The sequence below is a fragment of the Paralichthys olivaceus genome, chromosome 3 (assembly GCF_024713975.1).
Source record: "Paralichthys olivaceus isolate ysfri-2021 chromosome 3, ASM2471397v2, whole genome shotgun sequence".
Taxonomy (NCBI): Eukaryota; Metazoa; Chordata; class Actinopteri; order Pleuronectiformes; family Paralichthyidae; genus Paralichthys; species Paralichthys olivaceus.
The window spans coordinates 2,870,836-3,015,014 of record NC_091095.1 but is presented as its reverse complement, the minus strand read 5'-3'; the positions used below and the strand labels follow the sequence as shown (position 1 = coordinate 3,015,014).

The 144,179-nt window shown below is 42.2% G+C and overlaps 1 protein-coding gene across 2 annotated transcripts; it reads right to left on the bottom strand.

The window, feature by feature from the left end:
- Positions 1-60,490: 60,490 nt before the first annotated feature.
- brinp3a.2 (bone morphogenetic protein/retinoic acid inducible neural-specific 3a, tandem duplicate 2) lies at positions 60,491-104,587 on the bottom strand. 2 transcript variants are annotated; one of them, XM_020102547.2, is made up of 9 exons: positions 103,897-104,587; positions 89,739-90,129; positions 77,501-77,691; positions 75,261-75,451; positions 70,823-70,928; positions 70,478-70,714; positions 67,124-67,346; positions 62,432-62,774; positions 60,491-61,812 (listed from the first exon to the last, which is right to left on the bottom strand). In XM_020102547.2, exons 2-9 carry the CDS (start codon positions 89,960-89,962, stop codon positions 61,042-61,044), a joined length of 2,286 nt encoding a protein of 761 aa, XP_019958106.2. In that variant the 5' UTR covers positions 89,963-90,129; positions 103,897-104,587; the 3' UTR covers positions 60,491-61,041. The 2 variants fall into 2 exon arrangements, with proteins under 2 accessions (XP_019958106.2, XP_069377009.1); XM_069520908.1 differs by lacking the exon at positions 103,897-104,587 and adding an exon at positions 102,450-102,842.
- Between the last annotated feature and the right edge of the window lie 39,592 nt (positions 104,588-144,179).

The window sequence follows — 144,179 nt, the reverse complement described above, 5'->3', positions numbered from 1 at the left end:
ATAAATCTCAGCAGCAGGCTCAGTAACTCGTGAGTCATTGGTATTGATCAACAACCTTATGAATCTTCTGAACATATATCATGTGCTTTTGTTTGTTCAGAGACGATAAGAATTCTTATTTATCGAGTGAATTTTAATTCCTTTCTTTCACACGTCTAATGATCCTGCTTCAGTTTGATCGTTTCGGGGGGGGGGGGGGGGGAAGAAAAGTTGGCATCAGATGATTCACTGACCAACAGAGAGTCAGCACGTTATTGATTCTTCTTGTGTCAAACAGTGTTTGAACTGCACAAGAAGCAGAAGAGAAATCAAACTCAGTCATTATCACCTGGTTTTGTGCAGATTTTCCCAGATAACAGAAAATAGCTTATTGCATATAAGAGACTAATTTACTTTTAGTTTAACATCTATGTTGAATTCAGGACTTTCACATCCAAGGTTTCTTTTTGTTTACAAATGGTCTCAGTTCACAGAGAATAAAGATGGTGATTAATACGACGCTGGATGAATTCATAACGATCGACCTCACTAATGTACCCGTGTGGCTCTTGAACAGCATCTTGTAATTGAAACTCAGCCAAGAGGTGTTTTAAAAACTTGCCCCTGACATCGTATCATTCCGGGTCAGGCGTCCCCGTCCACGAGTAATATCCTGTTCATTTGTGACAGTGAAAGGTAGAAATGCACAGTTGATGAGCTGTAAAAAAAAAGGTTCCAACTGAAAATGAAAAACACAAAAGTCAATTTTAGAATGTCTGGATTTATAAACACCAGATAACAGACAATTTTGAAGCTTGACTTATTTTGCCCACAAGTCCACTGACAGTCCCAACAAGCACGATGAGACTTCACACAAAGAAATATCAAAAGTGCTTTGATATCTTTCTGCTCCATCTGTGGACGACAACTCTCATCTCGTTGTTATATTTATACGACCCCTTTTGGCTCAGATCAAGATATCGTCAACTCGATCTTTCAGTTTTTCCGCTTTAACAGCCTTCACTCGAGAACCCAGTGAGCCACAAACTCGAACGCTTTGCTGTTCGCTGGAACATTAAGACTTTGATGGTCACAAAGTTTGTCTGAGCTCTTACACTCTACTGCCCCGTTTTCTCTTCAGTTCAGCAAGAGAGAAATCGTTGCCTCCCACATCCTCCATAGGAAATGCCCCAGAGACTCTGTCAGTGTCCAAAATGTGGGTCTTCGCTTCAAGGTCAAGGACGCTGCTGCGGAACATGTCTCTGCTTTGTCATTTGAAGGTAGGACACGGACCTTCACGAGGGTCGATTCCAGACATGCTCATATCCAATATACTGTGTCAGGTGGGATCCAGTGGAAGATTTTAATGTTTCGACCCATCCACAATAGAAATTGTATTTTATTCCACTCAGGCTGAACCCTCTGGATATTCTCCTGCCTTGTTTTCTCATTTGGACATTCACCGGAGTTTTTACCTGGTGGGCTGGCGGGAAAAACTCCGGAACATTCCGGAAGTGGAGACGCCATCTTTATTCACAGTTTAAGTTAGAGCCAGAAAGTTTTTCCCTAAACCTGTACAGTGCATCTGGAAGTGAGCTAATTGTCATTGATCTTCGAAGCTGCAGATTCACAGCGTAAAAGTGTAATGACTGTAATTACTACACGGCAACCATCACGGGCAAACGGCTAATGTACCTAATAGCTACCAACGGGTGCAGCGATCCTGAAGCCGAGACAATACACAGACCTTCAAGTCTCGCAGTGCTGCAACGCCGCTAATTAATAACCAGCAGCATCGACGCATGTACAAGAAGCAGCCTCGTCCAGGACGGCGTTAATTGAAAGAGTTCTCATTTTCTGTGCCAGGCCGTCTCAAGGTGACGGAGCATGTTGTGGTTAGATTAAATATTTATTGAGGGGTGTCATTACATTGCCATTATCATTTAGATCAGTTCATTAAACAACAAGATGCACCAATGATGAGACAATTACCGTTGTTAAATAAAACAGGATGACGAGAGATAAAAATAAGAGCGCCGTCTCTCACACACACACACACACACACACAGTACAGATGTGTGTCATGTACACACGAGTTGTGCTCACGCTCGATGTCACTGAGCTGCAGGTCATTGTTGAAAAGGAGGATTCGTTCTTGGCTTTGCTTGGAAAACAACCTCAGATGATAATTCCCTCTGTGTTTTTTTAATAAATGAATGGTTTGATTAAGAACGTTAAAGACTTCTGGGTACTTTTTCTCCTCTACAAGTTGTATAATGTATTCATGATGTATACTATGTACTACCCTGCGTAGGTGTCACTTCGTAGTATTCAGGGGCAGAAGTTACATCAACCACTAGTCTCTAAAGAACAGAAAGTATCCCTGCCAAAAACTGACTTTTGCCCAAAGGGATTCTAGAAAATATATATACTCTATATTTACCATTGCCAAGCCAGGACAAAAAGAGAAGTAGGTGTTGAGTCTGAAAGGATAAGGTTGATTTTATTTTATTTAAATGAACTATTGTCAAGAATTCCCCTGAAGGGACAAGAACTAAATATAGTTTTTGTCTTCAGCTCCAGTGTGGTTAATTTAAAGCAAATAACAGAGGCTGAAACAAATTCCATTATTGTGACAAACATTTCCAGACATGAATATATTACAACCAAAATAAACTAGTGGTTTAAATCTCCTCAATACACTTAAACAACATGGCTAGAATTATTCACTTTTAAAATGTGCGGACGATGACGGATTTTCTTCGACTCCTGACTTGATTTTCTTTTCTCCATGTCCGCTCTGCTGTGATTCCTGACTCCGACGCTGCCGGCTAATTTATTCACCTGCCTCCAATTCTTGACAAAGACAAAGCAAAATGTTAATTTTAATATCAGCATTGGTGCGTTGAACACTGTTGTGTTTGGCAGCTTATAAGGTCATTCATTTTATACTTGTGGGATAAATCTTAAGTTGGCGACACTGCTCTCATCTTATTGTCATACTGTGCGTGTTTTGACCCTGAACTATGCTGCATTCTTTTCTTTTTTTTTTGTTTTTAATATGTGTGGATCAGACTCTGTTCTGTACAAATGGCAGAATAAATCACTTTTTAATATGGTGCAGTTAATGATGGGGGGGGGGGGGGGGTCCGAGGTGTTGACCGACCGAGAGCAAACGTACCATGAAGGCAGTTTCCCACCATTTCAAGCAAACATGTCTGAACGAGCCTCTCCTGCAGCTCTTGAGGACTCGACCAGCAGATTCTCCGTCTGTGTCAATGCCACAGTCAACTTGCTGAACTTCCAGCCTGTTTGAACCCTGAGTCACTCTCAGCAGTAAACTCAAAGGACCCTGGAACCTCTCCTACCCCTTGTTTGAAAACTCACTCGCCATCAGCACCCTCACACTTTGTATAAAAAAAAATAGTACTTTGTGACTTCTGCCCATGTATCAGCCTGAAACCAGAAACTCCAACAAATAGACAATATGTGCTGCATATTGATGATATATAGCACTTCAAGTGAGAGGGTTCTTCAGTCAGGGCCATGAGCAGTGAGGCAATGCACAAAAGAATCTAATGACACGGATGTGGCCACAAGCAAAAGAGACTGAAAGATGTCCTCTACTGTGTGTGACAAGTGTTTAATGTGAATGATTGCTTGGCCGCTTCCAATGGATCTCCAGCAACCGCCCTATTTTTAGAAAGGTACTTCTGAACGTCCACCGGCTTGATGTACTTCTACAGAATGTGGGGGAGCGGAGCACTTTGTCACGATAAGTGCAACCATTTGATGGAAGTTACAAAATCTAGCACATACGTGCGTTCGCTTGGCACAGACGAAATATACGAGAGACCTCACAAGTAGAATGATGAGCGCTCTTCACGTACTCAAAGTCACTGAGGCGTACCGCAGGAAATACTGTCTCATGTAAATGTCCAACTCGTCGTCTTGATGGATCTGACTTTTCTTTTGAGTCCCGCTCAAATCAAATTCTGGTTTTCATTGAATTTCATTTTAACATTTAACGTCTTCTTTTACATTTTATGTGTGAAGTGTGATTTAATATATTTTTGTGCATTTGACGTCTTTGACACCCAGATAACTCGTCTTGCAAAGGTATTGGACGGCTGTAGGAATATAATATGTGCATTTGTGGAATGTAGTTAGTTTATGAATAACACACCAACCAGATTAACAACCAGCATTTCATTAAACCAGGTGTTAATGTAGCTGCACTTTGCAGTTTGGAGTTTTAGACCTTGGGAGTGAGGACATTGTGAAATGTCAGGATATTTCTTGAAAGTCAGGACATTTCGGCTGATTCTCACTTTGCAATTCAAGCTATAGACTCTGACAGAAAGGACACAGCGGATCACTGCGAAAGGATATTTTAGCCCGTCCCCACCTTCCAATTTGTGTCTTTGAATTAAAGGGCAGCTGGGACAGGGAGGACATCTTCGGAAAGTCGATCATTCTCATTTTTCAATTTAAGTTTTAGAAATTGAGAACAAAGACATTGACGATTATGAGGACATTTTTTTTTTATCAGGTCCTTTCAATTCTGTCTTAGACATTAAGAGCACGGGACAGACCCAAGGTCCACTTTAAACGATTCTTGACAACGAGGACATTTCCGCCACTAACCCTCACTTTCCAGTTTGAGTTTTGAAAAATGAATCCAAGTATATTTTATACTCCAAGTAAAAACAGGAGGACAAATGACTGCTCCTCACATTTTTGAGTGCGAGTCACACAGACCTTGAGAGTTGGGACATTGTGAAATGTGAGGGGAGTTTTGAATTATGAGGCCTGATTTAGACGGTCTGACTGTGAGACAAAGGACCTTTTCACCCCTTTCTTACTTTTTAAATGTGGCTTTTATCATTTTGGATCTTGAGAGAACAACGATTCTCTGAGAGTGAGGACAGTTCTGTCAGCTTTAGGGCCAGAAGACATCAAGAGCTATTTTATTTTAACTCTGACTCTTCACCTGTGGGCAATCAAAGCCTTAATTAAGCTTAATTGTGATTGGTCAAATTAAACTGTGCCTATTTACAGGCAGAATGTGTTTGATGAGCTTTGATTTGAGTAAATGTTGAACTGAGACATGTTGTGGGGCTCAGAATACATTGTGTCTGTAGGGGGAGTTGGAAATTGATGCGTTACCGTGCTCATAAATATCTGGATGAAAACAAACAACAACAATTAACAGAACATTCAAGGACAGTTGAGCCGGGCCCGATGTTAAATCAGTATTATTCTAATGTATGTGAAATTTGCTGCAAAGCAACTTTGCATAATCATCTGCAATCCAGGGCCAGTGTCAGAGCAACTGCAGCAAATTACCACGAGAGATGCATGTGTGTAATTATCTCGTATCCAAAACTTTTTGCAAACACACGGACGCCTCCGCTCAGGCTCTGAATCCGAAAGCACAGATTAAGAGGGTGCGGTAGGAATATTCATCAACTACACAAACCTTAATTACGTTTATTCATAGAGGTATTAATGAGAGAAATGAAAAGCATGCACGCACCACACACGCCGAGCGCTGAGCAAGGCCGCTCCGCTGTCATTGACTCTTTATTCTGACAGATTGAGGAATTATGAGCATTTTCAAGGTGATATTTTAGTTTAGTGCCATTAAACCAGTTTTCCATCACACGAGACAGGATTCGCTTTGATTTTAATGACCCATCACAGCGAGCGCCAACAATAATTGCATAAATAATAGGACAATATTAACATTGTCTACGTGAATTACCGTATTTTTGTCATGCAAAGGTCAAAACTTGCACCTTTAAGAGAAAATAAAACATAACAGCTTTTCAAAAAGCTTTTTTGAGGTCACCGTAAAGTGGAGACGGTGATCTTGACACAATTTACACATTTCTCAGAAGCTCCAAGTACCGAGGGACGCTGGAAATCATTTGTCCGGAGTGAGAAGTGCTCAAAAGCGTTGCCGAGGAGAAAAAAGGGGGGCAGGGAGTCTTTCATGCTCCGGCCAGTCTTCTTTTTGATTTAGATACGTGGTCATCGGAGGCTTCTCTGACCCAAATGAGCTTCCGGAGGAGTTCTTGGTGTGAAGACGTAAGAGCGACCAGGTGAAGAGGATCTGTAATTGGAGTTTCTTTTTAACAAGACGGTTATTTTGCCATAAATCATGACAAGCGAGAGTCCTGTGCCCTCTATTCAGTGTCCTGAAATAGTGCAGGAGGAAAAATTAACTGTGCTCCACCAGAACTTTCCTCCTCAATTCAGTGGGGGGGGGGGGGTATTGGGTTTTATTCTGCCAGGCTCTGGGTGTAGTTTGAGCTTTGTGTTGTGAAGAAGTTCTGTGCTAACACCTTCTCTTTTAATATAAAGAAAAAAACAAGTGAGTATAACAAGTTTATTGGCTGTGATTTATACTCTCACAGTTAAAAATCAGCTCCGAGTGTCAGAGTTAGTTCCTGACTGATGTGTAATGCAGACAATGACATCGTTAAAACCTCGACTCAACACTTTAAAATTCAAACGGTCCAGTCAATAAGAAACAGGTATAATCTCCCTGTATTGACTGATTGTTAAACTCGTCCAGTCAGGGCAGTTTCTGATTTGGCAGAATCCCCAAAGTGTCTCCACAACTTACAGAGCGTCACATTCGACTGTGTTCAGCAGCCTGTATATAAAGATGGACGACATGAGGACGCCCAATACTAGATCCATAACATCTGGATTTCCCCCTGGTCTTAAACCCATCTACCTCAATGTTGGCAAATGGGGCATGTGCCCGACTTAAAATTACACATTACATTTCTTTAAATATGTTTTTTTTTGCCATTGTAGGTCGTTCTTATCACTCTGGTGCACCTCCAACTGTTTGTGTTAGAGCGAGAACCTGCAGGGACGATATATGGACAGTTAACTGAGGTGAGATGTTTTTCCCCGCAAGCATCATCCCCCAGAAATTCAATCTATACTATAACCTTTCATTTCTGGTGTGATGTTGATTGAATAATGTCATGTGATACTGAGAAATGCTGCAGTGACACAAAAGAAATACCAAGAAGACAAAGATAATTGAGGTTACTGTACAATCGTTATTTGCACCGTTTTTATATGTGGATGACATATTGTGTAAAGTTCAGGGCTGTATTAAAAATGTAATATAATAACAAAGTGAAATGCTGTAACTGACAAGTGTGGGTGAGACGTCCAGAACGAAGTGAGCTGCAGCGCTGCGTCCCTGGCACGCTCTTTAATAAATACCCTCTTCACTATTTGCATCTTTGAGAGCCTCCTCCTCATTCTGGGAATCTGAAAAAAATAAACTTTTAATGCCGGATAATTAAAAAGACCTTTAAGGACAGACTCAGTTTCCAGACCGAGATGTTTTCCGGCCCCAGGAGCCTCATTTATTCCAAACACTTCAGATTTATATAAAAGTACAATGCTGCATATGCAGACATTTATGGAAACCTAATTACTGGTGAACCAGTCTCTGGCTTGATGCATGAACCTCTGTGGTGCCAGAGCTCAGCTTTGTTTATCGTCTCGAGCCAATCTGCACGCGGCGGTTTCTATTACTCATTACGGGACGACTCCTGTGCACGTGTATCGCTCGACAGCTGAGAAACTGTGGCTTCTTCCAGCTGCTCTGTGAGAATGAATTCTGGGTGTTTATTCACTCTTCACACTCCGTTGGTCTGATTATGTAGTTTAACAGCGTTGATGATGAAATTAGTTCTATGAAGATATAGAGATTGTAATCAGATCGGCTTATTAATTCGTCAGTTAAACAATTAAAAGAATTACTTGAAAACTGCTCAGTCAAGATGTGTCACACGCTTCAGTGTTTATGTTTCCATGACAGGAAGTAACTGTGAATGACTGATGAATAATCGTGCAGTTTAAATGAATGAAACACTTTATATGGAAGACGCTGGATTTCAGTGTCTCCCTGAGTCATGGTTGAGTGACACATCCTGTTTTTGAGACTGGACAGTCAGTGGTGAAGAAGCCAGCAGGAGCCGACAACAACACATGGCCTGAACTGAACCGTGGTCTTTGTGGTTATGTGGCGTGGACTGTAACCACCGAGCTGCCATTCAAGTACGTTACATTTCAGAGTGGGTTTATCCTCCATCTCTAACAACGTAGTCGAGCTGTAAATTATTTTCCTCACCCTCATCATGTGTGTTGCACGTTGTACAGATTGTTAAATCCTATAATGGTGATTTGGTGACAACTAAACTATATATTGTTTATATTGTATGTTTACTACGGTCAATGAAATTGAATAAACCAATTCCTAGATCAACTCACTGAGACGAATCCACTGTAAAACCCGATCCTTTAACAAGTTTCAAGGAAATCAGCTCAAAGACAAAGTGAAGTGACTTCTGTATTATAGTCAATTGGAAAAGAAACCCTAAGTGCATTACTTTTTCTTTTGCTGTTAGCAATAAATGTCACATTGCACTTTTGTGCGTACCCAAGCTTGTACCAGTGACCGTATCACACAATCAGATACTTCAACACGATAGCTGATATTTTGTGCTGATGACCCAAAAGAGTTTTCACATCTGTCCGTTGTCTATGCAGAATAGATTTTATATCTGGGAATGGTTTGCTCTGTTCTGGTCCAACTAGACTACTTGACTGGATCATTTTTGATTTAATATCAAGAAAGTTCAGCTGCCTACAGGACGTAACGCTGCATCCGTAGACTGGTTTTAATGAGCCATCGTGTGTCGGAAGATAAAGGCCTTATTCCAGGAGCTATGGAATAAAACTTCTCATATTGCACCACAGTTTCAAGCTGAATCTTTGAAATGCTAGGACCTTTCTACGCCTCATCTTATTATTTCCTCTGAGGTCACAAAGAATGTGGACCTCACTGGAAAGAATGGTCTGTAATTGCAATTATGATTCCACAACAGTTTACTCTGTAATTTCTGACCTTATACGAGTCAGATTAGAAGATACCCAGAGTTAAAGTTCATCTGCTGCCAAGCTGGATAAATAATTAGCAACGCAGTGGGAAGTAGGAACTAATACAGCGATTAGCTTATCCAACATCTTGATTATCACTGAAAGGTTCCTGCGGGTTCAGAGGGAGCGATGCTGCTGGGAACTGCTCCAGTTTGCTCTTTGTTGACTTCTCTGGTTCGTCTTTACAACAGACCACTACATATTGAAAAAGAGAGGTTAACAGCCATACAGTGCATTTTCATTGGACGGACGGACGCAACAATTTGGACGGTGCGCGGACGCCGGCCCAGAACCTGCCACACGCCGTCTGAAGACTAAATGCATGTCACACGGACCCTCACGGACTCACGGCTGCAGAGGGTATAAATGTTTAACGTGAGGAAACCACTGTAACAGCTGTTCAATACCGTGTCACTATTCTTCTGTTGGATTTCAAAGGATACTGGGATCAAAGTCAGGAATTCCTACAACGTTATTGCCCCATATTTCTCTTCCCTCGCGTTAATCCTCCTGCTATGTGTGTTTAAACAAAATGCCAGTTTAGCAAAAATGTAAAACAAATAAGGAGCGTCAGCAGGAAAGATTTGTCTGCACCTCCCAAAACCATTACAAATAACAGCTAAAGAAATCATCAGTATAAGGTGAGTTTAGTGAGATTATGGTTTCACAGCGCTTTTATTCACACACGCTGCCAGCAGGGACATTTAGGAATGCTGACTGAAGTAGCATGGGATCAAACCGCCGACTTTGTGATTAGTGGACGATCCTCTCGACAGACTTTTCTGTGTAAAAACAAAACCTTGCTTCCTATTTGACGCTGACATAACAATGAGGACTAAAGGGGGTTTGCTGTTTGACATAAACGCGTTAGCAGGTCAGTACTTAAAGGTGTGTTTTTCTTGGGCAGGTGTTTCCCACATCCGTTTACCAAATGCAAAACGTGCAATTTACTACACAACAGTTTTTCAATAGGGACATATCAGTTTGTGTTAATGCCCCGCGAAGCTGTTGTTATGACCGACATGATAAAACAGACATAACGTTAATGTTCGTGGCACGTTGAAGGTTCAGGATCAGTCATTACACATTTATGGCCGAACCTCGACAGCTGATTGTAACTAAATGTTGAAATCCCACAATTTTATTCCTTATACCTGAAGAAATATATCAGAATGTACCCTTAAATAATACAATATACATTAATATAGCATTGTTGTGTACAGAAGTCATAATTACTGATTCTTGAAGCAGATGAATCCAACTCGATGGAGGATTTAAACCAACAAAGTACTGGGAGTGAGTTGATCAGTGTATTTGCCTGATTGATGAGATACGACCATTATGAACCGCTGTGCTCTGGATAACTTGCGGCTGCAGTCTCAACTGGCTTCTGGCAGTTACCGGATATGTCACACAAGGAGGCACTTTGCAAACACAGTGAGTGTGTGCATTGGGACGGAGCCACACTGATCTCCCATTGGCCAAAACCCCAGGCTCATGTTCTGTGCCACACATCCGAGGACACAGGCAGGGAGGGAGGGAGGGAGGGAGGGAGGAGGCTCGGGGATATTCATCACTTTAATAAAATAAACAGGCCTGCAGGTGGATTGTTAAACAGGCAGGTGGGGACAGAATCAAACCACAACATGCAGGTAGCAGGCCCATGGATCTGCTTTTACAGTCTTGATGACCACTCAAATTACCCAAAGACACTTCGGGATGCAGAATCGAACCACCAACCTTCTGGCTAGAGGACGACCCGCTCTTTGGCGAGATGTTGGAACCATTTGAGATTCTGTTCCATGTGAACATGATTGCATCACATCATTTCTGCTGCACAGTCAATACTGAGAATCCTCTGCTCTACCACGCTGCCACGCTAGAGGAAGCCATGACAACAACATGATGCACATGGCCAGCAACAATAAGCTGTGGTGAATGTTACGGGACTCAAAGTATGCAAACACAGCATTACCCAACCACCAGCATGAACTGTTGATACAAGCCAGACTGGGTCCGTAGATTCACGCTGTTGATGCCAAATCCTGAAGCTGCCATCTGTGTGCCTCGGCACAAATTAATATTCATCAGAACAGGTCTTCAACTGTCCAGAGTTGGTGAGTCTGCGTCCACTGCAGCCTCAGGTCTCTGCTCCTCGCTGACAGGGGTGGAACCCCACGTGCTCCTCTGCTGCTGCAGCCCATCTGCCTCAAAGCTGGACGTGTTGTGCATCCTGAGACACTTCTCTGCTCGCCACAGTGGCTTCTATTTGAGTTTCCATAGTGTTTCTGTCAGTTTCACCCAGTGTGGCCAGTCTCTTCTGACCTCCCTTATCAACCAGCCATTACCGTCCACGGCCCTGGAGCTCACTGGATGTTTTTCCTCACCCTTCTGAGTAAACTGGAGAGACTGCTGCGGTTTAAAGATCCTAAGAGTCTCAGAAATACTCACACCAGCTCGTCTGGAAGTAACAAGGTCAGTTAAAAATCACACTTTTGCCTCATTCTGGTGCGATTACACATTCGTAACTGAAGCTCCTGGCCTGAATCTGCATGATTTATTTATTTATACAGTGAGGTGTTCACTTCTTCCTATTAGAATACTCGATGAGCAAATATTTAAATTTGTTGGAGGGGGTTTTGTTGTCTAGTGTTTTTTTTTGTGTGCATGTAAAAGTTCTGCAAAGTTCAAAACAGTAAAGTTCACGTGAAATGACAGGTAGAGTCAGTGGAAGCCATCAGGTGTTTATAACCGATCACAACAAAACTGGCCAATCTCAGACGGGCTGAAAAAAAGGAACCTTCAATAAAATAAGAATCTCTCCTTCAGAATATTTCACCTCAGTTTCTTTTTATGTTTTCAGTTTTGACATGAACTTGTGACCAAAACATTCCATTAAAACAGGTGAAGGAACTGTGTCCACTCTGTTCTTTTCTTCTTTAAAGCAGAAGTAATTATATTCTGCTTGAGATTTCTTTTTCCGACTGCACACAAGCATTCTCCGGATCTGACTGATGTGACCTTGAAACAACTGTTAAGACTATCGCATACTTGACTTCCTGAGTTACAATGTGACTGTGTAAGCATTTCCTAACCTCAGTGCTTGAGGGAAATAAAGTGTCGGCCTCCAATCCAGCGATCAGGCGTATGTAGCTGTCACAAAGGATTGTCGGAGTTGTGCGTTTGGGCCACAGTTTGAGCACCGGCACCACAAACCAAAAAAGTGAAGGCGTGAGAGGGTTAACTTGAGCCACAGGGTCAGAGTCACACCTCCACTTATTCACCCAACAGGGATTCTGTGATGGAGGAGAAGTGTTTATGTTTCACACAGTCCAAGAATAGACAGAGAACATATGTTCATCACAGAACGTGTGACATTCGATAGTGGTGGCACTTTCAGCTCAACACCCCACAAGCTCTTCTGAACTTTTTTTTCTTTTTTTGTCCTGTTAAACACATCAGATTACAAGAAGTGTCTGGGCGGCGGTAAACTACGAGACCCGGCACGTCGGAGTCTCACCTTGGTGGGATTCATCAAAGAGAGCAGCACCGTCATGAGACATGCCTTGCGGGACACTTCCGCTCGCTCCGGCAGACCTGAATGCAATGCGACAGCCTGTAGGATCAAAGACGGGCACAGCTTGATGTCTCGCACAAGTTACACAACGGGGGTAACAACAGAACTCCGACAAACGTTTGACGGGGGAGTTGGTAAAGAGATCGGCGAAATGCATGCAGATCTTCCCCTGTGAGTTATAAATAGGGCCACCTATGGAGCGATTTGGACGAGAGGAGACCGCGAGCCAATACTCAGTCGATGCATTCACTCCCATTCAATTTAGCCATGATTAATATCTCCCTCTGCTGCAGTCATGCAACACACTTGTGGGTTTGTGTCGTGCGTTTTAAACGCAGCATTTCGTTCAGTGTTCATTTGCATTCCTCTCACAGTAAACAGGTTCTTTATTACACCTCCGTAATCAGCTCCTCTTTTTGTTCTTTCTTTTCAAATTCCACTTGCTGCCACAATTAATTCATCCCAGCACCAACGTTTATGAGGCACTGACAACAGATCTGAGTATTTGTCGTATGTGCTCTTCCCTCAGTGATCCCAGTTATGGGTCCCTGTTCGATTTGTAGACTCGTACATCTCCGTCGTCACAGTCCCGGGGGGTCCGGCTGTTTTCTGTGCTGCTGACTAATCGACAGATCAGACATTTGCTTGTGTGACGAGAGGATTATTGCATTTTGAGAAGCAGCTCGTTCCCGCTGAAGATGGTTCAACACCTTCTTGATAAGTTCGTTTAGAAGTGGCTCAGATGTCTGCACAGCCATTCAGCCTGGTTCTGCAGTTAGAGTTGAAAATACACACATCTCCTGACTCTGTATCTTAGCAATGCTGCTGAGTCCATAAAAGAAAAGGGATTTAACTGATCACAATACTATCGTTTATAATTCTAACCTGAAATATCCACTTTCACACCTCCCTGATGAAACACTGAGTTTTAATGGCATTCTGCAGACTTTACAAAAAAAAAAAAAGGAAATCCTCGGGGAGGAGCGATGATAATGTGGATTAGTGAATAATAAATGTTTGACTTGTTTGTTTGTTGGTTGGTCAGTGGAGTTTGCTTTGCTGGTGATTCACGAAGGTCCCGTCTCTCTGCTGTAAACAAGACGACAGAGCAAATACACAGATTTGTTTGAGTGAATCAAGGGACCAGACTGAGATCGCAAGTAAACAATACCAATTATCCTTTAAATGGCAATGCTAAAGGTCACGAAGTCAATTATTAAATCAAGACGGACTGCATTGTATTAAAAATGAAACCTGTCCGACCTTTAATTTCATATCTATTGTATATTAAATTACGTCTCCAGTGCACGAGAGTCAAAGTCTACAGCAAACGTCCAGGGTGGTTATTACTGAGTAATTAGTTTTGTCTCTCAGCGGGACATGCATTACTGAGCAGAAGGTGAAATTTTCCTGTAAGTGCTCTCTCCGTCCCGTTCGCCCAGCGTGCTACCATTCAAGGAGCGAGCTGAAGACCTGCGATAAATTTAACTTCTGAGTCATTCCACCATGAAGACCATGTTCAGACTTTAAGCTCTTTCATGGATATTCTCACACAAAGTAAATGACAAATTTATCATTTGTGATCAAAGCAGCTGCAGTTTATGACAAATACTCAGTGCCTGAGATTCTGATGCTCTGTCAGGAGCTCACAGACATCTCATCGACTCCGTGTCTTCAGCGGTGGAAAAACATGATCATTGCTTGGGAACATTCAACTTTTTTAGCTAAACAGACTCAACGAGCACAATGAAATCCTGCAGATTCGAGGTCCGAGGTTTCAGTTAATGTTTTCTACATCAGAGGGGAAAAGTGATCTCGGTGACTCTCACCATGATCGTTGGTGCCACATGCTGGTTTGAGTATTTGTGAAACTGCTCATCTCTCGGGATTTGAACAGAAAACAGACTCAACGTGCTTTCATCTCACCACGGTGCCAAAACCAACAGAGCTATCGAGTGAACAGCAGTTGTTCCGACGGGGACGTCTTTGTGGAAGAGTTATTGATGGAAAAGAGAACAACAAAACGGTAACGCAGATAACTGCTCTCCACAACTTGTGGTGATAATAACAACCAGAGAAATCTGAGGGCGGTCGAAGACAATCGAAGATCTGGTCTGATGAATCTTGGTTTCTACTGAGGCTGGAGATGACAGAGTTGGAATTGAGCATCCGCAGCAAAAATCCATGGACGCAGGTTTAAACAGCTCGACCTGGTGATAGTGATTTATTTTGGAGTGGAAGAAGTTTTGTTTATCAAGCGATCATTGTTTGAATGCCGCAGCCTGTTTATACATTTTGCTGTAAACTTTAGTCTCTGGCTGTGAATCCAGTCGAGCCCGTCGGGGACGGGGAAGAACAGGAGAGTCGACAAATCTGCAGAAACGATTGAGATGCACTCATGTCAGCGTGGAGCAGAATCTCTGAGGAAGGTTTCCAGCTTCTCGTGGAATCAGTGACGCTCAGATGTGATGCTGTTTTGGGAGCAAAGCGACGCTCTACCCACTTTGATATTCGCTCTGTGATTCCATGTGGATGTAAAACGATGCAGAGTCACATCAGCTCAACTGTTTTTAAAAAGGTCTTACATTATAAATGGGGACATAAGTGCTAACGTTATGTAGATTCACTTCACATACAGCTGTTAATGAGAGATTCTGTTAAAGATTCAATTACACACAAGTACGCATTTGGCTCTTGAGTCCTACTTATGCTGATTGATTCATGCCCTTTAGAATTATCCTTATTAAGATCATCGAAATGTAAAATACAACTTTCATTAAATATATTCAATCAATTTACAACGTTCAAAAGTGAACGCTATTAAAAAAAAAATCCCACAAAACATGAATTCAAAATACGGATCGACCTGAATTTCAGTCTGATACTCGAGGATATCTTCTTCATCTGCCCCCCCCCCCCAAACAAGTTGTTGCTGCAGGCCACGGTGATGGGGAGCTTACCTGAGTCAGAGCTGTCTCAGCTCCACTCTGATCAGACCTTCACCAAACAGGAAATCTGGGTGGATGAAATGGCTCCGACGTTAACGACACTGCAACAACCGTCTGGAGCTGCTCTGAATTAACTGTGAAACTCTATTGGAAAGGGACCAAGAGGCAGCTGAGGCTACATTTGCTCAGTGTGTGTTCACAGAAATTAGTTACAGGGCAAACTGAAGTTTCAGACAGAAAGGACACCAAGCTGCAAAATGAATATAACCACGTAGGCCATGCAGTGTTCATCTACGTCGCAGAAAAAGGTTTTATTCATCAAGAAACACAAATATTCTCTCGGAAATAAGGGAAGTAAAATGCAGAAGTAAAATCCTGACAGAGAAACTTTTCAGGGAGAGTTTCCTTACTCGCTGCAGTCGAAAGGTTTTTAACATCGTGGCCCCTCTGGTCTCACTGAGCAGCAAAGATGAAGTGAGAAGTTAAACCAGTTGTGGTCAGAAAAAATTACATCTTTGATTATTGATAATTTGACATAGAGCCATGAAACTTTTTTTTAGATTTTGCACAAACTTTGTTTTGAGAATCAGTTTGTTGTGTGAACAGAATAAAACTTCCAGTCGCTTCTCTGAGAAACTTTTCACTGTGCGAGTGACGTCTGAGAAGAAAATGACGAGTTAAAAAACAGACAAGAAACACTCACTGACACAAATCTGACAGTTGAAACTTCATCATTCAATCATGACGATGACCAAACACTGACCACCTGTACATGTGAAACAGTGGTCAGACGTCTGCAGAAGAACATTCACACAGAAACATTGTGGTTCCGCGGCTGAAATCTGAAATACGAGTTGAACTGACGAAAAAGGAGCAGGAGTCCTGATCCAGATGTGAACTGAACTTTCAGATCAACATTAGAAAACCAACAAAAATTGCATATTTTTTTTGAAAGAAAAGAAGAAAGAACGCTCCCTAACTTCTGCTCTCTGCAGCACAAACCAGCTCGGTTCATCAGATAGCTGCTGGATACGAGTTTAGCCTTTTCCTCTCCCTTCTAAAATCCTCTGGTGTGCCGTCACAGCTACAGTGCAGATGTGGAGACGGCACAAAGGGTCAGTCGCAGGGGGAGTGGGTGAGGAGAACATTACTCATTACTGCAGCTCCGTGCTCCCATTTTCCAACTTTCTCTTGGATTTGTTTTATTTTTTTGAATTTGTCTTTTTTTAAAAGGTTTTATGATATAGTTTTATTTGATATTATTTATTTCTCCCATAAAGCACTTGACTCTGCAGGTATGTGCTCAATAAATAAACTCCCGTTTGAAGACGTCCCATAAATCGTTGTGGCATATGTTCCGTGCGTGCTAGTTTTGACTCGTGGGTTTTTGGAGGAAGATTTTGTAAAATCATTATCTGGAGTTTTTTGGTCAAAAACTAAAGTATTCGGTATTTTCTGTATCAGAATTTACGTCCTGGCAGGACGGAGACGACTCACCGTGAAATCAATGGTGGATTTCACAACTCTGAAATGTGTGGATTCACACAAACACACACGTCAAACAACAATAACTAAATTTAATCATTTTATCTTTTCCAGGCTGCATCGGAATCGGCACGAAACCTTCTGCCTCGTCACAGTGAAATGGAAAATGATTCCACGCGGATGTGAAATAGATCCTTGAGCTCAGAACATTTTGTTCCCGCGTTGGCAACCAGGGTAACTTTGACTAATCAAAAATAAACTTCACGCTCAGTGATTGTAAATGAACAAATCAAAATAATAATAATGGCTACGACCATAGGGCTGACGACATCGTGTCCAGGTTGCTGAATCAGGAGCCGTGATTTGCACCGGCAGCCTCCGAGCGACTGGAGACAGAGTTAATGTACAGTGATGTGTTTCCAGCACTTGGGTCGTATTCAGCTACATTACCGATATATTGTCTTCCAAATAACTTTGTGCACATCATTAGTCACTGACCCAATTCATGGGCAGCATCAGGCTGCTGTATATTAACATTTATGGGAGGGAGGTGGTGGTGGTGGGGGGGGGTGTTGCTGTATATTTGTGCCTCCCAGAAACAGGACTATCCCCCTGGCTCATTAGCAAACTGTCTGCGGCTTTTAAAAGGAGATGAGAGGATCTGCTGTGATTGCTCATTAGTGATCGTGGGGGAACTGTGTCATGCTGCAAGTTGAAAATTCAACCTTGTTCATATAATTTTTTTTTTTTTTTTTTTCCCCTCAAGCCGGATTTTTCTCATGTGGAAATATATCCCCAAATTTATCCACACGACTGCAGGGGTCTCTGCCTGAAGCTTTTAATGACTAAAATCAAAATGACACAAACCATGATTTGACACAGTTTTACTTCAAACTGAATTTGGCTGCAGGAGAAAATGCACGATGGATTTATTAGAAACTGTGAAGAGCATGTTTTTGAATCTATTCATTAGAATAAACATAACCAGGATTAACAATGTGAGGGGATTAGAAAATGAACGGATGAGGTTACACCGTCGCACGGTGACTGTTGAAATGCTCCTAAAGGCTCTTTGGGATAAGCTGAATTCTCAGAACTCCAAGAGCTTTCAGAGATGTGGGACTTTTATTGATTTCCCAAAATGTTTCTCACAGTTGACAGTTTGTAGCCTGCAGTTTTGGAATTGAATTGAATGAAGTTTTTTTTTCTTCTTCTCATAGGTGCAGAGGTATTAAAACTACAATTTGTGTAGTATACTTGTAAAGCACCACTGTATTTTATTTATTTATTTTTTTTTAAACCCTTGAGTGCGATTCAGAAGAGGAGAGCAAATAAATTATCAATGTTCCCAGTTTTAACGAGATTTTTCATTACCGGACGATTTATACCCTGAATTTATTAGAACATCTGCATCCATTATCATTTTTTTTCCATCAGACCTCGGTGTAAAACTGGCAGAACGTGGAACACAACTCGATGCTTCGGTCTCCGAGGCTCCGACTGGTGGAAAGAGAACAAAACACGAGCTGCGCCGCGGCGTTGATCACGTCTGCAGAGGCCTTCAGGATAAGAAATTGTTTTTATTTGATAAACACGTATTGGAGCCGTTTATCCGTGCGTGATGGTCTTTTAGGAGAGAAACCGTATTTTAGTCATATCACGCTTCGCAGAGTACACAGCCCGGACAAACATTAGTTAAGCGCTGCGGTTAAATAACACACGGTCAATGAAGCAGCTGCATACGTGGGGAAATAATCAGGAGTGTATTTTATAATTACTTCTGAGCGGAGAGTCAGAGCTGCCTGTGACCGGTGGCGGCAGCATTATTGCAGTTGTGTGTCTCTTCAATCCTCAAACGACCTTGGGATTCCGTCCAATCTGCAATTCAATCTCTTCCTTTTGTTTTTGAGCTTCCAATCTAAATCGGTTCCCTGCGCTCCACGAGCATCGGACTTGTGTTCTCTCCGCCGGCTTCGTTTCTCCTTTCACTCGAGCAGTTAATAAATTATATCCTAAGACGCACTAACAGGGAAATGTTTCCCAGCACGTAAATAACACGTGAGAAGTTGCTCTTTTGAGGTCGGAAGGCTTCAGTCCACTTGCTCTTGTAATGTTTTGCTTGCTATAAAAAAAATAAATAAATAAAGGAGTCGTCTGGGTCGTGTTCTCTGCAGCAAAACAAGATTTGTCTTCCAGCAAAGAGGAGAGCATGTGACTGTGTTTTACAAATGGAGGGAAATCAAGGATTAACCGTGTGAATAATACATTTGCGTATAGATTAAGAGTATTTCCATATTGGGTTATGTACATTCCATACATACAATCCTCGGGGGAATACCCTGATTAAGCACGAGGACTTTTGTTTTTACATAAGAAATGAATTTGCAGTTTGAGGAGGCTCCTAATTACAACCAAACAGAGCAAAAAATCTCCTCTTTATACACCTGTGACTTTCATTATGACTCTGCAGATGTGAGCAGAGAGAGATTACTAACTAAAGTACTGTATCATATCATTGCACTCATCTATATATACACACACTTTTTGTATAATTGAGTTTGTTAAGTGTTATTTTTTTCTTCCAGAAACGCAGAAAACTTGAAAACCCTACAAATAAATAAACATCCTCTCAACCTGAATGTCCCAAACTAAGACGTCCTTTTAAGATGTGGCTACGACAAATTATTCTATTTTCCCATCTAAATAATTTACACATGAATCCCTGAGGTCTAATTATTGCACATATAAAGTCATAGGCATGAAAATATATTGATAACAGCGCAAATGAATGAAATATTTACGCATTAATAAGAAGTTATTCTTTGATATAATAATTACAATATATTATCTTGTTGTAATTTTAGTCTTTCAGTGTTTGATGCAGGTTTCTGTACAGAGAACACCTCGCTGACACAATCCCAGCAAAACTCATCATCATCATCATCATCATCATCATCACTTCTTTACAATACTAAGAAGTTGTTATCGTGTTTACTGGGCTGCATCGTATGGTCGTGGTTATGGGCTCCCTTTAGAATCCAGTCTCTAACGTGTTCGGCTTCTGCGTCACAAGCTGTAGGGTTTGCGTTTCCACGATGCATCAAGTCTGTAACTGTGACCTCAAGCATCGTTAATAGAATTAAAGTCCAGATTTCCTCTGGTTTTATGGTGAAATTGGTGAATACATGCCTGAACACGTTGAAAACAACAGTCGAAGTAAAACTGCTGCAGGTGCTGCTGCATTTCCTGTGTAAGAAAATCATCGCTCCGTGTTCAGACAGACGGTAAATCCACTTTGTCTAAATTGGAAATTTACAAGCGAACGAGTAGGTTTTCTTGTGATTGCACACATTTAAATTTAAGCGTCACTTATATTGACTGATTGCAGATACACTTTTTATTCCCTGTTTTTGTAGATGATGTTGCCAAATCAAATCAAAGACTGTAATAATAAACCTATATCAGCCACTGTGGCATCCATTAAACCTGGTAAAGGATGAATACGAACCCACGGGAGGGAAGTCGGTCTTCGTATTGACTTTTATGGGAGGAAAATAAAATAGTCGCTGGATGTTAAGAACATGTTTGAATGCTGATTTTAAGTTGTGGTTAAAAATCTCTCATTTGCCGACGTTAGTTGTAAAGAAAACAAACTCGCTGTGGTTCTTAACCTGAATGAAACCCGACCCTGAGCCGCTCCACTGAAAGCTACAGAGAGATAACTAGCAAAACAACACGGAGCCCTCTTTAGACCGCTTTCATACCGAGCGCCCTCGTATCGGTAATTAGTTTAAAATGAGAAAGGAAAAAATATGCTGCAAATTAATTATTAAACTGAATATACTAATCAGACAAAGGAGGGAGGAAAGACATCACTGTTTATCTCTTTCCATGGGTTTGGGTTTGCGACCCTGAAAAAAAAAAAAAAGCTGCAACCAAACCTCACGAGCGATAAATATTAATTTGAGGGTCGATGAGGACAAATCACAATGATTACGTGCACTTGTGCAGTTCACGTCCTGAACATGGCTCTTTGCTCGGCCTGTGGTTGCAGCTCTCTTTGTGTAAACTGTGGATCTGCAGTAATTTATTAAAGACTCTGTCTGCAGATTCCTGAAGCTGCACCACCGCTGCTGCACAAAGAGCTCTTCACCTGTTTTATTTAGAGTTCGTCAGAGCTCCGCTCAGCTTTACGTACGTTGGTGAGTCCGATAGCTGCTGCAGAGCTCACCTGTTTATTCTAATTTTATGAATCTTGTGCCCACCAAGTGTCACAATTGCATTTTTCCTGGAATTGTTAGATGCATTTCCTTGTTTCTGTGGAAAAACACATTCGTAATTTGAGTCGTTTGGAGTTTTTAGGCCGCAGCGACACTGGAAAGCTTTTATTCTGGGGCGTATCCACGGCTTTTCTCTCGTGCACGGTGAAAGGACGGTTCTGTACGACTGGGCTGCACAGTGGGTATCCAGGCCCGTGCAATCAGGAGTCCGCTTCACTATCTCCTCCATGATGAAGATTAAGATGAGCGGGAAATGAACCTCATCTCTCAGAGTGATTAATGTCCACCAAGCGCAATTAAGGACTTTTAGTTAATTCCCCTGTCTCTGCTCCTTAGTCACCATTTTTAATCATTTCCTGTGGTTGGCTCTGTGTAATTGAACGTCTTCATTAAATGGACGTCGGAGGCTGGAATTGTGCGCAGAGCTGTGCAAGATGTTTTATTCATACCTGGTTACATTTGTGTTTTTTGAAGTTCAGCAGAAACTCCAGTGCCGTTATTTCTGGATTGAGTTCATCTGAATTTCATGCTGATGTTCGCGTCTTCACAGGAAGTTAGTTTGCACGTAAAGCAGGTGTTGTGTTGTGTTTGTTGTGGTCAGGTTGTGTTCGACAAGGTTCTGACACTTGTCTTTATATAGAACTTCAGATTTTGTTTAGGTTTGACTTTCAAAACCTTGAAATATTGTTAGTCTATTTGGATGAACAGTTTTTAAATAAGTTTAAATGCAGCCCAACATCAATTATCAGTTTTCAGAGTGAAGTCAGATACTATCTGTTACAGGAACAATTTAACTTTACTTTAGTTGAATTTTCCCAGTTCAACTTTCTCTGTAGATTTCGGAGAACTTTGTCTGAATGCATTCTATCTGCCATCAGCTGCTATCAGGGCCGGTGGTATCCAGCGTTGGACAGGCTACTCGGAAAGTGCAGTGAACTTAGCTGCCAGTTACTTTTACAATAAATGAAGCCTCCCCCAGAGAAACGCAGCAAACTGAGCTGCACCAACAAGGCAGAAGTACTTCAACTACTTCAGGAACTCCAAGTCAATGTTTTCTTAGTGATTGAACTCGCAGGCAAACGGACACGCAGGTAAAAAAGAACAAAACACAAAAACTCTGTTCAGTCATTTTTAACGTTGAAACAATAACCTCAAATCAAATATACTTTACTGTCGGCAGCTGCAGAACAGAACATTGTGCAACAATCAACAACAAAGAGTTCACAAGGACCCAAATAATACTGCGGAGGAAAAGTGAGTTGAATATTGTTGTTGTTTCCTTGAGCTCCTGTCTACGTGAAGGTAACCAGCAGTGAAGCAGCTCGGCCTCAGCTCCTCCAAGTGTTGGTGAATTTAATATTTCGTGATTGAAACTTCATGGCCCCTGCAGCCCCCTCATTAGGACGACTGTTCCTGAGCCCTGGTGAGACGCAGAATGGCCAATCAGCGTTGGATACCTTTTCTCCAACTGAGCAGATCACCACATGAAAAGTATTGGGCCCGACTTAATTACATTCGACTCACAGCTGTAAGGCCACATCGCAGACATTTATGAAAGTTATGGCCAGGAGGTCTTTTTTTTTTTTTTTACTCTCAGCCTCGAGTCATTTAATTCAACTATCGCTGCGTTTGACATAAATCTGCAGTTTGTGTTTTAATTTTTTTTTTATATTTCATTTCTTTTGAGCTTCTGAGACAAATCAAGGTTGTGTTTAATTACGCAGTTCTCCACTCGACTCAAGCCCAAAGAAATCTGCTGTGTCGAACCCCAGTGCATCAAATCTCATCAGGAACATTAGCACAGGCTCAATCCGTCGCATCTCTCCGCCTCCACGCGTTTTCCTCTAAGGATGACTGACTCCCTTGTTTACTTCACCCGTCAAAGCACTGGCATTACCATTATGGTGGATTAGTTTCATTCAACATTCTGTTGTCGTCTGACAAAAAAGTAAATGCTGTGTAAGCTGTGCGCGCAGGTCTTGGAGACAGTTGGCTAATTAAAGTGAAATGGGGCAGATAATAGCTTTTAAAAACATTTCAGCCATTTAATGAGCTTATTATTTACTATGAAAAGGAATGTGTCACCACCACCGCGCCTCCTCCACCGCCGACGAGAGCTGCCACCCACTCTGATTCCGTCCCGCTGTGTGGAAAGAGTCCATAAATTTCAATGACCAAAAGAAATATTATCACAACTAATGAAATGATGCTTAGCCCACTCTTGCACTCGGAGGTCCCCTCTGGGCAAATTGTCTCTAGTCATTCTTGGAAGATGGTAATTAAAAGACAAACTGCAGCCTGAATAAAATCATCATTTTCAGAGGCGGGTCGTCCGCAGAATGCAAATTTAATTAGATAAAAGTAAGTTATTATAGTTTTATGGTGGTGTCAGTCTTTTTCACATGGCATTGATGTTTTTTCCCATTAGGAGTTTGAAATGATGTTCCAGTGTCAGAGTTAAAAATGGGGCCACTCATGCGTTGGCTTATTGGTTATAAAGGCTGAAGCCCTTCAGTGCCGAGGCCCTCATTTACATTCACAGGCTGAGAGGACGTCAATGATGTTGACTTAATGAACGATGTCCATGCTCTGCATCAGCGCAACAATAAGTTAACCCCTTTATCTTCCCTTCTTTCTTTGGCTTTTGATTCGTCCTGCGTGGGATCGAACTCGTCTTTGAGTACAGGTGACAACAGGAAGTAGCCGGAGAAGTGTCGGTGAAAAACACTCGGCAGCAGTTTTAGCGACCTGGACCCCGTGCCTCCTTTTTGCAACGACTTAAGTCCGACAGTGTACTCAGCACAGATAACTGAAGGAGAACGCAGTGTGTCCTCCCTAATGAGAAGCTGCAGGTCATTTTGGATGCAGCTGAGAACGCAGCAACTTGGGGATTTCTTTTTTTTTTTTAAAGGTGATTTATGAAGAGAAAAGTGCCAATTAGCACAGAACAAACCGGCAACGTTATAGACGGCAGGAGCAAAGGCTGCAACAGTGAACTTGACCGTTGATGGCTCCATCGATCAAGAAAGGATTTTAGCCTCAGAATGAATTATGCCGTCAGTGTGTTTGCCACCAGAGCGTAGAAGAACTGGGTCGACTGGATGACAGCGTGTGTGTGTGTGGCACCGGGCCTCTTCAGAGACGGCTTTTGAAGCTCTCTGATAGGTCGAAGCAGATCACTGTCATTGTGCCATGTTGGTTCTGCTCCGACTTCAGAAGCGACGCGAGAGCCGGAGAATCAACGAGGTAATTCACAATCAATCTATTCCCCCGTGACTCAAAGAAACAGAGGGCCGTACACAGGATTTATTTAAGCTGCTTCATCTAAAGAGAAAAATAAAAACCTCAGGAATATGTGTCTTCAGGAGTGAGCGGCGAAAGAACCTGACCTTGTCACACTGAGAGCGAGCCATCAATCAAGTCTGGAGCTGTTCCCCACCGACAGCTGCATCACAGATTAAAAACCTTCCACTTTTTCCCTCCATCCAACACCCAGCATCCGCCGGCCGCCTTTCAGCTCGCTCCCAACCTCAAAACTCCCACACCTGCTCATTTATATTTATCGTCTGCAACTTATTTCAGATTTTCTCCCGTTTTCACTGACACGTACAAAAAATATCGTCTGCTTTGCAGCAATTAATGTTGACATGCTGCGCCCCTTCTTTGCTATGCACATTGTGTACGAACACCTAAAGGTCAGCAGATGCGTTTATGGACCTGTTCGTCCATTACTCATTGTAAGTGTGTTGTTTGACATTCGTGTCCCTCCTGGGCCCCCCCCCGCCCCCCCGGGACTCATTTCTCCCCCCCCAAAGAGATGCATGGATTCAAACCTGCAGCAGGGCAGGACTTTCACTGCAATCCAGGAGCTTCCATTACAACAAGTTTGCTGTGTTTGCTCTTGTGCGTATCGCTGCAGTTCGTCACAAAGGGTTGCCAGGTGGCAGGTGGCATTGATCAAGTTGGCATTTAAGATCTGGGTGTGCTCGTTTCTTCACGAGTGGGTGGCCGCTGACACACTTTGCAACGCAGAGGGGAAAAAACACCTGGATGAGAAAAACTAAATGTTTAATTAATTCATTAATTTAAAAATGAATTATTAAAGTATAAGGTTCGACACATGATCTTCCTGGAGGATGAACCACCGTCCCTGTCTCCCAACATTCTGATAGAAAAATATGCCTTGGCCATTCCCACCCCTCGTGTGCACCTCTCACCCGATGCTCTCACTCACTTCCTGATCTGCAGCCCTGCGGTTGCACGTCATCATTAGGAATTAATCACTATAATCAGAGTTAAGTGCACCATTGTCCGGTGGGAGGTGCTTGAGCAGGGCAGCGCCACCGTTTAAAAATAGTAAGTGCCTAATATTATCTCAGTTCAACAAGTCCAATCATTTGAATTCTGAAGTAGAATCTATTGTTGGCTTGTTTTTTGTTTCTCAGGCAACTTTAACGTGACTGTGTGCCCCTCCTAGTATTTTCAAGTCATTAGCTAATATAAGGACACACCTCCAGGACTCTGCTGCATCAAACTTATTTCGCGTTGACTTTACTTGAGACCAATATTCAAGTTGAATTTGAATGTCAGGGCTTACAGACACCACAGGAGCAGTATGGAGGCCTCTTGTGTGTTTTCTGTTGCACTACGTCTGAGGAAGATCACGATTGACTTCAGTTATATTGGATTTGGCTGCAACACTGTTTACCACCGAAACTCCACCCACCCCTCCATCGGCATAGCGGTGAGTAGATAATGATTGGAATTACATTTTATTGGTGAACTCTCCTTTTAACGTCAGTCACCGCTTTACAAAATCAAAATGAAAAGCGTGTAAAGCAAAACCTGAAATCTCCATCTGTGACGTCTAAAGAATAAATGCTCCATGATTCTCAAATCAAACATCTGGACGTGAACGTGTCGTATATTGGGGTTGCGATGATGTGAAGATGATGAAGGAATCTCCGATGACACCGTCTTGATTGTATAAAATGTTTATTGGGCCTCAAACCCAAAGATATTTCTTTTACAGGGAAGACAACACATAGCGTTTCAGACACCACAAACGTAAATTAACAAATCAAACACATTTTACGTAGCTTGGATTCAGAGTGGGGTTGCTGTGAGCACAACGTGTTCTGCAGGGCTGGGTGTTGAATCACGGCATGGTAATTCCTCTTCATTTGCACTACATAAATTACATTTTCACTGTGACAGCAGAGCTCGCCCCGCACGGCGGCCCATAGCCAGTCTAACAATTAATTAAATATCTGAGAATGCAGTTCATTTGTTTGGCTGTGAGGGAATTGAAATCCTAATCAAATGGCTCCTCTCGAAAAAGCACTCTCTGAATTATGCCGCGGCAAATTTGTGTGTTCATGCTGGTTTTTCCCGTCGTAATGGGCTCACCTGATTGAGCAGGTGATGCTAATGTGTGCTGAACATGATGCAGAGTTACAATAACACAACCTAGGAGATGTCTCTTTATTGCAATTAGCCGACAATGATGATAAACAAGAGACTTTCATTCACGAGAGCTGCTCACACAATGATTAATGTCGCCAGGCGCAGCGAAAACAATGCAAATGAGCAATTGTAAAGGGATTACATGCATCCATCATTCTTAATGCAAGAAATCCTTACGTTGTCAACACAATAGATAACAAATCCATGAAGAGGGAACAAAGGACAAGAGGTGGCGGTTCCCTTGTTTGTGGCTCAGCTGAAGTGGGATCAAGCTTCCAACATCAGTGAAACCCTCCCTGTTGCTTCGATGCAGCACAGCGTCAAACTTTCTATATCAGGGACGTACTTTAATTAGCCTCACTTTAAACGAAATCACCCAATTAAAACAGAAATGTAAAGGAGAGTAATTATCTGTATTGCTTCCCCGCCGTGCGTCAAGTCCTTATTACGAGTAAAAAATAGGTAAATAGCTACTGCCCTTAAAAAATACGGTTTGATAATATTCATGCAGCTGATTACTTGTTAGGATGAGGGGTGTTCAGCTGAAACATACAACTCCACCACTAGATGTCACTAAATTCTACACACTGAGCCTTTATGCGCTGTCGTGGCTCCTCCAGGCGTTTCCCAGGGATCGATGCTCCCCTGGACTGCGCCGCTGTGTCTGCATAGACTTCCTGTCATGACCTGGTCCCAGCCTGATTTCGTGGTAATTGTTGTTGACTCTGACGATGGTTGATGTGACGCTGTTGATTAGGAAGATGTTAGTCCTGAAGATTATTCTGATGTCACATCGACACTTAGCTCGATGCCTAGCTCTCCACTTATCCTGTACAGCCTTGAGACTCGTATGAGTTTCTCTTGCCTGTTGTCGGTGCCGTGTGACGGTTCAGTTCCCCCCTTGAGGGATTAAAAAAGTATTCATCGTTTGATGACAGGCCACCTCTGCGCCTCTCTCTAATCTGTGTTGTAAGTAACAACCGTTGTTACTCGCTCAACTCATGGTAAAACAATATTAACCTGTATGAGGCGCTGGTTTCGTTTTATGGAAGCTGGACTCAAAGGTTTCATTTATTGTCTTTGTTATTTTCATATTTCCTTTTCTTGTGCCACACGACTGAGTCTCTCTTTGTGCTAGCTGTGTTTCGAGCACTTGACGTGAGCCGTTTGTCACCTTTGTGTTTAAACATCACTACATTAACCTTTTGATTAAAACAAACAAAATGCTGCCGGGGCCTCTGGGACTCCTGCTGCAAACACTGGACCCGCTGCGCGAGAGCTGCTGGAGCCATTAACCTACCAGTCAGATCCATCTTCGGCCATCAAGGGACCGGCAGACGCTCGCCGTCAGAGGCCTCAGTGAAATTGATCCATCGTAATTGCATCCTGTGTGAAGTTAATGACTTTTTAAGGCAAAGTGGCCATCGTTGTTTGGTATTCTGACAGATATGTAAAGGACCTTGACACGCACGCATGCTAATTGCTGGGTGAGACAGCTGTCTTTATGGATGAGCCTGTCTTCCTTAAACGTCTTTGAGACGAGGGTGCAGGCTGAGCTTGCGGAGGTGAGCGACACCGTGCTGCTCCCGCTGTGAACGAGACCATTGTCTGATGTCAGCTCTGTGTTGGAGGATGTGGCACCGTGAGCTCGGATATAATTCCATCTGTTTTCAATCGATCAGCGTATGTTTACTACTAAAACAAGGTTTAAACTGAATACGTTTGTTCATGTTTTCTTATTTTACATTGGGTCGAGCAACATTTTAAGATGAGTCGTTTGAAAAATGCTTCTAATAACGTCTGAGGAAGATCATGTGAGACAAACTTTCAAAGGTCAAGGAACAAATGAAGGTACTGAAATAATAAAAAGGTGTTTTACATCTATCTCAATAAAATGTTATAGTACTGTTTTAAAACCATAAATACTCCAACTAGTAACCCTGTTGCTTAGTAAAACGTATACTTAATTATATTTGATCAGTAATTTGATTCATTGAGATAACGGCAATAACAAAAATTAATTATCTCAGTTATTTCCTTTGGCGTTAGAATTCCTGTTTTATAATAATCTCAACGATTTAAATGTTTACTATGATTTGCAGAGTTGTTTGATATTTAACATCCGTAATACTAAACCCCTCCTCGTTATGTGATTTACAAAGCCAGCATCAATCTAAAGCAATAATAAAATACTTGCGGACGTATGTTAACGGAGAACATTTAGACAAGGTTCACTTCATTTGTGACCGGACAAGATTTTAGCATTTAGTCCGTGTGCTGGATTTGCTAGAGGTCATCTTTGGAGATGTCTGAGTAAATGTCATCAGTCATTAGGACACAGTCCATGAAGCACGATGCTCAATTTCAGCTGGAGTGTTTCCTTCAGGGAATCACAAGGATGGTTCAAGTTGACTGGATGCGGCAGACAACAGTAAATTGTTTGCTCTGAGAAATGAATCAGCGGCGCCGGAGTATTCTTCGGGCTTTAGCCTGCGAGAGGAATGTCACTGAAACTCTGCTTCCTGTGTTGTGGGTTTTTTTTTTTCCACAGACAAGAGGCTCGGCTTCTGAAGGCTTCGAGTTTCCAAAGTTCACAGCTGTAGGTTGAAGTCATTGATTGTTTACTAAGAAAAATATTATGCAGCCCAGGGAAGGCCAGATGCAAACCTTGGAGAGATTCATTTCATAACCGAAAAAAGAAAAAAAGAAATGGCCTGATGTTCAAGTCTTTAAAATAATCCCGTTTTAATCATCACCCCGGCCTTGACTCCCATTGCTTGGCTCAGATTCATTTACATGCGGAGCCTCCTGGACATTGAAAAGTTCTGAAAACCACAAGTCTTTTGAAAACACAGGGGCTTTGATTTTCATAAATCTCATTTAGAGCCGAGGAAGTCTTTATAAATTGAATCATAAATCTCATAACAACATTGTATAAATACACAATGGGCTGATTTTTTGTGTGTGTGTGCTTTCTAGTTAAATACCCACTGGCTTTGAAGACGGACGCCAATTATACCTGAAAACATCATATTTCTTCCGATTTTTTATTAAAACTAATTTGCTTCTTTATCCATTGTGTCTTTCCTGGAAGATTTTTGTAATTGCACCGGCGCTCTCGTCCCTGGAACGTGTTTTTTTTTTTTTTTCATTCTGGTTAAAAAAGAAAGCCTGCCCGTGTTACTGATCCCCGGGGTACGGGTGTTTTATTAGTGCCACCTCCGCTCTTCCAGGTCCAGTATCTGCCAAGGTCACTTGGCCTGAGCTGCAGTTGATGGCTCCCAGTCAGCCCGGCCAGATGGTCCCCTCTGTGCACGGGGCCGTCTGCTGACACCACTCTGAAGGTGAGGACATCACAAGTGACATTCGGTGGCCAAGTATCCTGAGTTACAGCTGTCGTCAGTAGTAAATCTGGGTAAATGTCCGCTGATGCTTCAATAAATGAGCATTTAGAGGATTTCTCAACATAATCCTCACTTGGAGCTGCTGTAAGTTAAAGGCTAATTGTGCCACTTCATGTTTTGCTGCCATGACGATTGATTTTACTTGTGCAGGAAATCATTTTCAGTCTGAAGGTGCAAAGTGTTTTTCAATAAATATAATCATCTTTTCTAAAAAAAAAAAAAAAACGTTAATAACGAGGATTGTACCAGAGTCAGAGACGCTTGTTCGTCTCAATCAAATCCTGGTTTTGAATCCCACATGTGCAGATCGTGCCCATAACACCCAGAATGGAACAGTCGTGACAATGTGAAAGCAGCAATTCACCGACTGTAACTTTCTACAGCTGCATTATATTTGTCTCAGAGGCGTTTGGCTGAATCACAAGCTCTTAGCCTTGTTTTAAAGCTGAGCCCTGGACAGAGATGCCAACGTCTCAGCTGCCGCTCCAGCAACTGTAGCCGCGCAACACGACAGACGAGGACTGGAATCTTGCATCGTTTAAAATAACAGGAACATTTTGTGATGATGTTAAAAACTGAGAAAATAAATCTGTTGTCTTGCAGCTGTGATTGGATGCTGGCATTTTTACATCTGCATATTATTTTAACCGTATATATTCTGTTAGACAAATATGTAATTTCTCACTCTTTCTGTTTTTGTGTCATTTTAAATCTTTTATATCGATCATCTTTTATATTTGCGGGGCTTTGTGTGGATGTCTGGACCACAAATTGCCGGACTGAAATGATAAAAGATTTTCTCTTTCTTTGTGGAGGAGTCGTCCAAACTGATCATTTTATTTTTCAGACTTTAAGGCCTGAAGGATTTTGAACCGCATGAAGGATTTTGTTGATTGGACATCTGGATCTTAGGTTTTTAGAGAAACCAGACACAAAAACGTAAGCTGCTCACAGACCATCAGGGACGATTGTCAACATGAAACCGCGTTCAGTGTTTTACTGGTTTTAATCCTCTGAACTGGAAAACAAGATAAATTATTACAATCCATTCTTTCTCTTAATATTGTTTCCTTGACATTGCACCTTTCAGAACTACCTGTTGTGTTGGCCAGTCCTCAGGAGGAGACATCAAACTTGAGTTGAGTCTGTAAACAAGGACGCTGTTGAAGTATCCTCTGAGCTCATTATGTCTCGATCTTTAAAAGCCATATTCTTTATTTGCTAAGCTAACACTGCGGTGCTCTCTGTTAAATGACCATTCTCCAAAGTTCCTCCGCTGCGTCGGTCAAGAAAAGAAGAGATGAGGTGTGCTTTTGAAAATCCTATAATTACCGCACAGTAATCAGCCCATTTAACATTAGTCTTTCCTTTTGTCCGACACGTTCCAAGGCTTAAGGACGGCTAATTGTTCTGGAGGGCTCACCCAAACGCTACAGCCTCGGAAAGAAAAGTGTCTTTCAACACGGCGAGATACGGGGGGTGGGGGGGGGGGTTGTACGTCCTGTATTGAATAATTTTCTGATAACATTGAAACCACTCTTAGTTTTTGGAGAAAGGCGACAGAAAGGAAAACCTGGCTGAGCGCAGCGTGCAGTCGCTGTGCCGCTTTGTGAGGAGAGGCTGCCTGCAGCCGCAGATAAAGTGACAGGAGGTGACAAATTCATAACGGCTTTGTGTTCGTACAATTCAGAGGGACTGTGCGGTTGGCTGGGAATGAGGTGACACGGCTGACAGGGATTTCATCTGGCTGAACTCGCCGCACGTCTGCAGCAGCGAGACAATCTTGAACAAGATGCGTCTTCGAAGAGTCAAACACTGGGAGTTTTTTTATTTTAAGATATGACATATGAGATATGTCGTCAGAAGAACTATTTAAAAAAGTACAATGACGATCTCAATGTGTCAGTGGTGCAAACATCATGTTCACTGAACAGGAGAACAAAGAGAGGAAGAACTTTGTTTGACAAATTACAGTGGTGAATTTAACAGTTGACATTTTACAGTGACGCACAACGACAGCAAGAGGGTTGTTGCTTTTTAGGAATTGTTGATGTGTGCGTTTCTTTTTTCGGTTTGAGCCAGGAAGTTCAGTTTTGAACCGACGCTTCGGTCAATGTCCGCACTTTTGACACCACACAGAAAATAAGATTTCAAATGTACTTTAAAGTGTATTTATTGCGTCACGAAAGCTCTTTGTGATATAGATCTCAGGGCGGGAGTTATGTGTGAAGCACAATATAGTATTCTGCAAGTTATGTCATTATAACTTTAAATCTTTCAAAGAAAATCAAGACTCAATTGATGGAATGTTGCATTGCAGTGAAAGGAATCAACAAACCAAACATTTAAAAAAACAAGTAAAGCCAGTTTGTTGAGGAAAGACAATGAAATGTGTTGATAAACAGGTAAATCATTTTGTGAGCTTCTGTTAATATATTCATAATATACAAGGAATTGTAACTGAGGACCTAATAGAGAGACGTGTTGGCCCCCGGCTAATTTAATTTTTAATTTTGTTGAATCATTTGCTTTGTTAATTATATCTCGTGAAAGAGGAGCAGATTATATCAGATTCCTCTTCGTTGCTGCTTTTCACTCAAAGTTTGACATTTTACAGAGTTTAGTGGTCAATGAATGAAACAAACACAAATAAATAAAACAATTTCAGACACACACAGAATACAACCCACATGTTCAACCCACAGAATCAAACTCTGCTGTCAGCTGAACCCCGAACCTAAATCTCTTTGGGTTGCACCTCCAGCTCCAGAACGGGACGTGTGAGTTTGAGATGAAATTAACAGAAGTGAAAATTGACTATCTGCACGTTTTCATTTTATCACTGCCATCACTGAATTCACTTGCACTAACTTTACTTAATTCCTAATGATAAGGGAGACCAACCTTAAATAAAAGCAAGAAAACCCAAACATCAAGATCAACCCCACTCTTCAGTCAACTTGGTAGAGTCCAGAGAGCAGCAGCTGAAGAGAGTTTGTCATCATGGTGATTCCACTGCAGCGTCACCTGGACCCAACCGGAGAAAAACTCTGAAGTCAAAAAATATCTGTCAGCAAAACACATTTAAAAAAATAATAAAGTTAACGTAAAGACAAGAATTAAATTATTTAACCTATCGCTGAAAATGGGTGTAAATCCAGAATAATATTGACCAAATAAGAATGTAAAATTAAATTATATCAGTGACACAAATAGGTAAACATACATATCAAAATACAACACAAGTGTTTTAAAAATGTGATCTCTTTATATTTATTTAAATTTGAGGGTTTTGAGGTTAAATATATATATTTAAGTGAAATATATAAGTTGGATATTTTACAGTTTAACAAAATATATTGAACTTCACTGCATGAAATTTAAACATAAAGCAAATCTTTCTCGCCGTTGTTTATTTGTTTAATTAAACTGCAGATCCAGAAACAGATGCATTGCTCAAGGTGTCATGTTTATAGAGGATATAATTATTTAACCTTAATCACTGACATCATCAGGATATGTGACCTTCAGGTGGACGGAGCGATTGTAGGATGGATGGAGCGATAAACATTTGTTAGTATCCTCCCTCAGCAAAAGAACCGTTGTGTTCAAAGCATCGCTGTGTAGATTCTGTTCTCTGCGAGCATCATGGACTCAGAGTGTTGAGCCACGTTCACCTCTCAGGCTCTCCAGCACTGCTCCTGTAGCGCTCTCTTTAAAGCCCTCCCCTCATCGGTCGCTGTACCTGCCAGCATCTCTTTTGATGAGGCCGACAGAAAGAACCAAACTCCACCTGCCAGCACTCGTGCAGCTTCCTGGAATATGAGCTTTGAAGATTTGAAGAAAAGGAACAAGAGAGACAGACGGAGAGAATAAGAGCGAGACAAAAAGAAATCTACATTCCCCAACCTTCAGCGCCTCAAACCCTCAGCAGCCTGTCGTCAGCATTTCTGACTTTGACTCCAGTGACACTTTGGTTTTAAAACACAACACATCTGTCCTCAACACATCTGAGTTTACGAGCAGAAGTTTGGAAACACTGTTGGCTGCAGGGATATGGAGGCCCTCACTTTCTGATCTGTTCTTATATGTTAATATTTTTTCTTATGAGGTACAACCAGACTACATGCATGTAGCCGATGTACGTGTTCGCGTTATGATTCATGTCAGAGGTGATGAGTGGAGCAGCTGATGTCGGTGGGTGAACGCTGAGCGTCCATCAACGGACTGAGAATCGCCAGGAGTTCTCACGGAAGTGGGCGGACACCGTTGCAGGCGGCTGCGAGTGAGGACGGGGAAAAAACACCTTCCACACAAATCATCATGAGACTGACACGTGAAATATGACTGTGAATATTCAACACGTATGTGACTGTGGGGAGCGTTGGCCAAGGAAACACGCTTTAATGAAAAGAGAGGGAAGCTGTGTTTACATTTATATAACATATATAGTGACAGATGAAACGATGCTTTAGAGATAATTAATCTTGGAAATATACTGAGCTACTTGATTAGCAGTTTATTATTTTAATTAGAATCCATTATATTGCTTTTATTTGTAATGAATTGATTCATAGATTGACGTTTTAAAAGTTTTACTTTTAATTGTGTCTGTCTTGAATCTAATATGTGTTTTAATTAGCTGCTGCGTGTTCATACGGGGAATGATAAATTAAAAAAAGAAAAGAAAATCAGTTTTTCATTGTCGAGAAAAATGATGCCGGAGCGACTGTTTCCCTGCGGAATCGAATTACACCTCAAATACGAGTTGATTTCATTCTCCTCGTCGGCCTCTCGACCAATTGGATCGCTCGTACCTGGAGCTCTCACACTTTGATTGTTCCAGTCTCCCAGCAGCAGCAGGGGCCCAAAACACAAAGGCCACCTGTGTGACTTCATTAGTTCGAGAGGCCGGTCACTAAGATCACTGAGCTTCTATCAGGCCGCTCGATCTCAGGCTGCTCTGAGCTCCGTCGTTTGTTCTTCTCTCATTCCTTTTTCCCATCACCCCCCCCCCCATGTTCCCACATTGTCAGTGTGAGGTGTCCTTAGAAAATCACAGTTTTGAGCGAGGGTTCGCGCCAGATGGGTCACCTGTCGGCCGGGCCACCTGGAGGGCGGCGAGGGGGGCGCAGCGGGCTGTCCACCAGACCTGGAAGAATGAGAAATGAGTGTCGATGGGGGAGGGGTGCACCGTGACATTTCTGTAGGTGTTGGATAAAACCAGAAAAGTGAAAAGAAAGATCTGTCTCGATGCAATGGTGATCTCAACCCCCCCCCCCCCCCCAATATATATGAAATCATTCTCAAGTTATTCAATTCATTCACACTTACTCAACAAGACACTTCATTAATGTGACCTTTTACAGTGAATAAATAAAGTTACTTGGAAATTAAATATGTCATTGAAATGCATAAAGTCACTAACCATCGAAGTGGACGTGCAGGTGTGACACTGACGTCCCTTAGTTTTCTGTCTTCCTGCTCGAGGAGCACACTTTCAGTGTGATGCCGGTCGACCGAGGCTTGAAAGTTCTTGCATTGAATAAATGGGAAATGTGCCATTTCTCCAAGCAATGCTTTTTGACCAATCCGTCAAAAAGCGCAGGACATTTTGTTTTGTTTGCAGCGACGGCGTCCCCCCCACCCCCCACCCCCGAGCGAAGCTAAAATGATTCTGTCACCTCCAGTCAAACCGCTCGGTCTTTTATTTTTTAAACCCTTTCAAATGACCTGAGTTTACATTTTCCGACAGGTGACCTTTTAGGAAAGACTTATTTCGTAGGTGTGAGGACACGTCGTCTTAAAGTGCACCATGTACAACTGGCCTGTGAGCTGTTCATATTTAAGAACAATGAGATAAAACGTTTAGTTTAATCTGAATAATTTAATAATGAAGCAACGACACATAACCACACGTCACGATCAGAACATTCAGACCCTCCTGTTGTGACGACTTGAAAATGCCAAAGTCATTGATATGTCGTTGTTTCAAACTAACTGCCGTGTTTTGACATCAGGGACAAATCGTTCAGAGTCCTCCAGCCTCAGGTCTCAGAATTAAAGGAGGAGAAATACGGAAATGGAGCTTAATTAGACCTTCTCTGATAAAGGCTCGATTTATCGTATATTGAGTATAAGCGCAGGTCTTTCAATAAATCCTGAGGAGTTCCAAATGAGAAGGCAGGAAACGGGAGCTCATCTGAAATAGTCAATCAAGTGCAATTAATCTCAGTTGTGGGTGAAGGTATGGGTTGGTTGTAAAAGTGTGAGCGTACACACACCTCTGGCATCATTACACACTCGGGTGCCCGCTGCCTTTTTAAGAGGCGTGCTGCAGTGGTCTATTTGTGCATCAGACCGTGCAGTGTTGAAGCGAGGCCACAGACATTACCTCCATCGTATGCTGTATGTAGCCTCATCACTGCAACCTGTGGGAAAAACCGTCTGTGAATGGAATCTATCAATTCTTTAATCCAAATGTCGTTTCCTTGCTTTTGCCTCAAACAACATTAGTAGAGCAAGATAATGACGGCTCTATTTTCACGATCTGAGCACATGGTTCAAAGCAGTGGGTGCCAAGCTCGGGTGGTCGGGACCCACTGGAGGTCACGAGATACTAGACAGGAGGTCGAAAGATGATTTCCATAAATAAAAATTCATTAAATCAAATCCAAGGTCTCACTTTTCCTTCATGACTTCTGTTACCGTTTGCTTAGTAGAGATCGTGCCTCCTGTTTACACTGACGAGCGCAAACCGAGATTCAAGACTTTATTTATCATGTGCACAACAACTACATGCAGCAGCTGCTGGGCAGTGGAATGTTTGTGTCACAGGCTCCCTTCTGGCAATTCTTATTCTCTCCTACAATAAAATATAAACCTAAAAATATAAATCTTAAAGCAACTTGCTGAGTAGAATGAGTGAATGAATGTAAGTAATACTGATTGGGTTGTGGCCTGGGGGATGAAGCTGTCTCTGAGCCCGGTGGTGTGGGCCCCGGGAGCTGCGGTACCGTCGGCCAGATGGCAGCAGGCAGAACAGTTTGTGGCTGGGGTGACAGGGGTCTTTAACGCCCTACACTGCCCTCTCCCACCTGGACCAGAGGGACACCCAGTGCACATCATCGTGCCACCGCATGTCAACCACAGGTTCCCTGAATTTGTTCTGTACCACATGGACCGCTTCAGGTTCATATCCAGATTTTAGCCATGAAAGATTCATGTTTAAGTGCATCCATCTTGTCTGAGCTGCAGGAAGGCCTCCATTTTGAAGTGGTGATGTGATGTATTTACATGACTTACAGCCGATCTAATGAGACTGATGAAGAATAATAACATGATGAAAAGGAAACTCACTCATTATATAGATCTGCCCTGTGGCTACATTACATTTTATTTCTTGGTTTGTACGCTCACTGATGCTCAGCCCTTCTCGGCGTAAGCAGCGTATCAATGTTTGTTGTCTCTGTGACAACCCTTCAGCTCTGCTCGTTGGCTCCTCTGCATGTTTTCCTGTCTGCAGAGGGTTGTTTGCTCCAACATAACAAGCGTTAACCCTCCGTGACGTCACTCATCGCTTTGTGAGCTGCCATTTCAAAACCTCCAGTTTGGCATTTTGTCTCCAGCGCCATCTTGGCTTGTTGAAACCAGAGGTCACGATGTCCGGGAGCATGATTTACTGAATGAGCATCATCTGAAACAAGAGATTGAGACGTAAACTTCTCAGGAAAATATTTACAGACGTTCTCAACTGAGAAGCAGAGTCATTTTCTAAGACGTCTATAATAAGTGACTTCTCGTGGTTATGTTTTACCATCTTCTTTGTTTAGGTTCCATAAATGGCTTCCTGTATTATAATAATAATGTGTCAGACAATTCACTGGGAGAATCCTGTGCTGGGACATTTGGGTTTGCAGTCTTGATAATCCATTACAACGTTAATCTGCTCTGTACTGTAACTATAGTGATGATATCTGTCACACTCTGTTGCCATTAACAACCACTATTTGCACAGTTCCACAGCAGTCGCAGTTTAAGTGACGTTTTTACAACTGACAATAGATGGCATCTTTTTAGCTCGTCTGGCTTCTGTCTCCAAATATGTTCTTTCTTTGCAGCTATTATTTCAAAATACATTTACTGTTGGACTATTTTGTCCTCTTCCTGTTTTACTTTTATGTTCTACTTATGCATACTTATTCAATTCTGTCTAGAACTGGTACTTTTTATTTTTTAAGGGAAACTGTTTATGCATAGTCAGTTCAGAAATGTTTTGCTGTATTTAAAGTTTCCTCTAAAATAGATGTCTATAATGTAAATTTGATCACAGTTGAAATTTAAGGTGGGTTTTTGTTGGTCACATTTTGTTTTGGGGTTATTGTGCCACTAAAGGACGTCTTTACAAAAGACAAGTCCCTGTGTTCTATATCATAGTGTGCACACTTTGAACCACATAGTCCAGTGAGCTAGACTCCGATTGTATTCACATAACACAGTTTGTAGTTTTTCCTCTTAATGAATTCCCCAATGTCACGAGACAACCCAGTGCGCTCAGCGGAGCGATGTCCAAAAAGTCACCACAGTAGATTTATAGTTATTACATTCTTGCACGGACCAGAGGAAAATCCGTCCCCATTTTGGTTATGTAATGTCTAATCTGTTGGTCCATAAAATCAGAAAGGGTTATGAGAAACGCTGAACCCGATGCTTTTCATGATACATTAACCTCATTTACTTATCGCAAATTGTGTTTGTATCATCAGCACCGTGTTAACAAACAAAGCCACAGGGGAGACGGGGGAAAGACAGAGGGCGAAATTAGACTTTCCTCCGTTTGTAATTCCGAGCCGTCTTTCTCCTCCTCCACTGTTTTAGACTTGCATCACTATGATTACACCAGAACGAAACAATAGCGGAAACAACAGAACTTCATTACCGCCGGTGGAAAAAGCCACTTTGACTTTCAGGATTTCACAATTGTCAAATCGGTCGCTGGTGTTATTTATTTAATTTTTTTGAGGATATGCAATCACTCTGAAGGACATCACACTTGTGTGGTCGAATGGGAAGCAGCAGACAATGTGACCTGGACCATGGTCACAGGTCTCACTTCAACTGATAGACACCTTTACAATACTCTCACCACTCCAATCACTGACACTTCTGCTCCTTGGCCATTTCTTGAGGGCACCGTGCTGCTGCCATACAAGTACTATTACAAACAATATGCATATTATTTCCATGTCTTTGGTTATGGAGCCCCAGGACTGCTCGGTGGAGGCCATCATCCAATGCAATTATGAGTCTTTAAGGCTCCTTCTCCCCCTCAAAGAGCCAAAATAGATCCATGACCAGGAGGACAAACAGTTGCGATGCTAGATGAGGAATGAGCAAGTGTTGGCAGGTCTGGGGAGACTTAAGAACAGAAGCAGGGGGCCTTGTATACCCAGGGAGACGAATGGACAAGTGAGGGAGGGAGGGAGTGATGGAAAACAAGAGGCCAGGAGCCCGGGGGGGACGGCATGGTGAGTGTTGCGGGAGGAGAGTTAAAAAATCAGAGCAGAGATGGGAAAAGTGCTTCTGTGTGTTATAGTGCGAGTCACCCTTACCCTTCCTTTTGTTGTGGGAGGATGCCAAGATCACAGGAGGGCCATGGTTTCTGAGCACAAGTGCAGAAAGGGATCTTGTTTGTGACCTTTGTGAAAGCCCATGGGTCAACACATCCCGCAAGTTTATTTTGAACATGATTGTAAAAACCTTTCAGTGTAAATGTCAACACTTATGATGCAGTGTAAGTAGCACAACAACTAGTGCAATAGATAACATAGAATGGAAGAGACATTAAAGACATTGTACCATCACATACTCGCTTGTGTCCCAATTCAGGGGCTTCAACCTCCGCAGACAAATACACGCTTCCATTCTCTACCTATGACTGATCCTGCTTGGCCCAACCTTTCCCAGGATTCATTGCACAGTGGTAACAAAGCCACAAGCTAGTGGCTAATGATGCAATGGGAAGATGTGGACAAACTGGTGATGCAAATAAGAAATCCTCTGCATTTGTTGGGAAACTGTGGCGGCAGCGGTTGGTATCTTGTCATGTTTACCTGAGAAGAGTTTAAATGAATGCCCCCTCTTAGCAGCATGTGCTTTGAATAATTTATTTATGACATAATGCAAATACTTCATGATTTCCCACAATTTAGAAAATCTCTTTAAGAACTTGAACTTTTAAAACATACCAACATCTAGTTCCTAATAAAAAAAAATAGAAGCTACATTTGAACTTTTTAATTCTGTTTAGTTTGGCCAAACAATCCAAACAGTTGTTTCAGTTAAACCATGTTTGATTTATTCCCCCCCTTTTTTTTTCTCTCTCTCTCTAAATATACATATATATACATTTTGAATACCAAGCATACAAAAGCTTTTCTGTAAACAAGGTTGTTGACATGACTGTAGAGCAAAGGTTTTGAAAATGTATTCATATTTGCTTTTTCTCTGACCTTCACAGGCATCGAAGACCACATTTCTCTCCATCACAAAAGAGAAAATCTGACATGTTTGCCCGAGGACCATCCCATTTTAGAGGTGGATTTCGTATGTAGACAACAACCTAGTAATTTCCCTCGGCACAGCAGCTGAGCACGCTCGTCTGTGCGATGACAAACGGAAAGGGTTATCCGGTCCCCTCAGAATACCTCACAAACATTGCTCAGATAAACCTAATTTTGCCCAAGGCTCTCTTCACCTGCTCGAAAACTAGAGCAATAAATTTGCAAATATCTTGTAGAATTCCCACTTCCCTCAACCTGCAGTAACTATACCTCCACGGGGGCACATCACTTTCCCTTGAGGACTTTGGGAAATATCGTTGAGGCCTTCAATTTTTTTTTCTCCGACTAACAATTACGAATGTCATGGAAGAAAAATCACAAGCTCCGTCAGGGGCCCTGTAGCACCTTTTAGGGGGTGACATTGCCAAATTCGTTAGCTGTTTATTTATTAATTTTCTCCTTTCTTTGCATAACATTATTCATGAATATTAATGTTGCCTCATGGTGGGAACTGTTTGCGGTACCCAGTGGGCTGGAAGACGCCATGAAACAGAGCTGGAAAAAATCTTACTCGCTAATATGGGAGTGGTGAGGCAGTGGATCAGTCACTGCTCCTCACAAATTGATATTTTTAAATATATGTTTGAATACATGTTTAAAAATAACATCAAGGCAGCCAAAAATCATAAATTTCCAATTAAATATTTGGCATAAAAGGCTTCACACCATTTTTACGAAAATAAGTCTGTGGGCTGACCTATGCTGGGTCTTTACCCTGAGACTGGAGCTGCTTTTAGAACAGACCGCCAAACTTCAGGTCAGCAGGGATTAATTAGCTTTTTGAAACCCACCCAGCAGATGTCAAGGTAATCTTGGGATGCTGGCTGCAGAGGTCAACGCAATATCTCAGAGCAGAGGGAACGAGAGCTGAGCTCGCCAGTGTCCGACACTCTGCCATGCCCGGCGTTAGCCCCAAATGAGCCGAGGCTGCACAGTGCAAAGCTCCAGCTCATACTCATTAACGACCACCCATATAATTAGGTCACACTTTTTACATGTGCAGAAATTAGCATAACTTCTTACTGTTTCATTCCAAACCCGTGAGTGAGTGTGTAGCAGCAGAATGTGGAAATTGCTTCGTTCCCATTATTAAAACTTAAGACATTCTGATCTGTTTGGATAAATGAAGTCTTCACGCGTTCAATGACCTCGTCCGTCCAACCTGCTCTCGAGCGCTGTGCCAGCACCGGAGGAAGTTCTGGCCAAACTCATTATTATTCTGTGAAAGGTGAGAAAACACTCAGGGTTGAGAGCCATCGAGATCAGAATTGTCAAGACCTTTGCCAAACTTGCAGGTGTGGTTGCAAATGTGCCAGGAGCAATGTGGAACATTTTGAGGACACTTTAGCATTTTCAGTCTGTATCCTGATTTCATCATGACGTCCCCAGAGATGGAGCTGTACATTGTCATGGCCATTCTTCAGTTGATCCCTTCGTGTTTAAACAGTGATCTCTTGCATATGAATCCACAAAGTTTTGCATCATCTGCCGGAATCAAAATATCAGAATGAGTTTGACCTGATGGTGTTGCTTGATTGAAAACAATTACACTTAAGGTGACATGAATTCCTTTCAGATTTCATCCAATATTTCTGGAGACCAATGCTGTGGTATCATTAGAGAACAATTCAGGGATATTAATGAATATAAATACACATTTTCATGCCAATCTGAGGCAGCCAACACTGCAACAGTTTGAGACACGATGTGAGGCTAAAAGAAAGAATCTAACCAGTTCTACCATGAGCACAATCCAAATCTCCTTCATTAGCATGTACAATTTTTAGCTTGAGCACAAGTCATTACTGTTGCTGAGGACACAAGAGATGTCAGGAAAAAAAGCTCAGTCTGTAATTGGTGGTTGGGGGGGGGGGGGGGGGGCAGTGTTGGCAGGCTGGCATTAATTGCACTAAGACAGTGTCATTGTGCAACAATTTGCACATGCATAATTAAACATTTGCCATAACCATTCAGCAAACATGTGAGGGCCTGGCTCCATTACATAAAACCTAAAACAAATGTCTGTGCATGTGAGAGATTGTGCACAGAATAAACCAGACAGGTCTGCCACGCTGCAGGATGGAAAGCGGTGCATTGCAGTGGTACATCCGATGATTCAGACTCACGAAAACACAACTTTTTTTGCATGATGAGGAAATGATGAAGAGGTGAAGGAAAGAAAACTTAAAAAAAAAAATCTATATTCGATAACGGTGGCCAAGAATAGCTGAGTCCATTTTCCTCCTGGTTGACCCCTCCGTTGAGAATTGGTGACCTGCTCTGCAGGGGCACAGCATTAATGACTCGGAAAACGCAGCCAGGCAGGATTCTTCCGTGGGAGCATCAGTGTGACCGCGGCAACACTGGATGTGCACTGTTGTTAATAAGCGGCTGCCGCTCTTGAATGCCAGTCGCATCAGATCTGGCAATTAATATGTTTACTGGATCTTTCATGGTGAGGATTTATTTCAGTAGCAGCCCATTAAAAGCACAAAGTAGCACATATATAATTACTGCTCTCTGTCTATCTCCTTTCTTTGTGGGTGAACCTGGTTATGAATCATACTTTATAATGGAATGCTATTTTCAAGGTACCAGGGTGTCTGTGAAATGCCTCCTATATTTCTTCAGAATTAGTGCTGAACACAGCAAAGCTTTCTGGGAAAATCTGCAGCCTGAAGGCTCCTGTACCCCCATAAAGAACTGAGCTCATGTCTGGTACAATAATAACATACTCGCGCTCTGACTGATGATTCAAACATCTTTTATTAAATAAGAATAATAAACTGCATTTGTGGGTTTTATGTGAAATAGTCTGATGAAATGTAGGAAACTTTTCTCGCCACGTCGGATCATAACAAAAGCTCAAGGTCTATAGTGTATGTGTTGTGACTGCGATGTGTGGTGATATATGTTCGTGAGTGTCACTGCGTTACAGAAACCCAAGAATTCAAAGGGAACAGGTTTCAGAGAATCACAGTTTGACTGGTTAGTCTCAGAAACACGTCAGCAACAACAATATTCTCCAGAGCCACAACAACGTGTGTCGTCAGCTGCGACTGCTTTAATATCTTGATGTTATTTATTTGAGGAAACAAATGTGCTGCTGATGTATGCCCCGAAATGAATCATCCGTCCATGGGAATGAATAACTCCTGCATGCAAATCAGTAGTTTGAAGTTGGCTTTCAGTAATAAAAGAAAAATTTAGTCCAAAACCTAAGTATGACCATCAGGCGCCACATTGGAGTTTTCATGTTCTCCCTGTGTCCTCGTGGGTTTTCTCTGGGTACTCGGCTTCCTTGGGTTAATTATAGACTGAGTGCAAATTGTTGGTCATCTCTGAATGTTTTGATGGGCTAACAACCTGCCCAGAGTGTCACCCACATCTCATCCAGCTGGGATTGGCTCCAGTCCCCCATGACCCTAAAGGATAAGTGCTATAGATAATGGATGGAAAATTGTTGTTGCTCTCATTTTCTCTACATTAATGGGGCAGTCTTGGGTAAACAGTATTTATGATTTCTGTGTCTCCAGAATAATCAACCTCTGCATGGAAACTCCCGACATCTTCCACTCATTGTTGAGTTTTCAGAATCACCTCAACAACGTCCACAGCCTGAGGTGAACTGTTTGAGAGACGATCGTACTTTGGAAAAGATCCACAACTGATGCAAATATTGGATTGGCATTCCAAAGTGCTAAACTACAAATTTAGTTTTTCATTAAGGTCCAGATGCATCTTGGAACTAAATAAATTAAACTGCCAATCAATGACCAGCTGCTGGATTTGAATCCTCCTTCCAGTCTCTGCCACATCGTTCATGGTAACTTTAAAGTCGTGCGACTGAAGCACCTCTTGTCAGTTGTTTTGCATTTCTCAAATCTTAATTTGCCTCAGGTTCACCCTCTGGTCCTTGCTCGTCTTCAGCCACTTCCAACCTTGTCTCTGTCTAGTTTCAGGGTTCCTTGCCTCCTGAACGAACTGCCTGTCCCGGCCTCAGCCAAAACCACGCCTGCCAGTTTTGTCCAAAACTCAGTCCAGAACCCATCTTCATCAGTTATTACAATAAACCAATTAAAACTGCATCTGTGTTTGTGCAAATTGAGTCACAGCAATTTAATATCCCCACCATTTTTTTTTTCCTTTTTTATCTTGTTGGCAGCAAAACTTCTCATCCTATATCCAGTTGATTTGAAATATATAATAAAATAGACTTGGCTTGCTGTCTGTGGGCAGAAGGTAATATTCTATTATGGCCAAATATGAATTGATGGAGAGGCTGCATGAGGCGAGAGGGAAGTGTTGCTCCTCACAGGGGGAAAGTCTCTTTTTTTCTCTTGTCCCTTCCACACGGCTGCCAGAGGTCGAGTTCATCAAGAGACAATCCACACAGGAGCTGGTGCAGAGATTCACTGTCTTGCTTAAGGATACTTCAAGGTCTTGTAGAGCTGAAATAGAGCTCCACTCCCCACTTTTCAGACCCACACTTGAGATGTGCACCGACAAAGACACGAAAGGTCGGACAGAGAAAAGGAAATGACTTTGAGGCATCAATATTCACAGTGCAGGGACATTGTTGGGTGAAGCTCGATCGCTGAAGACTTGATGATGATGATGAACACATATTTATTAATTTCTCTCCATAATCCTGGCGTGTGCAGAACTCATTCAACTGAGAGAGGTTAAAAAGTGACTCAATCTAATTTACATTTTGTTAAGACCGAGCTTTCAGTCAATGAGACCTTAATGATCAGATTTCCTCGAAAGGTTAAAAGGGACATTTTGTGCTTTTATAAACTTTTCTCTGAATGTAAACGGCTCACGACGCCTCTGCACCATCATGATGTCATTACGATGGCCCAGATTTGCATCACGCACGTGTATCGACTAACCACACACACCTTTACAAAGTCGGGTTAAACCCAAGCGGAGCCCAACAACTGAATTTTTCAGACAGAGGCTGAACAGAGGAGCTGCAGCAATGAGGAAACGGGAAAAAACACAATTGCACAAAAACAAAATACGTAAAATAACGAAACGGAATCACAAAGTCATTCATCCCAACATCACTGCAATAGATCATAGATAAAAGAAAACTTTTTAAACTCCTGTCGCTGCCTTTGTTTTCTGGTGACTGGTAATTGCAGTTTCTCTTTGTGGCTTGTTGTCAAGAAAAGATCAGACACAACTATTGTTCAGCCTAAAAAATGTGCGAGGAAATGTGTAATTTAAAGTCTGACAGAACTTCCTAAGGATATTGATGGTCTTCTCAGTTTAAGAGCCTCTAAAAACCCGGTATAGTGACTTCCTGGAAAATAAACTTTCAAATGGTAATGAGGTTCAACCAGTTCCCTTTGAGGTAAGCAATCTCTAAACCTTTTGTATTTTCTACCAGAAGAATTTTGCTTGAGCTTCTGTTGGTGCTGCTATGACAGATATCATAAATAAGTGACCCATCTGTCATCCCCTGATCAAAAACATTTAAATCATGCACAGAGAGAAATTGTGCTTTTTATGGACAAAGTCAGATATGAGGAGAGAATAATTTAAAGGAAATCTCTGAGCAGCTTACGAGCATTGTCGCTGTATTCCTCATTATCTTTTAAAGCCAGCGAAGGCGTCACTGTAGCTTGGTTTTATTCCCCTTGAGGAACCGTTTACCTCCGACTGCAGGTTTTTCTTTTTTTTTTTTTTTTGGTTCCGCACAAGTTGAGAATGTGTTGTCTTTGTTGTTTATGAATCAGAGGACGATGTTTAATTTGCAAATGTCACATTATTCACCTCCAAGAAAAAAAAAGCACGCAAACAACACAATGAGTTGCTGAAATACAAGAATTTGAAAGTCAAATGTATAATTTGTCAATTCTCAAGAGTGACACGGTTGTTTATTACATTCTGCAGCAGTCAGTGATGCATGATTGAAAAACTTCTCTATCAACGTATATGTGAATAGATGAAGGTGCGTTTTCTCTGAATAACTTATTTAAGATGCAGCCTTCAAATCAGTCATGGAAAAGATCTGGGGTGAATCCGGTAGCTGGATGGCAGCAGGTCAAATGATTCAAGTTGTGGGATTTCTGTTCAGTCGTTACGGTTAAGAAAGATTATCTGAACAACAGATACAGTTGTTAAAGTTTCCTCAGTGTGTAGTGTAGATGTTAGATGGGTCCATGTCCCATTTGCTAACAAGGAGGAGGTAGGGTTGATGAGGTGTACTGCAGACAGCCTCCAGGGGGTGATCCGTCATGTCGTCCATCTGCGCAGTCAATGGTCCAGAGACTCGGGGATGATGACCTCCTCCTCTTCTTCTCCTCCTACTTCAACTTCAACAATTCAATTCTCAACGAGAGAACAAGGTCATGATCCTACAAAGTGGGATTCAATCGAGTGGATATCTTTGTATGAGAAGTAGCACTGGAGAGAATGTTCACATGAATCCACAAAATCGAGGACACGGTCTCTGAATATTTCATGATCGTTACATTTTCCCGGCCTGCAATCAAATGATCAGATTTGAATTTGTTGTTATTTACCCTGTTTATGCATAATTCACTTCTGTTATGCAAGGGAGGAGATCCCGAGAGCCCGGCTGAGGATGTTTTGAGTCATCCAAGAAGTAATTGAATCTTTATGTGAGAGACGTGGGTGAAAACGAGAATAAATTATACCGCCGCTGACCTGCAGCGTGCATCTTAGGTCAATACCTTCCGATATTAATCTCTTGATCTCGCTCCATCAAGACAGACACGTCTCAGTGGGACGTCACGTGGGTTTTCCACAGTTTACCATCACTTCCCACTCAGTTACTGTAACGAACGTAGTGATCAAACCATGATGGATAGCTTTCACATTTACTCTCAGCTGCTGTCCCTCTTGGCAGCACCCACAGAGGTATTAATTCACACTAGTGGGCGTGAATGTGAACGTACATTGCCATGCAATCTGTCATGCTTGGTCACAGTACGCCGGGGAGCAATTAACTTTAATCAGGCTTCAACTGGGTCAGTAATTCCAGAAGCAATCACAATACTCGTGACATTTTGACATTAAACGTAGACTTGGCAGCGAGCTGGTTTGTCTAAGAGCTCAATGTTTGTTTTCCATGACGATCACAACTAGAAATAAATGTCCGGTGATTTGTTTTTGTCTTTATGCTCGACGGACTTTGGGCAGGGGTTCGCGAAACAGTTTTACTTTTAAAGGAATGGGCCTCTTAGCGAAGACTCCAAGGAATATCACCTCATGTCTAATGCAAACTTTAAGCACCAATAACATTTGTGTCATTGCGGCGGAGAAGCATCTTCATGAAGGATGGCGTTCATTTTCCAGATTTCCTGTCTCTAACGTGAATTTAAATTCTGCATTTAACTATGAACACTCGCAGGGCTGCCCTCGCTCCCTGAGGATTTGAGTCGTGTGTGTGTGTGTGTGTGTACATGTGTTCTGTTTTTGAAGTCCTTGTTACATCTGTTCCAGCGTGCCGGGTTCATCGTGAATGAGCATTTGTTCGATAAAGGCTTAGAGGGATTTCAGATGAATCTTGTTTCTCTGTCTTTTACTGCTTTGGTACTAAGGCTGGAGATTAGAAGGAGCCGTGCAACCTTTGGAGGACGTGTTGGAACCATGTGCCTTTCATTTGACCTCTCGGCTGATTTATTTATGAATCAATCGGACCTTCCAGCTCTTCACATTCAAAGGTGATGTTTCTATAATCACTTTAAATTAACGTGTCCTTCAGTAACAATCCTATCACGGTCTGAACCTTCTGAAACATCATTTCACTGGTCAGACCGGCCTCCTTTACAATGATGTCACCTACAAATTTAAAAGTGACATTAAAAAACCTCTAATCATTTACATTCAAACTAACCTTCTACAGACCAGAATCCATTGTATAAAAAGTCAAAGTGAGATGAGCTTGGGATTCACCGCATTAGAATAGAAAACGACTGGTCTGTGAACAGACAAGCTTGAATCCTAACATCTCCCACAGGCCGACACCTGAATGTGAACGCTCTGCCCACACAGGTGAGGAGGAATCGATATTCTCTGTGACCGTTGCATTGTGGGCCTGACGGGAATGTTGCATGGAAATCCAGGGCTTTGGAACGCCATAAATGCTTCTGAAAACCTGCCTCCTCAGAGCAGAGAGCCTATAATCTCTCCCGTTTTGCAACAACCGGATCCGTCCAATTTGATAACCATGACACTAGTTGTGATTTCCTGTTGCTGTGGCCGAGCTGATGGAGCTGTGAGCTGACACATTACCGGGAACACCGGCGCCCTCATCAATATTCACTCTGCATCACGACCCGCAACAAACAGATGGCTTTGCTTTTTTTTTTTTTTTTTTTTTACATAAACCCACCAGAAATTGTTATAACTCATGCATACAAAACACAACATCGGCTGGAATAATGGGTTGTCGCTCTGCATAATGTCCACATTTCTGATGGATTTGGGCTCATAATGGATTCTTAATTAATGCTTGTAAGTTTTGAAAGGCACCAGCGCCTGCACGAACGATAAGGTGCTCTCACTGCCCTGCACTCACTGTTCGGAACCAGTGGACGTGAACGTGATGACGGCGATGTTGATGGTGATGATGATAACAGCTCTATTAGGATTCCTGTGTCTGTGCAGGCACCAGCCCGCCATCCATCCATCTGTGGCATTCCTAATATTCTCGAATGTGGGCTTAGAGCATCATTTGTCTCGAGTGTCAAAGGCACTTGACATTACGGGCCCTCCGGCTCGCATCTCAAAGAGAGGATGACGGGGATCTGCCAGGCGATTTGGAGCCGTGCGAGACAGAACTGATCCATCAGAAGTCTCTTCTTCGTGCACTTTAAAAGTTAACCACAGAGATGACTTTTGGAAGACTCGAGCTGAGGTCTGAGAACAAACCTACAAGGGGATGCCTGTTGCCAGGCTGCAGCATCTTGGAATGAGAGAGATTATTCGATCAGTACTGCGGCAATGATTGGCTTTGGCCCATTTAGCAATTCCTCCAGAGCTGGTAAAGTGGTGGGCTAGAGGATAGCGGGAGGCAGAGAAGCCCTGGAACAGATTCTGTGTAAAGCTCTTATTTCTTATGGCTCTTACAGATCCATGATTATCTAACTCTGCGTACTTCCTGAACCATGTCGTTTTCACATTTGCATGTATCGGAAATGGTTTTAAGAGAATAGAAATTGACAAAAATTGGATTGAACCTTTTTGTTTTCTCCGACTTCCCTCTCCGATGCAATCTGGGAGAGAAACTTGAACTCCTGCTATGTTTGATAAATGTCTCCGCAATCATTTATTTCCACCAGATAACCATAACGTCACCATTCTGTCAGACTGATTCACTCTGATCAAGGAGCAATTTCAGCGGCTACACTAGAACGGCTTTTTTGATTTAGTATTTGACATTTTTGCCAATATGTCTGACATGCAATATATGCAAATTGCAGCTCTCTAATGAGCATCTTCTTTGGTTCAATTGGCTCAGACTTATTTTTTTCCTCTCACCTGACAATCTGCACGTCTAATATTGGTCTTGAAAATAGCCTTATTATTCTCCTGATAAGGGCACACCCATTGAGATGTCACCATTCTGTTCTCACGGAGCAATCACCCCATCCATTTGGATTTGAAATATCACTTGCACTGCTCTCCACAGCATGCAGGTGCATACACACACACACACCTCATCATTGTCATGTGGAGTAAAACTGAATGATGGATGGTTTCACAATGTATTCAAGGCTTAATAGGAACACTCAGTTCCCCCCCGCCCAGCTTCTCCACTGTCTCAGCTCTGCCAGGAGGACTCGTGGCATCAATATTTGGTGTTGATATTTTCCCCATCTGAAGATGAAGCGACGGCTGGTTCGAGTTCGAGGTCAGTGGGTCTCACGTTAACTACCTGTGGGAGAAACAGCATTAAGGATAAATATAGCCGTGCCTTCTGCCCCAGGGAGGCTCTGGTTCCTCCTGCACAGTCGCTGCACTCCCTCAATGGGTGTGTTCTCCCCGAGAGCTTGAAAAATGAACGGCACCAAAACCCGTTACAGAGCAGCTGCACTGTGAAATTGATATTAATTAAAATTGATTATTCAATCTGGGACACATGGGTCATTAATTTCTAATCTCTCCCTTCAATCAATAATATCGCTCTCTCTGAAGCATCTTTTACAGCTTTTAACTCTTGTTTGTGAATAAAAATGATTACAATGATAGCTTTCCTTAATTAAAGCCGAGGCGTCCCTGCCTCGTCGTTATTTTACTGGATTTCATGCCTCCTCCTCTGCGAGAGAGAGAGAAAAGTAATCAAGCCAAAAGAAAAGAAAGATTAGGAGAAGGCGGAAACTCCTCTTAATGTTTCTCGTTAAATTCTGTCTGATACATTTTGATGTCGGAGACAAATGTGTTAGAAGATGGACCTTATGACGCCGCCCTAAAAGTAAAGGCAAATCTTCAATACCTTTAATTATCAAGGAGTTACCTCAGCTGTCAGGGTTACATATGTGGAGACAGGGTGGTGTAATGTCCGCATGTTTTGCAGCAGAGAGCAGCTTCTCCATTTAATAATGTCTTTGCATTGTGAGGAGAATGGTGTCCATCAACACAACATGGAAGAGTTTTTACCACGTTGACCTTATGATACTTAGTTTGGTCACATTTAAAAAAAACCTGCCCAGATCTGTTTACAATATGAAACCCAGCTAATGTGCAGAACCTGCTTTCAGTCATGTAAAGCTTATTCACATGCAGGAAACTTAAGCTCCCTCCACCAACCACTTCACGTGGACACAGAAAATGAACAGGGGCTTCTTCAAACACAGTGATTTGCCACAATACAGCCTGATTGGACGTTGATTGCGTTTGTTGGTTCAACCTTAATTATCGCGGCTGTCTGCCGAGCATCTTCTCGCTCTGACTGCTCACGCCCATCACCTTGAGGTTGGGAGTAGCAGCGTCTCAAGTGCCACCGAGACTCCTAATGATCATTTCTTAACACTCCAGGCGGCTCAGGATTAGATTTGGAGTGCGTGTGGCACAAAGACGGGAAATTCAGAGTGTTGCCTTTTCAGGGACTCGGGTGTTCTCCAGTCATCATTCTTGAGGGTGTTAAGATGTGTTTGGTTTTGAGTTGATTGAATTACCTCCTTTCTGACTTTTATTTAAATATTGAGTTCCTCAATCAGATGAGAATCTGGTAAATGTTTACTGTGACGCACACAGAAATATTTGCTTTAATTCTCACAGTAAACATCTTCAGATGTGTATTGTTTCCATTAGGATCTATGATTATAGATGTGAAAAATCTGACACACTCGTTTATTTATCTCATTTGATCTTGTAATGTGACATCGATTTCTAAGCATTTTTCAATTAAACTGGAGTCAAATGAAAAAACGAAAGAGACAGATGAAAACTGCCGTCTGGTAATATCATATAAACGTTGATAAGTAGAAAAACTTTTGATACTGAAGCTTTGAACACAGGAGAGGTTTTCTGGTTCATGGTCGTACAACATCTAGATACTTTAAAGGTACCCTGTTTTAGATCACTGTAGTATTTAGTACTAGTAATTGCTCTTGTGCATGGTATATGTTTGTGATCACATGTAAATAGTTTATTTACTATGTAGTACAACACAGTACTAGAAACAGTTTGTGCCATTCTTGCAGGATGATATAGGATGAGGATGATATTGTGACATGAGGTATTTAATTTGAAGATTATTGTTTTTCAGATCTGGTATCCATATTATTCTGCTCCTGAATATAGAGCTGTACATATCTAATGTACCGGACCTTACATGCATGTAATGTAATGTAATGTAATGTTGATGATTACGTTGGTAAAGTGGTGTAAGATGTGCTAGTGTTTGATTGTTAAGAAATGGCTCCCCTTTGATACCGTGCTATTTGATTTACCACATTCATGTTTTAATAATTTTACATTTTACACGTTTAACAAATGATCAACTGAACAACCGAGTGAAGTCGTTCAGCTGAGGAAGAACATGTGACATGACTGACGGCTCCGCAACAGCTGCAAATCAGACCTGATGAGACTGTTTTTAAAAGATATATCTCTTGGGACGTGTTTAACAACATAACAGTTAATAACTATTAATAATTTCTTGCATCAGCAGCGAATTCAAATCATCGTTAATCATGCTCAAATAGGCTTCACCTGATTTTGACCATCCAGCTTTTACTTGTCTTCCACTGGCGTGTAGCTCATAACTAAAAGAGCGGATGGGGCTTGAATTTGTGCCCCAAAGCTCATTCTAGCCTCAGGGTCCATTAGCTGGTGACTCCAGCCTTGATATTTCAAATTACGCTTAAGCAAAGATGAGAACACTCCTCCCACCACCTCTATCACCATCATAGAGTAACGACTGGTGCAATAACTGTTAAGATACAAAACCAGAAGATGGTTTAGAAAATGAAGAGCCATTTCATTTCCATCGCTCTCCATGCACAGCTGATTATGCACGTATGAAATACTCCAAAAAAACAGAGCCCGGTTTAAATGGCCCCCGCATTTGTGCAGCATCGCCATTATCGAAGGGTAAGTCTGATGTTTGATGAGCATTAAGTCGGTAATACTTTGTTGAAGCGATGCAGCGGCGCGTGGCCTCGGTTATTCCCCCCCCCCCTCCCTATCACACAGACACGGACTCAGACACGGACTCTGCAGCGGTGTATTTGTTAAAATGTGACACAAATCGAAATAATTCATAAATGACCTTGTCTAGCAGCGGTGCCTCAGTCCTCTGATGAGTACATGTCACAGCAAAGGATTGTCTAATAAGTGATGCAATGGGAAGCCTGGCCAGAGGATCCCTAAAGCAATTCTTTTGTAATTGATGTTGCAGCATAAAATGGCTCTCCATGGGCCAGGCTGATTAGGTTGTTTTTTTTGTTGCTGTCTGGCCGCTCCATGCTAACAAACAGTCGCTCAGCAGGTGGAATGACATCACGTCCAATTATCCCATTAAACCAGATCCCTTTCCTCGGCCTCCCGTCGGGTGTCTCCTGTCTCCTCTCGTGTCTAAATATGTGCTCGTGGACCAGAAGGGTCCTCACATTAATATTAAAGCCTGATCATTGACCATCGCTTGTGCTGATGAACAACACAAACAAACACAGACAAGCTGCTGGAGTTTATTCTGGTGTGTTGAATGTGATTTATAATTTATAAGGATGAATGTGGTGGTGGTGGTGGTGGTGGGGGGGGGGAAGTTTTCTCCTTCTCTCTCCCCTCTCATCCTTCTTGTTTTATTTTCTGTATTCACTGCCATGTGGGCTCTGGGGACTCAATGCAAATGTCCTGGTGTTCTACTTTTTCCCCTCGAATCAACAGTGTCTAATCAGATCAGTTGACTCCCCCCTTTCTTGAAACCGACCGAGAGAAGACGAGAAACATAACCGTTGTGTTTGAGCATTTCTGTAAAAGCATTACACGGTTAATCTTCTGGCTACTGTGCAATATTCATGACACATTACACACCATATACTACAGATAAACCCTGTGTAATACATCGTGAATCCAGTATTGTGTTAGATTACCATGCAGCAGCTCGGCAGTGCTAAACCCAGCGGCCCTTGCACACAGCATCGACTGAAACATACGCTGGAGTTATCTGACATTTATGAAAATGCTCTAGAACGGACTCACAATGTACTTTAGACGACTTCTGAGCAACTCTTCCACTGAGGCGTGGTGCATTTGTGTTCTGTCGGGGTGTCTGAGCGAGATGTGTTGCAGCTGCAGTGTGCCATTGAAAACAACATTTCCATAATGAGAGTAGAGGCGGTGTCCAAGTTAGTCTCTCATCGTCCGCGCTGATGATTTCATGCTGCTTCCCCCTCTCTGTGCTGCCTGACACCTTATTCTGCTGAGACACTTCTGCAGCTGAGTCGAGGGCAAAAAATAAAGAAATGGAACGGTAGAGGAACTGGTGTTGAAAAACTTTTTAAACTAAACCCAATTGAATTATCGACAGTGAGGCATCTGCGAATTATAAATGGTCGCCTGCAAACAGCGAAAACCCTTCTGCCATGTTGCTCTCCGCTGTTTGCAATATGCAAGTTTTCTGATTTTCCACAGAGCAGTTAAATTAAAAGCAGCAAAGGTTCCGTCACGATGAGAAAATGTTTTGAAAGGGGGCGGCGGTAAGTTCACTCATTTCATTGTCGTTATGGTTCGATTGAAAAACAATGTGTCGTTGTGTTTCGTGTCCAGTTTCTACTTTTATATATTCTCTATCTGAGCTGCTGTAATATGGAAACCCCCCCCCACCAGGGATTAAAAAAAAAAATGAATCTAACATTTACGTTATTTCCAATATTAAGAGCTCATTAGATACAGAGATAACACTGAGCTCAGATAATGTCTGTCATCTTCTTCTCTTTGGCTTTTAGTCTCAGCACATTCACTTGATGCAGCTTTACATCCAAATGACTGTCGTTCATCTGCCGCCCTGAATAATGTCGTTTTACAATGCATCATAGTGGCTAATAAACCCGGGATTGATTTTGTGCTCATACAAAAACACATCAGGTGGAAAAGCGTCACATCGGTAATAAATTGATGCTGATCTGGTGGCGAGCACGAAGAAGCCAAATGCCAGGAGAATTGTATTTATTTATATATTTCTTTCTTATCAGAGGGTCCTCGGCGGTGCAATCGATCTCGGCGCAGAGCCTTTTGTTCTCTGAAGTAATAAAGCAGCGTATTGATTTATTGGCGAGTGACAGTTACCTTTTGCCTCCTCCTCCTCCTCCTCCTCCTCCTCCTGTTCTCGGTTTCGTTACACTGTCGGGTCTCCGGGGAGGAAAAGTTCGGTCTATATTGAAGCTGAAGCTCGAGACTTTGCTACGAGACAATGTACATCCATACTGACACCGAGATTTAAGCTGCCTGTGGAAAAAAAACCAAACAATGCAGAAGGTATTGATCTGGACAAGTTGATTTTTTTGTGTGGAATGGGTATTGGTGACGACTGGGAGCTTTATCATTGTGTACAAATATGTGTGTTGATTTTTCCGATCTCCGCTCAGAATGGATGAATGGTCTCCTCGAGTTGTCATAACAACTGAGAGCCGCCATAATTGTGTGAATGTGAGCAGGAATCAAAGTAGGAGACAAAATGGCAGATGTGAGAGCAGAAGAAGAAACCCGCCACAGCTGGATATCACCCGAACGCACACAGTACAGACTCTGTGTCATTATACAAACTGTAAATACAGCCTCAAGTTTCACTGAAAGTGAACTGAGAAATCCAGTGATTGAATTTGCAGAGTGTGGTTCACACCTGCAGTCACACACAATGTGTTGTTTCTTTAATGGATCCTTTCAGGGCTAAAATCTAAATCTAGTTATATTTAATTCCAGAGTTAGAAATGAGAAAGTTAGACATCGTGGCTCTCTGCTGAGATCGATTCAGATTCAGACTTCATATTTTACCTGAAATTACATTCAATTTCACACCTTCACCTTTGACAAATGATAGTTTTCCTCACGTCTCTGTACAATAAATAAAAGAGAATGTCACTCAGTAGAGCACACAGCACAGCCGAGGCCCAGCAGCCCCCTTAAAGCAGCACTGGGTAGGTTTTTATACCTTTTTTAAAATGGAGTAGACGGGGGTTGAACGTTACGACCTGCTTTACAGACCAACAACCAGCTTTCTTCCCCATCAGCTTGTCAAGAAATGTATGTGGGCACCGCCGTGTACTCAGACCGCGACACGGGAGCTAATCCTGCATTGTGTTGTTTTAAATTCAATCAAGAGACAACAGATTTCCCACATTCATAGAATATCAGTCGCTGAAATACTTCATTTTCTTCATCAAGATCCATGAATTATTCCTTTGGGGAGAAACTAGTGAAAATGTCAAAGTGCCCTCTCTCACAATCCACTCCATTGTTAGGATCTGTGCAAAATTTGAATGGGTTCTTTCTTTTTTCCTTTTACCAAGTTTCATGAAAATCCTTTTAGTAGCTTTTTGAGAAATCCTACAAACAGGGGTGAAAACAAAACCTCTTTGGTGGTCAGAATATTGTTTCTCACCTCAGTCAGATCACGCTGGCCTCTCACATCTTTTTATTTATTTTTTAAATCTCCTCATTCATAAATGAATTTGAATGAAGCCTTTTGAGAAATCCTGCAGAAAAACCAGCGGACAGGGGTGAAAACATAACCTCTTTGGTAGCGGAATATATATATAAAAAATTTAAAAAAGTCCTAATATCGTTTCTAACCTCAGTCAGATCACGCTGGCTCTCTCATCTTTTTATTTATGTCTTCATTCATAAATCACTATAAGCTCTTTGAGACTAACCTACATCGTGCCCTGCAGGAATATCAACACGGCAGACCAGAGAGGAGAGGTGGCACCGGTCTCTGCTGAAATATAAATACATTTGAAGTAAGCAGTTTCCTGTTACGCTTAATTATAACATACGCTAGTTTATTCTAGTCACTTTTTCCCCGTGTTTAGTTTAGTCAGCTGTGTGAAATGTTCTACACGTGAACTCACCTGCCTGCCGGGTTTGCTGCTCTGAATAAGAATTGTTTGTAGATTTATTCCATTCAAGGTCGACAACAGCATGAATATTTTGTTTTTTTTGGGTAAAAACAATATCTTCAGGTTCAGTCAAAGCCGAGTGAAAGACCGAGGTAAGATAAATAATTGTCGATAAATCACGGGACAAGGAATCTCATCAAGATTTGCAACAAATTAAATCTTCTCTTCTTGCGTCTGAGACCTTTGAGTGGTAAACATCAGAGCTTCTCTAATCAAAGCTCACCTCGTTCCACCCACAGGGGAGGCTGCTCGGAGCCGCTGGTGGCATAAAAAAAAACTTATTTACAAGCTCAAGCTAATGAATCGTGACTGTATCTGCAGGACAAGTTTTTTGAACTGGTCTGGTAATTGCTCAATGAGCACAGTGCTTTTAAACATCATAATTATTGGTACACTACCTTGGGATCTGTTGTATTTTTGAAGCAGGAGCACGTACTGTTGGAAGGGCAGAATTATTTTTCAGTTCTTTTTCCAATATTCGTTGAAAAACATCATCAATATTCCTAATTACTCAGACTGCAAATGCATAAATTATATTACTTTTTCACCCCTGCAGTTTGCTCTTTTGTGATGTCATTCCCTTCCATGCACAGGCTTTAAAAAAGGTTTTGGGGAGATTTGCTGTCTCATTGGTTTTTGGGACCATTTTTACTGAATTTTCTGACCTCAGAGTTGGAACAAAGTCACCGGTCAGACTCACAAACACAACCAGAGGTGCTGCCTCTCATTCTGTCAGAGCTGCTCTCTCCACGCTGCAGTGAAGCGCTCATTCTCACCACGTAATTGACATGGACGTATCCGGGAAAAGACGCGCTGACATTTGGTAATGAATTGCACCACTCACACAGGTGACGAGTGTTAACCTTCAGGTGCGTGACCTCCCTTTGGTCTTTCAGAGGTGGCACCTTAAACCTGGGGTTCATAATTCAGACAGAATCTTTCTGAAGCAAATCAGTGTTTCAGTCATCGCTGAATTAAAAGTCTGTATTTAAAAAAAAAAAATCTAAATCATAGTTAAAAAAGATTCAAAAGAAACCTGAGTCTTGAAACAGCAGCTTAAGTTTACAGTTCCATCACTTGCCAAACGGAGCTTAACCTTATTAAGAAAAACTGTGGACCAGTGACATTTTCAAAGTTCACTGGCAACATCTATCACTTCATAAAGTTGGTCGACTTGTTTACTTTCAGAGTGGATGAAGGCTGCAGCTTCCAAAGTGCATTTGCTAGGTACACAAGACCCTGCCTCCATTTATAGAGTCCGTCTGTATGTGGAGGAAAATATCTGGAGAGTCTTAAAGGCCTAAGTGCAGCTTCACATTTGGACATGATGAATTGAAAATAAATTGAAAATAAATTAATAAACAATAACAACCTTAGCAGCAGAGGCGGCTGGGATTCGTTAAAGTGAGGAATACGATCCTCCCGTTCGGGATTGTCGGTAATGATCCAAGCTTCACCGAACTTTGAATTATCAGGTGAACAGCTCTTCTGCTCTGGCTTCAGGCTTCTGCAGAACGGGCACTGCACCGGTAAACCACAATGAAAGACAATCACATCGCACAACTTAAAACTGCCATTCAGCTTGTTAGCTTGCACACTAATGAACTAATCAATCAGTGTGCTTTGTGTGCGACGCCTTTAGCTCTTTGTGTTGTGTCTCATCACAACACTGCAGTGCCATTCTTTTTCAAATGGCAAGATTGGATAATGATGCATCCGTGCACCGCAGTGTGGGAGTGTGTTCAGGATTTCAAACTAAATATGATATCGAGCCGTTATCAAGCTGCACCTCTGCATTGGTTATCCCCTAAATATCGGTGCACATAAAATAGGGTGAGAGTTGAGCCAATGCTTTAGATTGAGATGCAAAATGGTGTTATGGTCGAACTGGCTAAGGACACAACAATGTCTCCACAAGATGTTTAACCTTGGTACACACACACACATTGTGTTGAAAGCACGCGTTAATAATAAGGTTGTGAAGCTGCTACTCACTGGACTTGTGCACAAAGTGCTGTGAACTGCATGAGACTAATTGGTGTTTGTGCCATCACCTTGTCTAAACTGGCCGCGCAGTTGAAGCAGCAGCAGCAGCAGCAGCAGCAGCAGCCGCCGTCCTTCCTCAGTATCTGCACCGGATGCGTTCAGCCATGTCACTGCTGTGGACTCAAGACCTCTCAGCCCAATACAGGAGCGTATCTGTTTGCGTAAGCGATAAGCGAGAGTGGTGGAAGTGTTGACAAAGGCGTCAGGTCACGGTTACGTTCTGTATGTAAAGTGTGAGCGAGGCACAGGCAGATACACAGCTGGTGTAGCCGGCTGCCAGAGTTGAAATGCAAACAGATGCTTGGGAAGAGTGGAGAGTGAAGATATGTTTACACTACAGAGAGAGAGAGAGAGAGAGAGAGGTCAGCTGCTTCAGCTTATTTCACACAATTCCTATAATTAAAACCTATATGAGTAGTCAAGTCCTCACACCTGAAACCACTCCTACACTTGGACTCGGTTCATGTACAACTGCAGACCTCTGCCCTTTTACTGAATTACATTTTGTTTTGTGCACGACTGAATCTTATTCGGCAGTAAATTACTTTGATGGATTTACAGCATTTGTGAGTTAGGATATAAACCTGTGAAGACATCCCCTTCAAACACAGTTTTAGTTTTACATCAGCTTGTCTAAGTGCATTTTATAAAGTGTTTGGCCTTGAGAAGGGCTAATGGTTGTTCCTGACGAGAGACAACAAATAGTTCTGTATTAGAACCATTCAACTTACTAAGATGTACTGAATTGTTTGGGTCTGTCTATGTTTCTAAAGAGACCCGACCAAGATGAGTCAGTTTATAGTCTGATGTCTGAAAACACTTTTGGCACTTTTTGTTTGGGATGTAAGTTTTTTTCAACATTTTGAATGTTGGTCTCATTCTGCTTTTGAGAAATAAACCTGAGTTTATTAACTTTGGTTATGTGAAGTGATCAGAAGATGCTGCGACACACGGACGTAATCGCAGAAAAACCTTGGAGCAAAACTGTTTATAATCACTTGGAACGATTTAATTTTCCTCAACTCCAATTTCTTTTTAAGGATGGTTTTTAAAATGAGAGGAAATCCAATTAAGTACCATGAAAAATATTGCAACAGCTGGGCTCTGTTATAACATCATGTTTTAATATCAATTTATCTACAAAATCTTTACTGACACCACTTTATTCTGGTCTTCATGGAAAGTGCACTGTCACCGAAGCAAAGAAACATATAAAAATTACAAACAAACATACTGTACCATATTTTTTTTAACCATAAAATGTCCATTGATTTCTGTTTGGCATTGGTACTTACAGTATAAATGAGCAGAATCATATTGAAACAGGATGGTTCAACTTTATGCGGTGGTATCTGAAATTCTACTGTTGAACTGGTTAGAGTTTGTTCTTGAGAAACAGTTTTGCGCATTGTCTTGCCGATCCACCTCATTTTAATATAATATAGCACTGAAGTTAGTTGCCACAAAACAAAAACCAAAAACAACCCAGATAAGTACATTCGTCAGCTGTCCACAGCCGGTCCCCTCCCGATTAACCAAACCGTTTGGTAATCCACAGAGACAGAGAACAACTCTAAACCACCATGGGCACAATTCGCATGTCCCTTCGTTCTCTTCGAGCCATCGACAGTCCAGATATCCCTTCCAGTAGCTGTTAACTGCACAGCTTGGTGGTCTCGTAATCCATAGAATTGGGCAGACGTGAGCTGAAGGCCTGTAAGGAGGTATGGATGCGCACCACCTCGCTGGGAGTCAGTTTGAGTCGGTGCCGGAGCAGACAAGCAAACAGGTCCAACCTCTGTTGACCCGGAGGCGACAGGCGGTTCACCCTGTCTCGTATCTCCAGGAGCTGAAGCATGGCTGTGTCCTGGGAGCCCTGCGTGTACGGGTAGTCCAGCTGGAGAATCAGGTCACGGATCGCTTCTGGGTCAAAGTGCATGCTGTAGCCAAAGACCTGGATGCTGTTGATTTTCATGTAGCCCAGGTTCCGAGCAGGATCCGTCATTTCCATAGGCTCGTAGTAAACGCTATCATTCACTCCGTCTTGAGTCTTTATCCTGCTCCGAAGGTAGATGTGAATGGTTTCAAAGAACGTCTTCCATTTGTTGCCCAATGTCAATGTCCAGTTATAGCACTCGAAGGGTAGGTCCAGCTTCTTGGCCTGCCAGTCAGGGAAACTGTTCTCGTTGACAGGGATGTACCAGCTCTCTGAGTGGCTCCCTCCAAAGGGGTTGATGTAGAGAGTCAGGACAGGCTCCAGGGTGCTGTTCTTAGTAAGGCAGATCTGGAGGGATACTCCCAGCAGCATGTGGACCATGTTGGACTTATACTTGTTGCTCTTCAGTGTCAGCAACATCCTCTTCCTCCACGATGGGTCGAACCAGCTGTTGAGTCGCATGTCATTGCTGATGAAGATGGCGTGGACCTGACAGAGAGCGGACAGGAGGAGGAACCCATTAACTTCTGGAGCAGATTCAATAAAAGTGGCTGATCCAGGATTCTTTTTCAATTTCTTTAACATTTCGAGATCAGGACGAGTTAGCCTTGGTTAAAGGTTGCGCTCATCGTGTTCCCCTCTAGTTTATTTATAGAAACTCTTTACACTAATGAAGGCCACAAGATGCATCAAGCAGCAGTTCTCTCTAATATCAAGAATGATCTATCAAGCTCAACTATTTTGATTCATAATAACTCGTATTACGTTGTTCTGAAATTAAATCTGGTTTTGTTGTCTCAAGCATCGTTGGATGTCTGCTTGAAAAGGCACACCACCATATATCACGTACAGTTTAAATCACGCCAAAGTCTGAATTGTATTTTTTATAATATTCTGCTTTTCTAACCCTGCAAATGTACAGAACATCTAAAACACTGTACAACACAGGAAAAAAACTGGGGGAAAGTATAAAGTTGCTCAGTAGCCAGAAGGGCAAGACTTTGTAATGCTGAGTGGCTCCCATGAGTAAACGTATGCACCCCGGGCTACTGCTGTGAAAGACAGCTCAGCTCCTGACATGATTAAACAAAGGCTAAAAGAAAAATACCTCTAGCCTGCGGTCAGCTCTCTGCAGGAGGTAGCCCAGCTCCAAGTCCTGGAGGTCGGTCTCGAATCCCAGGTAGTTCTCCGTGGAGTCCGCCACCATCGGCCTGCAGACCCCCTGCGTCAAGCCAAAGCCAAGGTTGCAGCTCCCGCAGCGGGTGTGGTTGTCTGTTGCACACGTTGCACACGCCGAGCCTTCCCCAACAGTGCAGGGCGGAGGCAGCTGACACGGGCTGTGTTCGTATCTGCAACTGCAGCTGTGGAGCTCCTCGGAGAATGCACCAAGCTGGTTACTCTCTGAGCAATACAGGAGAGACTGGAAATGACTGAGCCAGTAGGACTGAGGTCTGAACCAGGGAAGAGAGATAAACAGAAGATGGAGAGAAAGACAAGCAGAGAGAGGGAGAGAGGTTATTGGACAGGACTTATGGTTTTAACTCATTTAATAAGAAGCAACTTTATTCGGTCCAGGGAACCTGGAGACAGCTTGCTCATGAAAAAAAAAGGCCAACATTCAAGCTCAAACTTTAAATGTTTGAATATTTGACGGTTTTTAACCAAGTAAATTATCCATCAGGAAAATAACCTTGAGATTGTTGTCGAGAATAATTCATTGGAACTTTTCTTTCTTTAGGATTATTTGTTTGCAGGAATACGTTCACATTATCAAGTGAGGTTTGCCTGAGATACTTGCTGAGTATTTCCTGTGCTGGTGTTGCCTTCAAGTGCCTGATGATGAGTGTAGGATAAACATGCAGATGATATAGGCACAAACATTGGTGTTTGACAAGGAAGAGGAAGCCAGAGACGGGATGCAGAGAGAAAGTTGTCTTTGATCAGTCTGCGACATTAATATTAGAAGTGCACTGCAGCTGCTGGGCAACTTGCTCTCAGACATGCATACTGTATAATTCCCCCTTGTGAGCTGGAGTTTGATTCCCGTCTGTGGCACTTTCTTGACTGTGATCCCTTTATGCCTCTTATCCTCTTTGCTTGCTGAGGAGAAGAAATGCACAGTGCATACCGCTGGCTTCCCTTTCAGAAAAAAAAGAAGAAGCTTTTTCTTTGATGGAGGTGTATTGTGGTAAACTTTATGCTAATCTGAAAATGTTAGGGGGATTACATTCGGGGCATCCTTCCTCTGTGTCCCCATCTCATTGTTACTCGCTTGTGGGAATCGACTCTGAGTTCAGAAAATCACTGATTTGAATATCAAAACCTTCTAATGGAAAAAGCAGTCATGGGAAGTGAACCGAAAATGGCACTTCCTTTCCATCACCCCGCTACCTGTGGGCACAGCAATTCACCTCCGACAGCGACAGCAGGGCAAAGCGGTCGCCAAGACAAGCCTGCAGTTGTGCTGTTAGTTCCCCGGTGTGATTATGAACAGTCTTTCTGCTCCCCGCAAGTCTGCTACCAAACCAGCGCTGTAAATCACAGGGCCGTCTAACTCCAGCGTTGAAGGAGCAAGAAACTCTGTTTGGAAGGAAAATATAGTTGAACCCTGGAAGTTTGACGGGCTGAAGATTTGTGGAATTTAAGATTAAACCCACATCGGATTCCCTGACACAAGACCAGCGCCGAGTACAACTTATAAGGTTTTGACTGAAGTGAAGAAAAAACACCCTCACATTACACTTGTGATTTTTTCTTAGCATGCCACTCTCAATCCATTGGCACAAATCTGCCACTACAGCAGCCGGCGTTCCTCTGACACCTTCCACTAGATTTTGAAACTTAGCTGAAGAGATTAGCTCCCATGCAGCTGCACGTGCATTAATGAGGTGAAACCCAGATTCGGTGATCAGTCGTAGTTCCACTTTATCCCAAGGCTGTCGTCAGGGATGATTTTCAGGTCAGTCAACTTCTTTGACTCCAAACTGGGAAAAGTATAAATACAGTAACGCCCAAATACTGTTGGCCAAGAGTAAGACCTCTAATCTAATTTTGTTTGCACATTTCCTGCTTTGGTCTTGCACTCTTTACACCATTTATTTATTTTTTTGTTTTTCTGATTGTGCATATGGACGAGGAAATACACTAATTGAGAAATATTACATCAAACCACATTGCAATACTTTATACTTTCACTCATAATTGCAGTGAAGACTTTACTTAAAGAAGCAAAGTAATGCTTATTTCAAGAACTTCTCTTGTTAAAAGACCAGTGTGCAGGATTTAGGAGCCTCTACCTGTAATAAAATAGTATAATTACATTGGTATACAAACACTAGACACTAATGTTATAAGCTAATTGTACAACTCGCACCATTTCTACAGTAGCCAATGAAAGAAGAGAAGATTTCTGCTTCTTTATTTTACATGAAGGCCTCAGTACCTTCTCTTACACCTTGGGAAAGGGAGAGGTATTGCAATATGTAACCTCACCTCTAGATGGCACTACATTCTACACGATGGTCCTTTAACCCCTATGTTCTCTCAGACATACTGTCCATATGAAAATATATAATATTGTTATAAAATATTTATAACCAATCAAGTAGTAAAGAAAAAATATGAAGAGTGTAAAGGGAGAAAAGGCCACATATATATATATATATATATATATATATATACTATCTCCCCCTCTGGCCATTCCTTTGCCTAGCTGGAGTTAATGTGACTGAAACAGTGCGAGGCTGTAAAGATGAAATTGGTCTGGATGCCTTGACAAGTTCATTACAAACCTATCTAACATTTTTAGGGTTACGTCTTAATTGCACTGTCTCAGTCGTCAGACAAAGATGAGCGGTCTGTGCACCACTCACCATCTTTCTGTGAAGTTAAAAATAAACCTGATTCCCTTTTTTTAAGAAGAAGAGTATGATTAAGAAGAGGTGTTTTGTTATCGAATTAAAGCAGAGGAAGTGAAAACCCCTCTTAAATGACAATGTGGAGGATTTTGCCAAGTGTGCTGTGTATGTTTTATCATTACAGGCCTAATAAAATCCAAGCTGCCTGCTAACTCCACTGTCTTATTCCCTCATAATTGTCAGCATGGATGAAAAGGATGCCTAGGAGAGGTGGGGGGGGGGGTTCAGTGTTTCCACTTCTCCCTTAGACGAACGAACAAATCTGCCGTTCTCACTCAGAGATTTCTATGAAGACAGAAAAGAATGAAAAGCTTCACAGTTAATGCTGCGGTAATAAAAATAGATAAACACTCCACGGTCGGGGATGATGACGATCCCATTCCTTCTCCACGCATGAGGGCGGGAAGATCAGCCGCGCAGATCAGTGATTAATGTGTGTTTTTGCGTGAAGAGTTAAAGGAAGAGGTGAACTGAGACAGAGGAACAGAGAGAGGGACTGGACATTGAACGGAGTCCACTGTATAGATTCATCTGCCGGTTGATTTATGTGTTGTGCTCTGTGGCGTCACTGCCATTACTGCGGTGGCTCCGTCAAACTTAACGCGCTGTGACTGACAGTGATGGTTGGATTCATCACCGTCAGCGGTCGTACTGTTTGACAGATGGAGGCAGACTCCTTTTCTGTTTTTGTTTTTCTGGTGATTTGTTGATTTGAGACCAAGTTAAACCCAAATCCATCGAGAGGTTAAAGGACTATGACGCAAGATCCAATCAAATAAAAAACAACAATTAAACCATTCACACTGTACGCTGATAATGACCTCATTACATTTCATTACGTGTAGTGAGAAGTGTGTTGATAACAGCAGGAACAGGACAAAATTGGTATGTGTCAAAAACTAAAAAATATATGAGTGAAATAACATATAAGAGTGTTAAGAATATTTTTGTTTCTAAAGTCAGAAATATGTTGGATGAATTTGTTTTATACGTTTAGCAAAACTCTATAAAAGAAACGTGGAGACGTTGCGTAACAAAATGTCATTACTTTTATAATTTATCACGGTTAACTGACATTCACAACCTTTTAGCTCAAGCTGTAAAGACTTTAGTGATATGAAGATACTCAAAGAAATAACGTTTAAAAAGAAAAATACCGATGGTGGACCATTTTGAGAGCAAAGCTCAAAAGATTTTTAAAAAAGTCTGATTTTGAAGTTTATGAATAATATACCAAAACCACCATTAAAGGGGAGTTTCTTCCTTTGAAGCCATCAAACCGATGCGGAAAACTCTGTTTTCAGAGGGATTTGAGAGGATGTCATGGAGATGAAGCCCATTTAAATGAAATTAGGTTTTCATGATTTTGTGTAAAGATTTAATGTGGATTTCTTTTGAAGATTACTTTTATAGCAGCAAAGACAAAGACAAGAGTTTATTCTAAATGTGTTTGTGTAAAAGCAGACGTCTCACTTGTTTTACTGACATTGTGATGACTGCATTCCAGCTTTTAGCAGGATGAACACATTCTGTGGTGAAAGCTGTACAAAAGAGATTAAATGTGAAATCCTTTTGCAAACACTGCCATTGTTGCGGTGGCATTTCTCCTGTGTACACGTTGCAATAACCCAACAGCTTGTTTACCTCCACCTACGTCCCTGGATTAGTCTGAGAGAACTGCAGGCTATGACTCGAAGTAGAGTAGCAATGGGCGAAAAATCCCAGAACTTTGCTTCTCCTGCAGGAATGAGGGAATTTACTAAAAGAAAATGAGATGTCTTAATTACCCTGGAAAGTTTCCTTCGAATATGAACACATATAAAAAGTAGATAAGATTCAGATGTGGATAATTGAAATGTAGGTTTCGGGGGGTTTGCGCTTACCGGTCTCTTGGTAATCGAACTTGTGGCTGTTTGTGACATCTTTTACTGAGACTGAAGAGCTTGAAGATCACCCTCTGCGCTCGTCTGGAGAGGACCCGCATGCTGTTCTCCAGCTGCTCGTATCGCCACTGGAACAAACTGTCCAGGGACCACAGATGCTGGATGCTCGACTCGTTGAGGAAATAGTTCTGGGGCAGCCTTGCATAGAACGCCTTGAATTCATCTGTGACGACAAAAAGACGGATAACAGAAATTTAAGGCCAATGTGACAATAGCACATTTATTCCAAGGAGGATTTTTAGCATCAACTATTACCAATGACAAATGTGGTTTTATGATGCTGGTTTACAACCACAGGTGGTGAATTGGAGCCTCCAACTGTAGCTTAGTAAAAGTAAAATAGCAAGAACTGAAATCACCAAAACAAACAATCAAATTTAGACATATGCACTGGAGCCTCTGGTCTGATTCTGTTGCAAACCCCTGGAACATCTGTCGGCATTGAGGTGATCGTCCACATTGGTGCTGCGTGCAGTTCCAATGCAGAAGAGCCTGCAGCCCACTCTCCTCGTCTGCTATCTAACCTCTGCACGGACCGGTACAGTGCCCGTGTGCTTTGAGGCCAGCGAGGGGAGCGTGCATGGTTGCAGAAAGTACATTAGGGACATCGAGGAGGGGGATTGAGCCGCTGAGTCAAATGTGGTGAAGGCTAGTGTTCTGTCACCACCAGACCATGTGGCGTTTTGAATGGGATTGTTTTGGGACTGCAGACGAGAGACCGGCCGTGGCATGACTGTGGAGTATATGGGGAAATTATGCTGGAAATATGCTTTGCCTGGGCAGCAGCAGCTTATCCTCCTCTCTTTTGAGCTCTGACTCCGGGCGGTAGATTTCATCCCTTAACTGTGAGTAAGCGAGTTTTGCAGTCCACACAGCCGTAATAACAGCTGTTCCTCAGTCCAAGTGTTACTCATAAAACAACAGGACTGATAAAAATGGAAGAACAGAAACAGCAAGATAGAAGTAATCCAAAGATTGGTTGAAAATAATTTAAAGAGATTAAAAGATGAAAAAGAAGGTAAACTCAAATATTCTAAAGTTGGATGGTGGGTCAGGTCGGGCCGAGCTGGAGAATGAGCTGAAATCACAGGAAGTACCTGAAAAAAGGCTAATGCTAATTTAGGCTTTGATATTTTCACAGTATTTAAATATATCACCCAGACCTGCTTTATTATAAAATGAAGATATGTAAATATTAATATAAGATATCTAAATCTCACTATAGATACAACACAGAACCTTTCATCCATTCAACCTGCTCACAATAATTCATCTCAAAATAATGAAAAATTAGCTTTTTATATATTTTGACCAAACGAAAATCTAAACTGGGTTGTAACCTTGTTTTTAAATATCTATAAATACTTTATAATACGTGATTTGGAACAAACTGAGAGGTATTATATTGAAGAACAGGTCTAATAATGGCCAAGTTTACCATGTTACTAATAAATGTGCCTAACTTTGATTTTCCAGTCCTAAACGTTCACATCCTGCAGGAGCTTTTTCATGGGTCTTGATCTTGTCACATATTTACCAATCAATGATGACCACCCAAAACCGGATACCTTGACAAGGATCATTTCAAAGCTCCATTAAACAATTGATAGCTGCACACTGGATTGTGTTATAGACACCAGAGGATGCAGCAGAGGACACAGGAGGCTGCCTCGCTTTCGCTCGAAGGAGCCTTTGAAATTGAAGACCTTGGCAGACGGTTTTATTTGGGCTGGAAATGTGGACTTTGTAGGAGCTGAACTGGGACACGGCATCTGGCAGGTGCAATTTTAAAGATCACTTCTAGCAATTTGATCATATTCAGCAAAGCAAAAAGGAAATCAAAGGGTACGAGAATGTCACTTAAGAAAGTAGAAGATGAGAGAGGGTCTATTTTTGCTGCAGGAAGCCAAATGTTTTATGGGAACTGTGGTTTCATCTTGAAAAACACCGGCGCCGTGAGAATGAGCTTCACCAAGGTATCATAAACATTTACTGACTCATCATCGTCAGGTTTTAAATGCTTAATATTGCATCACTGTTAGTTTTATTACTGCAAATGCTTCTTTTATAATATATATATTACTGTAATTCCTATTCCTGCCTTTGGAGGGTTCGGTTGGAAAAACTTTATCTCTTTTCATCCAATCACAACCTGACGCTCTCAACTTGAGCCAATCACCTGTAAGGTTCAAAATGTTCCCTCTGTCCTGTGTCGTTCAGCCGTCGATAGCTGACTCACCTCCACTGCTACATCACTTCAACTCAGGGTCACCTCCCTTCCAATCAGAAGCCATTCATGAGATGCTCCTACTTCATTTACTCGTCCTTATTTGCTTCTTAATAATAAGTCTCTTCTGATTGAAATAAAGAATCGACTGCCTTGAACATTATTATCTCCTTAAAGACGAACCACCTTTATTCACTGATCTTTATTCTTGTCCTTCCACAATTCTATTCTCTATTTTCTCATCATTCATACTAAATGTTTGTAGAATGTCTTTAGCAATTATGATGTTTCTTGCACAGTCTTCACTTTGCCGTTAATATAAAATGGTGTTGTATTATTTTATCCCTCGTTGTTTTTAGGTTTTGTTTTGTATAATTAATGCATTTGATTTGGATTCATTTAGCTTGTTGTTGTCCTATTCTTCTGCTGATAAAGCAGCAAATGTAGAAATCAGTGGAAGGACACGTCTATGGAATTGCAGATAGCAGCATTGTGAGCACAAGCTTGCTCTCATTTCACACCCAGCGATGGAAATATTGAGAGCAATTCCACTCTGGGATATTTCAGCCAAATCTGACGAATTGAGGAAAAAAAGATGCGCCCGTTAATATTTCACCTGAGTAATAAGAAGCAAAGCAGGGTGACCGAGTGCAGCAATGACAACCAAACATTATGCTAAGAGCTTCCATTCAAACTCTGCCTCCTTGGTGATGTTAAAAGCTGGACCACCAATAAATGGGTTTTATTGCTGATTAATCTGCTGCAGACATATTGTAAACTACCTGAGCTGGAAGCTGTTGAAATTTTTAATCCCGTTCTGTCGCCTTTTAATTTGCTATTTTCAGATGTTGTGCCAGAACCCAGGGCTGACAACCACCTATTATAGTTCACCTATAAATCATAGATTAGGGAGAAACATGCATATAGGATCCACCTCCTCCTCCTCAGATTTAACGGTGGAGATAAAACACTTGAATTCATCCTCTCTCCCTCTCTTATGTATGATTTATGCTCTATATTTAGATTTTTCTGGATTTAGTATGAGCTAAGGAAGCACTTCTTCCTACCCGATTCCTCAAACTCTTTATAGAGAATCCCCCACGTCTCTGTGATCCTCTCCAGACTCTCCTCCATGGCCTGGATGTCCATGTAGGGGCAGTTGCATTCTGGGAACTTGGGGTCACAGCTGCACCAGCAGTCGTTGTCCTTGCACACAAATCCGCCTTCTCCATTGCAGGCTATGTAGCTGAGAGCAGCCTGCACGAAACTTTCCCTCAAGTAGTCCGGAAGGATCATCTGCAAGCCTGTCGAACAAAGCTGCGTTTAGTAACATCATCGTCATGTCACCGATGTTGATCCCATGTGTGAATACATATGAGAATCACAACAGAAGGAGAAGGAGTTGTACAAACCTTGCAGCTGGACTTTATTTTCAGGACTCTGAACCAGCACGGAGCTGACGGAGTCAAGGTTGTCATAGTTACTGCATCCGAGAGGACCTGTGCGGGTCTCCGTCACCTGGGAGACAACAAATAAAATTAATCTCATCCACGTTTTCTCCACAGATTCTATTTCACAACCGTCCCCTGGTTGAATTGTTTCTTTATTTAAAATAGATTTTATAGGGAAGACAAAGGAATGATTCCTTGTGCAACAGTAACAGTTTGTTCTATATTCTGTGTAAATGACGTCACTTCTACTAAATCAACTGTTGAAAGAAACAGAAAAGCGAACTCCATTTATGTGGATTCTTCTTCTGCAGTCATATCTCGTGCCACACAACGTTTCCTTCTTTGTCTCGTCGCTGATTGAAGATGTTTCGATTGACCTTTGTCACAAAGCAGCTCCAGCAAAGCATCCTTTTTACACTTCATTTGCAAGAGGAGATCTTATTTCAGCGCTCTGCTTTCTCCTGCTGTGACAAGGCGGGGAGCACCTGACCGATTCTCATTTTTCTCCCTTTGTGGTTGCGGGACACCATATTTTGTTCAGTGATTTGTCCTGGTCAGGCTTCTCAGGGGACAGTCGGTGCAAAGTGACAGATGGATGAGGCAGGACAGCGAGGGTCAGTCGATCAGTAACACAGTCGTAGAGGGCTGTGGGGCTCGGGAACTCGTTTGAAGCCGGTGCTGCGGTGAAGTGCAGACCCAGTGTGGGGGCTCTTTAATCAAAAACATGATCCAGAGGAAAGAGGCTGGTGAGAAGAAGAATAAATATCCTCCATGAATGAGGAAAATGGAAAAGAATGACGATAATTTGAGCGCAATTGTTCAACTGTAATATTTATATCACATTATATCCCTCGTGTCTCTCATGAGGGATTTTAATGTTGCTGTAAATGTGAGGAAATGAGATACAACCCTCTGAATACAGATTTCATATAAGGAATTATTTGATAGCGCCATATGATACGCCGTATGGCAGAAATATTGACTGATGAGCAGAGCTTTCAATTTCCGCTTTGCTTAGCAGCTGTTGTTCACTGTAGATACATTCGGGTATATTAAAAAATACTTAATAGGACGTTATTGGACACCTGTATCGTGGCACATGGCCGTGTGAGGGAACGAGGCCAAGCCTGCAGCTCCATCTGAGATTTCTTTGTTAAATTATCTTTAATCTTAACTCTGCTTTAAAGAAATACAATATTTTAACCTTAAGAAAAGCTGCTTGATTAAAATGAGTTTGATGGTTGAGTGGGTGTGAACACGGAGAATGTTTCCTCTTTCAATCCTTGAGCGTCTGTTCTATGTAACTCTGGTGAGTGGGTTCCATCTCCTGTGAGAGAAACTGACTGAGAGTCACATCTTCGACCGTGAGAATCAGGCCCGGCCCGTTAAAAACACTTAGTTTAGGTTCAAGAAGCCGGGGATCATGGGTAATATCAACCGAATCAAACATCCTGGCATGGCTGCAGGGGGCGCTGTTGTTTAGTTGGAGTTACATAGTGGTGCTTTAAGTATTTTATCATCTTATTAATTCACACAAACAGAAGAGTGACTGCGAGATATGCACGAGAGGCAGAGAGAAAGTTCTTTTCTGCAGCAGATGAGTCATATTTAAAAAATCTTCAGATACCAGAAATATGCTACAGAAATCAATGAAGAAAGGTTTTATTGAGGTAACGTCTGTTTAGTCCAGACGACAATCGATTGAGTTGTGACAGAGAACACAAAAATACATTTCTCCTCCATAACGACAACACAAAACAATCAAGTGGTCGTTCACAGGAAGAAAATAAGAAGCCTGAGGTTCCTGCAGTTCCCTCATTCAAATCTGTCGCTTTGTTCATCAGCGTGCGGACGGACAGGAAATGATTTTGAAATGACATTGCCATCGATTGAGTCGAGGAAATTCTCAGATCGTAACAGAAATGACCCTCGTTCATCGATGATCCCTTTTTCCAACAACTGGTGTCATTACTCACAGAACAAGAGGCAAACAAACACGCCTTCGATCTCAGACTCTCAGCTGCACTGACTCCTTTAGGAAATCTGCAGACAATCCCTCAGCACGACAGTAACCGGCTTTTCCTCCAAAATGAGCTTCAATTTCCTTTTGCATGGCGACAGCAGGGGCTGGGGGTGTTTGCCTCGCCGGCCCTCTCCCGTTTATTCCCGTTTGATTTCGAAATTCATTCATTCAAAGTGCTTAGTTGCATCTGTTCCGCCTCTGTGTGGGTCGACGCCCTCTGGAAATGATGAGCAGAGGAATCTCTCCCTCCTTTTGACTCACTTTCTCCCCCCCCCCGTGATGGAGGTGAAACTCTCCTCTCTCCTCTTGCTGGCTGTCAGTTACGCCAGATGACTGCCTTCAGAGCATGAAAGCACTTTCTCTCCTACTCGCCTCCTTTCTGCAGCTATAAAAAAAAAAAAGAAAACCCTCTAATTCCCAAGAAATGGAACAGACAAAAGCATCTGCCTCTGCACCTCAGATATGCCCACACCTTAGCTGCAAAGGAAACACCCTCCCTGAACACAATGCACTGTAGTGAGAGGACAGAGCTTTGATATAAGGACAGGGAGTCTGATTCATGTTCTGCTGCAGTGGAAGAAGTCGCACATCACAAGTCGACTGTACGGAGGAATGAAAAAAGGCATAAAGGAGGGTCATCTTCTCCTCCGTCACCCCATTAACCCCGTGCAACCTGCAGGCGACAGCCGGAGGCAGAAACCTGACATGAGCCGTGTTTCACCACATTCATTTATCTTCTCTTCGCCATATGTGCTCATCACGTCGCTTACCCTAAACTCTGTGTGCTTCCAGGAGCTGGAGATCATATCTCATCACACGCAGGCTGATAAAAAGCATCATCTTCCACTTTATTACTCCTCGCTGTTGTGATTTTATTATCACAAGGACAGTGGTGACAATTGTGATAAACCACAAAAACCACGTGGTACAAGTTTAAATTGTAATTAAAATCGATTTCTTTGTTTTTTATGGAGGTAAATGAGACCAAGTGCAACATGTTTGCATATCCCACAACCACTTGTGTGTTTTTATAACATACATGATGTTGAGATCTGGATTTATTACGTTCTAACTGAAATATTATGACTGTGTATTTGGTCAATATCTATTTTTATTTTATATATTTGTATGATTTCTTGATGTGGCACCTTTCTGAACTGCAATGTCACAAACCCACAATACATCTGCAAGTATCATCATTATATAATGGCAGCACATATTAGAGAATCATGGTCGATAATGTAAAGTATTGCATTTTTCATTTACTCTCTATTATGTATAACTCAGGTTTTTCACTTTTTAACTGTGCAATCTTAATTTCTGTCAGTGATTCTCACTGTCTGACTCACTGCACATATTCCGTCACTGTTCATATTCAGTTTTTTTTTTTTTCCTATCTCCCACATTTAGAAGTATTATTACTTTACTGATGTCTATTTCTGACTGCCGTCTTGCTGCCGTCAGGTTGCAGATGTCCCCACTGTGGGTCGGATAAAAGATTATCTTATCTTATCTTATTGTGACAGTGTGCAGACAGTATTTCAATATTTCTTTATGAATAGCAGATACAAAGTATGGGACAGAAAATCACATCACTTCTCCCAAAGGTAATTTTATTTAATTCAGAGAAGGGTTTCTTAAGAAGCTTCTCTTGGCAGTGAGGTAAATCCTGACTATTAAAACCCAGAAATCATGAACCACGACTGCCAATGTTCAAGTTTACTATCACAGTCGAAATGTAAAGGGGGGAAAAGAAACGGGAGGTTTAATGTTATATTTTATGTAATTTCCTCTGCTGACAAAGGTTTGTTAATATTAGTCATACAAATACTTGTTTTTGGAGATAAATACTGATTGATTACCTCTATTCACATCCCACATTTGCCTTAATCTACTTCTTTGCATATTGTCCTAAAACAAAATTGTGAAGTATCTGCTGATCTTTAAAAGCTAATTGCCATTTATTTCCATCTGTGCTTACTGGAGACCTACATGCCTCTGAAACTATCTTTTTTATTTTTGCCCTGGTATTCTTCAATATGATAATTTGCAAAGTGTGTAGCTTAGCAACACAGGATAACAGTTTAAGAACCGACCACGGACGTTTAAGAATAGTTGGTGGAAAAAGCCAATGTTCTCCCTGATTGTCTCCTCGGTTGTTGTAAGTCACAAAGAGGCAACAATCAATTTTGAAATGAGATTGTTCATAACCACTAACCAGGACTATTAACCCTCTTGCTTTATGCCGTAAGGTTTTTATTCGCTGGGATGAATTGAGTTGGACTAGATTGATGAATGACGGAGAATCAAAGTAAACAGAATCTTTAAAAATCGCCGCTTTTGTCCTTGAGTGCGACTCGAGAACAAAGGTGTTACCTTGATGGCGGTGGAGGCGATCTGGATGTGGTGCAGCTTGCGCAGCGTGCTCTCCCTGTCGATGAAGTAGGAGGCAGCCAGCTGGTGCAGAGCCTCCAGAGTCACGGCGGAGGAGTTACCAGAGTAATCGCTCACCTCCGCTTTCTTACTCAGCTTCCTCTTGTCCACAAATATCGTTAAGGCCTCCTCTCCTGCACAGGAAAAGGGGAGTGTGGTCACATTATCTGCTGCCATTAAATGCTTCGGAGTTCAAACTCACTCGTAGCCGCTCGAACGCTGAGCTGCACGTCTCTGAAAGAAAATCAAAGTGTAAATATCTTGGGTGATTTTCTGTGTTTCTCAGTAGCTTTGGTTCTAAGCACTCGATGCTGAGGTGTTCACATGATGCACTTCCCACAAATCAGGTGCGAACTTGCGTCAGATCTTTTTTACTTAGATTTTCCCGGCCTGATTTTGTATCTGGAACATTTTTCAAAGCAGCACGTTGCTCATTTTCTCTCAAATTCTATACAATTTAGCTCTTTTCCATAGTTTTTCAAAACGTGCCCTCTGCTCGAACACACAGTCGCGTAATCCCAGGTGGAAGCAGCTCAGCCGCAGCTCAGCCGGTGAAGCACAAAGATGTTTGACCTCAGTCGGGACGAGCCACATCACCCCTGTATCAGCAGCCACTGATCATAGCTATCAGCCCCTCATAAGAGCAGGGGCCTGGCTGCAGCACTCACTCTCTTTGCTTTGAGTGCAAATCCTATTTCTCATCGTAATGCAGCGTTAATGCTTCAGGGCCATTTTTTCTGCCGACGGTCTGTCTTTCTTCCTCGGCTGCTGAAGGGCGGCCCCTTAATATCACAATCTATTTATTAATTTCATTAAGTCCATGTGTTTCTGAACACTGAGGCAATCCATTCAGAACCACAGAGGCACATCTCTGGCTACAATCCAAGACAAACTCCTCATTCTCCTCTTCATGCGGGTAAGTGGCCGGGAGCCAGCATGCAGGGCTGCGTCGGCCCAGGCAGCCGGTGGGGTTTGCATTATATGCATCTACTCACACTAAACCTTTTCTAACCAACGAGTCAGGTCTGAAGTAATTGGCAAGTGTTGCTCTTTGAGAGAAAATCTGCTTTGGGCCTCTCTGGCATCTTAAATGAGTTTATTTTTTTCTCCGCTCCGAGGACCATTAATGCTCGTCCATTCATCACGCTGCAGAAAAAGGAAAATTGGGTTACTGTGATTGGTGGTGGGAGTGGTGTATTTACAGTACACAGGCGTTTGCATGTATTCATACATCTCTGAAGAGGGATTTCTGTGCCGCCAGTGGTGTATTATTCTGCTGCAATCTGTTACACAGCTACTTACTGTGACGAGCTACTGTGCCACGTCCGTCTGTTTTCCACATGCGACGCCTGGAAGAGCAGATTCTAAAACCTTTTATCTACACAAACTGTAGACTTTACCAAAGCCTATGTCAGTGGGGAGGAGTGACTCCTTAGGACACGTTTTTCCTTGTAATGGTCTATAACACTGTCTCTGGCATAAAAGAAGCTCTGGGTACTGATATTACCTGAGACACTGCAGCTTTATCATTCCTGCACTGACGTGGCAAGATCTTCATCCATGAAGACCTTTCTGCTGAATTCTCATTTTCAGTCAAGTTCGTTTGAAATGTTTAAAAATCAAGCAGGTAGAGAGAGAGAGAGAGAGAGAGAGAGAGAGAGAGAGAGAGAGAGTTCTCATCCAACTCACAGGATTCATCTTAATTATCTGACTGGTTGCAGTCGATTAAATCTGCCAGCAACGGTTTTTATTTCACCTGGAAAAACTGACGGTCGTTTGCAAAAACACAATGAATTTAGAATCTGCCACTATCGTTGCTGCAAATTGGAGACATGCTGAGCAATAATGAAGTCGTCAGGTCCCCGATTTATGAAACGCACGAGTGTTTATTACTGCAGCAAAAAGACGGCATTAATAAATGAATGCAATAAATCTGTTTACGGTAACCAGCATATGTGCTCAGAGTTAAATGATGATGTCGGGTACGACTGATATGAAGGAATTTCATAAAACCACGTTGTTGTTTTGCATATGAAAGAAACAGCAGGTATCCAGAGTTTTTCCACAGCTAAGCCGAGCGCAGCAGATAATCCTGAGCAGGGTGTTTGTAGACGATCGGTATCAGTCGCACGTTATCGCATGTTACATAATTAACACTTAATAATAGTTTAATGATTGTTTACCTCCCAGTGTAGCTGACAGCAGGAAGTGGGTGCCATACTTCCTGATCAGGTTGTCAGTGACCATCTGGGTGGAGGGCCGGCGGCCCAGGAGTCGGATGTTCCTGATGAACTCGGGCGTCAGAGGTAAAGGAGACTCCAGGAAATCTCTCCTTTCTACAGCCAGGTTGTTCACCTTCCATCTCCCAAACTCCCTGCACACAAACACCAGGGGAGAGATTAGTACACATACATCATAGTAAGAGTATCATAGGAGAATAAAAATGAAGTCATTTGTAATAACGGGAAGTTTAACAAAGCAAGTATTCAAAAAGAAAAAGTTGTTTCCTCGTGTCCTTTACTTTCTTACTGAAATTACAGCACATGAGCCTAAAGAGGCAAATTCACCCTCTCTGAATTTTATATGCAGCAATATCATATCATACATCCTGAGAGAGAGAGAGAGAGAGAGAGAGAGAGAGACGCATATTGAATCTATGTCACTCTCTGCTTCTGCAATGTAAGGAATCCCTGGACCGACGCTGACAGAGAGCGAACTCAAGTGAAAGTGAACTGATGGAGTGAGAGAGAAAAAGAAACAGATATCAAAAGTTGGGTTTCATTTGACATCATGACTGTCGCCTGGATCTGAAACGTGCTGGGACGACACAGATGACGGATACGTCCCCTCAACACGTCCGTCTCGTAAAAGATGGCGCAAAAAAATCAGGTCATTCCTCAAACAACGAATATTTTTATTAATGAGAAACAAATGGTGAAGAAAAGACTGAGAGCTTTCGTTGGAATTTTCCTTTTCCCTCTTCTGACCTCTGACAACTAATACACCTGACCCCAGCGACGAGTGCAGCTTATATGAATCCCTAGTGCTTCACTGATTATAATCTGTGTCGCATATATAGCCAGACCTGTCTCCACAGCGCTGTGTCAGCACTGTGCAGCCATTATCATTCTGCTTTAACGCCGTGTCGGGTGGGAGGACATGTTTTGGTGGAACATTTGCACACGGGGAAGACGATCGCAGTCATTAGAATGGCTGATTCCTCACAGAAGACAGACGCAGTCGACTTTGTGAAGGCTCTATTTACTTCCTAAACAAAAACAAGCCATTTCCTGTTTGTAAGTTTCCAGCTCCGCTCCTGTTGTGAAAGAGGGAATTGAAAACCAAGTGTAACAGGGCAGAAGCAGGAGGGGAGGAGGATCCCACGGCCAATGGCAGGCTCATACCCGCTGCCTACATCCGGTGATTCAAATATGTCTGGCCATGTTAATATGTGATTAGCCCTGATAAGACATTGCTATTCAACACAGCAGGAGGGGGAGAAGGAAATGAAGAACTTGAATAACGCTTTGAATCCTGCAAAAATACTTTTCCTCTTCCCCTATCTCCGTTTTACAGCTTTTTAAGCTCCTTTTGCTTTTCTACTTTCATGTAAAAAAAAAAAAAAAAACAGCACATGTTGAACGTTATTAGAGGAAATAAACAGACGAGTCAAACACAGCTGAACTGCAGCAGAACTCGAGGAACCAATGGATACAACAGTTGGATCAATAAAGGCCGAGCTGGCTTCAGATATGCATTATTCCCCATGTGTTGGTAAAGCGTTTGCTCAAGGCGCAGCTTTCTGAGCTGATGCTTTTGGCAGAGCTTTGACTCAAGCGGTATACAAAGTTATTCTACTACCAGTTCAAGCTGTTGTACGGGAGATTTCCATGCAAAGTGTCCTTCACAGATACGTTTGTGCACTTTTCTCTCCCACAGCTCGACACTCACTCCAACAGGCGGAGCGCGCTGCGCGTCAAAATCAGCCTTCTCCGTGTTCCCTTTATCTGGCGTTTGGCAAAACAGTTCAGATTTACGACCTGCACACGTTGAGTTTCGAGAGGAGAGGTTTGTGCGTTGTGTTGGAAAAGCTCTGCAAAGTCAAATAAGTCATTGGAGGGAGAGGTGCGCTGGCATATAATCGCAATATAATGAATTTTATTTTATGTGAAAGAAGCAAGGTGTTCATATTTCTCAAAATTAATTAGGAGCAGCAGCTACAACCACCGGGTTTTATTTCGAGCAATAAACTCAATGGTCAGGCCTCAGTCCTCGCCAGCATTTAGACGCATCCAGTGACATGTGAGAAGTTTCTCAGCCATTTTAATAAAATATAATTAATAATACCAGGCTCCATTTCACACCCGCGCCCCGGAAGCTCATAATCTTTGCTGAATCCATTTGAACACAATTCACGTGAGTTTCTTTGTTCAAAAACACGAGTCAATCACACACTTTACATTCATGCACTTATCGATTAGATAATATCCCAACAAGATTTCTACAGGACGTGTGTCAGACCACTTTTCAACCCCTTTTTTAGAAAAGTGCTCTCTCTCACATGAATCATATTATTTTTCACAGTTTTCCCTTCAGGATTTTGTGCCTGGTGCAGCACAGAAACAGCTTTTACTAAAGTGACTATCAGCCCTAATGCTCACTGCAGAATCTGCGGCTGACTTCTGCTGGATTCAAGTTTTGTATTTTATTCGGTTGACCGTGATATCATTACGAATAACCTTAAAAACTATTACACCAACTGCACCTGACATTCAAGTGGGCTTCGGGCGACTCTGTTGCGATCGGGTAGTGCTTGACTACATGAAGATGCAGGTGTGACTACAGCAAGAGAGCAGACTGTGATCCGATCAGACACATGATCAGGGACACATTGCAATTTAATTGAAAACACAAAAAGTAAATGCATTTGTGTTGTGAATCCACATTGCAACATCTATGCGGGTGGAAATAATAAATGCACATGACCAGCAGTTATGCAGTTACCAGGATCACTGACTCTAATCTGTGTCTCATCTCCAGCTTCTTCAAAAACTCCCTGCAGTTGTTTGCGTTACGCCCCACGATAATGTGGCCCTTTGAGGGGAACTACATGTAGAATCACTGACCACCACTGATAGGAATCACGATCAGAAAGCCTGTAAAGGTCCAGTGTGTGAGATTTAGGTGAAAGGGAACTATGGGACCCATCTCACTATCTCATGATGTGGACAAACTAAACACCTTTTCAGTTTTTATGACAATTACAGGCAACCACAAGTTCTTTTTCATGTTTGGAAGGAGAGGGTGAGGTGAAAATTCTACACACTGAATCTTTAAAAGAGCAGAACTATGGGATTTATCATCATCATCATCATCAAACAACACAACACACACAATGTTAAAACCCGGAGCTGAGGCCCAGCGGTCCCCACACTGGAAGCCTCCCTTCTGATCCTGACACAGGAGTTTTTAAAGAACCTCAGTCCACTGGCCAGGTGCACCTCATTGATGACTGATTGGTTTAATCAGGGTGGAGCTAGAGGAGAGACGAGAGACAAACAGGAAACACAAACAGTACAGGGAACAGCCGTAACATTCGTAAATGAAAGACACTTTTTGCTTGTTGCTGCTGTGGAACTCCCTTAAACTTCATCCTACAAACTCAGAAACCGAATTAACCTTATTTGCCCCATCTGATCAGATCCTGTGTCTTCTTTGTAGATCTCATCTGTTTGTGTTTTTTTCATAGCAACTGTGTATATTATCTCGTTCTGTGTAGAAAATGAGAATGAAAACATTTTTAATTGATAGTTTATACTTATGGAAATTAAGAAATCCTCCGCACTGACTTCCTGATCAATGAATGTTAACGACAGCAGCAGTTGGATCAGCGACTAAATCTGCAAACTAGAAAAATGCAGCCAGTGTAAGTGATGTTGGAGGAGGAGAGGTTTTTAATTTTGTCATTTAAGTTTTGATGAGACACTAATAAATGAACAGCTTTTAACAAGCCTCGAGAGTGTGACGTTAATCACGAAAGAAACAAGGATGAAACTAATCCGTAACTTCTGGAACACACACACGCACACACACGCACACGCACACACACGCACACGCACACACACGCACACACACGCACACACACGCACACACACGCACACACACGCACACACACACGCTGTAACGTCAGTACCTCTGAAAGAGTTTCAACTAATATGCCACTTGCCCCGAGCAGGTGAGACGAGGAGCTGGACTCTGACCACCGGTAACCTGCTGTCATAACCGGATAAAAGAACTAACGGCCAAACTCCAGCAGAAGATCAAAAGTATGTTCACAAAAACGCTCGCTGGGGCCCAGGAGTTCCTCATCCGTACCTCCTCTTCGAGTTTAAAACCCCTGAAGCATCTTGTTCAGGAATCAGATTTTCTCTTTTTACTTTCCGCTAAAGTGATGGGATCCCACACGGTCACACTACCCGCCAACATTTAGGTTATTTCACATGACAGATTTCTGTATTTGTGTTTTGTATGAGGTTTTCTCTCTGGACTGACTGATGTTAGATTCTCACACGTATATTGTCAATTCGGATGAGCAGAAAACAGAAGGTTAGAAATCAACACGGAGCAGAAGTCCTTCATTTCTTACGAGGTCACTTTAAATCACATTTAATATGTTTCCAGTGAAACACCTCTTGTAAACCTATAGCAATGACAAGTGCACATTCATTGTCCAAGTCCCTCATTTTCATTCGTGATAATATGTTTGTGTCAAGCCCCAGCACCTCTAGAGAAGGTGAATGAGACACTCGTCTATGGTTCTGCTTTGCCATTCTTAAAAACAGGTGCATGATGGGATATGTGATATACAGGTTATTTAGAAAAGCCATCTGTTCCTTATGTACGGAAAAAATAGTGTGAGAGCCACAGAACTCTGGAGAGGATTGTTAATAAGGTTTCCAGTTGGTGTTGGCTTCTTGCCGATTCTGTTTGTGATGTTCATGGACAGAATTTCAAAGTGCAGCGAGGGGAAGGGGAGCGTCCTGCTGCCTTTCTGCTTTTTTGCAGATGATGTTGCTCCGTTGGCTCCATTAAGCCGTGACCTCTGACTTGCACTGGGATGGTTTGCAGCCGAGTGTGAAGCAGCTGGAATGAGAGTCGAGACCTTACAAGTCCGAGGTATTCTTCACAACGGACTGTTACACGGAGCCCGCGATTGACGGACGGATTGATTCAGCAGGAACATGGATGTTGAATTCGACTGTTCCAAAGAGGGAGCTGAGGCCAAAGCTTCCAATTCACCAGTTGATTTGCTGCCACGTATGTTTATGTATTCTTGGAAGTTGAGAACGATATTCGTGGATTCAAGCGACAGGGAGGCTCAGACTTAGACGATGGATAGGGTAAGGAGCTCGGACATCCGGAGGAAGATCGGAGTTCTCTTTGTGTCAGAAGGACCCGGATGAGGCTGATCACACCTTCCCCACCTGGTATGATCCCAGAAGACGCTGCAGACACATCTAATCTGACCTGGGGACGAAGGTTTGGAGGAGCTGGAGAAAGTTACTGGGGAGATGGAGGTCTGGTCTGCTTTGCTAAGTCTGCTGCCTCTGATAACCTGACTGTCCAAAGTTCAGGTTTGTAAACAAGCACAGATGCTATTAGAAGGACATGAAATATTATAAGAGCGCTATTAACATTCTCAGACCTTATTGACTTGATTTTATTCTTCTGTGGAGAATTCACCGAGGTCAAAAACATTAAAAGACACTCCACATTGATTTTTTTTATTCATCTTCATCGCCTTAGTGAAACTAACAGAACTTTTGCTCACAGACTGTGGAGTCTTTGTGTTTTACCCTTTATCTTTCCGTCTTAAACTTTGGCACTCATTCATTTTGAGGCTTTGGACTTTCCTAACTTTGTCATTAGTACTTTTCCAACATAGTTTCTAAACAGTTCTGTTTATTTGTGGTCTATAGAGATTAGCAGTAACATTGACATTCCATATTTAGAGGCATAAAGGAGCTGCCTGGTTTTCAGCCTCTACTTCTTCTGCTCTCCACTAAAAGTTTATATTAGCAAATGTTTAATTTCGACCAATAAGGAGAAAAAGTAAGAAAACAATTAAAATATTTTCACATATAGACAAAAATCAGACATGAAGCGAGACACCTACAGAACAACAACCTATTTTAACTAGAACTAATTGAATGTGTGCTTGTAAAATTAAGCTTCGACGACTTTTTGATGTTTTGCAAACATTACATCTCTGATGTTAGGCCAGCAGCCAGCTCATCTCCACGAGCACGTTTCCCCTATCACAACTGAGCATGGGAATGGATTTATAAAGAGACAGCTATGAAGTTACAGACAAACATAACAACTGCAATTATAACAGATCGGCTGTGATTACTTTTCGCTACGCGCCTGGCACTGCCCCCAGTTTACTCACATAATCACGCTTGTGTGAAGAGAAAGGGTCGGGAAGACGCGTTCCTCAAAGAGGCTCCTTCGCTTTTTTGTTATTCTTTTTTAAGAGCGACACAGTGATGCTTTTCAGAGGATAATTACGAAATGGAATCTGTCTTTGAATCAAAGCGGAGCCGCGTGGCATTATATGGTTGACTTGACAGATGGATGCAGCCACTGACAAACATTCGGTGAGTTTACACGAGCGGCATCGGCCCTTCAGTCGACTGTTGCTCTTTTCCTTGGCTGACTGTTGTAATCAGAATGGGTTGAACAACCTTGGCCACTGATGATGGATGGGGGGAGTTTGGCCTTTTTGAAAGGGTATATATCACATTAAAGCAGGAGTAATGAGGAAAGCTCAAACATCCAGATGTTTGACTCACTCAAAGAGTAAAATCTAACTGCTGCACACGGAAGTGACAACAAGCTGGTGGCGAAGATTTCCTACTGATGCACGCGGCGTTAAGCAGAAACCACAGGCCGAGAACGGGAAGTAAACATAATGATGCTAAATGGATACGTGGTACCCGCTGACCTTTTTGCTGACACTGTAGAATTCAGACAAAGCCTTTGACTAATCTCTTGCTCAGATGCATCTAGTGTAGCTATTAATCTTCACCTCATTTCATGCCGCACAAATAAATGACCTCTTCAAATGGGACGGCGTGTCTCTCGAGTTCCACTTTGCAGCAACGGTTCAAAGCTGCGGCACTTTCTGTGGTAGCAGAGGAAATAACACGGGGGAGGGAGCGGGGAGCAGGGTGCAGAGACCTGGTATAGAACGACTACTCTCAAATCCCCGCTGTCGTTCGTTTCTCCAGTTATCGTTGGCTGTGATAAGCTAGCACCGTCTTATCTTAAACCCCCAATAGGCCAAATGGTTCATCCTGCAGGGAGGAAGGAGAAATGAAATGGGTTTCACCACGGAGTAGATTTTAGGGGCTGCAATCCTCCCTACAACCAGCTTATTATCAATTTCATTGCACCTCTTCGCAGAGGCACATCACTTTCATCAGCTTAAATCTGTGGACGCTTTCAGGGTCACGTTTTTTTAAAAGTTTTTTTCTCAGCTGCTTCATCCTATTTGCAAATTCACTGGTGGGAGAAAATAACAAAGATCATGAGTATAATCCAATTTCTATTATTCATTCATCACTTTTTACTTTTTACTGCATGACAAATTAGGGGGCATCTGTTTTACTTTTTTCTCCAGTGTATTTATTTGACAGCCATTATTTTGAGTTAAAGCCAACATTATGCGTTCACACGATGCAGCGTGTTATTATGATTGAAAGGATTTTAAATTAGTTTAATTTTCTACCTTTTTGACTTGTGATCCCTCACAAAAAAACGTTCTCCTCCTTAGATGGTTTCACTCAAAGTAATTTCACCGTTTGGGTCCAAATCGGTGAAATTACGGACATTACTAAGTCTAGAGGAATCTGAAATTGGTGCAACAGAACTTTGTTTATTCTTTCATGACTTTCCAACTCCATTTATCATCCGGGAACTTCAAGATTTATCTTGTGACCCTTTGGAGGGAGTCCAACCCTGAAGTGGGGACCGCTCGACTGTACCTAACTGAATATAAAGTAGTTGCACCTCAAACAGCGAAAACACACACTCTGTCAAATGGGCCATTCTGTGCAAAAATCAAATTTAAGGTTTGGTGACATTTAAAGTGATTTTTGCTTCATACACTTTTAGGTACTTAGATACTTACGTTAAGGATAGAAATAGCTATTCTGCTATTGTGCTTTTAAATACTTCTGGCATTTGCATTATATTCACATTTATTCACTGGTTTAAGCAGTTTAATAATATTTAATGGGCACGGCGAGTTCTCCGCTGTTGAATTTAAATTCATAATGAATAATTCTTGGTCCATAAAATAATAATCACACACATTATCCAAATGCAATATGTTCAGAAAAGGGCCAAATACATGTAAACACTCCTGCTCGCACCCTGGTGAATGTGGCAGCTTTCCCTTGGCAATGTTCGCGGTGGACAGGTGGCTAAGGCGGAAGGCCCACATTGTGTTTGTACTGGAACCAATGGATATGCTCTCTGATATCCAAAACACACACACACACACACACTCTGATCCATCTCCTTCTGAGGACTTGTTAAAAATTCTTTCAAATTCAATCAGTAACAAAGGCAGAAAAGAAAAAATGAGTGGACGGGTAACGTGGTGTGAATTCATTACGACATCATGGCTCCAACACTGTAACTCACACAACCGATCCTCGTAATTCATTTTCTCCTGTCATCGAGCATTCATTAGCATTTAGCAGAGGTCCGGTCTGCACGTGAGGAAGATCGGACCAGAAAACAATGGCGTCACTTTCAATCACCTCTGCCCTGCGCGACAGACGAGCCTCTGCCCCCCCACCCTCCAGACACGGACTGTCAGAAATGATAATTTCCAGCAAACACAAGCTCCAGATTTTATTGTTGCTGCTGTTGGATCTTCTCAACGGCCGAAGACACTTATGGATGTGAGCTGCTCACATCATCTGAAATGCAACTTGTTGTGTTCGGCCTGGAAACTGTTGAGACGATGAGATGTTGGCAGATGCTGTTGGTTTTAAAAGTCAGGCATGTGCAAAATTGTATGTCCATCCATGCAGAAGTAATTTAGATATTTCAGTTGAGAAACGAGGGGAAATAATTTTAACCATTGCAGTGGAATCCTCACCACTTTTTACACTTTTACTGAATCCAAATTTTGCGAGACAGCTCCACGAGAGAGTTGCCTGCAGCGCAAACAAATTAAATACGAGTGAGAACCAAAGACAAACCTGAAAAATTACCGGGGCTTGTTTATGGTGGAATATCTAATGTCAAGTCTCTTATGACTGAAGGAAATGCGTGATATTTGATATCAAGACTGAGTGAAAGCGTCTCGAATACATTTTATTTTCCCGTCTTTCATCAGCGTATTTACCACAAGCAGCAACGTGGAGCCGCTTGAAACCTCGGAGGGAACTTCAGGAGAGGAGACAAGACGGAGAGCGTCAGTGAGAGTCTGGCGAGAAGCAGCGCTGAGGGAATCTGCTCTAAAACACTCACCTCAACCCTCTTCAGAGCGCCTGCAGACTCCCCTGTGGATTACACAGATCTGCTGTTGTTGCTTGTGTTTGAAGCGGCTCTCATATCAAACACCGAGCCGCTTCCCCTTCGATGGAGGTGAACTCACAGGGTGGGCACGTCCGCCTGCAGAATGCACTAATTGCGGATATCTCATTGCTTTTAATTCATTACTAACTGATGCACTGACACCATCTGAGCTGTAATTTACACCTTTCTCAACACTAAGTATTTCAAAACGTTCCTTAGTTTATCTTCCTCTATTTCTGCTGTAATTAACAATGTCAATGTTTTCGGGCGTGTAGGTGAATGAGTTTGTACATGTGTATAAATATCTATATATCAAATGAATGTGCTTTTCTTCTCACTCCTTTTCGAATATGTAGATTAAATCGTTTAATCATTTTTTTTCCTTATAAGTTTGTAAATAAAACTTTTTTCTGGCGTTGTTTTTGTATAATTTCTCTATTTTCATTTACTACTTCGAAATAAATAAATACAAATGAAATGAAATGAAATCCCTGGGTCCTTCAGCCCATTCTGAAGTCCATCAGAATTTGAATTTGATGTAGTGATAGAAAAACTGTGCGTATGGACGTTCTGTGTGAGTGGATGAAAAAAGCTCTTAGGGTCGTCGTGGATTAGCGGAGCACTAGCCCACATAAATACAGTCCACTTATCATTTTAAATATAATATGTTGCTGCAGCTTCTCTGTGGAGGTTTGATTCAGGGACGAATGGCTGAATCTATTTAAACGCATCCATACTCCTGTTTTTACATTTGACACACCTTGACTTTGGTATTAAAACTATTTGATTGGAAAAATCACTTCGAGGACATTTAATAAATAATTTAAAAGCAAACCGCAGAGGAGCACTTTCAAGTTTAAAGGTCCATCGATATCACAGAACCCTGTTTTTTATTTGGTTTGGTTTGTCACCATTCCATTGTTCTGTATTTTCACCCTGTGGTGAAGAGCAGTGAGCAGAATGGTTGTGAGTCACCTCCACAGAGCGTCGTGTTCTTTTCTGGTTGGCACACGAGGGCTCGAGCTCGATGAGGAAACTCTCAGGACGTCTGTTACAGAGCAACACACAGCAGGAGCATCGCTGCAAAGTTTCACCCCCTGGAGAGAATATTGTAATTTTACAATAAAACAAGCCCGCTGAAATTATTAGGAGCCACCTTCAGGTGTGGGTTTCAGAAAGTGATCACCACATCTCAACCCACCGGCGTCAGCACTGAAACAAGGCTATTATTAGCTAAAACAGAAGCTATGCTGCAGATGTGTCCCTCTTGTCTTTGTTGGACTCTTTTCTAAAAACCGAATAGGACAGAATCCAAGTGAATTCAATTTGGGAAGATTTACGGGCTATTTACTTTTTTAGGTTAGCTTTTCCTTTTAATATCATCACTATTAATCAATGCCGCATTGTGGTAATCTAGAGGGCCTCAAACGCAACCTTGCAGCTGACAGAAGCCTCTCAGGGGATTCTGTGATAATGCAGAGTAATAAGTACTAAGAGCTCACTAATCACTTGGCCACATGATAAGACTATTAATCTCGCCGCTCCTGCAGCTCGGCTCCAGCGGACCACTGCCAGAGAAGGAAATATTAAAAACCTCTAACACGGCATCCGATCGCTGAAGCCGTAAAGCATCCATGCAGCGATCCATAGATGTCAGGAACCCTGTCCGTCTTTTTCCAGCGGGCCTGGACGACGTCCTCCCGAATGACGACGGATATGATTCATGACGCCGGCTCCACTAATTCGGTCACATGCCGATACCTCAGTCTGTGCTGCTGCCGTGACAAATCATCGCCTTCATTTGACCACCTGATCAGGTGACCACCTGATCAGGTGACTTCCTGAGCGTTTGCCCGGCAGCAGAACGGGAGGCGCGGCCAGCCGACAGCAGCACGTCGGCACGTCACGCATTGCGATTCTGTCGAGGCGAGTGCCAGACATCCTGTGAACGCTGGCTGTGAGAAACCTTTCTGCATGACAGCATAGGCCAAATACTGCAGTCTGCCTACTAAGCAGCCTTGAATTTTTTTTTTTTTTTTTTTTCCCCACAAAGCACATCCCCTCCTCCGCCCTGTGCACTAATATCACACATGCAGTTGTGTTACATCATTTTGATGTTACAATAAAAAAGCAAATGTACGGGTAATAAAATAAAAATCCCCGTGCAGCTGCAGCTGTGGGCGCCGCCGTGACCTTATCACATGTGCAATTAGGAGTAAAACGTCCTTAGAGTGACCTTGTCCTCGACTATAATCTGTTCCTCCTCAACCAACACATCACAGCGGATGTACACTTGCAGGTTGAGTCAGCCGGAGCAGCATAAAGTTCACTTGCCCCTCCTTCCTCATCTCTATCATATAATTTGACTCCACCTGATTTAACTGCAGTACATTTCACTGCAAGCAATATATTTCTCGCTGCAGCGCTTTAATAAGGGTCAGGTGAGGATTTGTACAAATTTTGGGCATGGCCTTGAAGCCGCTTGAATTCATGGATCACATTAATTATGAAGAACACTTCTCTAAATCGAGACTATATATTTTTTCCTCTAACGAACCAGTTGGAAATATATGCAGTGTATATCCTGTATATGCAGTATTAATGGAATCATGCAGGGATTCTCTGCCTCCACATGAAAGGATGATGCTGAATCCTCAAATTCATCCTCGAAACCCTCTTTCAAGGTGTCTCTCCCTGAAGCAGCGTGTGAATCCCACAGAGAAAGTAATGCTGGTTAAATTACAGAGGGATAATTATTGTTGTGACATTAGAGGTGAAGATGAAGCAGTGATACACCAAGTGTTCCTCTTCCTCCTGACTTACCTGTAAATCTTGTATCTGGTGGAGAAACCCTGTCGATTCTTCTCCACGAAGTCGATGTACTCTGAGGAGTGGTGGAAGGGCCCCTTATCCGACAGGAGCCAGTCCAGGGGGCCCCCGGGCTTGTCGTTGGGGAGGCTGGACGGTGCTGCCGCTGCTGCTGTAGCTACGGACCGTAAACACACCCAGCAGTGAAGGCTGAGGCTGACGACGCCCCATAGAGCCATCAGAGATGGAGGGGGGCGAGGTGGGGCTGCGGGTGGTGGCGGTAGCGGCGGTGGCGGCAGGCGAGGGGGGGGGGATGGGCGTTCAGCAGCCCAAGCCACTCGTCATTAGCTGGCTCCTCCACTGGGATGAGCGGGGGACCTGCATCACCTGAATGTCCCCCGAACACCTGAAGAAGAACACAAAGGCAGAGCTGAGGACACAAATCGACAATCACAGACTAAAATAAACAGAAGTGTCATGATTCGTTCCTGTGACGGACTTTAAATGACTTTTTAATTAGTTTGGATTTTGGTTATATTTCTGTCTGCCTGTTCAAAACGATTTTATCGAAACTTGAATCAAATATGGGTACGAATCTGCATCGGGGAATTCAGATCAGTCATTTTTAATATTTTAGTTGATTTCTGAGAAAAATAAATTGCTCCGTGTGAAAATAAAATCTGGATCTAATGAATTTGAATGTGGTTTCATGAGGGGACCGTTTATCCATTTAGTTCCCTGATGTTTCCTCATGTTTCTGTTTCTTCCTGTTTAGGTTCTGCGTTGTTCCCTCATGTTTCCTCTTCATTGTTTTTTTGTTTTTGTTTCTCTTTGCCTCTAAACCTTTTCTTTTCATTTCATTATTTATTTTAAATCCAGTGTCTCTGCCACCCTGGACCTTTAATCCAAACTGTAACACTAATAATATTTAACAATATTCTGCTCCTGTGCTAGAATTTTCTGATTTGTATTTATTTAAAGGTTTCAATGTGCATAAATACTTTAATATGATAAATGTTTAAATTGCTCATTCACCTAATTTGCAAAAGGAGAAATGCCAAACACTTCTTTTTGTCTGATTGTCAATGATCAAATATCCATCAGAGGAGCAAATGAGTCGTGTGCTAAATTTAATATAATATAATCTTTGTATTTTGTGCCACTATCAGTCCAACTTTAGAGAGAAAGAACAAATTAGGTTTTATTCATTTTTCGTTATTTTTCATTGTCTCCTGTGAGTTAAGACTTTTTTTTATTAAATTCAACTCACAAGCTTCAATTAATTAAAGAGATTAAAAGTTTTGCAGGTTAAAAAAAAAATATGTTCTGATATAAACTTCTCACAGGAGACAAGAGCTGCTAAACCGCAATTTATGATTCTATTTGTGAATTCTTTCCTGCTGTCATTTGACAATTCACTGTGGCGCTACAACACGTCTATAAAGACTTGTGTCAACACGTAAATCAAGGAGATGTTGCTGATATAAAATAAAATCTGTGCTGCTGCGTTCTCTCTCAGACTACCTGCTGTTCACACGGCTGTCCGGGGCCCATATTAGTCTCCATCACCATCCCGAGGCCTGTCAATCACCCCCCCCCCCCCGCAGTGACACACTCCTCTGCTGTGCGTGTGTGTGTGTTGGAGTGTCCGGGGGTTTGAGTCCCATTACAGTATTCCAATGACAATCTGTCAAGTTAACTCAGCCATAGGACTCTGTGTGTGTGTGTGTGTGTGTGTGTGTGTGTGTGTGTGTTAGTGTGTACTTCAGAAATCATTGCTATCACACCCCACAGCCGACAGCACGAGAAGGCCACATGTGGAGGTGGACGAGGAACCACAACAGATATGAAATGCAGGATGAAACACAGCTTCTCATTTTGCCGCAGACATTAAGGTTAAAGTTGATTGTGTGGGTGGACTTTAATTCAGTAGTTTTAATGAGATAAGATTAGCAGGCAATTTGGAAACTGATTCCAGTGTGACATCACTGCCGTTACTCCCCAGCTTTGTTTGACCCCTGGTGGAGGAGGGGGAGGAGGGGGGGAGGGGGGTTGAGTTAAAAATTCTAACACTCATACGTGAAGTTTTTCTTGATTTCTTAAACTGCTCCGATTTCTCTTTTTATTTCGAGAAGACTTGCATCATTCACAGGAGGAGCTGGTTTTAAGTCTCCAGTCGATCAGAGCTGGTTTTCAAGTCAAATCTTAAAAATGCAAGTCTTGATCCAAGGTTGGGGACTCTTCAAAGTATCTGAACGTTTTTACTTTCGAGGCCCTTAAAGGTTTTCTCATCGTCAAAGCTGCTTAATTGAGCCTCAGCTTTGACTCCAGACTCGGTCTTTGTGCTTTTTAAGTCTCAAGTCACGTTGCGGAGCAGCGAAGTACGAATTAATTCTCCAAACTCTTAATTGCTCGGACTGGGAACAAACCCTGCAGACTATTAAAACCTACAGAGAGCATAACTATTCCCAGATAGATGTAGAGAGGAGCCGCTTTCAAAGGCTCCGTTTGGATGAGGTGGTGAAAAGGTAAATGTAGAAAAACCGGGGACTCTGCAGCTGGGAGATAGAAAAGCTTTATGGGAATGAGGTGAACTCTGCTGGGCTGTTGCTCCACAATGAAATATGAGGAAGTGGATTAAATTTTTCACAGACAGCAACACGCTGCGTAACCATTTGGTCTGCTCGGTTTTTTACCACCTCCACCAAAGAGGTGATGATTTGTCCCCGGCCAGGTCGAGAGTTTCTTTGACGTCAGCAGGATTGCAACAAAAACTAATGAACAGATTTCCATAAAACTTGGAGGAAGGAGGGAACATGGGACAAGAAAGAAGCCAGTGTGTTTTGTTTTTTTTCATATTTTCAACAACTTCCCGGGAATCGATCATGGATCTTGATGAAAAATATCTTACTTTACTTCTATCTGACTTCTATTTGCTGCAGAACCAAATGAAAATCCAGCTCTCATGGATTTAAAAGTGGTTTCAGCTGTACGATAACGAGTAAAGCTAAAAGCTTCTTACGTGGAGCGGCTACAAGTCAGGCTTTACACGTTTTTACAACTGGAATCATGTTTTTATCAAACGGACAAATTAACTTTGGTCCTTATAAACCACAAAATGCATTATTTTACATCCCAACTGCCCGACGCTCAGACTGTGACAGACTCAGCTCAGATTGGTCCAATGAGTCTCGTCGCCAAATCCCTGATCGACAATATAATCACGATGATTTGAGTCTGACTCATTTCCAGTCCCTGTTCCAAAGTGTTCAGTTTTTATATTTCACACATTCGACTTGCTCCTATGTCCAACGTGAAAGAAGATGCAGGAATCACTCTGGTACAATTCTGCACAGCACTGCAGCACATCGTGAAAAGGGGGGCAGGGATGAAGTTACCCTGCAAAGAAACTGAGCAAATCCCCCCCCCCCACCCCCCCCCACCCCTCTCGATTCTTTAACTTCTTTTGTTGTTGATGCAGTTAAACTACGAATGAGTCCTTCAGCAGTTTCTGTTCTCGTTCCAGCTGTGTTGAATAGTTTATTGGCACTGAGACAGAGAGACCTCTGTCTTCTCAGCTTTGTTGTTATCGTATGCCATGCTCTCTGTTCCTCTTCCTCACTTTCTATTCCTCCTGCAGAGGAGGACCACACAGAGTTAGACCAAGTGTGTTTCTGCAAAATCTGACACCTGAGATGCAGCTGAGTTTTTGACTCACTCGTATCTAAACTTCTTTTCTTTCTTATAACTTATCTTTAACAGTAAAGTGTCTTTTCATCTGACTCAGTATTCGTCACAGCCTCTGCATGACTCACAGAACAAGTTACGATCTTCTGTGCTGGCCATAACCAAAATACAGTTTTGTATTCAAAGTGTTGACAATTCGTGACTCAGCGTTGGATAATGTGTGACCTGACCAACTGACTAATAAAATCACTTTAGTCTTCACGTTGCCCATTTTTACATCTCATGTGCACGACGCGATGTGAGTCAATCTGCAGCTGCCGATTTAAATTCCACAAAGTCCAGCGTTGACTTTACTGTTTATTCAACAGATATAAAACTTGTCGTTATCGCCTGGAGACGACGTCTGGAGACCGGGTTTCTGTACGATGATGCAGGACAATGAGTCTACGCCCAGATCACCTGTAAATTCATGTTTTGTCACTAAATCTAACGATCGTGGGTGAAGCACTGCCTTGCTTTACACGGTGCATGTTGTGAATAGCGTGACCTTGCTCAGAGGAGTGGCGTGTTAATAACAAAATAAAGCACGGAGGTCAAATTCAAAGACGCTTTAATCCCATCATCCAACAGGCAGCTGTCCAAAAAGCTGATGCAGGAGTATGCAGGCCTCTCTCAGTTTCCTGTTGCTCACCTGCCTCCTTCCTCTTCCTCTCTCCACTCTGTCTCTGAACCTACTCTCTTCCTCCTCTGCAATCGCAAACACCTCGAAAACCAGCTTCTGACTCTCTCCTCTCTGTGGGTTTTTTTTTCCGTTACACACTCGCTGTGTCTGCAAACAGTCATTGTTTTCACACAGGTCTCCGCCAGCCTTATAATCACATTATCATCCAAACAAAAGCCGTGCACTAAGCCTTTGTTATCGGCTGCCAGGATGATATCAGATTCTTTCCATTTTCAAGTCACAAGGACATTTTGCCACATTCCCAATCTTATGCAAACACTGCTTTTCATAAAACAATGTTAAAATGCTCCTCCTTGAGGCAGCGAGCCCCTCGCATAATCTAGAGACAACAAATCAAATGTTGTGTGATACAACAGGAAGGGATTTTCAATTCAGGCAGTAGGCAGCAGGCACCGGGGCTCCGGTGAATCCACTCAAATATGATTTTGCACAACATGGGCAAGCAATGACCCGGGGCTGTTTGGAGCCTCGGTATAAAATGAAAGCTGTGTTTGTTCCTGTGAGGTCCTCTCAATGGAATTGTGAGGGGAGTGCAAATGAGGCGGGGACAGATTTTACCACACACGGATGTAATGAGGACTCGAGTCCCCTGAACGGGCAAACGCAACGTAAAGGACAGATGTGGCATCATCCAGCAACTACAGCCCTTCACCAATTACTCATGTTGATTTTAGCTATCAAGTGACTCTCCGGAATCTGGTTCCAGACTATGAAAACATTGCCAGACGTATTCTCAAAGCACCAAGGTAATCATAATTTCCAGTTAAATTAAAAATTGTATGAGTTTCCCTTAAGCACTTTCCTGTGTTTTTGAAAAAAAAAACACCCTGTTGTATGGGGCCCTCAAAGTTCACAATGAGCTCTCTGGTGGATTTGAAAGTCAACGCTTTAGCTTTGTCATATGACACATTCTGTTCCTTTCATGTTTTTAGAAAACATGTTTACTGGAAACAAAATGTTCCTCCGAGTCGAGGGAAATCACCAACATTGCAGTTCATCTTTGAACAAAACACCTATAACAGGGTCCCGTTCGTTTCTGCAGAGAAGAAAAATCTTTTTTCTTTATTCTGGCTGTAGAGAAACGGAGGGCGGCGGGGGGGGGGGGGGGGGTGTGTTAAACAAATGGCCATTCGACTGAAGTACAGCCAACAGTGGATCAGCATCAACACCATTTTCTTTACGCCCACTGCTCGTCATAATGACAGGCTACATTCAGTAAGCACCACTGAATGTCAAATTCTTCAGCAGCAGAAATACTCAACAAGTCGCCTGTGATGACTCCTGTCAGATGCCAGGTTTAATATCTCGTCATTACTTGAGAGAAAGGCTCAGCAGAGTGAGCGGGTGCAGTGACGACCTGCTGTTTATTTTTCTCATTCTGTTCACTTTTATTAAGCGAACTGAGCGAACACTTATCAAATAATTACCTCCACCGAGGAGGGTTATGTTTTCCCCTCATGTACGTTTATGCAAAAACCACAGAAAGAATTTTTTAGCAAACCTGGAGCCAGAGAGAAACCAAGACATTTTGGTTTGGATCTTGACTTGTGTTCTTTTCACTTTCTTTTAAATTGCAAGATTTCATTTCAAATGCGTGGATCTCGATATGAAATAATATATACGATGTTGGATCAGAATATATACACACCTTTAAACATTTTAAAATATAACCTCAGGTTAAACACCTGGATTCGTTTGCCTCTTTAACAAAGCAGCAAATCTTTATAGTCCCTATCTTTTTATTAGAAATGGACAGAGGTGAGGAACAGGTGTTCATTTTCACCAGAGATTTTTCACCACAGATTACATTCAAAATCTTTCTTCAGGCTTTTTAATGCAAAAGTTTAAAAACATGTTCCGATCCGTCAAACAAACAGAAAAGGTGGAAGAAGTGAGGAAGAGTAATTGTGTCAGTATCAACTAAAGGCAGATCTGCTCAACCTTTCCACTTTAATCAACTCCAATGGAATCCAGATGCATTTGTGCAGAACATCTCAACAGAAACTAAAATATCTTGTGCTGTTTGTCATAAAAGTATCCGTTGACTCATTCGAATGAATTTCTAACTTTGCGTGGTCTCATGTTCGCCGTCATTACGCTGGAGACGTTTACACATCTCATCTCCGGTAGAACCGAGACAAGCTTGGCACAGATCGCTCCCCGCTGCACGTTCATTCAGGGAATCGAAGCAGTTTCTGAAGACTTCATGGAAATGGTGTTGAAAGACGACCAATCAAAGCAAAGAGGAAAACGCACTCATCACTTACTCATGTTCTTCCCTGAGGCTCCATGTTAAAAAAAAAAAACGTCAATGAAGTGACGAGACAAGTGGAGCAAAGGCACTTTTCATTACGAGCGCTACTGGTAGTCACATTAAGGTTTGACGTGCACAGTGTGAGTCTGTCCTCTGGCGATTTGGAACCTCAGAGTGAAACTATAACTCTTTGTTTTCACTCTTTTCCTCCGGATGACCAAGGAAACAGCAATAAAAATGTTTACTGCTCGACTCGTGTTACAGTTTAAAAATCAACGGCCTTGAGGGAATAAATATAAAATGTTTGCAGATTTGTCTTACGATGGAGTATCGGGGTAATATTGACAAAAAAGTTGTAATGCTATGAGTATCAAGTGGAGATTTGAGGTGTGTTGTACTTTCTGGATCCAAATATTAAGAATCTACAAGACCTCTTTGAATTTAACAGATGATGACCTCACAGTGGACCAAACATGTCCCCCTCCACAAAAAGAGACGCAAGTCTGTGTGGGTCCTCCGTCAGGACAGACTCTGTTGACAAGATGCTCCACATTCCTCATTTCAACAGACTGATCTTCTGATATTCCCTCTGGAAAATTACAAATAGCCCAAAATTATGACTTTGTTTCTTGTAATATTATGACTTCATCCTCGAAATCTCCAGTTTTCCCACTAAGTGGCCATGATACACCACTGTATTAATTTGAAAGAGACAGGAAGTAGTGCCGTAAACATCCAGGTATCAATTTGAGCTCAATTATTGACGTCATGTCACAGAGGGTGTGATTTCTCTTATTCACGACAATATTCAGCTCTTGTTTTGAAATTACAAGATTGATTCACAGCCCCCCTTGAGCTAACTGAAGTAAATTGGCAGCGCTGCTACTTTGAATTAATATTTCAATTGATTCCAACATCTGAAACAACCTCATTCATTTGCCTTCCCCACCAATCTGCTGCATTTGTGATGAATGGGCTCATTCTGTCTCTAGGAATAAATGTTGGAGCACTGTGCCGCAGCTTCTTCTGTAACTTTGTGCAACAGCCAGAATGGCTTTTAATCCACAGGTATAAGCTCGGCTAGTGACGGCAGAGTTGGCAGCAGACGCTCGTGTCTTTTGAAGGATACAGTGAGCTTGATGAGATGTGGTAACTCCGAGCCTAATCTTTCTCCAGAGATTCGGCAGCTGCTTTCATCGGGGACGGGGACAAAAACAGAGCATTCAGCTCATGAACATCTGCTCGCTCACCGTGCAACACCAAAGCTGTAACAGTCACCTACTCGAGCTGTGGTTGTTTGTGTGTGTTTGTATGTTTTTGGGGCGTGTGTGTGTGTGTGTGTGTGTGTGTGTGTTTTCCTGCAGTGTGGTCCACATCCACGACTGGGACACTCGCCACAGCAGATCCTCTTCGTTGGCGCGGCACGTAGGCGAATTGGATCGAGTTCTCCTTTTTGCGATATCTCACACTTCGAGCACAATCGAAAGGAAAACAACGGTGGAGAGGAAGATGGGTGGGGGTGGGGGTGGGGGAGGGGGGGGGTTGATTAAAACGTTTCATTAGAATTTTCTTCAACAGGATCCACTTTGTAACTTGTCTGCGAGCCAACCCCAAAACCATCCTCAAAGTGGGAAAAAAACAGGAACTGATAAACTTTACATCTTCCCCTCCATGCTGACTAATGAGGTTTTTGGCCCTAATTAACCCACTTATCTTCCCTCCTACAACTGTCAACAATACCTCTCGTACCAGCGCCGGGGGGAGAACGCTGCCTTTGTGAAATTATAACACGACTGCCAGCTGCACTCATCCGGCTGTCTGACAAACAAATACAAAGGATGAGCTCCCACGGTGTCCTGGGAAGACGACATCAAAGATAAACGCATGTTTCCATGTAAGGTCGTACGAGAACCTGCAGATCCATAAACATGCGTCGTATTATCGTCAGACTAAAACATGAACGGCAGAACTGGGTTATAGTATACACGTGTTTTTCCTGCACAAAAGGTTTTGTGAGTTATTCTCTTTTCTCCGGAATGTTCTCCTCAGCCTCCCGGAGATGATGTGGATGTGAGTTAACGATATATAAAAGGTTTCCAAACAAATAACTTCCCATCCACCGAAAAAACACAACTCCCATCACTGTGGTCTTCAGGTCCGGCTTCAGATTAAGGGGGTGGACACCGTGAACCATCGTTTCATGCATATTAACTCAGGCTTTCTAAACAACTTATGCTTTTATCGCTGTAGTTTGACTTTAAAGTGCGACGCTTTGCATTTTAGCTGCAGTGTTTTCTCATCTTTTATAATCCTCTTTGTATGTAAATTAGTTTAAGTGAAGTCGCACACTAGAAAAAAAATCTTATTTACATTTGTTATTTACATATCAGCTGCAGCTTTATATGCAGACTCACTGCATATGAAGATTTATCAGAACCTACTGTCGCCTTCGTCTTCTCTAACCCTTGACTTTTGTTGAATTTGGCTTCATTTCCTCTTTGTGAAATGATGATAACTGTGAAATCGGCTCATTTGTATTTATCTTAGAATTTTCCTTTTGCAAACAGAGCTTGTGTGCAGATTTCAGATGGATACACACATTTTATTTGGCCAAGTACGTTTGTAGACGCATGAATAACAGACACAAAGGACCAATAAAGGTGCAGGCTGACTCCAGCTTATCTGAACGTAGACATACACAGTCCCTAACTAATAACTATAAGATGTTTTCAGACATGAATTATTTGCAGAATTGGGTCCAGACTTGATTCTGCGGTTTCCTCACATGAGCTCAGCTAAGTTTCACAAGCTATGGGCTACATCCCAACCTACAGAGATCCTCTCAGCAAAGAAGTTGAAAAGTAAACGTGCATCATTCTACATTATGTTCTCGCTCAGTTCGACCTCAGACTCCTTACGTTTGAACTCCTGAGTACAAATTGTTCAAAAACTCAAAAATCATTTGAGTATTTTGTTAAAGTCTGTTGAACAGCTGAGGCTCCTGCAGCTCTACATCACTTCCTGCAACAGGTTTGAAACACATCGCTATGTCACCCAAATTATTTAACTCATACTCATGAATATTATAAAAAGAAACCTTGTTACACATCAAACTGAGAGAACTGGGGCAGTTTCGAGCCGTTTGCAGGAACCCAAACAACAATATCAATAGTTTTTTTCTGTGGTTGTCTCAGAAATCCAAAAGGTCTTTGTTATTCATATGAAATGAAAGCAGTAGACAGAGGGAATCACAGAGCACATCGACCAATAACCCGGCCGGTGTTACTGCCACAAACGCAGATCTATTCTCCGAGCAGGAGCATATGTCACTTTAGAATCTTGTCTTTCTTAAAGTCTCATTCTTCCAGCTCCCGACCACTGCTCCAAAATACGACAGTAGCTTATTACGGTGGAGGGAGTCCAAATCAGATCTGTCCTCTGAAACAGATCAGGCCGACAAATCCTTCCTCTCACAAGAAATAAAAAAGCAAGATGGAAATTTGGCTGATTGAAGCAATAAAATGAAAAGAAATACAGCAACCCTTCCTCTCTTTTATCACAGAGACTAATCATGGATTCACTCTGACAACCAAACACAACATGGAGCAAAGATGGAAGAAAAGAAGCGGCTTCACAACAACTTTAACTTTTGAGACTATCAATTATTAATGAATAATCAATTATGGTAATATGGGTAATAATACACAATGTGTGTGTTGTCCTTGGTGTGTGTTACAGTGACATTAATCATCAAGACAGAGATTCAATATTCTTACCGCCCCCATGTGCATTTATAGGTTTAAGTTAAAAACTCAGCGTGCTGTAAATCATTTCAAGCTGCGTTAAAGCTCAAATTGAAAGCAAACAGGGGGAGAAGTCAGTGCACTGATGCTTCCCACACTGTAAACTTCTCTCTCACGTGTTTTATATGGTTGCAGATCACCGAGCGGCCGAGAACGCACAGAGAGCGAAGGTGGTATGAATCACGGTTGAAACACAAATAGAGCTCCTCTGCTGGTGGCCTTGTGCAAACAGTGACAGCTTCTCTTAAATTAGAAGGACCTCACTCGTCTCTCTGGCGTTTTTCTTAGATTTATTTCGTTCGGGTCTTCAGCTGCTGCTCTGACTTCTTGAATACCTTTAATGTTTAATTTAATGTTACCTTTTCCATTTCATACGAGGACTGAAAAACAAACTGTTTGTTTGTTCCTTCTCTTTTTCACAAACACATTATCAAGCATGCTTTGTTAACTTGCTCCATTTCTGAACGGGGTATGCAAGCTAACGCATGCTAACTGTGTATGGATCCCACACACTATATATCCAGACCAAAGCCAGAGACTTAATCGTGTTAAGTTGCTCTGTCAGACTCAACCTGGCTGCAGCTGTCGGCACTTTTAGCAGAGAGACGGGACATCTTGACAAATTTGACCCCATAGAGAGCAGCGTAAAAAAACTAGGAGTGCTCACTCTGCAGCTGCTTCTGGAGACCAGAAGTCGCTGCACGATGGCTTGGCAGCAAATACAAGAAACTATATAAGGTTTGACTTGAAGTGTCTCAACTATCAGGAGGCAGCTCTAATATTTACTTCCTGTCACTAGGGTGGGGTACGGATGAAGCATAATCCTGCCATCATATTCAAAGCTGAACATTTTATACTTTCTGAGGGATGCATTGTAAAGATTGATTGATTTGGGTGATTGATTTTTATTATCGTGTCGTGCACATTAGGTCCTCGATCTAACGAGGCCTGTAAGACACCAGCAGAAGAAGAAAGAGCCGCAGCATCAGTGATAATAAAATCATCCTGACGTTCATGAGGAAGCCAACTTAGTATTCAATCTAAACCTTCTGTCGTCATCACTGCACCAGAACATTTCTGGATTCTGAACCGACGTTACTTATAAAACAGAAAGAAAATATGATTCATTCTGATTCTCTCTTAATCCACACGACCTGTCGTCCTCTGGGAGGTTTTTGAAGGATTCCTGTTCTCCGCTGTGCAGCTGAAAAAGTTCGACTCCACGATAAGTTTGCACAAAAACAAAAGATTTAGTGGCTTAAGTGTTTTTTATTTCTATATATATGTATGATTTTGGTTTAAACAAAAGTTCTTTGAACCACTTATTTATTTAAATGTATCGAATAAACATTCTTAAATTTAAATTGGCTCATCTGTAACTCCTGAATCTTATGTGGACTTATTAATTAGTATTCATACTTTTAGAGATTCAACTTCTCTGCAAACATCAGAAGAGTTTCAGGGGTTGTTTTGAGATGCTGACGTTTTTTAAAACTGATAAAAGACTTAAACAGTTTCCCTTTTTCATCCTCCCTTTGTCTCTGAAATGTAAAAATAACTAATAGATAAACCCATGAAAAGAACAGGGAGTCATCATTAAACCTGTTTCCTCTGAATTCAGCTTTAATTCTGTAACAACAATAATTTTATATCAGATATAAAGTTACAGCCTCCGTGCCATAATGTGAAGATGACATGACCGGCCTCGTCTGTCCTTCATTGTGTTTGATTTTAAGACAATGTTCAGATTCAACATTCAATTATCAGTTGCCCCAGAGCCTTCAGTCCAACGCCCCAGTCCCTGCTAATCTGAGAGATTCTATTTCAACGTCCGAGCCAAAAATCTTTTTTTTTTTTTATTTTCCTCTTCTGCTCTCACTCTCATCTTCTCATCTTCACCACTTTTCACACTCTCCCTCCAGCTGCTCCTCTCCATCATTTTAGATTGAAGTCAAACTCGCCGGTTTGCTCATTATCATAAAATAATGGGCTGTGGTTACTGAGCGGAATCTGCCAAAATTCCTTCTTTCTTGTCTTATTTCAGACTTCGTATTACCTCTCTCTTTCAACTCCCACTTTCCAGCAAACACAAGTCATCTAATGTACTGCGGCAGCACTTCACACAGCGAGGGCCCTCGTTCATTAAGTCCAACACTTGTTAGCATTCTTCTCCCGTACCCACCCATCAGTCTAGAATTGTGATGGAGAACCGCTGTGCTTTTCACTGACACGGTACTTACTGAACACTTTGACTCTTTTCTGCCCATTGTGGAATTTATAGTGGCTGTGGGAGGAGGGCTGCAGCGATCCACTCGTTTCCCTCCTTCCTCTCCCACTCTCACACCCACGGACGATGACGTCTCATGCAGCCGCTCGACGCTGAACTGTGGAGGAGCTTCGGCGTGCCAGTGCTCCGTGTTGTTATTAGTCCAGAGGCCTATAGATGGCTCCAGTCACAGTCACGTAACGATGCAAAAGTGTTTTTCAAGCTCGAGTAGATCACAGACCGTTCTGTCATCAGCGCCCAGACCGACAAGTGCACTCAGACGGTAACACAGAGAAAATTAGACGTATACAAACACGGAGCCGGGCCGGACATCCTAACGCTGACAAACTGTGGAGTCTGGAGATGTAATGAGCTGTTCACCTCCGTCCTTTTGGAAGTCAGGTGACCGATACCGGGAGAGAAATCTCTCTTTTCATGGGAGGAGACAGTGTGCCTTTCAGGCCTGGACACGGTTGGGTTCACCAGTCTCCCAGGATAGATGGGGACACAGCTGAACAGTGGCCCTGTTGTGGCCCTATAAACAGTCTGAGGCTCTGGCACTGCTGCCCAACCCTGGCAAGTGGCAATGAGAATTACAGCAGTGATTCACTGTGTTCTCCACCATAAAGCCCGGCTACAAAACTGCCTTCCTGCCACTGGGATGGGGTTTTTTTCACTCTGAGATACTGGTTCAATATAAAGTTAAATCTACAATACTACAACTAGCACCTGTGCCCGTCTTCTTCTGGGCCAGTGTGATCGCATTTAAAGTGCTATTTGTTTTCTTGGAGGGCATTTGGCTCATTACCAGAGCCTCCACTGATGATCCCATAAGGCTGCACTGACTCATGTGCCTTTAACGTGGGCGACGCTTCAGGGGAAAATGTATAATTATGAAATCAGTGGGACTTTTTTTTTCCCTTTCTTTTCATCCCATTTCTTCATATTTTATGTTTTTCCTAGGCAGAGAGGGAGCTGGGTTTTCTGCCTGGCTGGTGCTTGTGCACACATCAGTGTTACAGATCTGATCCTGCACAGGCGAGGATTCCAATACGCCCCCAAGGAATATAGATTAGACGTGTTTGTTGGAAAGGCAGATAAAGGGTGGGTGCAGGGGGAGGTGGGAGGACATGAGTCTTATTGTGCTCATGTACATAGTGACAAGGCATGAAAAGCAATATTGTGTATGGTTTCCTGAAAGCAGTAGCAGGATATGGATTATGGCGTGTGTGTGTGAGTGTGTGCATTGTGATCAAGCCTCAGAAAACATCTCACACATGTAGACACAGTAGATTTCAGAGCTATTTAAACAGAAATCGTGCCCAGGCTGGTTGTTTGCATGGTTTGTTTAATCTAAATTCATTTCCACACATCTTGATTCAACCCAAAAAAAAAAAAAATGCACAATGATAAGAACTCACCGTGGTTTGGAACTGCAGATAAAGTTCAAGTCAGTATTTCCCATCCTCCAGATGAATCTCTGTGGCTCTCAGCTGCCCAAATTGATGACAAACTCATTTCACGGTTTGGGAACGGTTGAATAGTAACTCCGCAGATGAAGGAACAAACACTCCAGGTTGAAAACAGTCAGGGATCCAACGTGATCGGTGAAGCTGCTCCGGACAAAATCCGCCGCACGGTTCTACACCGGTGAGAAACTTTGGGAAAGCAGCCGAGGGCGCGCTGCGTGCGCTGGGGCTGAATCCCAGTTATCCCAGCGTAATTCAGCCTTCCTGCAAATCACAGGCTTTGACCTTTCTGCACATAATGACTTTACAAAATGAAATCAACCAGCAGGAGATGTAGTCAAGAGGACAGGAGAGGAGAGGAGAGGAGAGAAGAGGAGGAGGAGGAGGGAGGAGAGGAGCGCAAAGGGGCTGTCGATTAGGAGATTTAAAACGGCGCGTTTACGCATCGGTTTCAGCCACAAACCGACGGAATGCGGCTACCGGGACACGGACACAACACCCCCGCGAAGATTGGTTAAATATCCCGTCCAGAATTCCACCATGGAGCTGGTTTCTTCCCCCTACTTGACCCGCCTACTCCGCATCGCCGTGTGGAGGAGCGCAGGAGCCGGAGTGTGCAGGAGCAGCAGAGGACAGGCTCTGGATGCTCAGCTCCCCCCCCCCCCCTGTGTGTCCCTCTCTCTCTCTCTCTCTTAATCACATGTTTAAGACACAAGGAGTCTCTGTAATAGCTGCCAACGAGGGGTGGACGAGGATGGGGGGGACGTGGGGAGAATCCTAACCAGCGTTTGGTTAACAGTTACCCCCTCTCTCCTCCTCACTTTAAATGAAAAGCACCGGTGCGCACTAAGCGGAATGACACTCCTGTCATTAACTCCCTAATATACTTCCTTTAATGACGCAGTTATTTATAAAGACTTGGGCGATGGACATAATTGAATACCCCCCCCCTCCTCCCATAATAGCTGGTGTTCTCCGTGCAGCGCCGCCAGAGAGGACGTCAACATTTTAAAGTCCTGATCTGTCTGAGGTGCCACATTAGTGCGTTAATGTCTAATCCTCCCTGGTTTTGCCTCGTGACGCGTGTTCGTGCATGAGCCACCCGTCATTAAGTGGCACCGCGCAGGCAGCTCTGCAGGAACCACCGGGCAGCGCGGACGCGCGGCTTCGCCGAGTGGATGAATGGATGCTGGCGTTTTCATAATGACTGTGACAGCGCGCATTATAGCGCCGGGGATCAGCGCTGTTTAAAAACTGTATATATGCCCAGACACCTGATTTCATTTCAGATTGCACTGATGGGAACCAGCGCCACAGCCTGCAGGATGTGAGCGGTCAGGAGGAGGCTGGGTCTGTCGTGGCATTGGCTCCTATAGAGCTCTGAGGGGAATGAATCGTATGCAGAGATAAAGAGGAAAGAGAGAGTTCTTCTGTCTGGACAACATCTGAGATACAATCTGGATCACCCCCTGGACACTCAGATAGATAGATAGATAGATAGATGATTGGTTCACTTAAAGAAACGAAGCATGATATTCACTTCATATATTTACGCCAACTGATCCAACAAAACCAGTTTGCATTAATGAGAAAATTGATTATTGCTGCATGCTTTTAAGTAGATGTCTCCAAACTGTCTTTAAACGATAGTTCACAGAAACTTTTTAAATTCAGTCATTATTTGAATCCACAAAACACTTTCAGGGAGAAAGTTTCAGGGGTAAACAGATCCAATATTATTGAAGCTAATGGTGACGACTTATTGAAACAGAAAAAAAAATCCTAGCGTTCAATTATGTCACTTTTCTTTGGCATAGCTTTTTCTGTTTCTTTAAAATGTCCATTTCCTCAACTTGTCTCCATCTGTTCTTCTTGTAGTCTCAGGCCATGTGCCAGTTTTTCCATTGTGTAGATTTATTCTATCCATTGCTCTTGAGTCGGGACGTTGATTTTCCTTGTAATAGCCTTTTTTTCTTTAGCAAGCTACTAAAAACACTTCTGAGCAGATACCTATCTTTTGTTCTTATGTCTTGTTCTTCGGACGACAGAAACACGTTGTAATGATGATAAAACCGGAGACACGTGGTCACGTTTGGTTTCCTCTGCTGCGTCTTCCACATCACGTTATTTGCTAACTCGTGATAGGGCCTAGAAATGAAGAAATTAAGTCTCCCTTAAAAAAAAAAAAAATTGCAGGAATGAGTCCTTGGAAGCAATCAGGCGCGGAGTTGTGCAGGCGCAGCAGCCTCAGTGTGGTGCTAATTAACCCAGTTCCCCGTGTGTGTTAGTGTCCGTTTAGTATGCTGTGCTGCGCCGGAGCTGTCCATAGACCTGAAGTTGATTTATGTCGCGTCCCAGCAGAGATTTGTGCCAGATTCTGTGAGACACGAACCCAGTTTCATATTCCTAACTGTCAGTGGCCATCAGGACGGCGCCTCCAGATTGTGACAACTTGTTAGAGAAGTGTCATTAATTTAACAATTTCCTTAAGTGGATTCATCCATCTGTATTCTACGTAAGGAAATCAAAGTCTTGTTCCCATCCGGATCCATTTATCGTTCATATTAAATCCTTCTGGCGCTGTGGTTGGTGCTGATGGGCTGATGGTGGAGGTGCAGGGTAACCACCAGACTGTTTGGAGCCATCAAAGTTAGAAGTTAGATTAAAAAGTACTCACATGATTGAATAAATGATTCAGTGTATTTGTATTACAGAGACTTACCTTCACTTAAAGACATGGAGCAGACAACGAGACCTACGCTGTGCAGTTTGTTGACTTGTGTGCTAACGTCTGTTTCCAGCAATGTTCAAACTCAGACGAAAGGTAAAGGGAAGTTTTTATTTTGGTTGATGATAAAAAAAAATAGAAAAATAACTCTGCCTCAAATGGAATAAAACTAACAAGCCTGTTTTTGAAAATGTAAGAATTAGAAACTACGGAGATTTGTGCTAAAATGTATTGAGGAAAAACCGACAGACAAGAAAAATCTACCGAGTTCAGTGGCGTTGTTTTGTACTTTCTTATTTCCCACCTCTGCCTGACACGATTTCGTTTTTTCAGGGTTAAGACATCAACAGAAATATTATTTTCCTATTAGAACTGACTCGGTTGGAAACTCTGTCCCTTTCTTCTCGGCCATGACCTGGTAAGTACCATAATTCCATTTACTCCGCTATCAAGCATTAATGACTTCCATTAGCATATTAATGAGTGATGTTCATGAAACGGATCTCCATCATGTCTGCTGGAACCGGAGCAGCCCAGTGGATTTGCTGCTCCAGTGTCAGTGATGAGTAAGGCTGCGTAACTAATTTACACCTTAAGCACAGACTCATTAGAGGACCTGAGAGTGTCTGGAGAGCGTCACGTTCATTTCGTGTCTGGGACGGGCCTGAGGAACTGTCTCTCCAACAGGAAGAGACGTGTCACGTGTGGTGTTCCGCCTTTTTTAACTGAACGGCGGTGACTCACTCCTGAATCAGAGACGTGACCTTTTTTTTAAAAAAAAGGGCTGCTTGGGTTTCACTCGCACGTTTGTTTGATTTTACAACGACTTGAATACACAACGCGATTAGCATTTCCTCTCCGTTCTGCTCTCTCCGTCTTCGCAGATCTGCTGTGAACTCTTCAGGCAGTTTCCTCCACAGTCACCTACGCCGCCCTCCCTCCGTAATTTGACCTTAGCCGTCTCCAATATCCCTCAGGCGGCCGTGGAGGACAGTCGATTCAGATAACTCCATTCCACCGGGCCTGTGAAATGAATTTAGGTCTGTTCAACTAAGCGCCCATTCATTTTGGTTTCATTTCGCCGTCTATCATTTCCTCCCAAATGCCATCAGACCAGCAGTTATCTCTTCTATATTTAAAACAGCCGGGATTATTTGGTGCAGGGGATGAATACGCCTCATACTTCAGAAAGATTTCCTGAAGCTATCTGGTGTTACCTTCTATCTATTGCGGCGCTACAGATTCACTATTGGAATAGAAGCGAGCTCCAGCAGTATAATGCCCTGTTTATTATGGTAAACGCTTATCGCTGCAGACTTAGGAACAAAAGGTTCAGGGAACAGAAGGAACTTTTTTTTTTAAAACTGCTCAGAGAGAATATTCAACTTTTTGTTTCATCACATCATTTTGCTGCTTTATCGTTTTATTATTTTTGAAGAAAATCAAGAAACAGGAAATGTTTTTTTGCTCTTTATTGAACAAAACTAAATCTCAACACTTCAGGTGCAGAAAAAGTCTTAAAGGTCCACTGTGTAAGATTCAGGTGAAAGGGATCTATTGGCAGAATAATTAACGTAGAATAATCCTCATGATGTTTTCACTAGTTCGTTTCATCTAAATTGCATGAATTGTAGTTTTATGTATATTATTTTATGTATATATTTACATGGAGGGGACACTCTCTACGGAGGCCGCCATGTTTTTTACATTAGTCCAGACTGAACAAACTAAACACCTTTTGAGTTTTTATGACAACTGAAGCTACCACGGTTTCTTTTTCATGTTTGGAAGGAGAGGGTGAGGTGAGGGGTGTTCAGCTGCAACATGACACCTCAACACTAGATATCACACAATTCTACACACTGCACTTTTAATGAGACTGTCCCGGGTTAATGATTAAATCTGCATGAACTTCCCACAGTATCATAATCAGTTCCCAAATGCACTTTTATAATTAATGAACAACTCTTCATATTATGGCTTAATTATGACCCTCAGGAGAAGAGAAACGAAGCTGATACCAGACGCAGCTGAATCGAAACGTGAGATCACCTTATTTTCATCTGGAAACAACAACTACAACAGAAATACTATGATAGTTATCAGCGTTTTCACTCAAGATATTTATCACTGTACTGCAGCGGCTGCTAAATCCGTGGGATTGTGGGATTGATAAACCACGGTGGTGGGGGGGGGGGGGGGGGGGGGGTTCTGATGCAGTAGGTAAACTGCTTTGTCTCCCGTTCAGTAAACAGAGATCGCATTCGCAATCTCATACAGATAATGAGCTATTCCTTTGAACATCGATCTGTTCGTACGCAGCAGCACAGCAGGGTGGAAAAGTGCTTCAGTAAATACAAATGCAAATTGTATTTTTATTTTTTTCTCCTCTGCGGTTAGAGAAGTAAACTCTTCACAAACAACAAATAAAAAGTTACTCATACAAATCCCTGGACAGGCTCAGAGACAGAAAATCCTCTGTTGTCAAAGTGCCCTTAGGTTAGGCACTGAACTCACCACTACCCCCGTCAAGCTGCTCGTCGGCCGAACCGAGCTGCGATAAACATTTGACAAAGAATTCCCACTGCTCCCTTGTTGCAGCCGTAATGTATTCGTTTTTTTTATAAACACACGAGTAGATTCAAACATTAAAAGAACAACAACATTAATGATTATCATTATTATGAACTGCAGCACAGCTGGTATCTGTCTTTGTTGTTATAAATTTAACAGCGCTGACGTTATCAGTCAATTCTCCTCCAGAATAAAGATAAACAAACTTAAAGAAATGTGGACGTCTGATAGGGACACACCGGCGCTTTAATATCTAGAGTATACAGCCGTGAAGGAAGCCTATCATTTAAACCCAGTGAACAGAGGGTTGGAGATTTATCAGAAATGATATAGTGCTGTGAATGAGAAGGCTATGGCTTCTCCATTACCCATCCATCACTGATGATGTATTACAGATAAACTACGAGGCAGCAACAAGCTCTCGCTGAGAGCCTGACCTCGTTGATGAAAGTGAAAACTCCCCCATGGCCGTCCCGGCGAACGCAGCCCCCTTCTCCTCGATACAACAGTCAGAGCTCGTCTCTGTGCGACGGATCTCATATCAACAGTATCGCTTGTTGGGGGTGGTGTCTGCGCGCTGACGGAGAAGAACAAACACACTATTTGTCTCCAGACGCGCGATGGCAAGCTCCTCGTCTCGACACCGGCCTCTTGAAGGTGAAGTCAAAAGGCTGCTCTCACACCGAGCGGGCTGATGTGCGTCGTCACCACACACTTTACCTTCGCCTCGCAAACAACACCCGAGTTTATTCCACACAGACAGTGATAAATAGACTGTGGGTGTGTCTCGGTCTCATTTGATGGAAAGGAGTGAACCGTGAAGTCTGATAAAATAAAATCTATTCCTGTGCTCATGTGAAAAAAAAAAAACAGACTTTATCCAAAGGTTGGGCAATAAAAGTATTGCAATACATCCAGGTTCAATACATATATATATATATATATATATATATATATATATGTATATATATATATATATATGTATATATATATGTATGTAAACACAGTATGGAGGTGTTGCGCGTAATTGATATACGTCAGATTTATAAAGTGTTTGTCATTCTCTGCTCATTAAGACCCAACCATTGGCACATCTTGTTCTTGTTCTATATGTTTTTCGACTGTGGAGCTCCCAGAGAAAAACCACACACACACAAGCACAGCATGGAAACCCCCCGAACCAGGGCCTAAACCCACAGCCTCCCTGCTGTGAGGGAAGAGTGCTAATTGTGTGGTTTAGTATCCAGGAGTCAGTGAACTAACACATTATCAACCAAAGTCAGTCTTCAAACATCTACAGTGAGGATTCATATTAAAAACTCGACCCTCAGCAGTAACTTTGCATAATAACATTCATGCAACAACAGGTTCTGCTTCCGTAAGATCGTCCCCATTAAGGTTTTTCTCCACAGTCCTGATTTGAGTTCTGAGGTTCTGCTGAAAGAGGTCGAAGCCAATTTATAGATATTTTTAAATCGTAATCCTATTAAACGTATTTTACTGTTTGAATGTGGTTTTGTGGTCTGGACAGGTTCGAGCCTTTTTTTCTTTTTACCATGAGTGATGAACTGAAGTTCAGATTGTTGCTCAAAAATATAACTGAAATATTAATAACACGATCCCCTTCACGGCTCCACTCTTGGTGATCTGTTTCTGAGGCTTCACAAAAGATTTGTATCGCAAAAAAATGTGTTTCCAAGGAAACAACGCTGCTTATGTGTGTGTGTGTGTTTTAGCAAATACACGTTCTGCTTGAAGGTTTAAAGTCTGTGCTCAGAAATCACTTTTCACAAACTGTATATTGCTGAGACTCAGCTCCTCCCTCCGGATCAAACATCTGCAAACATCTGGGTGGAGTTAGCAGTTGTGTTGTTCATGCAGGAACATGAACTGGATCCTGCTCAGTGTTGTTTTTGGATCATGGGGCCGAGCTTCACACGCTCGTCACAATTAGCTGCGTTAGATGTGAAGGCTCACTCGCTCAGTCATGTCAGGAAAAAAAAGGTGGACAGACGTGAACAAACCTTTACGGAAAAAATCAGCTTATTCAACAAAACACGAAATATCCATCTGGGAGAATATTGAGTACAACCTTGGCCTCGGTAGCCGGTTTTCCTCTTGTGAGCAGAAATGATTCCTTCCAGGATTATTTCAAAATCACTCTCTGACATCAGCTTGTTGTAATTTCCCTCCTCCATGAAACATTCAATGCGTTTGAGGGTTCTCTCGCATGTTCTGTCCGTCTCCACCACATTTCAATGAGATTCAAATGTGGGCTTTGACGAGACCTTTCGATAACCCTCCGTTCCTTCTGTTTGAGCCGTTCCTCGGTGGATCTGTGCTCTCGGGACCATTATCCGACTGAAAGGTCCACATTCGGACAGATGGCCCCACATTATCTTCAAGCACTCTTTGATACACTGCAGAATTCATAGTTAAATCAATGACTGCGAGCTGTCCAGTCCCCGAGGCAGTGAAGCAAAACCAAACCATAACATTTTCCACCACCGCGCTTCACAGCTGGTCCGAGGTCTTTCTGCTGAAGAGTCTTTGGTCTGCGCCAAACAACTCTATCTTTAATTCATCTGTCAGGAGAACATCAATTCAAATGTATTAGCAAACTGCAATCTTAGCCGTAATATTCCTTTTGGAGAGCAAAGGCTTTTTCCTGGCACGAGTCCCGTGCACTTCACATTCATGCAATCCCTTCCTGATTGTAGACACATGCACTTTGACACCAGCAGCGAGAGTTACCTTCAGGAGCTGTGATGAAACTTCAGGGTTGTTGGTTGGGACTTTGTGCATTAAACAATCTGGGGCTGAATCTGCAGCTGCAGCTGTTTCCTGGACGAGTCGGCGGTCGCTTGTTGATGATTTTATTTTACTTCACAGCAGAAAGATTTATATTAAATAATTTTGATTTTTTTTTCTCTCGCCAGACTCAAGACAAGCTTTTTTTTTTCTGGATCTGGGAGATCACCAGACCCTGGTAACACCAGTTAAGTACGACAAATTCCACCTGCTCTCTCTAAGAAAGTTGTTTTAATTTATACCTACTTTTATGGTTACGATTTAGTTTGTTGATTTTATTTCATTCCATTTCACTTTGCACGCATTGTCTTATTTTAATAGGCCTCTCTTCGATGACAGCACACAGTGTGAGGTCAGAAGCAGATTACAAAAAGTCACCATGTAATTATGTATTAATGCAGAGTTCCCTCTTTCTCTCCTGCAGAATCTGAAGCTCCCAAGGTTGAGTTGAGACAACAATTATTTAACCAGATGAGCCAAAGCATAAAAATACAGTGTTTCTCAAACACGTGCAGACGAATGATAAACGGCCTCGGTGCAGTTCATCGTTTCCCTGATGCAAACGATCTGCATGTCTCTGTACGTTGACCAATCTTATACTCATATTTATTTATTTCAGTCGTGCTCCTACCTTTACAAACCACTACTTCAATTGTGCATCGTTAGTCTCTGTTTTGTATTTAGTCTTTTGTTCTTCGCAAAGACCTTGACATGCTGCTGTAACACAATCTTTTTCCAGTTTGGAATCAATATATACTACATCTATCTATCTATCTATCTATCTATCTATCTATTTATCTATCTATCTATCTATCTATCTATCTATCTATCTATCTATCTATGTATCTAAAGAATAAGAGGTGGATGGATGGAACAGATGAATAATCACCCATCACACACTTTGAAGAAGATCAAACTTATTCAGATTCATTTTGTTTGCACATCTTATCCTCATGTTTATATGAATATATGAATGAGCGGTCTTTATTTTTCTCATGACTTCGTTTTGTATTGTTGATGTGTTTTAAGATCTGAGGTCCAATGAGGTCCTGCGATTCAAACGAGACGACTAACAACGTGGCGGAGCTTTTACTCACAGCAAGTTTTTTTCTCTCCCCAGTGTTTCTAACCGACATCCAGATTTTATTTCTGTAAACATGATAAATCCATAGTAAGTTATCTTCGCACCGCTTCATGAGTTAAGCTGAGGTCGAGGGGGTTTTACATAAAGAAAAGCTTGTGACAGAGGATTGTTGGGAAACTGAGTGGGTCTCTTGTCTTTTTATTTATTTTTTTTTTTTTCCCTGTGTGTTCTTCTTATCCAATCTTTTACTTCAGCTTGAGCGAATAAACAAATGACAGAAAGCTGAGTTGAATTCACAGAGATAAATCCTCAACCTGTGGTTCGCAGAGGATTGAGAGCTGGGAGGAGGGACAAGTGAAGGCATGTGAAGTGACCCGGTCCACATTACCCCTGTCACTATCTGTACTTCCCAGCCTGGCCTGATAGATCCATAGGCCCTGTGCTGACAGAGATAATACAAGGCAGAGAGAAAGACTGGTTTGTGACAGCGCTGGGAAAAGCAGAGAGGAGCGGGGACGAGGGGGAAAGTGCATGACTCAGCGAAAGGTGTCGCACCATTAAAATTAAATTTACAGCTGGTTTCAGACAAATCTCTGAGCTCTGTGGCTGCAGGAAGAGGTGGTTGGGCATTTGGAGGACATTACAAATTGACACGCTGGTTCTCGGGACTACTGAATCATTTATTACACCTAGCACTACTTAAGCTGTCTGAGCGGCGATGGGTTTGGCTCTGTGTTGTCCACAGTTAATTTATCAGAGGTGAGCCGGCTGCAGCTCAGGCCTCTGTCGAATCCTCCTCTGTCATTTAAAGAAATGTCCGGCTTTCATTTCATCAGTGGAGCTAAAAGGAGAAGACCCCGTGAATGTGCTCGCTGAGGCACGTTACAGGGGAGATTTACACGTGTGCTGATATGAATGATGCATGTAATAATGCATACATGCATCGTTTATGTTAGAGGAGCAGAGTCTGTGCAGGGTACAGGAGGTGCACCATCCCCCTCCCATAATGCACCGTGGTCTTTATGTGTTGATTTATTCTTTACGTTTGTTTCTCGCTTTCATATTAATAATAAATGAATGTGTTTCTGGGTTTTCTTCAGAACAATGAAGACAAGAACTACAATACTGACTGATTTTAAATATCACAAAACACCAGCACTTCCACTATTAGGCAGAGAAATAGATTTTTTTTCCCACATTACTGTAATACCCTCAAATTAATTATGTCTATTACGCTGCAGCTCAGAAGAAAGGATTTGCACTTTTTGGGGCCCGAAAGCTAAAACCAGTCACTTTTATTCTGACAGTCAACCATTAGCTTCGCTTTGAGATATTTTAAGCCTCTTGTTCTTAAAAGTCCTCATGATATAATTCTTCAACTTGTCAAAACAAATGTCACTCATGTGGCAGCTGTAATAAATGTTTTTAACGTGATGAGCTTTGTGCACTGCAGGTTCATGCAACAGTCATATGATTCATCAAATTTCACTTTGTGAAAGTTTCTCCAAACTCATTTTCTGCACTGAACAATTACCCGAAGGTTGCTGCTCATAAAAAACCAACAAAGAACATTTTGACTCTCGGATCTTTGACCTTTATCTACTAATTCCATAAATCTCTGTCTGTCTGTGTGGGACCGTTCATCTTCTCAGCTTTAAGTGTTGTTAAGTGTCAGAGAAAGTGCAGTGGACACACAGACAACAGGTGAGCAGTGCTCTGCAGCAGCAGGTGGGACACATCAAGGAAAGTGACGTCGTCAATCAGGACAAGTGACGACAGCGACGATGACGCCCGATTCTCCAGTTCTGGGTTCTGCTCACAGAGTAAAGCGTCACTGACCTTTGAATGAACAGCTGTTTGTGCAGCAGCAGCGGTGGTGGTGGTGGTGTTGGTGGTGGTGCAGCCTCAGCAGCTCTTTACTTGCTGCAGCTCAATTACTAATTCCTATTAAAAAGGATTTTATTTCAAACATGGCAACCTGACAAACAGGACAGAGAGCAGCCTCGTGAAATTGAAAATATTTCACTTTGAGGTTCTTTTTTTACTGAAATGAAAGAATTTGCTTTTCTCCGACTCTGAGGTTAGTTTTGATTTAACAAAAAATTTCAGTTATCTCAATGAAAGTGAAGTGAAAGTTGTTTTTTTTTTTTTACTCGCTTCGCACGTCTGAAAACTCTCTCTCAAGCATCTATTCAATCAAGTGCTTCTATTGTTGCAAGTTGTTGATGATTTTCACAATAAATACTAATCAGGGGAAATGAAGAGGTTCGAGGCAACGGCACCAAACCGGAGCACTTCAGTTCCAAACACTGTCGCTGCCCTTGCATGTTGCAGCCGTCAACAGTGGCTCAAGGCAACGTGGCTGCAAATTAAAATGTGTAAATAATCATTCAAACCTGAAACAACGAGATTTGTGGTCACCTGGAAACAAGTTTGAAACATTATCACTGCAATCGTTTAAGATTTGTTCTTTTTTTTTTGTTCTGTAACCAACAGTTTGGTTTTGACCCTCAAGACCCACTGTCACCCATCCACATTCATTTGGAGGTTGAATGCTAAACATGTGTTTTTCAGGGGTTCTGGAGAATATTCACTGGGAGACCGAGCCGTCCCCAATCCCCTGGTGTTGTTGTTTCATCCCCACTACAGACAAGGGATTTAGACGCCGTCTAAAAAAAACTGTGATTGACAGCCATGTAAATTACTGAGGGCTTCCAGAAGAGGCTTCTGCCCTCGTGGTTTCGAGCGGCTGTAATTTCCCTTCAGTCTGGTGGAAACGTTCCCCTGCCCTGATTAAACAGTCCTAAACCCCCCCCCCCCCCCCCCCCCAATGCATTCGCTGCTGAACAAAAACCAAACGCTGCTAATGCCAAGTTAATTAATAGAAACCCAGCTGCCTGTGCCTCAGAAAGACGTGCAGCGCCAACAAGGAAATATTTTTCAGCCTTGTACGTGTCAGTCGTGACACTAACACCTCAGTGTCAATGGGACGTGCCCTCGTTGGACCCCTCATTTGCTTTGTAAATTTTTGTTTACGGAGACATCGCCGCATAAAAAGTGTTTTGATTGATTCCGGGCATCGCGGCTCTTTATTCCCATCTGCCGTCAGATCTGAGAGGAAGTTGGTTGTTCTGCACGTTTTCCCCTCAAAACACTAATTCGTTAAGAATTTGATCTGATGGAATCCACAGGCTTACAAGAAAAACCGTCTGTGCTCATGAGCCTCAATATTTAACAGCTCTGAGCATTTGCATTTATTCACACAACCAGTGGGTTAAAACAAAAAGTAAAATAAATTCAAGAGATAAATATTCATCCTCGTGATTTCTTTATTTTGACATTCAGCGTTTACCACAGAGCAGCGATGATTGATGCAGTTTGAAAAGAAGCTCTGTGTCAAGTCTCCACCAATATTAGAGTAGTACACAAGATTACTAACTCACAGAAGATACAGTACACAAACTACAGTATACTGCAACACTATACTGACAAGATTAAATTCATGAAGCAGGTGGACAGTGGTTAGTATTCGCAGCCTTGTACCTTTTGTTTCCTGCCTGGTTCCAGGATTTCAAGGATTTTCGGATAATGAACGAAAACATTTACTCCCAGAACCATTTTAAAAGTGGGAGCTCACTTTTTTACGCTGTATTTATTTTGAGAAATTAATTAAAATGAAGAGACAATGTCAGAAAATCAACATGTTATTATTCCCACAGGTTAAATGAAGGACAATTCATGTGAGATGCTGGGACCCAACTGTTTTGAAAAAGGACAAACTCAACGGTACAATAAAAAAAAAAAAAAAGCTCTTCGGCTACAGCAAAACATCACTTAGAGACAAAACATGAATGCAGCCTGTGAGATAATCACTGCATTGAAAGTAACAGACCTCCATCCTGTGTTTCTTTTTTTGCAGACGTTCTTCTGTAATCCCTCCTCCCCTTCATCAAGGGACCTGGGTAATTGAAAGGATAGATAACAGCATGTTTGCATTGGGTGCAAAAGCTTTATCTAATCCAGTTTAGAGGAAGATAATTAAAGGTCAAACGACTGACCAAGGCAGTGCCTTCGTTTTTCACCCCCCCCCCGTCTCTGATAAAGCACCGTGTCACCCAATCATTTAATTGACTTTGCTTTACATGTGGTATCTCAGAAATGAAGAGCGATATACGATTGAGGGAGGCAAGGTCATAAATCATCGAGTCCGCCTGTAAACACTATCACTTAAAAAGGAATAGTAGAGATCTCGCAGGCACTGTTAACAAATCTCCTTTGACCCGAGAGAGAGAGAGAGAGACTGGCAGCCCCCCCGCCCGCCCCGACGCTTTCAGCACACACACACACACACACACACACACACACACACACACACTTGTATTCTGTATCTTATCCTTTAATTTCTCATAAAGCTCCTGATATGAACAGGCAGGTCAAATTGAGAAACATCGCCCTGAGTATGGTCAGTTAATGGCACCCCCCCCCCCCCCCACATCAGAGGCATGCATGCTATTGATTTCGTTCGGGGGGCTTCATCAATCATGGCGATAACTTCACCGTCACATAAGTTACTGAGAGCCATCAATCCGCCCCACGGCTGAGAGAGGGGGCGCGACAGAAATCCATGGGCTCTTTATCTTTCCCGTTTATTTTACTGTGGCCGCCGCGTGTTGTTGCTGAGTGTGTGTGTGTGTGTGTGTGTGTGTGTGTGTGATGTCATCTGAATCAGCTGACAGGTTCATTGACAGTTTCCCTTTTGAACTGTGAAAATGTGATTGTCTCCTCTTTATCACCTCTTAACTAATCAGTTCTGCAGCATCGTAAACTCACAGGTCTCTGAGATCACGCACAACGTTGCTGATCTCTTTGTCGTCACGTAAAGACGCAGCGTTGTTTCACTTCCACTCGCTCCACTCGACGGTTTGATTGTTGGACAGGGACATGCACTTAAAAAATAAGTTGTTTTTTTTACAGTTGTTTAATGAGAAAAATGACAAATCATATGTATTATTTTGTGTTAAAATGTATAATCATTCCCACTATCAGCTGATCTGGCAGCTGTTGTTGTTTTTTAATGACTCATCACGATAATAGAATATTTTAAAATAGAGAGCGTAAAAAAAACAAACTTTACGTGTCCATTATATGTTTTTAGGAATTTTCCTCTTCCTTTGTTGACAGAGGAACAAATGTCTCTCACTCTAATGTTCAGAAGGCATCACTGTCCTCAGAGTGTCCATCGCTGCAGCTCCTCTCTTCAGCCTCTGTCTCAAACACACAGAGCGTGACGGCAGTTCTAGCCTTTTTTGTGGATGTCCTGTTGGACTGGGGGGACGCAGGGTGGAGGAGATGCTGTGGGAGACACCTTCAGACATCTTCTGACGACTGCTCATGTTACTCTGTGGACGTTTGTCTGTTGTTCCACCTTCCGGTCTCCTCGACGCATCAAGTCTACGTCTTCAAAATAAGACATCAGCTGCTGCCTGAGTTCTTCTTCCAGAACACGTCAGAGAGAGGAGCTCCCTAATCTCTGAACTTTGGGCTTTTTAACTTTGGAGAACTTTTACATTTGCAACAAAAAAAAAAAAAAACCCTCTATAACAAGCTAGAGGGGAAGGAGCTTCATTTGTCTCCTTTATGCCGACCTCCCATGGCAAGGTCCCCCCTCACACTTTCCTGCAGGGTCACTGTCCCTGCGTTCTGGGTGTTCCGCCTCTCGAGGCGACTGTGATTTGTTTTAAGAAATACAAACGAGCCAGAGCGTTTTCTTTCCCTGTTGCACGGCGATAATGGCTGCAGCCAGAATGTTCTCCAGTGCTGACACAGCGCGTCTGGCTTTGTGAGAATGCCGCGCACTTGACAACCATAATTCGCCCTCCAACAGCAACAGGGAGCAGTTTTCAGCAAAAGCAGCCGTGATAAATCTTAGTGTCCACAGAACGAACTGCAGAGGCAAAGTGGGACAGGGAGGGTGACACGTGACAGAATGTCAGCCTGCGTCTGTTAACGACAAGACATTTGCTAACGCGTTCTCAGTAAAAAACTTGTCCGGGCTTAAAGGAGACACGTTTTTTTTCAGTGTTCAGTTCAAAAACCCAAAGTTAAACGGAGCTGCTCCTCGACGCTGCTCCTGAAACTGCTCGTCAATTATCCCGGAAAAGACCGACATTGGACACACAAAACATAAGTAACACAAAAATGTCATTAATTGGACTTTGCGATCACATTACATAGTTGCTCAAGTACTTTAAAAAGAAGTATAACTGTGTACTCATTGTGAAACGCATATATTTGTCTCCCTTCCGCTGTAAACCACCGTCGTCCGTTAATATTCTGAATGTTGTGTTGAGATGTTTCGTCAGGACGACAGTTCTGGGAGAATAATGGACACTTGCTCCTCACACATTCAGACACATTGAATATCAGCACAAAACACTGGCAACTGAAAAATGTCCACATCAATATCCGTCACCAGCATCTGAAACGCTATCGTTCTGCCATTTGTTTCCCGGTGCCACCGCGTATTCTGTTGCCATAGATCAATGCAATTAGTTTTCTGACAGTAACAGGGACGTATTAGAAAGTCGGTTTAGTAAATTTTCCGTGTGACTGACAACCTGTCGACTTTGCTGACACAGTCTTAATTGTGCTGGTGCAGTAAATCCCTGCCAGCGTGTACCGCACACAGATTAAAACACAGAGATTGATTTGCAAGTAGACTTTGACCCGGGCCTCACTCGCCAGCCTGTGCAAATGTCACTCTCACGTTTAAGCGAAGAAAAGCCCCCGAAAGGCAGCAGAGAAAAATAAACATTTGAAAATGATTTGCGTGAAAGCAAAAGGGTTTGTTCTGTTTCATTTAAAAAAAAACAACAACTGTGAGTAAACAAGTGGCTATTGTCTGATTGCTTTGCTGATGTCAAGTCTCTCTCGAGACTGACATGAAATATTCATGAGACATGTTCTGTAAAGTAGAGGGACGTTAAGTCATAGCAGAGACGCACTGATTTCTTTTCCAGATGCTTTTTATTCTGCGGGAAAAACACCAGCGTGTTGCAGGTGACCTCAATTCAGGCTGAGTGGACTTCTGCTCAGGTTGATGTCTGAAAAAATGATATGGTAAAATCTTGAGTCCACTCCAAATACAAATGAGTAAGAATTGCTGAATAATTCAAGTATGCGATGATGGAAATGGTTCAATTGTGTTTTTATTTTTCTCATTCGTTCACGATCTGTAAAAAAAAATGTCCAAGAAAAGAACCGACGCATAATCATAGATTCTCAGAAAAATAATTTCTGTCTTATTAACATGTGTAAAACAAATATCAAAAACAACATTTACTTCGGGTTTATCTCCGTTAGTTACTCTCAATCCATTTTTGCACGATTCCAGTTTGCAGTACTCTCATCCTACTACGAGTACTTAATATGGTGCGTACATATATGTTCCGTCTACTTTTACGTTTACACTGGGGATCAGAGCATTTTCAATTCATTTATAAATAGTAAGAAGTGGAAACTTATTTTTACTTCCTAAATACTTTCTGCTGCTGCTGCGGCTCGTGTTTCATGGGCTGAATGTAAACTGGACTGTTTCCTTCTTCCATGTTGCTCTTCAACAAACAGCAGGGAGGCACAAGAGGGAGGAATTGAATCTTGTCTACAGGAGGCAGCGAGGTTATGAAGAGCACAGGTGAGTTATCAACTCTGCAACAACAACAACACCTGTCAACCCTCGGACTGATGCTGTTACACCTTATAAATAATCTTAAGATGGAAACAAAGCGAGTGAATGGAAGAAAAACCCTGAAGGAAATGAGATGTGATCTCTGTTTGGAGCTGGATCTGTTTCTGGTTTAACTTTATGGTTGAGTCCTGATTGAAATTTTGAATAAAACGTCGACAGTTATTTATGGTTCAGCCCGTCAAAGTTTTTAGAATCGCTTTATTTCCAGGAAGATTTATCTCGTTAAGTTCATTTTGCCAAGGTTTTATGAGTCAGACCACTTTATTCATAAAGTGTCACCATGTCCGACATTTTAAATGAACGTCACATGTTTTTTATTGGAGACATGGATTAATTTCCATTCGTAAAAGGTTTTTTTACACAAATATATTATTTTACTTCTGTGTTATCATCATAATGTTAGATTAAGCTTTTTAACTTCCTGGTAGAGGGGGTGAATTCACTGCTGAATTTCTTTCCTGCTAATGGGTTAAATTTGCAGCATCTGTGACGCCAACAATTAAGATAACTCTCAGAGAGAAGCCTGGAAAGTGGTCTGCGCTATTAACAAATGAATCCCAATTAGCCAGTGGACAGAACAGAAATTGATTACACCACTCATTGAAAACAACCTGCAGATTAAACAAGAGGAATATCGTCCTCTTCACGCTGTCGCTGTTTCAGCTTGGCTGAGATATAGACGCTGTAAAATATCTTTCCACCCACTCCCAATAGCATCAGATGTATTTTCAATAATGACACAAAAAACACTTGAAAGTCTCTTATTGGCTTTTGAAACCTAAAGGAAACTCGGAGTTTCTGTCATTTCCAGTCGATTCCGCACCCTGAGGTCGAGTCAGCGAAGCCGTGGATCCATGATTATTGAGATGCAGCCAACATGCAGTGTTCTGAGGCTGGTTCTGCCCCAGCAGGGACTGTCATTAACACGGACTCCTGGTTGGAGCCTCCAGCCGTTAACGGCACTTCCTTAAAATGTCCGAGCAAAAGTGGGAAATTAGCGAACGTCAATCATTTTCTGACACTAATGTCAAGAGGGAGTCTGAAAAAAAAAAAAGAAGGGCCTGCTCATCCTCCTCGCTGTGCTAAGCTCTCGCCTCTGGAGCTTCACAGCGGGTCAGCTCCTCCACCGTCACCTTGTTTACTCAAAAATGACAGCCAGTGGGAATTTGGTGGGTCGTACCAATTAAATGGCAGCGATCAGTGGTGCAGTCCGTCTCTTCCTGTGGAAGACACAGAGAGAAATGAATCTGTTTGTTGGTTTGTTACTCAAAAACTAGAACCTGACCATTAACCATCAAAACTTAAATCCAGAACATGTCTGGAAAATGTAAATCTTGTTTACGGGAAACTGACACCAGCATCAGCCTTTATCGGCAAAAATAATCTTTCCAAGTCTTCTTCTCTGTATATTTGGTTCCTCTTCTTCATCCTGAGATATTTTCTATTCTTTTTTGATTTTTCAGTTTTGTCTCTCTCCTGTTTAATAACACGCCCACTCGCTGGAGTTTAATCCTGGAAGGAAAAACCTGAATGTCGGCAGCAACTGACCAGAACATTTAAGTTCTCACATTCAGCAACTAAAGGGATTTGAAAGCATAAAATAAATTGTTTGCTCATGTGTTTTTTCTACTTTACTTGCCCCTTTGGTCAATTATGCTCCATCGTGCTATCTGTTGTGCACCGGGAGTTTGAGTCCACCTCCCTTTTCAATGTTGTGCTCAAACGATACTTGTACAACACAAACTGCTCGAAAATAAATGCTGATGTGTTGGGTCACAGAGAAAGAAGTTTGGATTGTGGGCCGTGACATTTCTCTTGAACAAACGCTGTCTTACTTATGCCATTTATGTCTTGACATTTATGCCTCGGCTGCTAACAAGAACAAGTACTTATGAACTAGAAGTGGATTTATGGCTGATTCCTGTTCGTCACGTACCGCAGAGCAGCTGCTGCTGCTTTTACAACCGACTGATTAAAAAGTGGATGCACACACCTGGTAAATATGATGTGGTGACGTGATATTTCTTGACTTCCCCACACTGACAGAGACCCTCTGAATGCACCATTAAACAATATGAGCTTTGCACAATTGGCCACATGGGACAGAGCAGTTTGCATCCTCCACTTTTATAATAAGGCAGCTCTGGGAGACACCTCTGGAAGGAGAGGACTGGTTGTCTCTGCCAGTTGTGATGTTTACACTGCGGGTAATGTTTCCACCCGTCTCCTTATTTCTGCACTCAACAAAACATGGACGGATTTAAACCAGAGCTTGATCAGAAAAGAATAAAAGTAAAAATGACGACGATAAACAACAGATTGAGAAATAATTCACCATCATGGGGTAGAAATGCATCATCGTGCATTAACTGTTAGACACGTACAGTTTATCTAGATTATCTAATCATTCATGGTCATATGGTTTAAATGGACGTTAAATGAATCACAATATAAAAAAGTTTGCATTGCCTGCATGAGCAGGACACGCCCCTCCGACAGTTAACGAAAGCCCAAATCAAAAGTAACGAACGCAGCTTTGTGAACTGAGACGCAGCACACTGAGCAGAAGTCCCCGAGTCTCCCACTGTGTCCTACCCTGCTGTCCTGTGCTCCCCTGTCTCCGCTGTTTCTAATTAAGGCCTGTCTTATTATCCCTAATGTATCGAGGCTGAGTCCTCCGTCAGCTCTGTGCTGAGAGCGCTGACAGATCTGCACCGCTCATAGAAACACAGGAGCATGAATACAAAGCACAGGGTTGAAATCATTTGCTAATTGAAATACTTTTGGCAGAATTAATGCAGTTTAATAAGGTTTGAATTCATTAAACTAATTCCCAGGCTCAACAAAACTGCATATAGAGACAATATAAATGTGGCACATTGTTGAATTACAGTGGTTGAAGTATAAAGCACAGGGCGTTTGCAATAATAATAATGTTGTCAAGTGTATAGAAGCAGAATAAGCCTAAAGAATGACAGCTGTGATCACCATGTCGGAGGTCAACACCCGAGACAGGTTTCTATTGGTGCAGAGCAGAAATTAACATATATATCTATAAACTGAGGACTTCCTGTCTCTCTGTCCATCTGTATTTAGAGTTTCTCCACAACTGCGGCGCCCATCGACTCCAAACTTGGCGGTCGAAGTGCAGCGTCGGCCGTAAAGTTTTTTTTTTTGAATGAGCAAGTGTCAAGAAAATCGACATGGATTCTTCCTTAATTACAATCTGTGAACTGCACTTGCTGTTGCCATGGTTTTCTTTCAGATACACTTTGACAGCGGCAGCATCGTGCATCAGCGAGTTATTCAGGTCCGTCACGGGCGAGAGTGATTATCCACAAATCTGCTGCACTGTAATTTATTCCCATTCATGCTGCTCAGAGCAGTCAGCGGCTCCACCGGCATCATCTGGCTTTTCTCTTGCACCTGAGACTTTATAAGGAGGTGGTCATCGTGCACCGGCGGCATTTATCCCTGATTCATCAGGCGAAACCACCGGTCAATGGTTTTATTTAGCTGCAGAGGGTTCCGACGATATTTCACCTCGGTCATCGTATCAGTAAATAAACGCTTTTATACAAACCGAGGACAAACACTAATTAGTTAAATGACAGGTGGACAACAAAATAGTTCAAAATGGAGTTGTGCAGTTAAAAAAGCTCTCATTTTAATTCTTAAGGTTATAATTTTATGCTGTCAAAGTTATGATTATTCAAATAGAAGAAAACAGCCACCACTTTAATCTGAGTGTGAAATAAAACTTAAATATAATCGTTTCCTGTCCTAATCCGCACAAATGATCCTGGAAGCAATCTTTGTGTCTGCAGCTCTCTTCATCCGACTCGTGCATGTCTCTGTGACTTTGCATAATTGAAAAGTTTGTGTCGTCTAAAAAAAATGGTAGGAAATGTTTTAAATTGTTTGGTTATAACCAGGTGCCAGTGTTCAGGGCTTTTTATTGTCTGAGTGAAAAGTCTTATTGTGAAAACTCTGGTTTCTTGTATCGGCTCCAGTTCCTCGGAGGACAACAAATCTGTGATGAATCCTTCTGGTCGTTGGTCGCTTCCCCTCAGATGATCCCAGCTGCCAACTCAAGTAACAACCATTACTCTGAAAACTCCAGTGGACTATTAATGAAACCAACCCATCAAGGAACCGAGGAGCAAGTGAACAATAATATTCACTCAAGGGCCTTATCTTAAATGTCTTTTTTGATATTTTATAGTTTCCTTTGCACAACGAGCCAAAGAAATCCTGCGATATGTAAGCGAAGAGAATATTCCAGAGGTTTGTCTTCGTAGTGACGTATAAACCATTTCCCTCCTGTGTCTTTTCCGCCGCTGCCTCGCCGACTTACACAATTACAGAAGCACACCGACGTTCACCAGCTGTCGTCAGCGGCACCGGCCCCCTGGTTTTCATCAATATCATCAAACAACAGTTGGAGAGAATTACCCCCGAGAGCACGAGTGTGTAGAACAATGTGTGATTGGGACATTTCACTGTTCAGCCTTTTTTTTTTTTTTTTCAAGACAAATATGTAGGTGGCAGCAGTGATGAATCATCAGCTGATAATTATATTGATCAGCAGCTACAACAAAATAAAAGAGAAAGTTAGCTGCAGTCGTTTTGCTTTTTTTTTCCCGTGAGTGACTTTCATTCACCCTCGGTGGGATGATTAGTAAAATATTTGCACAGATCTGCAGCGGCGTTGCACTGGGCTGCGTGATTGTTACTGACACGTCCCCTCGCTGTGCCTTTCCTCTGACTTTGTCACGTCATGATCACTCTGGGCCACCAAGTGAAAACGCCTCCCAACCCCCCCCCCCCCCCACACACTGTAAACCCTCCGTCAATAGAGCTTAACAACAGCAGGTGTGGAGCGATGAAAGGTTCACAGATCGTCGCAGCGCTGCAGGTTTACTGATAACTGGAAATATACAGAACAAATCTTTCTTCTTTGACATTTTGACTCATCTGCAGAAAAAGGACAAGACACACATTTAATGGAATTAAATCATGTTGTGTCCAAAAATCACTCGCTCCTCCCGTCTCACAGATCTGGGTCATTTTCAAACCAACATCGTTTGAGTGCATTTTCCCATTTAGCTGAATACTGAATATTTAGTTTCTGAGCCACAACTTTCAGTTATTTACAATCAAGGCTTTTCTGCTGCTTCTAACTCCATTCGTACAACACAACATTTAGTTTTCACATGTTTGTCTTTTCGAGATCTTTCTTTCATTCAGCACAATGCATGATGGTTAAAGAGTGACAGTCAGTTGTACTCTTCTTTTCACAATGCATTGTGGGATAACAACACCACAGCAAGTAATTTGCATCCAACTGTAACGTGTCAAAATGAAGTCCTACCGTTCAAAATGCACTTTATTTTATTTTTCTGCTTTAAAGAATGCATCAGTTCCTGTGTATTCAGTGTAATAATATATATAAATGTATATATACTGCTCATGTATTGTTCACTTTAATATATAGTTTACTCTACAGAGGTAATCTGAGGAGGTTCTTCAAAACAAAACTGAAATGATCACAGAGTCATGCAGTATTTTAATTCACTCATCGTATCCCATGCATGATTTTATTTTATATATATATTTTATAAAATGTCATGATTGTTTAAAAAAAAAAACGAAAAATCGAACCCAGCTTACGAATCTTAACAAGCTACTTCCTGATCCTGTCTTTCCAGAGGGAGTGAAATAAAAGCCCCAGATCGTGACACCTAACAGGACGCGCTCTGTGAGGTCCTCCGCAAACGTCTGTACTGCAAATCTTAAACAATGACAGATAATCCTTGATTAAGCTCGTGTCTATGAGCTGAACTGGATTTGATGGCACAGGAGTGCGAGATCATTTGCATTGATTGTGTCACACTCTTGTTATAGAGAGCCGGTCCCCGAGAATTAACTTCAGTTCTGGAGCTCTAATCATTTTTAAGCGTCCTGCAGAAATGAGGGGAAGAGTGATCGATATGACTTCGACCGATTCCGTGTGGGGGTCGCTCGGCATCTTATCTCCTCCTCCAACAGCATTGACAGATGAATTTAACAAGAGGGGCACTATCTGCCTCGCTAAGAATAGAACAGCTAAACTACATGTGGCCTTGCTTGCATGGTTTCAGCAGTATTGATGAATATATCACAGTGTGTTCAGTCAAATGGAACCAATCCTCGCCTTCCCTTTCTTTCCTCTTTTCTTTAAATCACTGCGTTGGTGAGATACCTTCCTCTGGAGCTCGGGTTCGCTGGATTTTCACAAGCTCAACGTTCTTTTTAAACGCTCCGAGTCAAAGCAGATTGAATGAAACAAATCCATTTGTCTTCTAACTGTTGTGGAAACTGAAAGCAACTTAATGTTGATCGTGAACAATGACAGGAACTAACCAGTGGAGCCCGACAACAAAAACCGAGGTGGGAGGTTCATTCAGCTCACTGTGCAGCGCATGAAATAATGGAACGCAGCTTTTATTAACTACATCTTTAACACTGCCTTCCAGAAAACCAAGTCCCGACTTCCAAACGTTCCAACGCACAGTGACGGCAGGATGTCAAACGTAAACAAACATGTCCGACCGTGACGAGCTGCTGTTTATTAATTCAACTGTGACCAGTGCAGAAACAAAACAGAGGAGGGAAAACCATGCATGAGGCAACAGACGCCATTATACATTTTATACTTGGAAACACAGTCCAATACCTCAGCGCTGCAGTGTCTCCGTGAGCACCACCATTCTTGTGTGATGTCAAACTTCTGAACTCCAAACTTCACGGAGAAGCAGTTGTCTGAGTGCTGTTTCATTGCACTTTTTCGAGTGGGAGGTTGGTGAATTTCCGACATCAGATTTGTCTGGAGCGCTGCACAAGTGCCACAGGAAGTGAAGCTTCAATATGTCGGCGTGCACTTGAGCCAGAAAAACAAATTGAAAGCCGGCGTCGCCTTAATTTCCTCTGAAAAGTCTTTTCGTTTGTCTTAAACCAGCCTTTATATATCGGCAGTTTGAGGTGGACACACTGCGACGTGCATCTTCCATCAGGTTTATTTTAGCTGACTTTTACTTAAAGCATAAAAACCATCACCACATGTTTTTTCTATCATTTTACATGACAAGGAATTCTCGTTTAGACACCGAGCTCATAAAAAATCCTTGTGCTGTCTTACTTATTATTGTATTTGATGATAAATCCATAATTATATATATATATATATATATATATATATATGTTAAACTGAGCTGAGCTCAACTGTAATGTATGGATCATCTGGACTGTGAAATATTATTTTAATTATACATTTGCATCAAAGCTTAACAAGGACATTCGTTTTAAAACCTTTCAAACTATTGAGACAAAATAAGTAAATAATCTGCTCCCAGTCAAAACTGACAGATCGGATTTTAATTAAAAATGTCACACGTTACAAAATGAATATCTTAACAAATTAAAATCTCACACATCTCTCAAATCCATCAGTATATGAAAAAAAAACAGCTGATAAAAATGTAAATACTATTCTAATTTTCTTGAGAGTCGATTAACAAAAAAACTTGTGCATGTGGACCTTAATCTGCAGAACAAAAGGTTTAACAGAAAGTTTCCTTTAATTCAGGCAGGCTTCTTTACTGACAACAAATACATTCCAAAAATCCAATTAAACTCAAAAAGTGCTCACAGCAAAAACAAGGTTGAACAAGAGGAGGAACTAGAAAAGTCGCAGGAGAAGCGAGGAGAAGGAAGAGGAGCGAGGAGAAGCGAGGACAGGTCGGTGAGACAAGACGACAACCACCTGACAAAGGGAAGCACTGAGACTTATATACACAGGGGGGGGGAGGGGCAGGGGAAATTGAACCCAGGTGAAACACATGAGGAGCTGGTGCGGACAATCACAAGGGCGGGAAACAGGACAAAGACAGGAAGTGGAGATGAAACAGAAACTACAAAATAAAACAGGAAAAGACCACAAATGAAGGAGTCCATAATAAAATACTCTTATAGAAGGAGTCAAAGTCCAGAGTCAAGTGTGCACATTACATTTGAGGTTGGTTTGGATTCCTCCTCTTCTATTGTTTCTTGTTTTCTTTTCTGGGGTTTAATTATTTATTTATTAGCCCTGTGAGTAAAAGCTGGTTGGTGGCACAGTTTGTTTTCCTCAGGATTGATGAAATGCGGTGCATAGGTTAACAAGATTCCACCGTGGGAAATGATGAAGGACACTTATTAATATCACAGCATGTGCAGGCCCAGGGAGAAAGGGCACTCTTTTGTTTTCCTGTGCCGTCTGCCATCCTGCAGCGTCGGTGCAGAGAGGCAGGGACGGCTTATTTACCACATGTCCCTCAGGTTCTGTGACATTTTCATGCAAAATGTCTGAGACAGAGGGGAAAAAAAAAACATTACAGGAAACGCTGGGTTAGCTGCAAATCTATAATGTCTAGTCCATTCGTTCTGCAGCAAAGGCACAGAGCTGCTAGATTTTCATTTGTTCAGCTGTCACTGCTGTCGTTGTTAATCTGATGTGGAAACGTCTGTGGACATTGTGAAGTAGACATGTGTAATAAAACAAATACATTATATGAATATATGAGTATGACAACTTCAAATTATTGTAAATATAACATATGATGACGTCTAAAGGCCAAGGTTTATTATTATAGTGCGGTTACAGAGTAGGCGTTTTGGTTTGGGGGTTACTGATGACACACTATAATAATGTGAGAGTATTCTCCCCAGGCATTTGGGATTGTGTGTTTTTCTTTGCATTGACTTGATAGAATAGAAACCAGGCTCGTAAATCACATTTTGATGGGAGGGAAGTATTATCATAAAGGTGAGACGCTGCAGGCATGAAGTGAACTTAGATTTTATAAACGATATACTTTCTTTCTTGTTGAGAACACAGGACAAGATGGTGAATCTTCCTCGTGTGTTTGAGTTCGGGTTTTAATGTCTTCAGTTACCCAACCACCAACAAGTGTATGGTGACCACCAAAGGACGTTAATGCTGCGTTGCATTGGGGGGGGGGGGGGGGGGGACAATCTCCGACTCGTAAATAGTGCAATGAAAGGGCCATTCAAGTCGTGATTCCAAATCGGACGCTCGGGCAAGATCCATGTGGACCGAGTGGGACAAATTGACGTCACAGCAATATGGTGACACACGAAGAAGTAGCGGTTTGTCACAGTTTTATTTCTTGTCGTGTTCGCGTCGTGAAACGTGCTCTAACAACTTTGTAGCGGCGTTAACTGTTTGTTAGAAGTGTTTGTGACGAGGTAGTGGCGTGCAGACCTTCTCCTCCCGTCTCTGTAAGTCTTCTACGTCAATCACGGGATTGTGGGAGGTGGGGTGTTGTCCACAAACACGAGTTTCATCATCATCAGTTGTGTAACTTGGTGTCATCGGGTGTTTTCGGCCTTTTAAACACAAGAGTCCACCCCGGGCTGATCTGGACGTGACCCTAACATCTCGGGGCCCAGTTGGGATCTTCCCTCCTGATCAAGAGACACCGGCGGCAGTGTTCTGCAGCCAGATGTGTGTTTTGTGGTCTGGTGCAGGGTGTGTCCGTGAATTCCTGGTGGCAGATGTTGCAATAAAAACCCCTGCAGCCAAACTCCACTGCCATCTTCTTCTTTTAGTAAACAGCTCTCTCTCAATTCATCGAATCAGACGACACGCATGGTGTTGGACCAGAGTCTCCGAGCCGCTGGCCCGCATCCACCTGCAGTTCCCAGTGTTGGACTCGCTCCAGCTGACTGCTCCAGGTCAGTGGACGAGACCTTCTCTGTCCTCGTTGACCTTCTGGAACAAATGGAGTCCTCAGAGCTGCTCCGTGTTCTGGACAAAGCATCGATACCAGTTTTCTTTGTTTCAGTTGTCGCTTCCAGGCTTTTCAGAAACTCTCTTTACAACCAGTAAAGGTTGTGAGACACACAACGACCACAGCACCAGCTACAGACGCTTTGATTAAAGTGTTTGCGAGCAGTTGGCGACTTTCACATCCAACAGACACATTAACATTCATTTACTGAAGCTGTGTTTCTGGCCACCTGCCAAATGTAATTCCAATATTTGCTCTCCTTTTTATCTCCGATTTCACCACCAATTATCAAATGGGTTTTAGCGAGCCGACGCTCGAGTGTGTTCGCCGGCGAGTTGTTAACTTTGTGTGTCTGCCACGTTCTCGGGATTAGGGCTGATTAGGGCTGTAGGAGGCTGAACCGTATTGTAAATGAATGTACATTAAATCAATGATGGAAAGTGACTGTAAAATCCCATTTCAAGAAATATCGCTTTGTGCAGGTTGTAATGAAAGAATATGAAATTGTACAATTTAATTATTGTACCAAGGGAACTGTAATCTAAAAATACAAAGTACGCAGAACTGTAAATATGTATAAGTAAATAGGTAAAGATACCACTGACATGTAATATGAATTTTGAACTTCATTGACTGAGTACCATGTGCACTATTGGACTCAATGTATTGTACATACCATACATAGTTTCATGTACATATTACAGTATAGTACACAGTATGAGGGGTGCACTTCAAGTATAATCGAGGGGGGGGCAGTGTTGCATGGAGCAGTCCTGATGTTGCCATGTCACAGTCTCTTCACCTATCACAGAACAGAGCAGTGCAGATGTTGGTCTTGTTCACTGGATCGTGTTGAGAGTGAAAGGTTTGTGTTTTGTCTTTGCCGACCATCTTGCGCAGTGTTGCACACACTGATGAGATGATGACAATTTAATCACAAGCTGATTTTCCCGCTATATAGATTAACTTTCAATTGTGTTAATTGGCCTCCCAAATGACATTTTATTCCCTATTATTCTCCTGCAGAGGTAATTAGAGTAATGAGGAACGTCGCTTTTTTTAACAACAGGCCGCAACTGCGCTCGGGCAGACAACCAGCGCTGCGCCGAAACGTGGTGACGGCCGAATGGCGTGCACTGGACTGACAAGCAAAGCAGAGAGGAATTTTAAGAGAACGCAAAGAGCGAAGGAGAAGAGAGGAGGTGGGGACGAGAGAAATAATCACTTCGAGAGGAATGTGCTATCCACAGGGGCTCCTGCTAATTGCCTCGCTCACGAGGTTGTGGGATGTATTAGTCGGCTACTGGATTTGGATCCAGCTCTCCCGCCTCGGGGGTGTTGGCATCTCGGCTCACCAGACGACAGCTCAGTTTGACGTGGACTTTTTTTTTCTCCTCCCAGCCATTGCAGCCTGCTTTCCCCTGGAGGTTCCCCCCCCCCCCCTCTATCAGAAGTGGCCTGGCTGTGATGGATTGGCATCCTGCGAGTGTCAAACTGCTTTATGGCTCTTTAATGAGGCGATCAGGCAGAGGGAGCCTCCACTGCCGCTGCCACCACTGCTGCTTAAATAGGAAATCAGAACAGGTGAAGTTTCATTATAGCTGCTGCTCTTAGCATCTGCTTTCAGAGGCCAGAATACTCCCACAGAAAAACAAGCACACTCATATATCCTCAATGAGCGTGGAGTTTCCATATTTCAGGTGATACGTTCACACTTGTGCACTGTAAATTCAACTTCGATAGGATCAAAATTTGAAAAACCTTCCACACAGACATCCTCATTCTGTGTTCCAACACACAAAGCCCCATATTGTGCGTTCATATGTGTTGCATAAATCAATCATGAGCCGATGGCGTGCATGTGCAGGGAGCAGATGTCTTCCCAGCTTCAGTATCGTATTATTTCTGGAATTACATCATTAGCGAAAACGCCACAGAACAACCAGCAGAAAGCTTCATTAAATAATAATGTTACACCTCTCAACAATCTGTTGGCTTAATGTACTCTGCATTGACGGAGCAGCCGCCCCCACACACACAATACAGTACGGCTCGCGCACAAACACACACCTACCCTTCATCAAACACATCTGTTTGCACTCACACACACAAACACCCAAAAGAGGGGAGCGAAGTGAACCCTGTTGACAAAGAAATACTCCAATTATGCATAAAAGAAGACACAGAGGCAAGCAATTACTCGCACTGTGCCAGCTGTCACAGCAGTAATGTGGTTGTGCATATGCTGAATTCCATCAATCAAGAAAGTGCCACATGTTTGCCTCGGCACAGAGCTGGAGTCTGGTGACTGGTGGAACTAATCCACCCCGACGAAATGAGTCTCGACTCCGGAGCAGGAAGAGTCTGTCTGTTTGTTGCAAACAGCAAAATATCACCAGAGTGGTTTTTTTTTTTAAATAATAATTTTCAGTGTGAGGGTCGTTCACTGACACTTAGTTTGCACGGAGAGAGAACCAGAAGTGATGTCAGAACTCGGAGACCTGAGTCTGAACTCTTACATACGTGTTCTAATTACTCGTCCTGTACTTGACCCAGTGTTTAACATACTGTTATTCCTGTTTTCTATCATTCTGAACTGCAGCTGCGTTCAAACTCAGTTGTTTGACAGTTGTTTTGTAGACTGCACTTACTGTGAACTCTTCTTTACTGCGTAACCACATATAACACACAGGTGTCAACGCCAGTTACCTTCATATCTTTCAGCCATTTGTTGAGGATTCTGTTTCTTGCATCGTAAACATTCATAAAGCTCAATGTTATTGTGACGGATGCAACAGATGACTTGGAATCTTTGATAATAAAATATTGAATATTGAAAGTTAGAGTGATGCCCTCAGTTTAATCCAGTTCTATACATATGCATTTTAATATGGCAATATTGTTCAATATGAGTGGGTGAGCAAATCTCATTTTTATTGTATTTAATATCATATAAATGTCCGATGAATGAATATGTAACGGGACGATACAATAAAGAAATCAGTGCTCAGGATAAAAGATATTATATATTTGTTATTTCCAAGGATTTTATCTCAATCTGGTTCAATTTATTTGTCCAATTTCTTCCAGTTAAGAACGGTGAGTTCCTCTTAATTGTGTCTCTCTGTTGCTCCATCGTGTCTTAACATTCAGAGTTTTCCTTCTCTTTCCTCAGACGATTCACGACGCACATTCACTCTGAAAAGATTGAATCAACGACATTTAACGTGTTGACACTGAGACTCTGAGTGTGTGTTTTCTTCACACACGACAGATTCAGGGTCTCCGTCTGATTTGCTGGTTTTTTGCTTTTATGTCTGAATCATAAAACTGAAACGTCTGAAGACTCGGCGTGTCTATGCCACGTTCAACCAAAGTCACTAAAGGCCTCAGTACGTAAAACAGGACACACTCCAGTATCTATTGGATTGTGCGGTTACCTGATCTACTGCACATCTGAGGTTCAATACCAGGGCTGGAAATAAATAGATCCTGTTTCAGTCGTGCAGGTCAGGGCGGCGGATGCACGTGCGGCAGGTCAGACGTCTACGTGGAATATGAGAGCTTGTGGTAAATCTTTTTAACACAAGTCATTCGTTGCCACGACCACGTTTCATTGAGGATGTTTATATGACATGAGGAGCACGATGTTTATAAGCTACTGGAACCATTAATGTGCAAAGCTGTTCCTGCAAAGCCGCTAACTCGTGTTTATATTTATTCAGAAGAAACGTATTTACAGGTTGATTTACCTACAGTTCATATTTACAGTCAGCCAGAGGCTTCAGATGTGTGTGTGTGTGTGTGAATAATTTAAGATGAGTCAAACTTCTACTCTAAGAAACTGTGTTGATACCCACACACGGACAAATGGCTGAATGTTGTGCAGGACGTAAAATGTGAAGGCAAAGATTAATTATCGTTTCTTATGTATTTACCAGAAAATGGGTCAAATGGAAAAATAAAAACATCGGGTCTGCATATCACTTTTATCAGTTTAAGTTATTTGAGTTATATATATATATATATATATATATATATAAAAGCAATTAAAAACTCTATACAATCACATCCATGTTACACTTCTGTATTTCTGTGGGATTTTGTGGGACAAGAGGAAACGTTGGAGCACAAAGCCAAATTTGTAAACCCACATATACCCTGCCATGTTTTCCCCATAATATAGTGTGAGTAGTTTAGTTTGCATGTGACCATGACTTCTATATGATGATATTATAAAAAGTATTAAAACAAAGAAGAAGAAGAAACCGTTCAAATTGAACATGCTGCGTAATCCAAAGTTCTGCAGGATCCATTTCCAGTGTTCAGGTGATAAGAAGTCTTCATATACACAGACCTGTGGATTTAAAATATTGAAATTTGAAATGACTGTTTCCAGTGAGATGAATGTTTGCTCTTTTCAGCGGAGCATAACTTTACACGCAGAGCAAACTTACACAACCTGAGCGCCACCGCGACTCTGACCCACAGTCACTTCCTCCCGAAGAGGCGAGGACAGTGGACACGATGTGAAAGTGGGTTTGAAATGAATCGTTACAATTTCAATCCCCTAAAAAGTTCAAGCTCTGCCTGACCAACCCGTGCACTTACGCTCACCTTCACCTAAACTTTTATCAGAATTTGATTTCTATTCTTCTGTGCTTTATGTTCTCATCCCTCTTAATGGCCACCAGGGACTGTGTGTCGGAGGCGGCTTTCCAAAGGTCTCCTGGAGGACAGTGATTTATGTCGGTGCATCGTAAAAGTCAGAGCTGAATTAAAAGCTAAACATCTATCTTCAACCGATCAAAATATAGAAGAACACTGACTCCAGGCGCAAAGAACTGATTTATTTTGGGTGAGTTTAATCCTTGACCCTGGAAATGGTAATTTATAAAAATTAATTGAATTCAATTTCTGGTGCTTTCAGTTAAACTTTGGCCCTCGAGGAAGGAACGTGCTGCGCTGTCAGGGAGACGGTTGAGCTGTTGTCATGATTTCAATATTTACTTTTTTAATGAACGCCAGTCCGTCGTGTTATCTGCTGACGAGGGTCGTCTGAACGCACAAGAACATTTGCACTGACTTCAAGCAATGCATTTTTGTGTTTTTTATTTTCACAAACTATATAATCTTCTCATTTCCTCCACAGAGGAAGTTTTGTTTTCAACCCTGTGCATTTGTTTGTGTGGATGCATGATTTTTATTCCAGTTCTTTTTAATAGTGCAAAATAGGACGTTTTCTTTTTACCTCTTTGTTGATTTCTCAGAGAATAATTCAAACATCTCGATTTAATAAAACCGGCATGTTGAGGAAACTGATGTTTTTGGTGAAGATCCAAATAAAAATCTAGATCTCATGAGTTTAAATGTGGTTTCACACAAGTTTCGTTCAGTAATTGATAAAGAAAACTGCACTTTTTTTCCAATTTCAGTATCAGTAGGAGGAAAATTAATTGATTAATAATACAGTATGAGTTCCTCAACCAAATACAGACTGTGTTTAATTGGTTTATTGCGTCTACATTTAATAAAGCAGAGGGCTATTCGGACTAATGATTCTCTCACATTGTGTCTGATACGGAGCAGTTATGGCTTCGCTGCAATATTTTATGAAAGTTAAATTCTGAATATTGGACAATGGCTCTGCAGCTCCGTGTTATTACTGAGATGAGCCGTCCAACTTAGCTCATTTCCATCCAAATGTCATCTTTGATTAATCACCTCGCTGAGAGCCCTCCACCATCCCATGCATCTGCCAAGACCCGGCGCCACCACACAGCACACCAGCAGACTGTCAAACAGGGCCGCGTCGCACCGGGCCGTACAGTACAGACAGAGGAAATTGGACGAATGTCACCAGAGTTTCATCAAATTAAATCACTTTGGCAGAGATATCAAAGGATCTGGGAGCCTAAATTGAATTAGTAGAAGTCATTATATTTCCTCATGTTGATTGACACATCCGTCATGTGTCATGTCCCCCCCCCCTCAAAAAAAAGTCTGATTGTTTTTTTTATTTCCCCCATCAAAATACAAATTGAAAAATGAAAGTTATCTCGAGTTATTTTCGCCGATAGCTCCGGTGAAAGCGAAGCGTGTGAGGAGATCTTGACAGTTAAATGCAAAAGTGGTGGGAGTGGAGTCAAAAGGTTTTATTAAATTAATTCTGATACAAGTTTTCATAATGGTTTCATCAAGCAGAATGAATTGCATGCTGTATTCCACACGCTATTATTAGCAATGAAGCGATAAACAATATTAGTGAGGTATATGAAGGTACTTCATCTGTCAATCAAAAGTGATTTGTTCGTAGATGACCTGCCTCATTATGATTGCATTTTTATTACTGATGATGGATAGGGAGATTATAATCACCCCATTATGTTGTTGGTTTATGAAATATGATCATATTTTGATAGAGTTAGAAGTAAAAAGTTTTTTAAAAACTTGTGGCCTAAAAATAACATAAGAAAACAGCATTAATACAAATCAGGGGTTGTTTGAACCATCGCCATTTCAAGTACAGATGAAGCGTTTTTAAATTCAGATTCTTAATGTTTGATTCATCGTTTATAACTTCAGCTAAATCGTGTTTGTTGGATTCAAGTTGATGATCAACAGCAAAAGTTAAAATCATTCGACTCAGGAGATATGACGCAAAGTTGGTGTTAGTCTTCAACCTTTAAACTTTAAAGAAATATTTATGGTGCATTTATCGTGATAATAATCGATTCATCCTGATAAATATTGTTGCTAATAATCATGAGTTCACTTGACGAATGTCAGATTATCAGTTATTCATTTATTTGGAAATACTGTTAGCACCTCCCAACATGCATTGTTATTATATATAAGTGGAAACTAACGACATGTGGATTTACAAGGTTATTTAAGGTAAAACAACTTTGAGCTCAACAGCAGGTTGGTTGTGAAATTACTTTTTTAAACCTACAAACTTGAGTCTTGAATGTAAATGGGATTATGTTGTTTCATACTCTCATCTTCACAAATATCTCTCTCGAGTGCTTTTCCCACGGTGGTTCTCTTCAGCGCTTCAGCACCACTGAATAATACAACGTGGTTATCAAGGCTTTGTGGGACGAGCAGGGGCCGTGCACATTCACAGGTAATTCTGAAGCTCATTTCTGTCGACTAACAGATTTTGCAACAGAGCAGAAGCTGATTAAGAACTTCTCCTGGCAAACGTCCTGGATTGTTCATTTGTTTAAAATATCTCAGCCGCACAGGTTCTGTGGATTTTCATTCACAGCTTTAGGATGAAACCCACACGAAGATAAAACCACTAAAATAGATGGAGTTCACACAATAGAAGCTCATTGCAACTGAAAAGAGCCTCAGGGTGTAAATGCTTAAGTGCTGAATGATAATAGGCTGTGCATCATTCCACTGTGCATTTCAAGATATGTGTGAATCGTCCCCGCGGAACCTGTTGCAAAGGCCAATTCTATTGTTTTTGTTTTACCCTTTGGACATTTGGGCTAAAGATTCAAAGATGAATATGAGCCAAGATTTTTTGAAGTTTAGTTTTTATTTCACAGAGTTTGGATCTACAGGCGTTTTCAGACTCCAGAGAACGGCGTTCACAGCTTCTCCTGAGTTTTGGCTCTCACGTATTAGAGCATGTGATCCTGCAGGTGCAACGTGTTCACAACAACAGAGAAAATCTCCAGGGCGTTCAGGCGGAGGGTCGGCTCAGCAGACATGAACGTGTGAATGATTCATCAGCCCGCGTCACCAAAACCTCTCAGATCTTCTTTTCTTTCCAAGTTGTCGTCTTCTTGTTGTCCGGAGCCTTTTCTGCGTCCTGAGGTATTTGTGTTCTTTTTGTCCTCATCCACGTCCAAACATCATCCTCAGACTCACTTGGAGTTTTTATCATGGGGCCCGGCAGGAGATGCTCCAGAGCACTAGCAAAGAGAAGATATGCTCTTGCAATAACTTAAATCACATTTAATAAACTGCCATTTACTGCATAATGCATTTAGAAGACTGACTTCAAGCTGCTGCAGTTTTCCTCTGTGCAGCGTGTTTCTGCAGCCTCTGTCAGTTCTTGATTGTTTTGTCGGGAGTTGAAAAGCTGCTCGATTAGGTTGAGGTCCAGTGATTGACTTGCCCGGTCCCAAACCCCCCCCCCACCCGATTTAATCCTTTGTTGTGTTGGCAGTGAGTTTCAGGTCATTATCTTGCTGCATGATGAAGTTCCTCTTGATTGGTTTGGATGCATTCCTCTGTAAATTGGCAGACAGAAAAGTTTCCCTGGACTTCTGAATTCACTCTGCTGCTGAAAGGTCGCAAGTTACATCATCAATAAAGAAGAGGGAGCTCATTTCAGACGCCCGAGCTGAGGCCTGACCTTCACGGATGACCTTGTGTGTCTTGGATCATGAGCAGATGCTTTATTTGTCCACAGCATGTGTCCTCACCTCTGTGCTTTACTGCAAATTTCAATCTGGACTTTAAGATTCTTGCTGATGTCTGGTTTGCTGCGTCCCCTGGTCCGGCTCATGATATTCTCATTTGAATGGATTGTGATTCCCTCACCGCTGCACTGTGGTGATGTTGCTGAATCTGTCTTTCTTCAAAACTCCCACGTTTTCTGTCGTCGCCTCCTGAACTTGAGAATTTGATTTCGAGGCTACAGGCACTTGAAGCCTTCGCGTGGAAACTGTATGGAACGTGTCTGAACCACAGTGAATCTTTGACGTACACATTTTTGAAATGACATTGTTTATGTGTGTGGTCCAGGAATAAGTCATGTTGTGGGGACCTAAATCCATTTACACAGTCACTTAACGGGGACATGTCTTCTTATGGGGACAATAAACTCCACATGATCTCAGTCATTGAATTTTGAGGTGAAGTTTCGAGTTGAGGATAAAGTTATGTACGGTTAGTCAATGCAACGTCCTCTGAAGTCTTGCAGACATAACTGTGTGTGTGTGTGTGTGTTAACCTTAGGTCAGATAGCAAACTTGTTGACGAACATTTTGAATTGATCCATTATTAAGTCATAAAAAGTAATAAACATAAAATTCATGTCTTGATGCTCACAGGGATCATTCCCGGTAACAATACACACTATTCACACTCAACACAGTCATTTGACATTGTTTTGAATGTTCTGCTCAAGAGGCTAAACACTCAGATGGTTGAATATTTCATTAATCCTTGAGACCTTCAGTATTATGAAGCCCTGAAAGCTACAGAAAACATGGAAGGTGGTATTCAAGTAGTTTAAAAATATAATAAAAAAGGGATTATTATAGTTAAGATGTCGGCTGATTAAAAATATCAATGTAATCAAATCATCGTTTGAATCAGTTTTCTACAGGAGGTTGCACGAGGATTAAGGTAATCTTTGTTTTGACTGTTCAACAGAAATGAAACCGGCGACGTGCAGAAACTTCTCCTGATGCAAAACTGGCGCTGGATTTGTAGCAGAAAGAAATCAAAGCACGCAAAGAGGAGCAGGTGCTAAAAAAATAAGGAGAAGGTCTTTTTTTCAAGTCTCCGTTATTCACCGGTTGTTGCGAGTGAAGCGGGTGCATCAATTTGTGTCTAACAAGGAATCTGAGAATTGAGATTTGTTTGGATCGGTTGCTCCGATCCAAGTTCTAATGGACAAGCCGATGTGGAACGAGGGTTTTCCGTGAATTAACAAGTCTCAGAGGAAAATATCGAGTTTCCAACAGCATCTGGGCGATTGACGACTTTGAGAGTATGTCACAACCACCAATCAGCTTCCAGAGTGCCGGACAGAGGTGCGTGGCCCACCTTGACGGGCGAGCGAAAAGAGAGCGCAGATTAAAATGCAGAGAGAGAAACCTGTCGGGTGGACTCCAAGAACTGAAACGGGGGAAAGTAAAAAAAGAAATGGCCTCATGTCCGACATTCCTCATCTTGAGTCGCCCGCTGATGAATTTGCAGAGAAGACAGAGGTGACACGGAATATGACATTTATCATTAAATCAAATAGCCTGCGGCACTCGGCAAAAAAAAACAAGAGCACGAGCCTGTCAGACTTAGACAAGGACAACAAGGGGAAATGTTAAAAGATGAAGGTTTGTTCACAGCACGATGGTTAAATCTTTGCTGTTTGCTCGAAGGTAGCGTCAAATTGCTTTATGTTCTTCTGGCTGTCATGTGAAGGACACATCTGTAATAGTTTAACACCTCACGTCTTCTCTTTGGTAAATGTGAGCAGACAGTGTGCGCGGCCTTGTCGGGACAGTCGCCGCTAATTGAAATAGAAAAAGCCATCACGTCTGTTGGCAAGTCAGTTCAGTTTGGCACGATGTAAAGCCTTCAGGTACTTCAGGCAGGGCATTGTCAGTAGATTGGAGTATTTGAAAGTATATCTATATGTATTCCACAATCAAAGACAAAAAATGTTTGCTTTGTAATTTGTCTTCATGTCCTTTAAGATTGTGGAAAATATATGTTGCCTGTGGGACAATGAGCCGACTTTTTAACAACAGACCAAAACGGTCTGGGTGTCATCTGATAATCTGTAATTCTATCAAAACAAAAAATACATCAGTCTGTTATCTGTGTCTGTTGTTTGTTTTTTCACTCTCTATTCAGAACTCCACTTTCTGTCCTACATGAGAAATCCAAAAAAAAACAAACTGCCTGAGCTGCTGTGTCTTGATTTCGTTTGGACTCCGGAGCGGAGACTGAATACAGGTGTAGAGAAATAAAAGAGTTTATTGCCGTGGCGGGGGAGGCAGAGGCCAGGCTGGCTGGATCTGCAAGGACAGAACGAGTGAGGAGAACAAACACTGGTGAGGTTCCACAAAGAAGGAACACGCAGAGCGACTTCCGATAGACGGAGGCCGGGCTGCTGCCGCTGCACTTGTTTCCAATGGGACCGCGTGTAAAGGAGCGGAGGATTGATCGTCTGTGTGTTTCTGCATTAACAATTATCGCTTATGATGAAAGACCGTTGAACATTCAGCCCCTTTGAGTTAGTGGTTCATTTATTTCTCTGGTTCATGGGCATCTTATATATAGCACTGAATATATATGGAAATATTTCACAGACATTTGACCTGAGAGTGTGTGTGTGTGTGTGTGTTTGTGTGTGTTTGTGTGTGTGTGTGTGGACTAGCACTGAGAAAGAACATGTCCATTTGTACATTCAGTGTTCTGCTTTAAATGATTCATAGAAGTTGAGTGCCTCGTAAAACACACAGAGTCTGTTGTGCGTGTTCAGGTATTTTAATTGTCGAGCAATATGAATACCACCTTTTCTCAGGAGTATATTTAAGGTGCATACATTTTTTTGGTGTCTTCCGGGTTCTGGTTCACTTAGTTACAAATTCTCTGCCGCCTGTTTTACCTCAGAACAATGGCGAGAGTTACTGAGAGCTTCATGTTGGAGCTGATGGATGTTGAAGAGCAAACGGTGTCCGTGGTTGTTTCTAAAACTGAATTTAAAAATGGCGGCCGAGTCTCTCGGAGCAAGTGCAGGGCTCTGTGAAGGGAACAACAAAGCTCCAACGCAGAAGCATGAATTGAACATGAACAGAGATAGTTCTTCTTCTTCTTCTTCTTCTTCTTCTTCTTTGTTTGGTGGGTGGCAACCAACCTCAAGGTGCTTTACCGCCATCTTCCGCTGCATTTATGTCCCTTTTCATTGCTTCACACCTGAATGTCCCCTGTGCAACTTATCATCCTTAACATTTACATTTGGAGGATATCAAAATGAGGTAAAACCACTTAGAAAACACTTTTCGTTTCCATTACCGCACCCGTGAACCCGTTTGAAGTGAATTCACTCTGTTTCCACATCTCAATTATTTCATCGTGAAGAATCTGAATAACGTCAAAATATCGCCCAGGCTGTAAAACTTTCTTTTTTTAGTTGCTCAGGTGTTGTGAAGCTGTAACCGCTCCACAGGCAACTTTTCAATTAGGTAACCCTGTGCCTACTTTTTCGTTATCACTCCGTTAGCCTCTCTGATGATGTTGAAAATGGAGTGCAGCATTAAAGGGCTTTGAAATAATCCATTAACGGAAGCCAGAGACGTTTTGTCTCCAACGTGACGCTGTGAGCTGAGGGCAATTCCTTTTCCCTGCGCCGTGTCCTTCGTGCCGCGATGTATTTGAATGTTTTCTGAAAGTATCGCCTTCTTCAAAACCCACTGAGCCGTGCATATCAATAAGAGCATCTCTCTCCTCAAAACAGAAAAAAGAGAAAGTGCCCTTTCCATCAACTTGCTATATAGAGGAATCCAAGCACTAAAAGAACAAACACGGAAAGTACTGAAGGAACATGATGCTGAGAGGCTGCGTATTCATGTCACAGTCCTTTCAGCGCTGAAAGTCCCAAAGTACATCAGAAACTCTCGGAGGCTCAGATCAATCAAGCTCATCAAAGTGCCCGAATGTTTGACACATCCCCATCCAGCCGTGCCTCTCTGACAGCGCTCCATCTGAGCGGCATGTAAATGTTTAAAGCCCCTCGCATCTTAAATATCTGCAGCACATCCCACTTTATAATCCGAGGACGTTGCTAAACCTCTCAATTAGCTTCTAATTAAGACGCCTCGCAAACACGCGCAGGCGGGAGGGGAGAAGTGGGTCAGCGCCAGCAGAACTGATCAGACTCCAGCAGACGGATCAATGAGTCGGAAATGTTTGGATTGAGGAACATTTAATCAAACCCGTGGGTTGTGTCACTCGACTCAAGTCGTATTAAATCAGCTCAGTTTCAGCGACATGAATATAAACTGTTCATATTTGAAGAGGAGATATGAACACGTGGACACTCGCACATTAAGAACCGCGTCACGATGGCTGATGCTGGAACAAACGATAAGAGCTGATGGATGCTCGCCTCTGATTTGACGCTGGCCCACTGAAAAGTTTTTTTATTATATTTCTGGTACCACCTGAATTACCCTGCAGCTCTTCTCATGCATTTCCTTCTCGTTGCATCTCTACCTCCTTGATTCTCGATTTTATAATATACAATATTTCTCTGTGTTTTCTAATCATCATCCAATTTTAATCTTTATATATGCATAGTTAGTTTATTTTTAATTTTTAAATGAGTTACGATTTAAAAACATAAATATATTGATCCCAAGCCAGGAGTGTTCACTTGTTACTGAAGCAGATCATCAAAATTACATAGGTTGACGAGAGAGAAATTCAAAATAAAGATAAAAGCAAAATAAAATACACCTTTGATAACAGATGGAAATGTTATTCATAGAGAAACGTACATGAGTAAAGTGAAGGGGCAGAAGATACAAGCCTTTATAGACTAGTGTATTTATATATTATGCATGAGGAGATATTGAAAAAGATGTATACATAAACATGCATATATATACTGGCAGGTTTTATAGTGTAATTGCACAGTAGAATAATAAATAGTACTTTACTCTACATTGTATAACTATATATAGATGTATGTGTTTATGT

Bases quoted from the DNA above. Each gene is read 5' to 3' on its own strand.
- brinp3a.2 (XM_020102547.2), bottom strand. From the start codon at position 89,962: ATGGCTCTATGGGGCGTCGTCAGCCTCAGCCTTCACTGCTGGGTGTGT. The intron at 70,929-75,260 runs GTAACACCTTTG...GTTGTCTCCCAG, and splicing joins TCGCCTCCACCGCCATCAAG to GTGACGGAGACCCGCACAGG. The intron at 61,813-62,431 runs GTATTTTTCTTT...GCTCTCTGTCAG, and splicing joins GAGCTGACCGCAGGCTAGAG to GTCCACGCCATCTTCATCAG.